At 51.8% G+C, this 125,484-nt stretch overlaps 5 protein-coding genes and 1 long non-coding RNA gene across 6 annotated transcripts; 4 read left to right on the top strand and 2 right to left on the bottom strand.

Moving 5' to 3' along the window:
• The first annotated feature begins 7,214 nt into the window (after positions 1-7,214).
• LOC119110322 (elongation factor 1-beta) lies at positions 7,215-10,235 on the top strand. The gene is made up of 3 exons (XM_037234098.1): positions 7,215-7,390; positions 9,212-9,615; positions 9,997-10,235. Exons 1-3 carry the CDS (start codon positions 7,311-7,313, stop codon positions 10,149-10,151), a joined length of 639 nt encoding a protein of 212 aa, XP_037089993.1. The 5' UTR covers positions 7,215-7,310; the 3' UTR covers positions 10,152-10,235.
• Positions 10,236-21,820: 11,585 nt separating this feature from the next.
• LOC119110362 (GPALPP motifs-containing protein 1) lies at positions 21,821-32,300 on the top strand. The gene is made up of 5 exons (XM_037234156.1): positions 21,821-21,889; positions 27,996-28,545; positions 29,712-29,891; positions 30,497-30,631; positions 31,545-32,300. The coding sequence occupies exons 2-5, from the start codon at positions 28,141-28,143 to the stop codon at positions 31,698-31,700; spliced, it is 876 nt and encodes a 291-aa protein (XP_037090051.1). The 5' UTR covers positions 21,821-21,889; positions 27,996-28,140; the 3' UTR covers positions 31,701-32,300.
• Positions 32,301-32,924: 624 nt separating this feature from the next.
• On the top strand, positions 32,925-35,744 carry LOC119110723 (uncharacterized). Its single transcript, XR_005095543.1, has 3 exons — positions 32,925-33,044; positions 35,167-35,345; positions 35,701-35,744. It is a non-coding gene; the product is annotated as an uncharacterized LOC119110723 (long non-coding RNA).
• A 7-nt stretch (positions 35,745-35,751) lies between these two features.
• LOC119110722 (gamma-tubulin complex component 3) lies at positions 35,752-46,147 on the top strand (the record flags this gene model as incomplete). Its single annotated transcript, XM_037234644.1, has 16 exons — positions 35,752-35,817; positions 36,258-36,366; positions 36,652-36,717; positions 37,155-37,273; positions 38,604-38,798; positions 39,508-39,717; positions 40,087-40,223; positions 40,578-40,729; positions 41,565-41,757; positions 42,243-42,447; positions 43,056-43,182; positions 43,379-43,476; positions 43,717-43,848; positions 44,254-44,373; positions 45,056-45,196; positions 45,584-46,147. Coding segments are annotated over 16 exons (2,241 nt in total), but the record flags the coding sequence as incomplete, so codon positions are not given.
• Positions 46,148-69,112: 22,965 nt separating this feature from the next.
• LOC119110072 (ras-related and estrogen-regulated growth inhibitor-like protein) lies at positions 69,113-82,832 on the bottom strand. Its single transcript, XM_037233814.1, has 7 exons — positions 82,666-82,832; positions 74,207-74,347; positions 73,372-73,428; positions 72,965-73,044; positions 70,500-70,787; positions 69,586-69,787; positions 69,113-69,342 (listed from the first exon to the last, which is right to left on the bottom strand). Exons 2-7 carry the CDS (start codon positions 74,322-74,324, stop codon positions 69,113-69,115), a joined length of 975 nt encoding a protein of 324 aa, XP_037089709.1. The 5' UTR covers positions 74,325-74,347; positions 82,666-82,832.
• A 27,590-nt stretch (positions 82,833-110,422) lies between these two features.
• LOC119109659 (tetraspanin-7) lies at positions 110,423-123,369 on the bottom strand. Its single transcript, XM_037233376.1, has 7 exons — positions 123,240-123,369; positions 119,487-119,675; positions 118,988-119,080; positions 116,428-116,505; positions 115,407-115,541; positions 113,329-113,412; positions 110,423-112,729 (listed from the first exon to the last, which is right to left on the bottom strand). Exons 1-7 carry the CDS (start codon positions 123,315-123,317, stop codon positions 112,661-112,663), a joined length of 726 nt encoding a protein of 241 aa, XP_037089271.1. The 5' UTR covers positions 123,318-123,369; the 3' UTR covers positions 110,423-112,660.
• Positions 123,370-125,484: the final 2,115 nt, after the last annotated feature.

The following is a 125,484-nucleotide window of genomic DNA, read 5'->3' as shown; positions in this document are numbered from 1 at the left end:
CGGTATGTTTTGGTTCTCCGGTAACACGTCGGGGCCGAAAATACACATCGAATACAGCATGTTGCGTTGTATAGAACTTGACATATTGGTGAATGGTTCCAAAATATTCAGGCGATAACACAGAACAAGGCATCCCAATTGAATCAACAAAATATACATGATGCAGCAAAGCAGCTGTTAAGTTTAAACAGCGCGATCAGCTCAACTCTGTTAAACAGCGCATCGCAGTCTGCACTTCCTTTGTCTCCTTGGTGACACAATTATTAGAAACCATTAAAATGTATTTGATATTTAACTTTTACTTTGAATGTGCTGCTTGTGTATACTTAACCTTCCAGAAAATTTGGGGGTAACCTCACGGTTGGGGAATTTAACTTGGTAAACGGGAAGGAGATAGCGGCCTACCCAAAAGAATGCAAATCGATACCCGCGGGGGCACTACTACTGAATAGCAAACTATACCCCTGCGACCTGAGGTCTTAAGTTTATCGCGTGCGTGCTCAGTGCACATGGACATGGCCGGTGACGTGAAAGGAAGATTACAAGTGATTAATAACCCTCGCCCTCATCCGCCGTTTTTCTTAACACGCACCCGGGTGGGGGTCAAATTGACCCTCCCAAAGGTTTTTCCAGAATGGTTTCGGCGCGGCGTAAGATATGGCGATAAATATAAGATATATATATATATATATATATATATATATATATATATATATATATATATATATATATTGGCGCAGCTACGCCGCGCCAAACTTTGCATAGCTGTAGACAATTGAATAGCAGATCGCTTTTTATTAAAAATTTAGATGTACCTTGCAAGGTCGCTGACCTATGGCAGGTCAAAGTCAGGCCATGGTTTCAGCGAAGGCAATTTCTAGGGAATCCTTCAATCTGACCCAGCAACAGAGCGTTAGGCAAAACCACATATCTCTGAGATGCTTTCTTAGGCAACATAGCAGTGGAATGAGCAAATTAAATTGACCTAAGGTTAGGTATGAAGGTCACGCCAAAATCAAAACCAACCTGTTTTGTTGCTCTAGTGCTTGCTGTATGGAATAGTTTCTGGTGCTCATTTCGCATGTATTGAAAGGAGGAACCACATTATAAATCCTTCATGGACTTTTTGGAGATCAGAATATGTCATTGACCCAAAATGACCCAGGTCAACATTTTGTTTTAGGAACGTACTGCCTAGCGTAATCTTTTTCGCTTAGTCAAACGCCAAACTCAGGGCAATCTTCTATGATTTTGGTCACCTTGACGTTCAAAAGGTCAAACAAGGTCACTGAACTCGAATGAGCATGTGACCTTTTGCTTAGAAACGGTTATCTAGGTTCTGGAGGCACTTTAAAGACCGACCTGAAACTTGACCCTGTTTGATCTTTTTGACCCGAAGGTCATGACCTAGGAACCTGAATCTTTGACGTAAATGAGTTCATGTACAGATCAACACACCCTGTGAGTTTGATGTCTCAAACTCTTATATTTTGGATCTCAGGGGAGGGGGGGGGCAAATTGACCCCCCACCCGAGCGAAGGGTATCTAGCCGGTCACCCGGGCAAGTGTTAAAGCGGACCATTAGGAGGGTCGATGCGACAACCCCCTCCCTCTGCCTTTCCCAAACAAAGAAGGATAGAGTCTAGCAGAAAACACGCGTGGATTGGCACCAATGACATCTCGCGATTGAAAGTAGCATTTGTGTTGTTAGATCGAGATTTAAGCCCCTTATGCCAAGTCAGAGGTCAAATTTCTTTGAGCATGACACTTTTTCAGCTTCACATGCTCATTAGGGTTGTCATAAGTAAGACAACCAAGTGAGACAAATAAATTATTTAGCACGGGAGCCCAAAAGTAAACGACATAGCGAAATTTATTCTCAATAATTCAACTTCGAGACGTGCGAGCCAATCAAAATGTCGCCCTAAACCGACGCCCGGCGTTGCAGTTACCACATGCCGGGCACCCTTGGTCGCTACAGGTAGCGCTAAACCGTGGGCGGCAAGCGATGCATAGTCGTCGTACGAAAATGTTCCGGGATAAGGTCTAATATGCGGGTCAGAAATTGCTCGATTGGTTACCATATGAGAAAAACTTTCTCTAAGACAACTCACGTGCTGCAAACGAAACCATGTATAGCATATGATTCAGAATGTATTGTCTGATGTACAACTTAATACATATGGCAAAGTCCGCGACATGCACCACGAGCGTGGGGGGAGGGGGGAGGGTAAACCCATGCACATCTTGCTCCTGGCCGAGCCTGCGTATTCGATGCACAGGCCCAAACAGCAGCTGCACACAGACCGGAAACCGAAACGCGTGTTGGTGGAGATCGCACGGCGGCAGACGTAGCGTCGTAGATGCGCTCTACATATTGCCGAAGCTCCAGCTCCAGCCCCAGACGTTCTCGGCAGTAGGGCGCCGGTCTCACTCTGCTATGCGGCGCGTGTCCGGGCACTGCTGCACTGGCCGCTGCCAGCCTGGCTGATACGCGGTGCTGCTGTCCCCACTCATGTAGGCTGCACGTGTCCAACTTTCCTGCCGCAGTGCTGCTAAACCAGAAGGCAGAGACGCAGTACGTGCTGCCTGTGTGAGCACTGAGTGCTGGTCAAGCTGCTCGCTCTCCGGTCTGCTCTCTTTCGAACGACTGTCCTGTACCCGGACGAAATGCGACGGAACGGTAGACGGTATGGACAACGGTAGACGGACGGCGGAATGGTGCGGTGGCGGCGGCGGTGGCGGTTGCCTTGCCGTAGCCTGCTGTTACGACTCCCCGTGGCAGATGCAGTTAAAGGGGATGCGATAGAATTGCAACAATCATGAAATTGCTGAAGAAAGAACATAACGCATCTCGTAACCATTGCGTGCATTTCTAATTTGCTTGTTAACCAATTGAAATATAGAAAAAGGTAGATTTGAGTAATTGTGTGATAGGTGGAAGTCGGAACTGGAGTCTGATATTTCTGATGATGTGATTAATTAACAACTACAAGGTCACCTTCACATCAGATCTGTTTTTGAGTTGACGCTGGGGAAAATCTGGCGTTGCCTGAGCTTAGCCGTGTTGAGGCCATACCGCGTCTCCTCTCCCATCTCCACCGAACACGCCTCGATGGCGGAGCACACGGCCCTCTCCACCGCCTGGATGTGAGCCGAATAGGGCGGGATGGCCGGCGGAGCCCGCACTTTGTCTCGCGGCTCGCCATCGCTGAAGCCTCGCAGTGGAGGCCGTGTAACTGGTCCGCGCCAGATCAGCTGGGAGTACCTCACGGCCTCGAAGTTTATCACGGGGATGACGAAGACTCTGGGCTGAAGATTACCCCTCTTTGCCGCTCACGCGCGACGCGATGATCCGGGCCGCATGTTCGAGGACCACACAGCTTCGTCCCCCACTATGCCCAGCAGCAGCTGTTCCGGACGGACCCAGTATCCGTTGCGCTGGAGGACTGGCTGCACCGTTGCCTGTGTGTGTGCTGCGGCAGCTCGCCGAGCAGCGCGACGCTCCGGAACGAGCTGTGTGAGCCCAACTCGCAGCGGCTGCTCAGCCGGATGGCGGACCATACCGGTACGTAGTGGCCAGTCTGGACGGGGTTCTTGTACACACACTGGACGAAGTCCCTGAAAGCGCTACTGGAGGTCTCCGTAGAGATGTGAGTTAGGAGCTGAGGAGCGGCCAGTGTCAACCATCGACAAACAAAAGCGAATAGATTAGAAAAATTTGTTACGAACTGAGCATGACACCCCAAATTGCGACTTATTGCAATGAACAACACAAAAATTGTTACGCCTCTTCAGCGCATGTTATTATGCCGATATTTATAGGCATTACATGTGACGGAATTTATATAAGCTAATAATATACTTATATTAGTACTAATACTAATAGTTAATATACTAGCAAGCATGAACCAACGAGCAAATGATACGACGTTCTATGACACAACGCATGGTCCTGAGTAATAATGTTCAACAGTGAGCAAGTGAAATACCAAGTGATACGTGAAAAAGCTTATATATTCATTGCTATAAATTTGAAGATAATGCGTTTTCATATATACCAGAATTGTTTCAATGATCCCATGCAACGCCGGGCTGTCGCGGTTCGGACGGAGCCATCTTGAACGCTGAAGGCCACCAGGTTCAGCAGCTGCTAGTCGGTGCTCAGCTGCTGGATCAGGGCGACCGGCAAGTTTGACACGTACCCTGGAATAGGCTCGAACGCCAATACGTCCCTCTCGCAAACCTCTCCATCGCAGGTCCTGCCACTGGGTCCAGAAAAAGATGTCGGTCCCGTGGTCGTGCCGCCCAGGCTCAGCAGCAGATGGCGTAGGCTCAGCTCGTTGCCTTGTAGCTGGCAGATGAACTATTGTACGGGTGACTCGTTGGCCAGCTCAAACAGCCGGAACACGCCGCCTGTCGGTCCGGTGCTGACAGCCGTGCCATTGCAGCCGAGCACATTGAGCACATCGCACTGCAGGCTCACGGAGCTCACTCGTTGAGCAAGTGCAGGGCGCGGCCGAACTTGGACGTGAAGTGAGTCACGTAGCGGCCGCCTGGATCAGCGATGACAACCACGTGTTTTTCGACGGCATTTGCGTGGCTGTGTGTGGCTCATGTGGGCTCTGTCTTCGCGGCCGTCGAAGTAGAGGACGGTTAAACCTGATTCGTAGATTGATTCAGCATTTTGATGAGCCGTCTTTTCTCTCGCTCTTTGCCCTGCCCGCCATGTCATATTAGGATCCACAATATTTGATTTCAAGCAGCCATTCCGTCTCTGCTGTCTTGTTGGAGGGCGTTGATGATAGCAGCAGCCATCGTAACTGTTCGAGCCATCGTAGCTGTAAACCGTCAGAGCGGTAGTAATCAGATCGTTAACATCATAATCTACAGTGGCAGTAGTCTCACCCGGAACGAACGATCGGCGCCGTCGCCACCTTCTACCATGTACAGAGCCGTGCCAGAATCCGTGCTCTCAGCTGACTCGCCAGCGATAAGATCACCCGGTCGCGGAGTGGGTGTCGCGCACGTCACTGTATTCGGCGACGAAAGAGAAAATGTGGCAGTAGTTGCCCTTCGTTCTCTTCAGTTAACAACCCGAGCCCCGTGCGGTGCGACACAAGTGTAATCACCCGCACCTCAGGACTCGGGCTGTCAACCGGCTGAATGCGGCCGAGTGGCCGGGCCAGCACTGTTGCGTTGGTCGTGCTGGTCCGGTTTGAAACTTCGCTGCCGGCGTCGAGGTGATGCCGCCCCGGACTGACAGACAGGGAAGCGCGTCCAGAGAGGGACGGATCACGAAGAGTAAATAACACTGCGCTGTCAGGTTGCACAAATAGTATATTAGCGATATGTTTGGTTTTTGGTTTTTGGATTACAACCCTTTCGACAGACATGATCATTTCAGGGCTATGGGATGAAGGAAAATGGTTAACGATGGGACAGACGTGCATACGCCTGAGGGGCCAACCGCCGAGCTTTAAACCGCGCATGCGCGGGGACCCGGCCGGTGTACCCATTCCCACGAGGCTCTCGGCCCACTCGTGGCTAACGCATGCAGCCTGTCCCGGACAAGCGCGGTGTCGTGAGGATGCAAGATGAAGCAAGATAGAGGATAAGAGGGACGGATTTAACGATATGGCTCGGTTCGACTGCCACACTCTATCACTACCTAACATTAACAGAGCAGCGAAGCTATGGGGACGCACACAGTTCTCACCCGACGCACAACGCCACACACACAACAACAGCACTCGTTGACACCACCTATTGGTGACCCATGCGACCAGGTTTTGACCCCGTGCCGCTACACGGGCTCGAGTTCAGCACTACCAGCCGGCGCTGGCTCGGCAGGCGGCGCGAGCTCAGCAGCCGACAGAGGAGGAGGCTCAGGTTCAGCAGCAAACACCTCCTCACTGGCGACCGGGCCACGACGCCCCTGGAACCGTCTGGTCATCCTCCGCGCCCCACGAGCCTCCCTAGTCACAGCCGTAGCCCGGTCATATGACCCCAAGGTAAGCTTCCGGTGCCTGCGCGAAGGCTTTTTCGTAGCCGGCAGGTGGTGGTGAAAGCCCGGTGGCCTATCACAAAGTGCTGTCGTGCGTGACCGTGTGGCCTTCTGAATGATTATTTAAATAACTGTTCAAAAGAAACGTTTCAGTACGCGCGAAACTAAGCTAACAAATTTTTATCGCCCACACAACAGACTTATTAAGTGCAAATCAACATCACAATGATGCGTAAACAATCTCAACTTCGAGCCTGCCCCGGCCTGGTGGAGCATTCTCATAATTGCACAGCTTCGGTCGCACCAAAAAGTAATGTTCTCCAATAAAAAGTCAGCTTAATAGCTGTTTGACAATATTTTGCTGGCGTTCTTCGTGATATCTATCTCGTACTCAATCCATCAAGTACCAGTGGTGTGGAAAGTGGCAGGATTAAGGCTTGTTGGAACACGGCCCCGATGCGTAAAATATATGACACTATTATCAAATACAATTTTCCCGGCCTATCGAAGAAAAACTGCTCTTGCGTCACAAAAATCAGTATTGGTGTGTGTGGCTAAGCTGAAAGTTTATTATGAATCCCTGTGCCAAGGAAAAACTTTGTCTCATTTGACTCCAAGATATTCACCCATCGATGACACACCCTGATGCTCATATTATCATATTATTTCATGTCATGTCTAATCTTGCCTGCTGTTCTAACCCCAGGATGCCGATAGTGTAGTGGCTTATAGATTTTCTGATACAGCGTACCCGTCCAACATTTGTGTTGATCATTATCAGGAGGTCAATTTCTACCAGCGCAGGAATTTTGGACACAATCTAAGGAATCCACCTTCTCACTGTGATCCTTCCTTTATCATGATTACCTCTTTAATGTGAGTCTGAATGTGAGTCTGATGCCAACTTGACGACAGTATTTCTAGCCTGCAAGAAAATTGGCTTGGAAGTGGGCTGTAGTGTATGACTCAAGCACGCACTTTAAACAAGCAGCCACCATTCAATATACAGATGGAAACAATGCTGGTAAGAAAACAGTGGACGATTTCAGTTTTCGTGCGCTCCAAACGCCCGCCCGTTTCGTGCGCCCAGTTCCCACCAAGTTTTTCGGCCCGAAAAACTTGGTGAGAACCGAGCTCCATAGCTTCCATATCTTATTGAACACTTTAGCATTGAAACACGAAAGCGAAATGCAATTCGGCCAACCTTGCTCTGCCCTTTACGAACGCCGGTTTCTGTCCGCGTGGGTGGCCCTGTCCGCTACGTGTCATTTGAGGATATTTTCACCAATCCTTATTGGTAACAATGCAGTTCGGCGACTTGAAAACTACCGCTGCTCTCGAGAAACTTAATGGCTACCTTGCCGACAAAAGCTACATCGTAGGGTGGGTATACGTTTCGCTGTCCTCTGCGCCGTTTTTGACTACCGGTCATGGCAGCTGCTCGCTTTTACGTCCTTTTTACTCACTGTTTATCAACCGCCCGCTTTTGGGTAAATGTTTGCTTCTAGCGGAAACAAATAATCTCTTATTCACCACATGCTTTCGGTTGAGAATGGAACTATTGCAGATGCTGGTGCAGTAATATGCTGGTTAAACTGTTACAGACATTAGAGGGTAAAAGTTGATCCAGGCCAATAATATAGGCAGTTATTGCCATTGTGTGTGAATCTCCAGTCTTACATGTTGCTAGATGTTTATATGTTGGCAGTGTACTGAGAGATGTGCCTTTGTGCATTTTGGTTCAGCCCAAGTTTTGCTAGATTCTTACATGTTTTCTCCAAGGGATATGCTGGGTGATGTTTCCCCCCAAAATCCTTCTTAATATCAGTAACCCTTGAAATATTGGTGCTATTTATGCTGAAGTTAATGCTAACCATGCACCAATTTTTAAGCATGTAGGTTTAGTGTGTGTCCTCTAAAATCAGTGCAGTGATTCCTCTACTGTGCCAGTCATGCTCAGTGCAATATGTATTTCTTTGCAGCTTATGTCCAACTGGTTACTATTTGTTTGGTATCAAATAATTTCCCCCATGATCTCAATAGCTAAAGTCACTATGATATAAATTGAAATGATGTATAGTGGTTAGTCTGTTATGGAAGCACTTTATTACTCTTATTGCATATAGCTTAATGTATTAATTAATATTAACAGATTTTTTATTTTTAGATGTCATATTTAAATAATGTGTGTCAACTAAGTAACTTCCTCCTTAACCTTTAGTCTGCTTCCAGATTGGGGGCTATGTTGCCTGCAGCAGCATACAGCATCCATGGTCATGAAGCACTGTGCTGATGCCCATTTATGTTGTGGTTTAAGCTGTGTATGTACTGTTGTGCCACTGGATCCCCTTAAGTATAGGTTACTGCCTATAGGCTATTAATTTGGATTGTGCTGGATGAGGCTCAGCTGGGTTGGATTCTATTAGTCTCCCACTTCAAAAGGTTTGGGCCAGGTTGGGCAGGCCATTACATTAAGTTCATTTTTATTTCTCAGGATTTTGATGTTGGAGCTACATGGGAGCTGTGCCATTTTATGTGAAAATGGTGAAAAGATGTCAGTGTATGTTCAAAATGGCTTAGTCACTGAAACTGGCAGGCAGATGACTGGACAATTATACTTTTCTTAGGCTTGATGGCTGCATGTCCAGTGGATTGATGGGATTTGAATGACATGCTGATGTTATTGCATCCTCATCATTGCCCTGGGTGACCTTGGAATAGCTAAATAGAAAAGTCTGAATGTCTGCAGGCATATAGCTCAGTAACTAGAGGGGTTTAGGTCTTTAGAAGGACAGGACTGTAAACTGCACTCAGTGATCTTCAAGATGACTATTTCAGTTCAAAACCCCATACAAATGTGGAGTACTCCCTTTTTGCATTGATGTGCTTTGCATGATCCTTCTTGCCCTAAATCTCTTTTCCTCAGCTTGGCTGCTGCCACTGACTGTGGGCTATCTCAGGGATGATTAAAAGTGAGCTTAAACCCAGAGGCAAAACACAACTGAAACTCACTCTTGTCAGCTGAGTTAATCAGGCATTTACTAAAGCTGTCACATGTTCTGAGCTACTGATCTATTGGGAGTCACACAGTAACCTGAGCCACATGACAAGCTGATGGTGATCATTCAGGCTGCAGGATGTCTCAGCCTGTGCTGACTGTATTCAGGTGCACACATCCACACCTGCTGTTGGTTGCTCCCCCAGGTACAGCCCATCGCAGGAGGACACCGCCGCGTTCGAGGCCATGAAGGGCGCGCCGCCGGCCGGCCTGCCGCATCTGCTGCGCTGGTACACCCAGATCAGCTCTTACGGCAGTGAGCGCTCCAAGTTCCCGGGCAGCGCTTCCGGTGCCGCGCCGGCCGCTGCGGCCGACGACGACGACGACGACGTGGACCTGTTCGGCTCGGATGATGAGGATGAGGCGGAGAAGGAGCGCATCAAGGCGGAGCGCGTGTCAGCCTACAACGCCAAGAAGGCCAAGAAGACGGCCATCATCGCCAAGTCCTCTGTGCTGCTAGATGTGAAGCCATGGGATGACGAAACCGACATGAAAGCCATGGAGGCGGAGGTCCGCAAGATCAGCATGGACGGCCTTGTCTGGGGAGCCGGTATGTGACCTGTAGAGAGATCCTCGCGGTCGTCTGCGCCGGGTGTGCGTATGTGTTTAGTGAAGTAGTGCACCCTCCCCGAGACGCCCTTTTTTCGACAAGCACTGGGTTAGGAACACTAGCAGAAATGGAACCGCATTTCGATTTACAGATGCGAGCTCACCCAACACAGGCCTGGTTATATATTAAGACATGCAGGGTACACATTTGAATGAGTATTATATGCTAAATCTCCAGCGAGGAGGGCATTACACCGGTTCCGTGGAAGCTTTCTCCTTTAGCCGTGCACGTTTTTTTGCGTTGGAGCAACTGAACTATTCGTGTGTAACATTCCTTGAAGATGCTCATATGGTAGACAGTGTCAAATTTCCTGTGTTACAGGCAAACTGGTTCCACTGGCCTTCGGCATCAAGAAGCTCACCATCATGTGCACCGTTGAGGACGACAAGGTGTCAATCGAGGAGCTCACCGAGAAGATCGAGGAGAACGAAGAGTTCGTCCAGTCCGTCGATATCGCTGCCTTCAACAAGATCTAACCAGTGACGGCTCGTCCCGATGGCCGCTTTCCAAAAGTCATCCGCTGTTTATTGTTTTGAAATATAAACGCATTTTACAGCGTGTGTTGTGTTTGACCCGTGCGCCGTTGCAATTTATATTTAGTCGTCTTCGAAAAGGATGGTGTTGCGACATTGGTGTGTAGAGCTGCAGGGCATGGCCGAATCGACTAGCGGAGGGGGATGACTCCTCACGAAGATGATGGCAATTTAGGTTTCGGGGCCTTGCCGGCGACCGCGGGAAACTAGGGTAGAACGTTTATCCTCACCACTTGCGTAGCAGCTCGCTTTCTCGTCGGCAGCCGGCTGACTAGATGCGGATACTGGGAAATTGAATCATCTGAAAGCGTCGTTGCATAACCGAATAGCAACTAATTTTCGCAAGCGAACTCTTCCGGTCAGGGGTTTGCGTTCGTTTTGGTCAGGGGTTTGCGCATCAGGGGTTTGCGCGTTTGGGTTTGTTCATTTTCGCGCTGCCATTCCTAGGACGAAAGTAAGCTACAACTTCGTGGCTCATTGATGTTAATTAACGGATGAGCGAACGCCCTTGGACGTGTGGTGGCATTCGCATTCAGTTCGGAGCGTCGTTCCGCCACCAAGCGAGGGGAGCACTGCCTCGCACGCAGCCAGACCTTATCCATGGTCACCTGATAATCAGCGATGGTTTGTCGCTTTAGAGTGACACTTGTCATTCGGGGGTCTCACGACGATCGACCCCAAAAGCTTGAACCTACATGGAGTCTGGGAATGGGTGCAACATAAAACGTAGCCCATCGCCATTCAGTTTGACCATCAACCAAAAGTCGCCGAATTCTCCACTGCCGCCTTTTTCACCGCATGATACCGGACAGTGGAGGGTTTTCTTTCGTGGTGATCTGACAGTGCGGACTTCCAAAGTGTGGAAGCGACCTCCGGCATGCCACGCGTTTTTCGGCCTTAATACGCGCTTAAGGGGGGGGGGGGGGGGTTCAAATTGACACCGCGGAAGGTTTTTCAAGGATGATTTCCGAACGGTCCGGTGTAGCCACGCCAAACTTTGCACGGCTGTAGAGTTGAAAGCGGATCGCTTGATGTACGTAATCAGATGTGGCGTGTAAGGTCGCTGACCTCTCGCCGCCAAGTCAGGCCATTGCTGTCAGCAAAGGAAATTTCTAGGTAGTCGTTCAACGTGATGCAAGAACGGGGTGTTAGACGAAGCCATACTTATCTAAGATCTTGGGGAATGCAGAAATTGGATTTAGAATGATAATCAATTTCATTGACAGGGTCAAATATGCAGGTCGGACTGAGGTCAAAACTAATCTGCTTTTTACTCAAGAACTTGGTTTTACGAGGTAGTTTATGGAGCTAATTTCGACTTCGTGGTGATTTGGTTTTTAAGGGCGCGTCGGCATCAGGGCCATTTTGCACCCACTCGATGACGGTTATCTACCTCTGCGACGACGCGATAAGTATGTCGTCAACCTAACAACAGGTAGTATCACTGGCGCACCTACACTGAGGGGTGAGTGAAAACAAGGTCAAAGTCAATGTGTGCTAAAAATGCGAGTATGTCTCCAAGTTCACCGCATGGGTCTCGACCGAGTAACCGATGAAGGGGCGCTGGAGGGAAAAATCGCCGCCTTTCCGTCTCGAGGCGCCGGCATGAGACGAGGACATGCTCTACGGACAACCGGTCCCCACATCTATCACACCGTGGCACATCCCTGCGCGTCAAATAAAACGAGTGTGTTACATATGTATGACCCAACCGAAGCCTACAAAGGGTGACTTCCTGGGAGCGGCTTCGGCGATGGGAGGATTCCCAATCACCCAGTTGGGGCTTGGTTTCCCTGGAAGCGTTAAGATGTTGGTCGAACATGTATTGCCGCGTATTGCGGACGTATTTGGAAATGACTGACCTCAGATCTCGAGCGGGTACATAAATTGGTATTGGGTTTCTTTCACACGCCGCAGCGAAAGCTGCGGCGTCGGCTTTTTCATTTCCCATTATTCCTATGTTGCTGGGGATCCACATAAATGTGATACGGCAGGAAGTGTTGTTCAGCCATTCCAGTTCCTCCCAGATTGAGCGCGTCAAAAATGAGTGGTCACGCGACATCGCCGTCGGGTCTAATGATGAAAGTGCACTACGCGAGTCGGTCAAAATGACTACATCTCTTTCAGGACAACAAGCAACGTACTGAAGCGTTGCTAAAATAGCAAACAGTTCTGAGGAAAAAACTGATAGGTGCTGCGGGATGCATAGACTTACGGTATGGTCACCGCAAAGAAATGCGCAACCCGTTCCTGTTGAGCCCTTGGACCCATCGGTAAATATTTGTAATGAGTTCGCGTATTGTGAGATCTGTTTCAGCGAATACGTGAGAAACTCTCGTGGTGAAGTGCCATTTTTAAAATGCTGACAAAGTTCCAAATCATACTTAAGACTCAGACGTCTCCACGGAGCTGGGTCCCGAAGAGTGTGCGGGGCAACGTCATCCAGCGTAATATCTGCCCCGTCCAACCAGTCCCGGACGCGCAGACACATCGGCCGCGCTGACGTGGGCCGCCCTCTCAAGAAAGAACGGATTAACGTCCGAGAGAAGATGAAATTAAAGGCAGGGTGATCCGGAAATTGTGAAACCTTTATAGCGTAATTCAAAGAAAGCCGTTGCCTCCTAGGAGGCAAAGACGGTTCATCCGCTTCCACCAGCAAGTTTCTTGTTCGGGTCGTACGAAACGCCCCAGTGGCTATACGAACAGATGCATGGTGGATTGTGCCCAAAACCTGCTTTGAAGATGTAGGAGCACTATCGTAGACAGGCTAGCATAATCGATGACTGGTCGAATTAAGGCCCTATACAAGTTCAACAGGGTGCTTCTATCGGCTCCAAAGGTCATACGACACATTACTTTCATGAGGTTCATGCGCTTGAGACGCTTGGTCTTAACCATCTTAAAGTGTTGCTTAAACGTGAGCCGACGGTCAAACGTGAGGCCCGGGAAACAAATGTCGTTACAAACTGGGATAGCGGCATTATACAGTCGCAACTCCGGGCCTCTACAGCCTCTAATCCGTGAGCAGAAGTGCATACACTTAGTCTTGGTGGTCAAAATTTTGAAGCCATTCTTTAGGCTCCACTCAGTTAGTCGAATCAGGCATAACTGAGGCTGCCTTTCAGCAGACGCTGTTGTGGATGCTGCACGCCAGATGGCAAAGTCGTCCACGAACAGTGACCGACTAATGGTAGGTGGCAGACAGTCGGCAATATCATCGATCATGAGCGCAAACAGGGTTACGCTAAGGACGCTCCCTTAAGGAACACCGTTCTCTTGTTCATAGCGATCAGATAGCATGCCACCCACTCGGACGCGAAAGAATCGACGACGCAAAAAGTTTTTAATGAAGAGTGCCATGTGACCTCGGAGTCCACACTTGTGTACTTTGCTTAGAATGCCATAGCGCCAGGTGGTATCATAAGCCCGCTCAATGTCAAAGAAGACTGCTATCGTCTGACGTCTTTGTTTAAAAGACTGTCGTATAGCTGTGTCTAAGATCGTTAAGTGGTCAACAGTGCATCGGTTCTTCCGAAACCCGCATTGCACTTTGGAAAGACAGCCGTGAGTTTCAAGGTACCACATGAGACGATCATTCATCACCCTCTCTAGCACTTTGCATAGGGATGAAGTCAGCAAAATTGGGCGGTAGTGCAGTGGGTCGGAACCATGCTTTCCGGGCTTCTGTATCGGGACTATAATGGCCTCCCGCCACGACTCCGGGAAGTCATCTTGCAACCATATGTAGTTGAAAAGTGAGAGTAAGGCATGGAGGGACTCCTTCTTTAGGTGATTCAGCATATCATTGTGGACTTTATCCAATCCAGGCGACACACTCTTAGCTCTCTTAAGAGCAGTGCAGAGCTCCATGACAGTGAGTGGTTGGTTGTACTCATAAATCTCCGAGTCAGGAATTCTAAAATTGATTGCCGTCTTCTCACTTTGTTCCTTGTAACGAATAAAGCGTGGGTCGTCTGTTCCATGTCGGTACCTTTCTGCAAATGCGAGACCTATTTTGTTGGAAACTTTCTGTGTTTAATATCGTGATTCCCGCCACTTTCGACACCGGAACTGCAGTGGAGACGCTCCTACCGGAAATGCGACTAACCCGCTTCCACACTGCACTCAGTGGGGTGTGACGATTTAAACCATTTACATATTCCCTCCATGATGTACGCTTTGCCTCGCGTATTGTGCGTTTCGCAAATGCTTTGGCCTTTTTAAAAGCGATGAGGTCGTTGGTCGTTGCAGAACGCTTAAAAACCCTGAACGCCCGCTACCGGTTAAGAATTGCCGCCTTGCAGTCCTCTGACCACCAGGGAACAGGGATCCTGCGCGGCTCAGGTGATGTCAAGGGAATGCAAGACCTTGCAGTGTCAACAATTGTGGATGTCACTTGTTGTGTAAGAGGCGTTGCATTGTCGTCCTCGGTCGGCTGCACTCTAATATGGCACTCTTCAGTAAACCTTTGCCAGTTAGCACGTCGAAAGTCCCAGCAGGAAGGCATCCTGCCTGGGTGTCCAGCATTTATCCCAAGCCATGTTGGGAAATGGTCGCTCCCACATGTAGTGCTCTCAACGAACCAAGACAACCGACAGAAAAGGGACGAGGAGCAGATAGAAAGATCTATCGCTGAAGTAGTGCTGGACGGCAGAGATATATGGGTATGCCGGCCGGTGTTAACAACACAAAGATTATTTGTATTCAGCAAACGCTCAAGATGTCGGCCTCGGCGGCTTGTGTGACTGCAGCCCCACGAAGGGCCATGGGAGTTGAAGTCACCCAGCAACAAGAACGACGATGGAAGCTGATCGAAGATGGACTGTAGTGTCGAATCCGGTACTTCCTCAGCAGGAGGGAGGTAGATAGAACAGTCAGTCTCAGCGACCCAAGGTCGACGACGACAGCAACAGCTTGAAGGTCAGTGTTAAGACTTACAGGAGAACACGATATACTGTGATGAACTAAAACCGCCACCCCACCATGGGCGATCGTGTCAGTTCTCACGTCTTTCCGAAAGATGCTGTAACATTTGATGTTAATGTGAGTGTCATCAGATACCTTTGTTTCTTGTAAGCATGCCACAACCGGGATACGTTGAGATAAGAGTGTGTGTAGGTCCGACATGTTGGCCCTCAAGCCACGCATGTTCCATTGTAAGAACGTCAGTGGCATGCTAGGTATACTTGTATGTGGGGTGTACGGTTGAGATCCATCGGTACAGCTTACATCTGCTTTAAGCGTTCACCTAGGATTTTGCACTAAACAAATCTCCCTGGCGACGCTCTACTTCAGTGGAGGTAAGCCGGCCCTTGGCCGAGTTTTGGGACTCCCACCCTCCTCAGAGTGTCGGCCAAGGAGGGGCACGCTTTGTTGCACGACCCGCCACCGGGGACTGCAGGGTAGGCCGACCCGAAACCCCTTCTCCAGGTGGAGGGATAGGAGGCGGATCCATTGACCCTCCCGGTGAGTGGGGCGGAGTCGACAGCGGGAGCCGGCCCCCCGTCCGCTGTGCAGACGCCGACCTGACGGCGCACCTTGCAGGGCCAAGGTCCAGAGAACCCGGACGAACAACAGTTTCAGAACGGCGGCTTCGGAAGGGAGCGACGACTGGGGGATGCCGAACCTTGTCCGATTCCCGTGAGCCGGGGGGACCGGCGCTTCCGGCAGGGCCACTAGCTGGGGAGCCAGAGGGGGTCAGCTCTCGTAGCGCCCCTGTGCCAGCGACGACAGATCCCGCCGTAGCTGGTATGGATGGAGGGGGAGATGGAGCACGGGAGGGCGCGTCTTCAGCACGGGCTGGGCCGGGTGCGATGATGGGGGGGGGGGGGGGGGGGCGAAGTCCACAGCCTCGCTGGACCGTGGTCCATCCCTCGTTCCCGGGTCGCAACCCAGCCCCGGGCTCTCTGGCAGCTCCACCAGGGGGTTCCAGCCCCATAGGCTGAGCTCCTCTAGCGGCGGCCAATGCCGCAGGTGCATTATTTTCCGGAGGATCCAACTTCCGGTACGACGTAGCAGCAGAGCCATTTGATACAAGTGTGCTTAGTATCAGCTGTACAAACTCACCTACAGTCATGCCTTTGAAATCATCGAGTCCACTCAGTTTCAATACCTCCTTGGCTGCGGGTGTTACTTGGGCTAAATTTCTTGCCGGATTGGTAAGGGCGTCTTTGTATGTCCTTGTGGTGGTCGCATCGTTGTATCGGCGTTGGGCCTCCCGAAACGAGACTCCTTCCTTCACTTTGATGTTCAGGACAGCTTTCGCCGACAAGGACTGACAGCTGCGATATGACGCCACGTGACCCTGACCACAGTTGACGCATTTCACGGTTTCTGATTTACACTCAGAGTGTTGGTGACCTATTTCCGCACACCTTCCGCATCTAACTTCTTTCCAGCACTTGTCCGTGAAGTGACCATACGTCTGGCATCGGTAGCATCGGACTGGATCGGGTACATAGACCCTAACAGGAACCGACTGATATCTCACGCGGACCCCATCTGGCACTCCCGCAGAGCAAAACGTCAGAATAACTGAATCAGTATCGGTCAGCTCTCCTCTCTCTCTCCTCTTGATAAGTCTCGCTGCCGTCACCCCTTCCTCACACAAACCCTCAGCAACATCCTCATCACTCACACCGCGAATGCCCCGGCAAGTAATGACACCCTTGGAGTAGTTCTTAGAGGGGTGAGGGTGCACCGATACGGGCACCCTAACCTCTCCCTGTCCTCGTACTTTGCAGGTAAGTGTGGTCATTTTAAGCATGCGCTGGATCTCACGTTCGTCTGTTAGATGCACTTCTATGCCTCCGTCCGCATACGAAAAGACATCCTTGGGCGTCCCGATCTTTGAAAATGCTTGTTGGCGCTGAAATGGGTTTAGTCGGAGCGGCACTGTCCTTCCTTGGTCATCTACTTTGGCGGATCTTACGACCAGAAACTGGGGTAGTGGTACAGGGCGACAGTCGGGGTTTGGGGGGTTGGTTGATGATAAAGCGTCCATAGGTGTGTGTTTATATTCGGCGCGCTGATTCCCCGCCCACCACGGAGCCCAACACGGGGACGGTCCACTTCTAACAGAGGAGCCGCCAGGGCTACCAGCACGCTATACGCAGACCAGTGTGCCAAAAGAGTTGCTGCGAGAGCCACCGGGCACGAGTCTGCGGGCGCCAGTGCCTCGGTTCGCAAGGGCTAACCAGGCACCCTGGTAACAAACCGAGATACGGTCCCTTAATGATGTCAGGAGGCAGACACTGCACCCGGCAGCTCCCCTCAACACCAGTCACATGACCTGCCTGCTTCCAAGCGTCACGAAAACACGACGCCCGACCAGCCGGTTTCCTCGTGTGGAGACTTCACGAGGCATCCGCGGGATCACAAATTCGGGCCAAAGCCGCGTGTTGGTAAGCTACCCCGACTGACCCGCAGCGCAACTCCCTCAGTGACCAGGATCCCTTCATCGCTACCTGCGGATCCAACAGGGTACGGCGAGACCCAGACAAGACTGAAAAGCTGAGGCCGAGGGGTTGCTAATCCCTACTCTGAACGAGTCACGTTTTGCGGGAGGCACGTTATGTCTGGCCCCTCCTCTTTGGCCGGAAGGGGCGCTTTACAAGCCTCCTCAATCGCCCGCAGGATCATTGGGGCACGCAATCCCCCCCCCCCCACCACGGAAAGGTAGTGCCTCACGGGGGGGGGGGGGGGGGGGCTCATTTCGAATTCATTAACGACAGAGAACGCAACGGACATAACCCATGGACTTCTTAACCGTCACAGTAGGTCATTGGCCCAAAATGATCCAGGTCAACATTTTTTTTTCAGGGGCATACTGCCAAGTGTAATCTGTGACGCTTACTTGTGTGGCAAGATAGGAGCAATCTCGCAAGTATTCGGTCATCTTTATCTGATGGACGTCAGTCAAGGTCAATGACCTCAGTGGCCCTTCGTATAGAATATGTAAATGGCTGCACGGCGGTTGCATGAGGCCTGGGGCACTGTGGAATTTGGCCTTATTTTACCCCAAGGTCATGACATAAGAAGCTCAAATTTTGTCATAACTGAGTTCACACACACGCCAACTCACCATGTGAATTTGGTGTACCTCACTATCTATGTTTTCCAGATCTCGGGGGGGGGGGGGGGGTTAACCTGACCCCCACCTGAGCGAAGGGCATTCAACCGGCCACCTGGGCGTGTGTTAATGGTGACTGTCCAGCAGACTGATCAGGCATCTTGTCCAATACACACGCACACACGCACGTACGCACGCACGCACGCACGCGCGCGCGCGCGCGCACACACACCCACACCCACCCCCACACCCACACACACACGTCCTTTTCCGCACACTTCCATCAGCATTTTCAGTGATCACAAAGTATAAGCAGAGCAAACAGCTTGTTGGTTATTTCAATATGGATGGCGGGTATGCCACCTTGTTAATATAATGTACATTTTTACTACACATGCATATATATATATATATATATATATATATATATATATATATATATATATATATATAATATACCCGTAAACATTGGATAAGGCCCAGCGACCACTGACCCGCGAATTCGGGACATGGCTGGCGGATTTCATATTCTCATTTTCCTTTGCTTGGGCATCTCATTTTATTTTTATTTTTACCTGCTGAAATATGGCCATTCGCCACCTAATCACACAATACGTTTCTCAAGAGCTCACAGAAAAATGCGGCCTGAAACGTCTGGCAGCGATTGCCAGAGCGTTTTTACCGTTTTCAAAGCGAGGACGTAGTGGTTCCATACCCACAACGTCCGAGAAGTCCACTAGACCTCACGCTAGGCCCATCCCGAGCCGGTTACCAGGTCACATTCTCTGTCCGTCTCGACAGCGAACTTGAAACCTTCCAGGTGTTTCTTGTAATGTCCGAGGCAACTTTATCTGCGACGATCCACGGAGCATATTAAACGGGACAACACATCAAACATATTTGGTGCTTCTTACAGGCTAAGACACTTTTGACGCGAAGGCTGGCGACCTTTTCACTGTTTCGTCAAGCTTGGCTTTGAAGAGTTCACTGTTGATGGGCGCTGCTGGTTGGCAGGCTGGGTTCCTGATGACGTACTCAACGTACACCTGAAACGACGCAAGTAACTTAAACTTCAAACAGCTTATCAGTTTCGCCACCCTCTCATGCGCAACTTAACCGCCCCACTGTCTGAACAACACTCGGGGAGTGATGGTGAGTCTGCTGAAGGGCTCGGGGGCCGTTCTGAAGGTTAAATCATCCCTACAGTGCTTCTCTGGCTTCTAGCTTATTGCCATTCCGCAGCATCCAGCCGTTGCAACACCATTCTCCGTTCACAATACAGACTCCCCATCCTTACAATGTGCAGCTATCATCAGTGGCGTTGCCTGGCGCGCGCTCCTATTATCGCTCTTGTTATGCTCCTGTTATGCTCACAAACAAAATATCCATTAATGCTACATTAAGTAAGCCAATGTTTGTCTCTGTCTGGTTTGAGTGAGCTTCCCGCAGACCGTTCCGTCCTTGCACCATCTGAGTCACACCAAATTGTCCTGCTTTTTAGCATCCCATGCTTCTGACAGACTACTACTTGACTCTAGTTGAACAGCAAACCTGACTCTGACCCACAATGCAGAGGGTTATTCCCATTCTGGTCTCACTTGACCTGCTAGTTGAAGCTGATTCCACACCTGTCCCCCACCACCAAAATATCAGTGAATCTGACTGACTTCAGCAAACTTGACAAAATTTCAGAGCTGACTCTAGGTCTGAGACAGCTGACTCATTCATTTTCTCTATTGTCTGAACACATTTTCCCCACACTGTGATGCATCAACAAAATCCCCACAAATATGGTCCTCCTGACCACAAAGCACTATGTGATAGCTACCACCAAGGCCAACATGGTCCTCTGGGTATGGATGGGTCCAGCCCAACATCTCCATGGCAAAAACATGTCAACTGCTCACTAATGAGGTGGAGCCATCTTCAATTTTACAGATCCCCTTTGATTTCATGAGGCTGGTTCCTCCCTCCCAGTAATACATGGGCCTGATGGTGACCCCCAACAGTGACATCACCAGCAGGCCATCTGAAGGCACTCCCCTCCCCCTGGCACCATTATTAAGTCCACTAAGATGATCATAGGTTCAAACCAACCAAGAGCAGATACATTCAGGGTCACACTCACACTGCCTGACTTTATTGCATGTGGAGATGCCAAACCCTGATCAACCTATTTTACTTCCCAATCACTGACTATTCAATTTCACGCCACTTGCCAAGTATGCCCTATTATATAAATAGCACTGTTTGGTGCCATCACTACACTGCCCTGAACATGGGCACATATGTTTCCAGGGTTAGTTCAAAATAAAGTGTGATATCTTATATCTGAGCATAATGCACTATTTCATATAACATTTCTGAAGATATAATGAGTCTAGGAGTAGCTTCTGGAAAAATACTCAACAGCCTTCTTACCTGACTGTAAAGCTTTTGCAGCAGTTCATGCACACCAGGAGCATTGCAATCAGTGTTGCAAACAAATTTCAGTGAGGTAGGTGTCTCATAGAGTGTCATCTTATACTTGTTGGTCATGAAAGATTGGACTCCATCTTGGACATCTAGTGGTGATATGCGGTTGGAGAATGATTTCAGGGAGAAGAGCATCCCATATAACAGGCGTGCCTCCTGAAAACAGTGATGAGCTGATCATTTCATGAACTGAATGATCTGCAATTAAAACAAAACACTATCAATGCACAATGCCATTGTATACCAGTCAGCTTGATTTTTTAGAGTGCATCATGCCTATCCACTCATTATCAAGTTGCAATCCTGGAAACCCTAGTAAGCCACATTTGGTTCCAAATCCCCTTCAATGCATGCATATACCTACAAGACTCACTTTGGGCGCTGCATGACCTTCAGCAGTCGATGCGCCCTCAAACCCCAAATCATCATCATCATACAAGACTCACTATCATGATCAGCAGCCAGAACAACAGTGCATGCTTTAAGTGAAGCCAGACCTAAAACTATATCAGGAATTCCATGGGGCGTAGTATGAAAAGTAATAAACTCACCTCATCGAGGGACATCGTCATAGGTTTTTTCCTTGACCACTCCTGATAATAAATAAGGACACCATCACGGTTGTAAATGTACAAATTAAACACGGTCATAACACTGAGGAAAAGCCGCCTTGAAAGTACGCTACTTTGTGTGCCAACAGACTCAGCCGCTACTGACTTACAGCACACCACCGGACCGCGGCCCCGAACCCGCGACAGATCCCGTGTTAGTCAAGAGCCGTAAACAAAATGTAGAACAGTGCTGAAGAAGTTTGACGAATAAACGAACCTTATTTGTGTCAGGCGCTATGGGAATATGCAGGGGAGACACCGTGTTTTAAGGATCTTCAATTTTTGATACCTTGAAATAATATTATTTTTGCCTTTTGCAAGGTACAGCGGAAATCGCTACTTAACATAGTTATGATAAAAATTAAAGTTACACCTAAAATCAAATGAATCGTATATTCGATACATTTGCTGCGCTCTCGTTTCTTTTGGAGCCGCTGTCTATCCAATAGCGTTCAGTGGTTCACATGAACGGGATGAATATTTCCCGGCAGCCACTGGCGGGTCGTGCGGAGTATAGCCTGATAGTAAGTTGAGTATTTATCATAAGAAAGAACACATCTCATCATAAGATGAGGTTTTCGTACCTTTTTCATATTCTCAAAGTGCTACAGCACTTAAGTATGATATGCAGACAAGCATTATTGATGATTCCTGCCAGACATTGACTGTATAATGTTACCCTTGGCCCTGACAACTTTGAAACCCTATTGCTGCACTGTTAATGTTGATACCATGCTGAAAAACGTGGTAATATCTCAGATACCAGCAGTACATTATTAGACAGAGACAGACTTTGCAAAAGAGAGGTGGGAGGTAGGCCATGGCATATAGCCTTAGTAGCTGAGTGCATTCTAAAATCCTTATGTTGACAGCAACAAGAGTATGGTAATAATGAACATCACATATCGGCTTTTTTTTACTTGGGTACCTGTATTGCCGACGGTGGGGAGAGAGCTACGCTGGCTGCAGGGTTCCTGTACTGCCATGATGAAGAAATGCTGTTAGGTATCAGCCGACGTAGTGACGTCACTGAAAATGGGTTTGCATCGATCTGGGTTCTTTTGGGCCGACTGAAGGCTACAAGGCATTTGCTAGCGATATGATGTCACTGGTATTCGACTGGATATGTGACGTCACTGGCTGTGAGGCTTTAGGGCTCTTTTGGGTGCAATGAATGCCGTAAAGCATCACCTGACGATATGTCGTCGCTGGTATTCAATGAAACATCAGGCGCAACGGGCCTTATTCCATCTTTACCTTTCGTACCTGTCTGCTGCAAGCATTTGCGTGCCGAATAAAAGCTTGACCGAATCACCTGAATGTGTGACGTCACCAATCACCACTTGATACGAGTGCACTTAGACCCCATGGCCGCGGTGTATCATGTTCCGTGAAATATCACTGGGTATCGTGACGTCACTGATATTCGTCTAAATATTGGTCGCAACAGGTCAAGGTTCATTTTTAGCTTCGTACCTGTCTACTGCAAGCACTGGCGTGATGAATAAAAGCTACCAAATCACGTGAGTGTGTGACGTCACTGGTCATGCATTTTTATGGATCTTTGGGGGCCAACTGAGGGCCGTAAAGCATAGCCTAATGATGTGACGTCACTGGCATTCGACTGTGTGTGATGTCACTTGTGATCAGATTTTACGGCCTCTTTTGGGCCGACGAAAGGTCATACTACATTAACTGAAGATGTGCCGTCACTGGTATCCGAATACAATTCAGGCGGCCATGGCCATGCTCCATCTTTACCTTTGGTACCTGTCCATTGCAAGTATTTAAATGCCGAAGGAAGGGTCTGCCGAATTACCTGAGTGTGTAACGTCACTAACCATTAATTTGCATAGACTGTTTTGAACCCACTGTAAGCCATACCACATCAGCTGACCATATGACGTCACCGGTTTTCGTCTAGGTGTCATGCGCAACAGGCCATGCTCTATCTTTGCCTTTCGTACCTGTTTACTGCAAGCATTCGCGTGCTATATCAAGGTGATGCTGAACCATCTGAGTGCGTGACGTCACTGGTCATGAGTTTATACAGGTTCACTTGGGCAGCCCAATGCAACAAAGCATCATATCCTGTAAAGCATCGCGGGATGATATGACGTCACTGGTATTCGACTCAACATCAGGCGCAACAGGCCATGTTCCATCTTTACCTTTCGTACCTGTCTACCGCAAGCATTCGCGTGTTATATCACATCATTGGTTAAGAGTTCTTACGGGCTCTTTTCAACCCCCTATATGGTATAATGCTTCAGTTGACGATATGATGTCACTGGTGTTCGACTTAGCATCAGGCACAACATGTCATGTTCCATCCTTGCCTTTCGCACCTGTTAAAGTATTGGCGAGCCTAATGATGGCTCTGCCGAATCACCTGAGTGCGTCATCATGAGTTTTTACAGGCTATTGTTGGCCGGGAAAGCCATTAGGCATCATCTAACGATATGTCGTCACTGGTAATCCACTAAGTGTGTGACGCCATTGGTCATGAGTTTTCCCGCGCCTTTTTGGGCCGACTTAAGGCCATTAGGCATCAGGTAACGATATGACGTCACTGGTATTCAATTAAGCATCAGATACAATATGTCATGTTTCATCTTTACCTTCCGCACCTATCTACTGCAAGTATTCGCGCGCCACATAAAGGCTCTGCCCAATCACCTGAGCGTGTGGTGTGACTGGTTATGAGTTTACGCGGGTTTACCCGGGCTGACTGAAGGACATCAAGCATCATCTGGCGATGTGACGTCACTGGTATTCAACTTAACACCAGGCGCGACAGGCCATGTTCGTCTTTACCTTTCGTACCTGTCTATTGTAAGCATTGACATGCTTAAGGAAAGCTCTGTGAAATCTCCTGAGTGTGTAATGTCACTGGTCATGAGTTCTTTACGGGCTGCTTTTTTGTACCTATAGGGTACAAGACATCAGTTGACGATATGACATCACTGGTATTTGACTTAATCTCAGGCGCAACAGGTCATGTTCCATCTTTGCCTTTCGCACCTCTATACTGCAAGTATTCGCGCGCTACATAAAGGCTCTGCCGAATCACCTGAGCATGTGGTGTAACTGGTCATGAGTTTACGCGGGCTTACTCGGGCTGACTGAAGGACATCAAGCATCACCTGACCATATGACGTCACTGATATTCGGGCTGTGGCCCAGACTTATGGCCGCTAGGCGGCGCCCTTGATTATTATTTAGCCATCAGGGCATTCCGGACCGTAGCTGCTCAGGGGCGCATCCTGTGATGTCGGGCGGAATAGCTTTGCATATACGTCGGTTTGTGGGCTGGGATCACCTTTGTTTTGTGTTTACGTTTGTTCAAAATTTTAGTCGTTGAAACAGCCCGTTGCGTTTGAAGTTGTTACTTAATGGTGCGCACAATAAAATTAGTGTGCTTAACTATGGTGCATCTCCCACCTCTGCTGCGGAACTCCGTAGCCGTAGGTGGCCAAGTGACCTCCTACCAACTGATGATCAGTGACGTCACATACTCAGGTGATTCGGCGGAGCCTTCATATAGCACGCGAATATTTGCAGCAGCCAGGTACGAAAGGCAAATATGGAGCATGACCTGTTGCGCCTGATGTTTAGTCGAGCACCAGTAACGTCATGTCGTCAGCTGATGCATTATAACCTAAAATGGGTTCAAAGGAGCCCGTAAAAAACTAGTGACCAGTGACGTCACACACTCAGGAGATTCGACGGAGCCTTCATTCAGCACGTCAATACCTTTAATAAACACGTACAAAAGGTAAAGAAAGTACGTGGCATGTTGGACCTGATGTTAAGTCGAATAACAGTGACGACATATCATCCTGTGATGCTTCACGGGAGGTGTTGCTTTGTGGCCTTGGGCGGCCCAAGTGAATCCGTATGAACTCATGACCAGCGACGTCACCCACTCAGATGATTCGTCTGGAGTTTAGTCGATTACCAGTGACGTCATATCGTCAGCTGATGCTTGATGTCCGTCAGTCAGCCCGAGTAAACCTGCACAAACTCATGGCCAGTTACACCACACGCTCAGGCGAATCGACAGAGCCTTTTTGTAGCGCACGAATACTTGCAGTAGGCAGGTGCGAAAGGTAAAGATGAAACATGGCTTATTGCAACTGATGTTAATTCGAATACAAGTGACGCCATAACGTTATCTGATGCCTAATGACCTGAACTCGGCCAAAAAAGGCCCGTAAAAGCTCATGACCAGTGACGTCACACACTCAGTGGATTACCAGTGACGTCATTTCGTTCGCTGATGCCTTATGGCTTTCGCTCAGCCAAAAATAGTTGGTAAAAATTCATGACCAGTGACGTCGCACACTCAGGTGACTCGGCAGAGCCATCATTTAACACACCAATACTTTACAGGTACGAAAGGCAAAGATGGAACATGACCTGTTACGCCTCATGTTAAGTCGAACACCATTGACATCATGTCGTCAACTGATGCATTTTTCCCTATAGAGGGTTCCAAGGAGCCAGAAAAAACTCATGACCAGTAACGTTACACACCCAAGAGACTCGACAGAGCCTTCATTCAGCACGTCAATACTTGTAATAGACGGGTACGAAAGGTAAAGATAGAACATGGCCTGTCGCGCCTGATGTTAAGTCGGACACCAGTGACGTCATATCATCACCTGATGCATTATACCGTTTGGGGGTACAAAAGGTCCCGTAAAAAGCTCTTGACCAGTGACGCTACTTACTCAGGAGACTCGACAGAGCCTTCATTCAGCACGCCCATACTTCCAAGAGACAGGTACGAAAGGTCAAAATGGAACATGGCCTGTCGCGCCTGAAGTTTAGTCGAATACCAGTGACGTCATATCGTCAGCTGATGCTTGATGTCCCTCAGTCAGCCAGAGTAAACCCGCGTTGACTCATAACTAGTTACACCACACGCTCAGGTAATTCGGCAGAGCCCCTGTGTCGCGCGAATACTTGCAGTAGATGGGTGCGAAAGGTACAGACGAAACATGGCTTAGATGGAGCATGGCCTGTTGCGCATGATGTCTAGTCGAAACCCAGTGACATCATATCGTCAGCTGATGCCTTGTGGCCTATAGTAGGCTCAACAGAGTGTGCAAATTAATGGTCAGTGACGTACGCACTCAGGTAATTTGGCAGAGCCTTCCACGGCAATGCTTGCAATGGACAGGTACCAAAGATAAAGGTGGAACATGGTCTGTCGCGCCCAAAGTTCATTCGAATACCAGTGACGTCACATCTTCAGTCATTGCCGTATGACCTTTCGTCGCCCCAAAAGAGGCCGTAAAACCTCATGACCAGCGACACGCACAGTCGAGTGCCAGCGACGTCACATCGTTAGCTGATGCTTTATGGTCTTCAGTTGGCCGCACAGAAAATCCGCCAATACTTGCAGCAGACATGTACGAAAGGTATAAATGGAGCATGACCTGTTGCCTGATGTTCAGCCAAATACCAGTGACGTCATATCGCCAGCTGATGCCTAACGGCATTTCGTCGGTCCTATAGGGCCCGTGGAAACCCACGGCCATTGACGTCTTACAGTCGTATAGCAGTGACGTCGTTAGCTGACACCTTGTGGTCTTCAGTTGGCCGAAAAGCACCGTTGGAACTCATGGCCAGTGATGTCACACACTCAGGTGGTTCGGCAGCTTTCATCCAGCACGCCAATGCTTGCAGTAGACAAGTACAAAGGTAAAAATGAAGCACGGCCTGTTGCGCCCAGTTTTTATTCGAATATCAGTGACGTCACGCTATCCGGTGATACTTTGCGGACCACGACACACCGTGGTCGTGAGGCCTAAGTGCACTCGTATGAAGTGATGATTAGGGACGTCACACATTGGGGCAATTCGGTCAAACCTTTATGCGGCACGCAAATGCTTGCAGCAGACAGGTACGAAAAGTAAAGATGGAACGAGGCCGGCCGCGCCTGATGTTCAATCGAATACCAGTGACGACACATGGCCAGCTGATGCATTACGGCATTCAGTGGACCCAAAAGAGCCTTACACACTCACGACCAGTGACGTCACATACCCAGCCGAATACCAGTGACACCATATCACAAGCAAAAGCTTTATGGCCTTCAGTCGGCCCGAAAGAACCCCGATCCCGATCGATGCAAAACCATTTTCAGTGACGTCACAATGTTAGCTGATGACTCACAGCTTTTGCCCCGCACGACAATACTCGAAACCCTGCAGCTAGCGTAGCTCTTCCCTGCGTCGGCCATACAGGTACCCAAGTAAAAAATTACCCACATATCTTTATTATAAATGAGTTATAAGTCAATTGCAGTGCTGCTGATTTCAGTATTAGTTAATTACACAAGCAGTTTGGAATAGGACAGGTTTGTTGCATTTGATGGCTCAATGTCAGACAGTGTGCTATGCCATGCTTTTGCTTTCAAGGCCACATGCACAATGAAACTCATCCAAATTATGGCATTCCTTAAGACTTTCTTAGGCTTGGGCCTCATTCCAAAGTTAAGTTACAATGCCCAGCCTAGAGATTTATGCACCATGAGCATCTTCTCTCCATTGTCAATGCTTGGGCACTAAGGACTGATTATCTGAGATATGCTGGCATCACCTCCTTTGTTTCCATCAGAGTCATGTCAGATGACAACTGCTATGGACCAACCCTGCCACCATCAATGCGGAAGGCCTGTGATGTGGCTGAGCCCCGGGTAGGGCGTGCCAGCTCCGAGGAAGCCTCTGATGATGATTGCTACGGTCCCATCCTGCCGCCATCAATGAGGGCTCGACGCCAGTCAGACCCTCCTCCTATCGGCCCCAGCCGGCCGGACCCGGGCGGGTCGGTCGCGGCAGACCGGCCTCCCATCGGCCCCAGCCGGCCGGACCCGGGCGGGTCGGCGGCTGCGGACCGGCCTACCCACTCTGACCCAGACAGCTCGAGCGACGAGGATGCCTACGGGCCGGCGCTGCCACCCGGATTCGTGCGGCGCGCGCCGGCGGGTCCTGCGGTCAAGGGTCCGGCGCTGCCACCCGGAGGACTGCCGCCGCCCGCCGAGGACGAAGAGGACGAGGATGACATCATCGGGCCGCTGCCTCCAGCGGCCAGCGCGGATCTCGGCCAGTACGCGGCCGACGAAGTGGAGCGACGCGCCAGCAGCATGAAGGACAAGCTGGACGCTCTGGTAAGCTGGCAATGTGGGCTCCAGGTTGGTGTTCAATTGGCAACATGCTGCAGTATGTATGCCACCTTCACAGGCAGACTCATGTTTAATGACATAGTTATGGTATCATGTTTGAGTATATCTTGGGGCGCACAGCCTTCCCAGGGTCCCGTGTTTGTAGCAGGGATATTTCGGATCTTAACGCAGTGTCAAGGTGTAGCCTAGATTCAATTCATGGTTCTTTGCTTTCATGTTTGAAGATATTAAAACAAGCATCAGAGATGTTGAAATAAGCTGACTTATAACTATTCGTACACTTTTAAGTAGGAAAGACTGTTCTAGCCACCATAATTTCTCTGTTGAGCAAATATGCTCCTCGATGCGTCATTGTTTGATTGCGTCATCTTGCCTTGCACAACATTGGTTGAGAACCAATTGAAGGCCATTATATCTGGAAACCATGCTCACGAATGCTGGATAAGAAAAAAAAATCGAGCATGATATTTTTCTCGGCCTTGGTCGTCACATGAAATATGAAATGGCAGTGTTTCAACGACGTTATGATGACGTGATGAATGCCAAGGTCACCTTGGAATACCCTTCCCAGAATACTCTCCTTATTTTCGCGGCCGTGTAGCTCAGAAAGTAGATGGGCTTAGGTTTTTGGAAGGGCAGGGCTGTGAAATGCATTGAAAGTTCTCCAGGAGAGCTGGTTCAGTTCAAACCCCTATATAAATGTGGAACACGCCCTTTAACTGGCAGGACATGATTGAAACTGTTGGAAGAAAGGCAAGGCTTATATAGCTGTTTTATTATGAATGTGGGTTGATCTTATCCATGCAGTTCTACATCTAAGAGCAAAACTGAATTCTTAAGATGCTCATGCTGCGAATCTGTTTAACTCTCGTACGAATACGGGTGTTACACAGGGGACACGTGGACTGTTCAGATGCCGCCTCGACGCCGCAGTGATGTCTGTGGATGTCTGGGGTGATCTCCCTCTGGGGGATATCAACCAGGCATCTGCCGTGTGAAAGCAGTCGTGTTCCAGGGCCGGCTGACGGAGCTGGTGCCGTGTTTGTGCGGGCCGTGTCTGCCTGTTGTTCGCTGTGTGACGACCGTGGCCTTCGGCCCGTGGACCATCCAACCGGTGTCCTCTGTGTAAAGCCTGTGACCTCTGGCCGCAGGGTCGGCCGGTGGAGCTGGTACGCGAGGAGTGGATGCTGGAGCTGCCGCCGGAGCGCGCCGGCGAGTTCGGCCTCGGCCCGCGCCAGTTTCGCCGCAGTGCCGCGCCGGAGCGGGGCGACACCAGCGCCTGGACTGAGGTGGCCTCCGACCAAAAACCGCGCCCTGCCGCCACTAGCAAGGTCTGGAGAACGGAAACCGGTGCACGGCCAGCGCAGCTGAGACTGCTGGACGTGCTGATGGGGTTTAACGTGTGCGATCCAGGCTTTAGCAGCGAACTGAAGGGGTCCCTGAAGGCGTCCCTGTTTGAATGGTATCTGAGCTGCTGTACGATTTGTTTTTGGCCTGCATTAGCATAGAATAAGCAGCAACTAACTTGTAATGCAACTGTAATGTGTAAGATGTTGTCATTTGGAACTCACACGCTAAACCGATCCTGATCGCGGGCTCCCGCGGTTGGCTGGCAACAACATGCACTTAAAACACATGTCTAAACCCGATTGCACGGGAACTTACACCGCGTTTCTGGCTTTTCCTTTTTTTGCTATCCCTAACCTGCTTGGCTTGTAATGCAACCTTCCTTACTTGTGATGGTTCACGTAATACTTCAAGGCTCTGAAGGGAGATGAGATTGTCTACTCTAACCATTTAGCGAACTTCTTCGCGCTGAGCCTGCTGAGCTGAGCTGAGTTGAATCTGCACTCGTGATCAGCAGAGTAGGACGGCGACGGCGGTGCAGGGATGACCCCGGTCTACCTCTCTGACCCTGCGCCCCACCCGCCAGCAGAAAAGGGCGGAGGCTGTGGTGGACCTGGCCACAAGACGGCGGGATGAGCGCATGGCCGAGGTGGCTGAGTCTCTGCAGGCCAGCAGGAAGGACTCGCTGCTCGACCTTCACCAGAAGAAGGTCAAGCAGGGAAAGGTGAGTTTCTTGTGCATTCACTTACGGGTAGGACCTGCATCTTAGTTGCATATGAATAATTATTCGTGAAATGTTATGTAGGTTTTCGCCAAAAAATACACCTTTATTTCGACACATTTCTCTGCATGCGGTACTTGTGCTGTGTGCTTGCATATTTCGTACTTTGTTACCAGTAGCAAAAACACTTTGGGTAACATCTTTGCCGTGGAAGCAAATAAAAGCGCATTTAACGTTCACTGTCGGCGCTTTAATGGATACTTGTCAAAACATTCACACGCCATTTGGCGTTTGGTCACTGACTCAATTCTTAGTCATTCGCATTTTCTTGTATGTCAACTTCTTACCTACTGCTGCTGGTTACTGCCATTCAGCCATTCCACTTAGTCGTGACTTAGTCGTAATAATATATTATTTGTCACAACCCAGTATTTCCTATGCTCAGTTCCTTGAAAGGCTCCCCATCTTCATCACACCACGCTGCCCCAGCAGCGCGAGCCCCGAATTCTGTGCCGAATTATCTACCGAATTATTTTGTCGAATTATTTGCCGAATTATTTACCTGCGCCTCGGCTGCGGTTTGCAGCCTGATCCAAACTGGTGACGGTCCCCTCCAACGCCTGGGACTCGGTTTGGCTCCCCCGCGTGGGGCCTGGACACGTGGGTTTCGCCCTCCGCTCCCACATGGGGGCCTCGGGCTTCAGACCCGGTTGCGTTGTGACCTCACAGCGCTAATGTGGCTTCTGCAGGCGCTGGCGCCCTCAAAGGGGCACGTAACGCCCTTTGTCACGTCCCCTTTTTAAGAACGAGACCTCCCCGCCTGCTGCTCAGCACGCTCCTTCTCCCTCCCCTCCCCCCCCCCCCCCCCCAGCTTGTCGTGCGGTCTGACCCTCCCCACCCCGCCTGCGCCACGCAGAAGGAGGCGGGAGACACTTCGAAGCGGCGCCAAGAGTTCGACCGGGACCGCGACCTCGGCACCAACCGTTTCGACGAGTCGCAGCGCGCCGCCGCCATCAAGCGCTCGCGCGGCGCCGCCGATATGTTCGGCGCTGGCGCGCAGAAGTTCCTGTAGCGCCGGCGGCGGACCTGATTTGGGCGGCGCGTCTTCGACACGGGGATTGGTTGGCGCCAGCTGCGCCGCGCGCCGAACCGAGCCCGGCCTGCCGAGTTTGCTGTGGTGGCTCTGTTTGCATAATGCCGTGCTGGGCGATGTGTACCGTGCCAAGCGCCCTCTTCCATGCAAGATGCCCTGACACATCAAAGGGGTGTTGTAAGGACCGGCGCGGTATAAGTCGTGCCATGTATTGGATTGTTAAATGCATTCAGTGCCTCAACACATGCTGTGCTGGTGTGGTACAGCGGTCCTGAAGTATGCTGTGTTTCATCTAAGGCTGGTTTTGCCTTGGCGTTTGTGCGGAATGTTTGCAAGGTTTTTGCACATCTGCCATCTGGCTCGGGCTGCGTTTCGACTAAATATTTTTCTCATTTTCACTATTCAAACATGGACTGCCTGACATTAAAGTGTTTGCTGCCATGTGTATCATTTCAGTGGATAATGGACGCTACGGCGCTAGCCCGCGTTATGCGTCATACGATGATGTTGGTAGGTTGCTACGAGTGAAGCATATCAAATGTATGTGATCATGTTTTGTCTCGACAATATTACAATACACGTAGAATGCGACTGTGCGTCCGGTCTCTCTATGTTTGAATCCGTGGTGGAGTGGTCTCCGCTGGCTTACTTTTGCTCGATACGCCGGCTTACGTTGTTACGGTTCTGCGCCAAACAGTCAATTTGCTTTCGTCCGCCTTACTTGTTTCGATGCATGGTTATTCTGGTTCGCGCTGACTCACGCCTCGCATTAGACCTAACCCACTTTCTAATGCAGGGGTCTCACTGAAGGTCAGCAAGGACCTGGCGGTCTCTCAGAGGGATCTAGACGCCTTAAGAAACTGTTTTTAATGCTTATTCCATACCATAACATCTCAATTTCTGAACAGAGGAATCCACAAAACACCAGGTTTTCGACTTCACCGGCCGAATTACGGCGTTCATGAAATTATCGCTTTTCGCACGACAGGTCCCAAGTGTTATGAGGGCTGGTTGCATATAAATTATGGTCTCATTCAGCACTTCGAGTTATTTTGCCTTGAAATTGAATAATTTCTGTTCGACTGATGTGTAAACAAGTGACATCGATCCAGTCGTCGTTGAAATTATTTGGCAGCAGACAAGGGCAGTGAATTAGAATGGCTCAGCTGCATCCTCGGCGCGGAAACCACTTTTGTTTTTGATGTGGGCGTTTGTTGGGGTCGGGTCGCGCGCCGGAGAAAATGCAGAATTTTCCAGTTGATGATGGTAGTGCTACTAACCTTCTGCATAAACTTTGCACCAGGATAACTAGGAAAAAGGGAGGTAAGTTCTCATGACTTTTGTACCTCGGACAAGATTAAATGGGCCCTTCTTCCCAGAGGTGAAACAACTTGCATTTTAGTGCACCTGGGAATTTAGATGTTTATTTTAGGATTCCCTTCTATTTAAATGTAGTGCCAGGCGCTTGTTTGAAATTACATTGAAAAGAGTGCAAGGTACTTGGAGAAAGTTTCCTGAGTGGGTTTAAAATTGGACTGCTTGTGTCGTCAAACTTCACGTTATACCCATGAAACTATGTCCCGGGCTGCAGAAAATATGTGCCTTGTGCATGCCAGGTATAGCAGGGACGTTCTGGAAACAAGTAAAATATGTGTATGTAATCACATTTGAGTGATCTGGTTTTGGTGCATTGTTACCACCAGCTCCAGCATACAGAGCCAATGTCTCAAGCCATGATGAAGTTGCCTAGCTAAATCCAAAAAAGGTACTCTCAGATAATTGATGATTTATCTATTGAGTTGAATGATTTCCAAGTCAGCCCAGTTCAGCCTGTCCTAAAGTAAGCACACAGCCTTACACACCAGGCTCAGCTCACTGATGTTCTGCAGGTGTGTAATGTAGGATTGTGGTAGGGTGGATGCATCTTTTGCAGGTGGGATCAGATCAACTGCCTGATATGTCTGTTTTGACTGAGGCCCACTGAATCCAACCCAGTACCTATCCAATATTGTTTCTAGTGAATAGTTTTGTTGAAACTGCAAGATAAACTGCAACAGATGTGTTACAGCAACAGTGAAACTGCAATATTGTGCTATCCACCTGGCACGCTGCTGTGCACACAGATAAACACCCTGATCTGCAAACCATGGCAAAGACATGAATGATTTGGAGCAGCTTGAATCCTTTCTCATTTGCAACAGCTTTTTACAGTGTAGACTCTACTTTATCACCAGATTTAACATGGCTGGGTGGGGGGTCAAATTGACCCCCCAAAGATTTTTCCGGAATGGCTTCGGAATAGCGTGGCTTAGCAGAACCCAATTTTGCATAGCTGTAGGCAATTGATTAGAAGGTTGTTTGACTTAAAAAATTAGATGTACCTTGTAAGGTCGCTGACCTATGGCAAGTCAAAGCCAAGCCATGGTCTCAGCGAATGCAATTTCTAGGGGATTGTTCAATCTGATGCAATGACAGAGTGTTTGATGAAGCCGTACATCTCTGAAATGCTTTCTTAGGCAATACAAATATTGAATAAGCAAATTACACTGACCTAAGGTCAGGTATGAAGGTCAAACCAAGGTCAAAACCAACCTGTTTTGTCACTTTAGGGCTCGCTGTATGGGACAGTTTCTGGTGCTCATTTGGAATTTATTGATAGCAGGAACCACATTATACATCTTCCATGGACTTGTTAGGTGTCAGAATACATTATTCACCCAAGACAACCCAGGTCAACATTTTGTTTTTAGGAGCATACTGCCTAGCGTAATCTTTGTCGCTTATTCAAATACAAAACTCAGCAGTCTTGTATGATTTTGGTCACCATGACCTTCAAAAGGTTAAGCAAGGTCACTAACCTTAAATGTGCTTGGGACCTATTACTTGGAAACAGTTGTCTAGGTTCTGGGGGCAATTTGGAGACCAACCTGGAACTTGTCCTTGTTGATATTAATTGACCTGAAGGTCATGACCTAGGAATCTCAAACTTTGACCTAAGTGAGTTCACATGCAGGTCAACACACCCTGTGAATTTGATGTCTCTAGCTCTCTTTCCCGAGATCCCAGTGGGAATCAAATTGTCCCGCCCCCCCCCACCCGAGCAAAGGGTGTCTAGCTGGCCACCCAGGCACGTGTTAAGATGCCCCAAGATAACAAGCTACTCCACAACAAAACATTTTAATTAAAATTTCTAAAAGCTGCTCTGAATGCAACAGTTATCAAGAACCTGTCCTGTCCTATTGTCAACCCACAATGGGGTGTTGAGTGACAGGTTAGTCCAGTGTTCATCTCTATAATCTTGAGTATATTGATGGTCTCAAAACAGATGACACACAGTGAAAATGTTCTAGTCACTCACAGTGCTATCTTCAAAGTGATCCATGCACATTTCCACAGACTGAAGCATGAAGCAGCATTCATTGGTATGCTCAAATTGGTTTTTCAGATGAAGTGCTTCCATTCTTCTACCGGACAATCCAGCAATTGTCTGGTGCTGATGGCATGGCAAAGAAGGAATACAACATGTTCATCATTGGGGAGCAGATCAAGAAGTTGCTGGCCAAGAATGGCAGAGAGCGTGATGCTGTACACTTTGGAGATCTGCTGAGAAGACTCCAACACAGCGTAGGTTTCGTGTGCACAGCAGCAGTTGTTGCCTTACAAGTGTTATGGTTGTAGTTGGTTATTGGGTCTTTACATGCAAAAAGGTCGCTTGTGTATGGCAGATCCCATACCTGGCTGTAAGTTTAACCTGTCAGTATGCTGGTTTGATATCCATGTGATGAAGTGCATTTTTCATGCATCACTTCATGTTTACATGTTAAGTCGTGAGTTAAGCCCACACCATTGATCCCATATATTTTCACACTGCCATCGCTCATACGCAGCTCCAAGCCACCTCACAAGTGTGCCATTGTGTCCACGTCGCGACGCCGGCCGCTCGGCCCGTGAGCACCGCTGACCCCGCCCCCTCCCCCAGCCTGTGCTGCGCAGTCAGGCGTCCGTGCTCTGCTTCCTGCTGCATCTGAGCCGTCTGGGCGGCGCTGATGCGGCTCCGTTCCAGCGTCTCGCTCCGGTCGCTGCCCTGCCCAGCCTCGTGAGTCTGTCGAGCTCGGCCTCTGGGGAGCAAGTGTCAACACGCTGTGATGCGTGAAGTCTGTCAGCTGCGGGCGGCCCAGTTCGCGGTGCGCCTGCGCTGTCTGCGCCGCCGTCATCTACGGGGTCTGCCCGACTGACCGTGTCCCCCTCCCACAGCGGCCGGCGGCCCCCCGCAGCCGAAGCACGCGATGCCAGCGGAGGCTCAAATGAAGGCTCTCTGGCATGGTTATTTGTCCTGATCAGTATGGGATGATGTACAATGCAGTATAGTGTAAAGGACTGTACTAAGAAACATTGGATGGTGCTTTGTGATTATGAGGCTGGTTTGTCAGTGTTATAACTGTATTTTTGTTTTTACTATTTTGATCTTATATGCTCTCATTCAGTTTTGCGCCGTGCAATCCAGTTCTAACAGCCTGCACTGTGGACCGTTTCCAGGCAAAGAACACTCTGATTGAATCCCAGCAGGCGTCCAACGTCACCAGTGGCTTTGTTTCGGCCTCCGACCTGATTTTGGCGCCGCCACTCTTGGCAAATGTCCCCCAAGGTATGCTGTATGTTAGAGGCAGGGTAAGCTCTCAGCAGTACTGGCACTGCTGTGCTCGTATCTAATTCCGATATTTTAGGCGCGAACGTGCCCCTGAACCTGCAGCCCCACCAATAAACATATATATATTTCACACATGCTGCTATGAGCCAGGGAGCCAGTGTAAACACGCTGTGACGCGTGAAGTCTGTCAACTACCGGCGGCCCAGTTCGCGGTGCGCCTGCGCTGTCTGCGCCGCCGTCGTCCGTGGGGTCCGCCCGACTGACCGTGTCCCCCTCCCGCAGCGGCCGGCGGCGCTCCACAGCCGGTCAGCAACGGCACGCGACAGCCACCCCGCCAGCCCTTCACCAGTGAGTGGCGGCTGGGGCGGGTGCAGTCGGTCTGCCGCCCCCTGCTGACGATCAGCGCTGCGGTGTGATGCTGGGACTGGGCGCAGTCGGAGCTGCCGCTGCCGATCTGACCGCTGGGAGTCGTGCTTACGTTGGTCGACCAGGTAGCGACCGCCGGTTTTGCGTTGCGTGGCGCTGGCCACGCTGCTTAACCGGACAGTGTGTCAGCGTCTAAAGGCTGTCTTGCTGTCCGCCCGGCGCTGGCGGGGACCTGACAGGCCAACCCGCTTAATCGGACAGCGTCTGAGAGCTGTCTGGCCATCTGCCCGGCGCTGGCGGCGACCTAAGGTCGGCGCTGGCGGCGACCGCTTAACCGGACAGTGTGTCAGCGTGTGAGAGCTGTCTCGCCGTCCACCCGACACCGGCTGACCGAGGTGCATGTGCTGGACGACCCACAGGTCAGACAGAGCTGTCGGAGCAGACGCTGCTCAGGGAGGTGCTGTACGCCTTCCAGGGCATCGAGGGCAAGTACCTCAAGTCCAACGCCAAGCGCGACCACGTCACCATCGACCCCAAGGTCAGCGGACAAACGGCGCACTGTCGGCCCGCCCACAGGCAGCCGGCACACGTCACGGCGTGCGCGCTGGGAATGGCCGGAGTGGTGGCTTACGCCCTCAGTCTCGGCTGCAAGTCTTGTATTATACACCAGCAAAGGACGCAACCTAATGTATCATGCAGACCAGTGCGGGATTCGATGGACGTTTTCGTACCGTCATCGGTACCGTCATCGGTCGTCAGTTGACACGAGTGGTGCCGTGACAGCAGAGGTTGGCTTCGCTCGGCCACCCAGCGGACGGGACGGGCTTCGTCAGTGTGCGCCGGTCTTCTCCACTGTGGCTTGGATGTAGTCTCACCCAGCACAAAACCAGCTGTGTGATGACCACCTTTTTTGTCGTGAGGCGTGAATCCATTGCGATGTGGTCGGCTGATTTGTGCTATTCAGCGCTTGTGGGCTTCGTGGTTTCGAAATCGGGGGCTGCTTCTTTACTTGTTCTGCGATTTGGTGGGTCGGCGGTGCTATTTCCAGAGGGCACTTGGCAGGGGGGGGGGGAGGGGGGTCGAATGGGGGTAAAAGCGCGACTCATTCTACTATCCTTCATGAATGGTGGCGTCGGTGAGCGACAGTGCAGCTTGTCGCCGTCACCAGGTGTCGTCGTCATCAGTCTGATCCGTCACCGTTTGTTAGTGTCACCAGTGTTGTCGGTCACCAGTTGTTGGTGTCCTCGATGTGATCTTTCGCTAGCTGTCATTATCATCAGCGTGGTCCATCACCAGTGGCTAGTGTCACTGGTGTGGCTATCACCAGGTGTCAGTGTCTTCAGCGTGGCCCATCACCAGGAGTCAGTGTCACTGACTCCTGGTGATGGGCCAAGGAGTATGGACCAAACCATAACCAGGAGTCAGTGCCACTAGTGTGGTTCATCACCAGCTGTCAGTTTCACCAGCGTGGATGGTCACCAGTTATCAGTGTCACTAGCGTGTTCATCACCAGGTGTCAGTGTCACCAGCATGGCCCATCACCAGGAGCTGGTGTCACTAGCATGGCTTGTCACCAGGTGTCAGTGTGACCAGCGTGGCCCGTCAGTAGGTGTCATTGTCACCAGATATTGGTGTCACGAGGTGTCATTGTCGCCAGGTGTCGTTGTCACCAGGTGTCAGTGTGACCAGTGCATCCCATTATTGGGTGTCACTATCACCAGGTATGTGTCACCAGCATGGCCACTCACCAGGTGTCAGTGTGACCGGCGTGGCCCGTCAGTAGGTGTCAGTGTCGCCAGGTATTGGCGTCACGAGGTGTCGGTGTCACCAGGTGTCAGTGTGACCAGCGTGAGCCGCACCGCCGCCAGGTCTCTGTGAGCGGCAGCGTACGCGGCACGGTGCTGCGGCTGGTGGAGCTGGGCTGGCTGTACGGCCGTGTTCGGCTGTTCTGCCGCTCCGTGGCCGCCCGGCCCGACGCCGGCCTGCTGGCCCAGAGTCTGGCCTCCGCCCTCCGCGAGCAGCTGCAGCAGTTCTACCGGCTCATAGCGCTGATGGAGGCCCAGGTGGGGGTTGCTACCAGGTGGTGGCACTGATTAGGGTACAATTGAGGAGTATCGCTGGCTCATATGGTGATGGCAGATTTCCAAAATGGATGAGGTGGGGTGTGAAAGGTGTAATTATAAATTCATGCTTCCAGACTTCTGGCTCCCGGTGCTCTCCGCACGCTTCACATCTCGTCGGCGACTTATCCGTTGTCCTTTGACCCCAAGCCGTGACATCCTGAGATACCCGATGGATTTGCCAAGCCCGAGGCGCCCGTATGCTAGGCTGACCGCCGCCCGGCTCGATGCTGGTCGGTGGACTCTGAGGCAGAGGATAAGCAACAGACAGTGAAGTCGAAGCCAGGAGTGCACTGACATTCCGCCGAACAGTGGTCGAGTATTGCCCCAGTCGCGCGTAGTTATATTTTTAGGTGTCATATTGGAATTAGACTTTGATGCGAATTCTTGTGACGACAGTTATTTATTGCAGCGTCGAATACCAACAAGATCTGAACGATAATGGCCTTTTGTTTCTGAGGGGTGGGGGTGATGTTCAAATCTGGTGCGATGCACTATTTTCCCTGGACTGGCCGCCCGATAGCTAGCCTGCTCGTGTGCGCCCTGCGAGCGCCGCGTCTGTCCCCCAGCTGTCGGGCGGCGAGTCGGGCGGCGAGCGGCTGATAGCTAGCCTGCTTGTGTGCGCCCTGTGAGCGCCGCGTCTGTCCCCCAGCTGTCGGGCGGCGAGTCGGGCGGCGAGCGGCTGACGCTGCGCCGCCTGCACGTCTGGACGCTGGACCCGTTCTTCCAACTGCGCTTCCTGGCGGCGCTGACGGACGCGTGCGGCGGCGAGACGGGCGGCGCGCTCGCCTCCGTGCTGCACCGCCACCTCAGCCACGGCGACCCGGCGCTGGTGCGCACCGTCCGACACCTGCTTAGCAAGGTCAGCTGGCGGCGCGGGCGGCCGGGCGCACGCGTCGGCGTCGGGCGAGAGACTCAGCTAGGTCGCTGGGGTGGGGGAGGGGCGAGGTGTGCGGTTGGCGCTGCTCTTGCTGAGCCGGCGAAAGCCTGGTGTCGTGTTACGGTAAACTCTGTTCAGGAGGGCTCTAGCCAGATCTTAGTTATTCCTAGCTAGTTGATGTTAGTCATGCGGTACCGATTTATTCTTCACGGATGTTCAGATTCGCCCAGCATGAGAAGGTGAATGCTGGACGCCTTGTTACATCTCCATTGGTGGACTGGTGAACGAATGTTCGATACGCTAAGCAAGTGGATGAATGACGTCATGCTTTGACGTCTCCTCCGCTGACAGACCTGTGAGCCCATGTTCATCATGCTGAGCCAGTGGATGTTTGACGGCGAGCTGGAGGACCGCCACAAGGAGCTGTTCATCGCCGCCGACCCGTCCGTGGCCGACGACCGGCTCTGGCACGACAAGTATCAGCTGAGGTCAGCCATTGTGATACAATTTCGGACGGTGCTGTTCGCCGCTGCTCCGTCGGTATCGCGCCCGGTTAAACAGCTCTTGGCAACTCCTGAATCGCTGGGAACCAGTGGCTTGTCAGCCAGGTGACACCTTACAATGTATCACTGGATTGCTTGTGATGCTGGTGTGTTTTCATACTTGCCCTGGGCCGGGGATTTTGCCCTGGCTCTGTTGCGGGTTAATGCCAGTGAAACAGGTGCTGCTTCGAGCTCATGAGCGGTTGACAGGAGCAGCACCGCATTAGCTGGCCGTCGGAGCCACCATTACCGACCGACCTGCTTCAGCTCGCCATGTGACCCTCAATGTCGGCGCCGCAGGGAGTCGCAGATCCCCAGCTTCCTGACGAACACGCAGGCCCGGCGCATCCTGGCCACTGGCAAGAGCATCAACTTTCTGCGCCAGGTGTGCCGCGACGACAGTGGCATTCGCGGCATCGAGTCGCTGCGCGCCAAGTTCGACGCCATCAACGGTGAGTGTCCGCCGCGTCCAGCTGGCCGGCCAGGGGCAGCCGCGATACCAAGGGAGGGGGAGCGCGTGTGGTCTTGGTCCCGGTCCTGGTCCTGGCCTGGTCCTGATCCTGATCCTGATCCTGATCCTGATCCTGATCCTGATCCTGATCCTGATCCTAATCGTGGCCCTGGCCCTGGCTCTGGTCCTGGCCTTGCGCCTGGTCCTGGCCCCGGTCTTGGCCCTGGCCCTGGTCCTGGCCTTGCGCCTGGTCCTGGCCCTGGCCCTGGTCTTGGCCCTGGTCCTGGCCCTGGCCCTGGCCCTGGTCCTGGTCATGCCCCTGGTCGTGCCCCTGCCCCTGCCCCTGCCCCTGCCCCTGCCCCTGCCCCTGGCCCTGGTCCTGCGCCTGGGCCTAGTCCTGGTCGTGATGTTCAGCTCAGTGTGTGTGTGGCGTCCGGGGAGAGAGCGGGCCTGATCTGTCGTCCTGTGGTCGCGGCTTGCGTTTGCGTAAAGGTGTTTTCGGACCCTCCGAACTGTTTGGTCTTTTGTGATGGCTCCCGGAATCCTCCATGGTATGCTGCACATTTAGTAAGCTGGACACTGCATTTTTCTTCCGAGAACTTGCCTCCACCACTTCCTTCCAAGATACAAAAAGTCCTTCAAGGCGTTTAACGTATCAGTCATCTCCACATTTGCCGACGGGCTGACCGCTGACCAGCCTCCTAGCTGTTGAATTAACGCCTCCCTTAACCAAAGCCGGAGTCCGACCCGTGCCACCCGTCCTTCTCCGTCTCCCAATCCCCGCACGCCTTGGAGTCCGCCTGACGCCTGCACTGGGCGCGTGCCGCGCCCGCCAGTGGAGGCGCTGTACCTGGAGGACGGCACGGGGGAGCTGAGCGCCACGATCGCGGCCGTCTACCGCGAGACGGCCCGCCACGTCCTCGACACCATGTGCCAGCGCTACCAGTTCCTGGAGAACCTGCAGGCGATCCGGCGCTACCTGCTGCTGGGCCAGGGAGACTTCATTCGGCACCTGTTGGAGCTGATCGAGTCAGTACCCGGAGACGCAGTCGCAGTGTACCCGTGAGGCAGTGCCAAGACACGTCCACACACACCCTTGAATCAGTGCCGAATCAATGCCCACACTCGCCCTTAAGTCAGCATCGGGACTCCGCGAACACGTACGCCTGAATCAGCGTCACTAGACACAGCAGCTCACGCTGACGCCTGGGTTAGAAACAAGCCACCGCTCACACGCACCCCCCGAGTCGCGGGCACACTGTTTACTGCCGTGGGAATAGACTTGCGCAACGTCTATGTGTATGGATAATGAAACAGTCTTATAGACGTGGTCTTGGCCATTGGTCTCGTCCAAAGTTACCCTCCTTGCCATCGAATTCAATCATACAAGTCCGTCCCCTCCCGTTGACAGCAAAACACAGTCCTTGAACATGTGCTCCCCAAATATGCGTAACCATCCCTTCGACCCGACCTGTTTATGCTCACCTTGTTGACGTGTGTTGCCGCGCGCACAGACCGGAGCTGTGCAAGCCGGCCACCACGCTGTACCCGCACAACCTGAACGGCATTCTGGAGTCAGCGATCCGCGCCACCAACGCGCAGTGGGAGGCGGCGGACGTACTGAAGCGGCTGGACGTGCGGCTGCTGAGCGTCTCGCCCGGCGACACCGGCTGGGACGTATTCAGCCTCGACTACCACACGGACGGCCCCATCAGGACGGTGAGCGCGGCCACCGGGCGGCGCGGCAAGGGCTCAAGGTCAGGACCGGGAGGGGCTAGTGATCGAGACAGCGGTGGAGTCGCGGATCAGACGGGTGAGATGCTGTCGCACCGAGCATCGGCTGATCAGGACAGTGGAAGTGGCCACCGGGTGAGGGCTCGAGGCCAGGACCGGGAGGGACTAGTGATCGAGACAGCGGTGGAGTCGCGGACCAGACGGGCGAGGCTGTCGCACGGAGCATCGGCTCATCAGGACAGCGAGAGCGGCCACGGGGTGAGGGCTCGAGGTCAGGACCGGGAGGGGCTGGTGATCCAGACAGCGGTGGAGTCGCGGACCAGACGGGTGATGCTGTCGCACCGAGCATCGGCTGATCAGGACAGCGAGAGCGGCCACCGGGTGAGGGCTCGAGGGTCAGCACGGTGTTAGAGCCGCATATCAGACAAGTAAGGGTGTCCAACGGACGTGTCCATGGGGACGGTGAGATGGTTACCCGTGTATTGTCTTCGGCATCATTGCTCCGAATTTGCAAATTTTCCGATTCGATGTGCCACATCACGTGGCCCTGCCTGCACAGCCAGCGTGTAACGTCGCTCCGGCGCCTGTTTCAGATCTTCACCCCGCAGTGCATGACGTGCTACCTGATGCTGTTCAACGCGCTGTGGCGCGCCAAGCGCATGGAGTTCGTGCTCTCCGGGGTGTGGAAGCGGCAGGCCCTGCTGGCAAAGATGACGAAGAGTGAGTCAGACCGCGTGGGGCGATCGCCGCGATTTATCGACAGGGTCTAGCCGTGTCAGCTTATTGATGGGTGTGGAATGGGCTGCGGCATGCTGTCCTCAGGGTCTTGGCTACTGAACCATTGGTGCGTAACCGTTCCACTGCGATGTCACCGGAACCGTTCGTCGACACTGCCCCCTCCCCCTCCCCCCGGCAGGCCTGACGGAGACCAGCGTGGTCCTGCACCTGGCGGACGTGCTGACCTCGCAGATGGTGCACTTCATCCACCAGCTGGCCTATTACATCACATTTGAGGTCAGTCAGTCCGTGGAACCGCCGTGACGCTGACCGAGCTACAATTACTGATTGCACTCACCGCCAGTGCTATCTTTAACAGCTCACGTAAATTTGTGCAGTTTGCGCCGTGCTATATGCGCAAACTGCTATACTGCGCCCCTATATGATAAATGTGCCTTTGGCAACGACACATTGATCTCGGTATCGGCATGTCGTCTTGTCTGACTTCTGACGAACTTTGTCACTGTCGTCGGCCAGGTGATGGAGTGCTCCTGGGCCGACCTGACCTCGAAGGTCAAGCGGGCCGACAGTCTGGACGAGGTGATCAGCGCGCACACAGAGTTCCTGAACACCATCATGTCTCGTGCCCTGCTAGACGACACGTCCCAGGTCAGAGCCGGGTCGGAGGTCACGCCCCAGGCTGTAGCCGGGTCAGAGGTTACGTTTCAGGTCAGTGCCGGGTCGGAGGTCACGCCCCAGGTTATAGCCGGGTCAGAGGTTACGTCTCAGGTTAGAGCCGGCCCGTCTCGACGGACGGCGGGCTGCGCTGGTCCGCTCAGCTGTAGGAGCCGGCCACACGCGCAAGTCTGGACATCGATTCCTGTCCTGGCGTCTGTTGCTTTGGTGCTCTCCGTCTTGTGGCACTCTCGTCGTTGGGCCCACCGTCCTGCGGCGCTCCTCGATTTTCGCGCGTCGGAGCGGACCGCCGACGCTGCTGAGCACGCCAGACTTGCAGGACTGGCCCGCGGCGTGTGACCTGCCACGCCCTGACTCGGTCGTACTCTCTGTCGGCAGGACATGCTGCACCAGCTGCGCGTCATCTACGACCTGATCCTGCAGTTCCAGATCCTGCAGGAGCGGCTCTATGACCGCGTGGAGGCCGAGCTGGCGCGCCGCGCTGAATACCAGGCCGCGGTCAGTTTCGGGGCGGGTGGTCAGCGTTGGTGCCGGGCTGCGGTCAGCGTCGGGGCCGGTGGCCAGGGTCGGTGCCAAGCCTTGGCCAGTGTCGGGGCTGGTGGTCAGGGTCAGTGCCGGACCGCGGTCAGTGTCGGGGCTGGTGGTCAGGGTCGGTACCAAGCCGTGGTCAGTGTCGGTGCTGGTGGCCAGGGTCGGTGCCAAGCCGTGGTCAGGGTCGGGGCTGGTGGTCGGGATCTGTGCCGGACCGCGGTCAGTGTGGGGGCTGGTGGCCGGGTCGGTACCAAGCCGTGGCCAGTGTCGGGGCTGGTGGTCAGGGTCGGTACCAAGCCGCGGTCAGTGTCGGGGCTGGTGATCAGGGTCGGTACCAAGCCGTGGTCAGTGTGTGTCGCCGCGGCGTGCGTCGCAGTGCTGTCTCTTCCGGGTACCAGATCCGGGACCCAGCACAATGCAATGATCAGCTCACACTGGACCACCCGCTGTAAAAACCAGCGATTGTAGCGTCCTTCTGTACGGCGTAACTGCCGTTTTCACAGCTACCGCTGCGGTCATTGGCGCCGTGAGCGCCACGTAAGAGCCTCTTGTGAGGAGCACGCTGTTCCCTGCCACAGCGAGCGTTCGTGTCTCGTGTTCCCCGGTGACGGCCGGCTGATGACGGGGTGCGGTGGGCTGTGCGGATCAGATCGCGGCGCGCACGCGGGCCGGCCAGTACGGCACCAGCAGCGCCGACGAGGCGGCCGAGGCGGAGCGGCGGCGCGACTTCGTCAAGATCTTCCTGCCGGCCACTAAGGCGCAGCTGCAGAACCTCACGCAGGGATACCAGGTCAGCCGCGTGGCGGGCAGCGCGCTATTGCAGACGGCTGACACTGGTGGTGCTTATGTGGACGCTCAAGTGCTAAGCTAGGGCTGGGAAGTAGTGTTTATTAGCGGCGTGTGTGGGCGGATTTTTTTTGCTTCTTTGTTGCATGACATCTGTTCGTTTTCTTTTGTGGGATGAGAGCCCAATGTGTGGGAAAGAAGCTTGAAATGTCTGGAACCTCATGTCCGCCTGCGCGCTGTTATGGTTCCTAGTTGCGGAATGTTCGCGTTCTTTTATTATGCCTTTGGTCGTTCTCTGGTTCTTAGAAATTTCAGCTTAACTTCAATATTGGACGTTGAGCTGGCTGGACGGTACTGCAGAGAAAGTGACGCGTCTCGGCCTCCCCGACAGAACATGGTGCTGGGTCTGCTGATGATGCTGTCATCCCAGGAGGATCTCAGCCTGCAGTACCTCAGCTTCCGACTCGACTTCAACGAGCACTACCGCAGCAAGGACTCGCGCCTCTCACTACCGCTGACGTATCACCACCGGCGCATGAGCGGCGTCGGGGTGCGGCTGTGACCCGGTGGGGTCAACCGAGGTCACGGCACCGGCGGCGGGGTCAGGTTTCTGGAGGGCTCAGCTAGGGTCAGAGTACAAGCGGCGGGGTCAGCCTTCCGGGCGGGTCAGCCGAGATCACGGCCCAAGCCTCGGGGGCAGGCCTGTGGCGAGGTCACTCGGGGTCACGGCACAAGTAGCGGAGCCGGACCTCCGGAGCGTTCTCCAAGCTGAGGTCACGGAATGAGCGGTGGGGCAGACCTTTCAGGAGGCTGCCCAGAATCACTGCATCTGCTGGCACTGGCTCAGCCTCCCCCACCCGAGGTCGCCTGAAGCCATATGTTTGGCGTTGGGGTGCCTGAGGGAAGCAGTAAGCTTGACCAGGCCAGACAAAGATGTCTCCTGAAGAGAGGCAGAGTCTAGTGCTGCCTGGGACTGGTTCGAAAGACTCATTCACGGACCTCTGAGAGCGCTGTCAGCTGCTGACGCTGCTGAACTCTGATTGGCGTCCGCTAGAGCGGAGCTCTGGCGATAGCCGACGCTGTCCGCCGCTGTCCCCGACCTAGGCTCCACTCCATGTCCTCCGGAAGTCAGTAGGCTCGTGTCCGCCGCTTTCCCCGACCTGGGCTCCGTTCCGTGCCCTCCGGGAGTCAGAAGGCTCGTGTCGGCCGCTGTCCCCGACCTGGACTCTCCGGGAGTGAGACGGCTCGTGTCCGCCGTCCGCCCTGCGCCGTGCCGTGGCGCGCCGGTGCGCCCTCCGGAAGCGTGGCGGCCCCTCCCGGCGTCGGCTCACTGGCCGGTGTCTCGGCCGGCAGCACCTGAGGCCACGGCTCCAGCCCGCCAGCCTGCGACACGTGACGCTGGACCCAGGGCAGCGCCAGACTGGCGCCAGCGGGCGCGTACCCGGCCTTGGTCAGAGATTTGCCCGCATGTGCGCCGGTTGGATGGAGCCATACCGTATAGCCATTCCTCACTGATGATCTGTGATGCAGCCCAGCTAACCGGCTTCGCTTTCAGTCGCGTGTTGTCCTGCTGCGCGCCCGCAGGGGTGCCACGTGTTGGCGAATCCCGTCTCGCGACTCTCAGCTCAGCTTACCTCGCTGACCCGAGCCGTGCCATGCGGGGCCTGTCCGGGGTCAGCTCGGCAGCCTGAGGCCACTAGCTTACGCCGCGCGCGCATAACCTGCTGACATTAATGCCCATAACCAACCGCTCACGCTGATTGTGTACATATGTCATCCGATTCGATGCCAAATATAGTCATCGTGTACTGAAGGGTACTTTTTGTTGCTGATCTTTTAATAACTAAAGCATGAACCATATTGGTCCATGTTGCTGGACTCGACGCAGTGTGCCATTAGATGTCAGTCGTCTGTGATATATTTCTGCTTTTGAAAAAAGCATCTTGTGATCGCAGAAGATTGCAAAATCTGTGGCAATCGTGATGACTAGTCTAGGGTCAAAGTGATGAATGGATTTTAACGAGACATTGCTGGCGTTAAGGGGGATACAACTGCTGCAACTGGAGGACTATGATAACTGAAAGATAACTGCAAGAGCAATGTACGGATTCAACGAACTCGGCCAACACCTTTGATGCACGGAGCCTAGACAAGACGCTTCATCCATCGGCTACGCAGAGCGGCCAAAGCCTGCTTTGCCGACTGTTCTCTGCTGAGTGGGTTCGCGTCGCCTCAAGCATAGCACATATGTGCAGGACGAATCGGACCGCCGTGAGACGCAGCCAGGCTCGGAGCGTGCCTGTAATCCCCTGCCTGTTACATCGGTTGTGCCGCACGCTCTGCCCGCAGGCACATCACCTGCGATCCCGCGCATACCGCTCATTCCATTTGCGTCGGGAGTCATTCATCTTGCGCAGCCTACACGGCTTTAGCACGTGTGGCTGTTTACTCTGCTCGAGATCGCATTCCCGCGCGTCGTCGCGTCGGGCAGCGGCGCCTGGGCGCTCGCCGGCTGGCCTGGAGCTGTCCGCTCCAGGGCAGCGCCGCCAGCGTGTCAGCTCCTCCCGTGTCTTCCTCGCTCCCCTCCCCCCCACGGACGGGCCGGCCGCGGCTCGACGCGCACCTGCTGCACATTAAACCCGGCGGGATTTGTGCGGGGGGCGGAGTGTCGCGACGAAATCAGCCGACCGGGCCGGCGCCAAGCGTCACCCGCGGGCGTTACAGGCCGACGCCAGCACATCTGACAGCGCTGCGCGTTGTGGCGCCATTGGAGCGCTTACGTTGTGCATGTGGAGTTGAAGTCAAGCGACACACCCACGTGCGCACGGAATGAGAGCCGGGAAGTAAACGGGCGCAGTCTCGTAACCGCCGTGAGACGCTCTGAAATGCCCGCTGGCGGTTAGGTTCGGACCCGACCACCGCTGCCCCGAGTTCATTTTTAGCCTGTGACCTCCCTGCTGCTAGCTCCAAATTGCACACTTACTAGCCGTGACGGCCTGGGAATGTGGCAGCGGGCCAGGAAGCGCGGCACCGTTGACGACGTGACGAGCCGGACTCGGCCTGGGACTCCTGGAACGCGGCACACCGGGACCCCGGCGTATCGCGTTCCAGATAGGGTCTCAGAGAAGCTAGTGGACACGGCGCCTTCCGACAGAGCCTCCTTGCAAGGATTCATAGAGGGGCACATCGCCGTACCAAAGGTACAAGACCCAACGGAGATGACCAGGCACCGGAAGACCATGCAACATATCGACTGGGAGTCGATCTGTTGCATGGTCTTCTTCATGATCGACAACAACCCACCCATTCACGCAGCTCGACACTCACAGTAAAAACAGCCGACTATAGCGGCGATGTATGGTATGTGACATGAAGAACAGTCGTGTTGGTACAATTACAGCAACGATCAGGCCCCTGACCCTGTCCTGGAACCTTAGACGGCAACTCAGCACACGGCTGCTGCGGGGAACAGTCCTAATCCCGGTGCATGCCCTCTGTAGCCGACAGGTCAGAGGGGTGCAGTGATAGATGGGCGGCCCATTCGTTCGATGGTGTGTTAGTGAGGCTTGGCCGGCATCGAAGAAAGCTGAAGAGGCTGCTGTACAGTCGGTTTTGGTCGCGTATGAGACGAGGGGGTGCTGGGCATCAACAACATTTGGCGTTAATTCAGGAATATATACGAGATAAAGGAATTATTTGCAGCATTTTATTTATTATATCTTCAGGATTTGGCCATACACTTCTGATTGTATAAATCTTTTGGACGAGCGCCCATGCATTTTTTCGCTACATTGCCATTCAGTCGAAGAACTTCGTGTCAGGTGCGGTAGAATTTTACAGCAAAAACTGCGAGCCGTTATCTTTGCAATGCCCGTCCTATGGGTAGGAGGGTCCGTGCTACCCCTCTCTGACGTCACCTGATCTTTAAAGGAGAATTTCACATCTGGAGATATAAAAGCAAGCATCAAATATTACGAAACAAGCTCACTTGTAGCTATTTGTGTTTTTCAAACGGAAAAGACTGCTCTAGACAACTAAATTCTCAGTTTAGTAAATATCCTCCTCAATGCGCCATGGTTTGATTACATCACCGTACCTTATACAACATTGACTGAGAACCAAGTGACGGCAGTTATACCTGGAAATCGCGCTCACGAACGCCAGATATGAATGGCTCGACAATTATATTTTTCTGGGCCTTGAACGCCGCACGGCTTATGGCATCACAGGATTTGAATGAGGTTATAACGCCAGGGATGTCTGCATGAGATTACAGAAATAATTTCCCCGAATTAGTCTCGTCATCGAAACAGTCATCGGACTAGTCACCGCGATGTTTTTTTGCGGGCGTGTAACTCAGAAACTAGGGGGGCTTAGGTCTTAAGAAGCGCATAATTGTGAACAGCGCCGAAAGGTCTTCAAGGTGGGCATTTCAGTTCAAACTCCCATATAAATATGGAATGCTCCCTTCAGGGGCAGTGTTCCACACCGTGCGCTTCCAGCCGCAGTTCATGCCGACCATGACCCAATAGTGGCCGCGAGAGGCGTCTCGAACCCTCCCCCGCCAGTTCGTCATTAGGGTTGCAGGTGCTCTCACCAACTGAGCTATTGAGACGGATTAAGTGATGGAAGGAAAATATCAATTTCTTGGTTGTGAGCAAGCTTGGGAATAAGTATTGGCACCTCCAGAATAATGGAACAACATATTTATAATGAAGAACAGGGAAGCGTAGCAACGTCAGCCTGTCCGTTTCTATTTTCAGAACTGTATCTGACTAGTATGCGGGAAGGGTAATTATCACACGCCAATAAGATCCCTCAATACATTATTTGTCTTCATGAAATCCGCAGTAGCATTCAAACCATACACTGGCACAGCCAGTCGCGTATTTTTTGTTGTTTTTTAAACATACATTTACAAACATCAACAATCACTAGACAATACACACGCAGTTATCAGACATGATATGGGCTGGGCAGCCATCTGCAAAGGTCGACAACGGCCCCTGTGTCGGGGTCGATGCGACGCGCACTGGGGCGACAACAGGCCACACCCAACCTGCCATGGCTAGTGTGCTCTTAGGAATAAGCGTGAGCGTGCTTTGAAAGGGAGAAATGGAAATAGCTTATGAGCCTGGCCAGTCGTGTGTTTTAGTTGGCTGAAGCCAAAACTTCATATCATATCATATCTTAGACTCCTGAGCACGTCAGTGATGTTTTTCCTGTATTTTAAAAGGAATTTTCCACATTTGAAGATAATAAAACAAACATCAGATACAATAAAATAATCTCATTTATAACTATTGGCATGCTTTTCGGTGAAAAAACTGCTCTGGACAGCTCAATTTCTGTTTGGTAAATATGCCCCAGAATACGTCATTGTTTGATTACGTCATCGTACCATGCACAACATGAATTGATAGCCTATTGACGGCCCCTTTATCTGGGAATTGTTCTCACAAAAGCCAGATATGAGCGCCTGGACAGTTATGTTTCCTTTGGACTTGTTGTGATTCCTTCTGAACATGTGGATTTGTTAGTACGGATGTGCCGAGGTTTTTCAAATGCAAATGCTTGTCCGCAAAACTAACAGCTGACATTCCTCTTGCCTTCCCCTCTGCAGTCCGTCTCAATAGCTCGGTTAGAGCGTCTGTCTTCCGATTTGGGTTTTGGTGTTGGCGGGGGTTCGACTCGATTTATGCATTCATTATTTGGCCCTGGCTGGCATGGACTGCGACCGGCGGCAGCAGGTGCGGGAAAGTCATGTGACGTCAGAGGGTCCTACACTCAGGGTAACATTTGCAATGTCGCGCGTTGCGGGGCGTTAACTTCTGCGTGACATTTTACTGTTAGCACCAACTTTCACGGTCGGATGGTCGTGTCGAGGTCACGCAACAAGCACCACTTGATGCGGGCGATGTCCCAGCAATGTCCCCAATCAAATGGTTGAGACTTATCCTTTCAAAAGAATGAAATGCTGCAATCGATTCCTCCGCTTGTGTCACATGATCTTGCCGACTTTAGGCCGGAAGCCGATGTGTTCCCACCACCCACTAGCCTGATGCGCGAACAAAGCTGACCGCACATCAGCCTCCTCATCTCACTTTAATGCCAGTCAAGCCTCACTGCCACGCCGTCGAAGAAATGGGCCGGTCATCAGTGACTCTTCCGTCCGACCTGCCTGCTGCTGGTGGCGTGCGCCGGGACCAGGACAGTTTGGCACAGCAGCTTTGTGCCGCGGTAAAGTCCAAGGTTCCAGAACCAGCGCCAGGGGACAGCATTGTTGCTATAATCGGACCTTGCGAAAGTAGACGAGCATGACCGGGAATCCGCCTACGGTCATAAATGCTCTCCATCATGTTGCGTGGGAGCTGGGTTTTTCGAGGGGTGTGTGGTACACCAAAAGTGCACCAGGACTATGGTACTGTACTTAATGTAGAGGGTGTGTGGTACACAAAAAGTGCACCAGGACCATGGCACTGTTCCTAAGGTAGAGGGTGTGTGGTACACCAAAAGTGCACCAGGACTTTCTTTACTATGGTTAACGACGCAGCATATACGAATGCGTTGCCCGGGTTTGCCAAATGCAAACCCGCGGTTGGTAGAAGCGAGGCCCTATAAGCCAAGGCCCTGGACTATAAACGTTAATTCAATTGCCTGTGGCGGATCCGTTGTCGATTGTTCTCGTTCAGGTCGCCGTGTTCTGCAATGGACATACGGCGGTTCTTCACGAAAAATGTAGCTATTTGATGCTCTTTCATCCCCAGTTCGATGTGCACTGTGCAGTTGCTTCTTTTGGGTCCACGAGGTCGCAAGGCGGGTAAGAAAGCAGGAAAGGCCTGCCGCATTCTGCAGGTCTGAATGGCGTGGCTTACTATAACTAGGGAATTTCATGGGACGCCAGAAATAGGAGATAGAAGCAACGTGAAATTTTGTATGCAATTTGCAAAATACCGAAATGATTAGAGATCCAGGTGTGTATAGGTGTGTGAAGGTGTCTAAGGAAGAGGGAGGAGTGTGTGAGCCTTGGCGGGAAGGGAAGAGATGGAGAGGCGAACTGGTTGGTTGCGAACTGTAAGCAAAGACACGTGCGGCACTCATTACTTAGCCCGAATTTCATTTGGTGTGACCGATAAAAATGTACCATTTCCTGGAAATCGACATTCAGCCAGCTGTGGAAAGCTTGTGCCAATATATTTGATTCCACTCATTACCTCGTCAAGGCTCATTGATCCTGTTCTCTTGTTGAACCTCTTCAGTCTTTACTGCTAGAAAGGCCCCTGACCCCAGGGGAATGCTCATCGCTCAGCACGGCCACCGCAAGGCAAGAGGGTGGGAATGGATCAATGGCCCCAAAACAACTCTCCATTCTCATTCCCCTCCCCCGCCCCCCCCCTCCCCCCCGGTAGTGGGCATGATAGGACCAGTCGCAAGGTATCCTGGAAGATACAAGTCTGACCAAAATCTCAGTGGGTGCTGACATTCCAGAAAAAGGCTTTCTTCCATGGCAGAAGTTACACGCGACTCAGGATTCTTTCAACGCAACACCGGGGGTAGCAGCCTAAATAATGTACGATGGACCGGCATTGAACTTGTTTAGACTTACCATGCCGGCACTTTGCCGTTACCAGAAAAGGTACGATTTGAATGGGATGAGGTAGGGGGGGGGGGGGGGGGGGGGAGGGTCCTCCTCTTCCCTGCTTTTTTCGTGGTGGAGCATTGCGGAGTACTTGTGCACGGAAAGACTGAATGTTAAAGGAGGTACCGCCCCCTCCCTCCCCCACAGCACGCGAGCTCATTTGATCGCACGTACATCTCGGCCAATGTATGGTGGTTTGCACCGGGTGTTTTCAGATCAGGTGCTGGTAAGTACCAGTTCAAGTAAAACATGTCAAGTCCGGTTAACATTATTCGCGGATTTTAGAATGGCGCCGGCGTCGGGCCGGTAGCACTTTTCGAACGTTTACAATAGCTCTCAGTACGGTTTGCGTGAGCTCCTGCATTTATGTTTCCAGCCTCCACCCGAGCCCACTCCCGTTCCCGATTCCCACACGACTGCTGCTGATGATCGCGAAGGGGACATTGAAGAAGGACAACCTGCTGCAAAAAGGATGGCTATGCTCGGTTAGTTAGGACAACATTTTGTTTCTATCGTTTTACGCTTCTATCCACCAAAGTATTTTGGACCAAAACGGCTGGTCATTTGTTGCAAACCATCTTTTCCTGATATGTGATCGCCACCCATTATTTGTTTCTGTGTAAATGTTACGTTCCCGATGAAATCATCAGGTGAACCGGCAGCAAAGCGCCACTGAGATTTGGTTCCGGTGCTCATTGACACGTCCCCGCCGGGCCTCAGGTGGCCCTTCGTCCGGCCGGAGAAAGGGCTGATTTCCGCACCCTCCCCCCATGATCTCATCCCCCATCGATGGCACGGGAAAAAGGCACTGGCGGAAAGGTATCGACGATATAACGCGAAAGCATGTGCAATTTTTTACCCAGGTCAATTCTGAAGTCGCCACAGGTCACAAATAGATCAAGATGCGTGAGTGAGATGAAATGAACATATGTCATATTCTGACCGGCAGAAACTGAGACACAATTTCTAACTCTTCACGTGGGTCAGGTTAAGTATGTCATTATTCCAAAAGGACCCACATGGAGAAGGATGACATATTTTCTTTATATTTGCTCGTGCCCAAGCTTTGATGGCTGAATTATATTCATTACTATGTGAGGTAACAAAGAACCGAGGTGAGGAGGTACCAAAGCACAGAGTGCCATTTTGGGTGACGCAAGGGTCAAACTTAGGGTCAACTGAGATCAAATTTTTAAATGCTCAGAATCGAAGGATTCAGTGTTTTAACAGGGGAATTGCAAGAGAATGTTTTTCAGATAAGAGCACGTCCAGTGATAATTGTGAGAGGTCAATAGATTGATTTCACTTGTCTTTCACTTCGACGACTCCGGTCTCCAATGCCACTTTTGCTTCCCACGGCATGCATAAGGAAAGTTCTTATGTTCATCTAGCATCTAATTTAGTATGTTAGTTGCTCTTTAACATTGCTTTTACGTATCACAACTGTCCTTTTACGACCATAAGATATTTCGCACACCTGAGGTCAAAACAGGTCGTCGACCTTGGAAGGCCTCCGGTGACCTTTATCTGGTCTTCAATGCCATTAAAGGCTATTCTGACCGTGAATTCGAATCCGGCGTTCATTCTTACCTTGCAGTCTAACCAACTGCCGATTATGGACGAACAGGCTGTGTTTTACAACATGTACCCATATCGCTGGGTCGGGGCCTTACCTAAGGTCACGGTGCTCCGACGACATGATGTTGGTAAATTTTGGGGCCATACTGTTGATAATATATCAGCATCAGCAGGCCGCATGAATTTAACAGTGACCTGTTGAAGCTTGAGCTGCCGTATTCTCAGTTGCGCTTCGTGTCGTTTTACTGTAACCTGACATACATTTTGAATCAATACAGTGAAAAACACATCCCATTGATCTGAGACTGAAGATAGCATACGAAACGCGTAATCAAGTTTAGTGACTCGTGTGGTGATGACCCTGGTGTACCTAATCCGCGGGGGATATTTATGCGCTGAAAGCCCAACGCCTATGTGGAATGTATACGAACGTTATGCTATTTCATCAGGATGTTTGTCTAAATATGGCGCGACACACGATTGGACCTCAAACTCCCTACAAAGGAGGAAACCGCTTGCTCAGTATTTGCATTATTGCCAGTGGCATGATATCTCCGAAAATAATATCCCAGTCTTCATCAACAGGCACCAAAAGTTGGTAACTTGATACACGCAGTCAGAAAATGTCTGTCTTACTATCCTTGTGCCCTTTGGTGAGAATTCTCTCATGTTCGTTGGTCAGTTCTAATCCTTGCAACCTCCCTGCTCCTAGATTCCACCCGGTATACTCAACCCGCCTCTTCTGGAACGCTTCTCGCCGCTTCGACGATCTACCCTTCTGCTTCGGAGACACACCCTGCCATTCCAGCGGAACCGAGCCAGAGCTGTGCGGCAACTGACGAGTGATATAAGGGAGCCAAATTGAACGTTCAGTGGTTGTCGAACGCCTTCGAATGCCTTCTCCAAGAATGCCGGCAGATAAGCGGCAAGGAGCGAGATGTGCTGGTGTGCACCATCTGCGCATAGCACGAGGTGGAGGCAGCAGCCAACAGAGCCATCTCCTGCAGCTCTTCACTACATAAATCCGGATATATACCGGGAGATGCTCAGCGTCGTCGCCAAGTTAATGCGGGCCAAGATCGGCGCCAAGATTGCCATTGGAGCTGTGGACAGCCTACAGGTCGATGGAAGTATAGACCGTCAGCAGCAAGACAGCAAATTCATCACTGCCAGAGTGGTCGATGCTGACGCTGAGCTGCAGACCTGCATTCTAAGCGTGGTGCAACCGGAAGAATATTGCGCAAAAGGTCTACTAGAGGTGGTGAAAACTGCTGTCGAAGGGCTTGATCTGCCCCTCGACAAGCTGGTTGGCTCGACCACGGACGGAGAGAGCGTCAACACGGGTCGCAGCAGGGGTCTCTGGAAAAGGCTCAAGGACCTGCTGGGACGTGACCTGATCACCATATGGTGCGTGTGTCACAGAATCGACCTAGCCCTTGAGAGCGTGGAGAAGACGGTATCGGAGATCTTGCACTGGCAGACGGACCTGTGTGCTCTAATAACGCACTTCCGAACACCGAAGTCCAGGAACAAAAAGCTCCGCGAGAGCAGCGAGAAGGTGGTCACTTTTCCCCAGCACTTCGAGGTCCGTTTCGCCGAGCACCTGCTGTCGTCAATCAACGCTGTCCTGACGAACCTAGCGGTCTGTAGAGAAGTACGGCAGGGGACAGCAGTAAAAGGCAGCAAGAAAGAGAAGGCTGAAGCCGAGGGCTTTATCAAGAAATGGGTCGCGGGCGGGCGCGCGTTCCGTGTGACGAGCGTCATGGCCGCCATCTGCGGAATTGTCTGCCACCCGCAGAAAAATTCCAGTGCGGGGACCTGGTACTACCAGATGTGCTGGAGGACCGCAATGCTGCGCAGCTGCAGTTGGAGTTAATGAAATAGGAGCCTCTGCCTGGTGGACAGGAGGACAAGTTCATTCTAGCTGCAGACGAACCAGTCGTCAGAGCGCACAACAGCTTCGTTTTGACGAAGAGGGCATTTGAAGCTGTGCATAATGAGATCGTTCAGGCCGCGAAGAACTTCCTGGGCGACAAGCTTGATGTCGAGCAGAAACAAGTTGTGCAGGACATGGTCGCTAGGACTGAGCCCAGGTCAGCGAAACAGTTCATCGCTGCCGGTCGCAGCTTGGCATCCGAGCTGTTCGGCAGAGAGAGCGTGGCCCAGTTCACAAGAGACGCCTGTGACCAGTGGGGCAAGATGAGCGACGCCAGAGACCGGCATCCTGGCACGAAAGACAAACTGATGGCGATGACGAAAGACGCTAAAGGCGCCTGCCAGCAACTCTTGTCGTCGCTCCTCTGCGTCACTCCGCACAGCATGGGCACCGAACGTGCCGTGTCGCACCAAAACACTGTGCGCAGGAGCCATCGCCTGGGCATGCGTCTGCCAACGGTGAACGACCGACTTGTCATCAGTGTCAACTGCTTGGGCACCGCGAGGTTTGACCCGCGTCCGGCGTTGGCGGCCTTCCTGGCAAACAAAGACAGGCGCGAACGTCAGCCGGACCCGGAGAGGTACAAGCAGCGTGAATTTGCCAAGAAGTTCTTCCGCTCCGAGGGATCGCTGTTAAGTGTACTGGGTCACGTTGGGAGCACGCGTGTCAGCGAACTGTGGCGTTATAGAAGCTGTTTGGTTCCAGTCTGACCATAGCCTGCAATACATGTGAATGACCTACTTTTGACTTTTCCTTTGAATGTGTCCAGCTTTGATGCCACTCTGGCGTGATTTGCTTCATTGTCATCCAATTGCCAACAGTTCATATGCATTGATGCACTGTCATGTGCATGACACAGGATGTACATAAAGCAAAGCCGTCCTGGGTAAAACTGCCCGTTGTTTAACCATTAAGTTACCGAGCTCAAACAGGTCATAAGTCAATTGCGGTGAGGTTGTAAAACAGCTTGGAAATATTGAAACCCGATACACGATATCTATCTCAATCATAGCAGCTTGGGAGCCTCAGCAAGATGGCATAGGCGTCCGATGTCCTCAGTCTGCATCCATCCATTACCATGCATTTAGGTCAAGGCGTGAAGCCGGATTGCTGAAAATGAGTTCAGTGAGATGCATCGCGCGGACTATCATTGTATTCAGATCAATTACGACGTGACAAAAGCTTATCAGCGGTTCTCCAGTGTTTGCAGAAGAAGTAGAACAAATGTACACCGTGGAGATAATTGAAACTCAGCAAACATGCCTCTTTTGTGTTCAGCTGACAGTTCCGGGTAAAATAACCTGAAATATAGATAGCTTCGAAATCATTTCAGTTCATGACTGATTTGGACGATCTTTCTAGGGGCGGAATCTCCCGTACTGCTTTTGGCGGGCCTGGGCCCCACCAACATTTTTGGTGGGGCCCATTTGATTTTCCTGTCGGTGCTGTCTTAAAAATTCAGCGAAATCGGCTGAGAGGTTTGCTTAATGAGGGATGGGGCTATGATCATTTTTTGGATTGCCCCCCCCCCCACCCAGTGATATTTCCTTGTCCCAGGCCCTGGGCTGTGGATATCTGACAACAATAATGTGAACATCTTAGCTATCTGTTGGCCAAAGCCTTATGACAGTACCACAGCGTTACGAAGATACAAGTCCGTCAATATTGTGGCTGCCCCCACCGCGTTAGATAATTGACGATGCAGAATTTCCGGCCGGCTCTTTAATACTATTTCGCAGTTCGGACGTATGGTCTTGCTCGCAACCATAAAGTTAAAAACCTCGTTTGGAAGACCCAGATCAGTTCTGCGTATGACCCTATTTCTGTCAAGCTACGGGAGACCCTTCGCAATCATCCTTCCTAACACGTTTCAGAGCTTCAAAGTCCTTAAATGTCGGCTGTTCCGGCTGTGAGGTCTTGCTTTAAGCTGCGCTAGGTATCGCTGATGACTTTCCGAGCTATAAGACAGTGAGGCACGGCTCCCTTAACACAGCTCATGCAAGCGGAGGGACTACAGACTTCACAACGGCACTAACCTAAGCCAATGTCCTACAAGAAATATGCACCGTTGGCTCACAGTACACCGCCGGCCAGTACATCAAAACACATCGCAAGGCGTCTTCAATTTTAAGGTATCAATGCAATGCTCTCGTGGTCCCACCGATGTGCATGCCCCCATTGCACCGGCGGTGGCGGCGGCGGCCGACTCGCCTCCGGTGTTGAGCGACCGGCCGCGAGCCACGCAGCGGGGTCGACCCTGGCCGCCGCCCGCGACAGCCGGCGGCTGGCGTCGCCCCCGCCGCCGCCTGACCCCGTTTCTCGGCCGGCGGCGGCTCGGGTCTCCGGCGGGGTCGGGCGCTGGCCCTGACCCCGGCCCTGGCTTGCCGGCTGCGACAGGAGACACCCGGCCGCCGCCGCCGCCGCGCTGATTAGGACCTGGCCCAGTTACACGCGGAATTTATTGGATTCTTACTAGCCCGTCGTCGCGGCATGTTGGACCAATTTGTCCGACAAAACGGTCTGCTGGCGGCCGGGAGCGGACGTGTGGAATGACAGGCACACGTGTGACCAGCAGAACGTCCAGGAAAGAGACGTCTGTAGCTCCGAAAATTTTTGGAGGACATGGATCTGTATCTTTTTATGAATACGATTGATCTGGCTAGGTGATTCGATGTGTATGGGCACAGTATTGTTCGTAAGTGATATAGTCTACCTAGTACCTGGAGGAGCTGAGACAATGGAGAATTGAAAAAAAAATGTAAATAGGCAAACGATCCAGCTGCGCTTGATGGAATGCTGAATGACGCGTTCTCATGCTGAATGACGGGTTCTCATGCCGAATGACGGGTTCTCATGCTGAATGGCGCCTTCTCGCCGCCCGAGCAATGTACTTCAAAGGCTGCTTTTGGCGAGGACTCACCGTCTCGTCCTGGAACCACGTGCATTGCAACGCCGCGTATTGTCTCCAAAACGTATATATTATGGCATATTGACACAAGTGACATTAAGCAATAATTATGTAGTAATTATGCAAGAGGATAGCCTTTTAGATTACACAAACTGGATAACACTTGATGAGATAATGTAAAATATGTCACAAATATATTGTGGTATATTTGAGCGAGCGGGCGACCAGAACAGTATATTTGAATGTTTCTTGACACTTATTTTTATGAGGGATATTATACTCTTTCATCACAAAACCGTTACAGCTAGAGCGATTAAACTTGACCTTGCCCTTCTATCAATGTGACATATTTTGACAAAATCAAGATATTCTAAATGCATCACCCATGTTCCAGGCTCCAGGCTGCAACGCATTTTTTATTATAATCGGAAGTATGACATAACCATATATACCATTATCGATGCCATTACCTCCTCTAGACTAGATTGCCCATGTGGCTGTGGAGGATATGCCAGAAGGGTGAGGGCGGGATGAATCGACTTTTGATTTGGTACTGTAACCAGAGCGTGGTAACCAGGTAACCAGAGCGTGCTTTCTCTTGTGATTACAACCCGCTTCCGACCATTCTTATCGCACACGCATTGTCGAGGCGCATAGAGGAAGTGATGGGAAAGGTAGGCGTCTTGTGTTAACAAAGCGTCCACGGCACCCCAAGCAGAGATGATATGCTCCTTTTCATGCCCCAGCAACAAGCCCCAGCATGCCCAAGCATGCCCAGACAACATGCCCAAGTTGATATGCTCCTGAGCTGTTGTCACGGGCAGTGCCGGGTATCGAAATATGAGGAAAGAGTGACAGCTATGGCTTATACAAAGCTGAATGATATCCAAGAGTGTTTTGTCCGCGGCAACTTCGTAAAGGTATGCATCCGACTGATACTGATCTCATCAATTTGTAAATCAGCCACGGATTGGGCATCACGCATTATCTTATGTTTGTGTTTGTTACAGCGTGACGTCCGGTAGGGTTTCTGCATTCGAATATCGAGCTAGACGTATCTTAATATTGTACTCCAACATCGGATTTTTGGGGCATGAATTGTCTGGTGTAAATTGGAGTGAATGTGTGGTGTATGAGAGATGTTTCTTCATGCCAAGTTCCGCACTGCATGCGATACGCAATAATACTTAAGACATGAATATATATATATATATATATATATATATATATATATATATATATATATTACACTCTCTCCTCTAAGCATCGGCGGCGGGTAATATGTCGTTATCACCAAATACATCCGGTCATAGTCAACCCGTGCCATTCAGGTCATGATCATAAAACATCCAGCAGGGCCAGGAAGACATGCATCAGCTCGCAGCCGATGCTCCAGCAGGGAGGTATCGCCTCAGGTGGCGATGAGACATACAGGCACAACAAGCAGCAGCAGCCCGAGAGACAGTGAGCCATGTCAGTGCCCGACACCGACACCCGACGCGTCTCTGCCCCGTCCTGTACCCGTCTCTCGGTGCGGCGCGGCGGCACACGTACGGAATCGGCCTGACAGATGGTCCGGTCATGCCAGTGCCTGACACCGACACCCGACGCGTCTCTGCCCCGCCCTGTACCCGTCTCTCGGTGCGGCACGGCGGCACACGCACGGAATCGGCCTCCCAGCCAGCTCCTCAGGTTCGTCGTGAGAGGGCATCCGACCCTCTAATCCTCAATCTTGCTTTACCCTTCTTCCTCGCGGCACCCCACCTATGCTGGGGCAGGCTGCATGCGTCAGCTACGAGTGGGGCAGGAACCCCGTGGGGAAAGGGACCACGACCGGGTACGGTTGCCCCCCCCCCCCCCCCCCGGGCGCATGCAAGTCTGCCCGACCATTAGCCATTTTTCCTTCACCCCATGGCCCTGAAATGGTCATTTCTGGTCGAAGGTGCTCGAATCCAAGCAACCAAATTGTCGTGGTGTCGAAGTGCCTTGTGGACGGGACAGAGTGTGTGGTACTCGGTGAGGTTCTTCGCGCCGAGCTGCCTCAGCCTCCTTAACAGATCGGGTGCAAGTATATAATATCCGAGACCTATCTAATATAGGTGTATAGTATCTGCGACCATCATATTCGTGGCCGGAGATATATAAGGCTTTCATTTGCGGTGCGAGCTGGGCCGGCTTGTCCAAGCCATCCAATTGACTATGACGGCCTGAAGGGGTTGCTCATAAGAGCGTCAGTTCACGCGGTGATACTGGTTGAATCGTTAAATTTCCAAACGCACAGTACATTTAAACCATCATGCGTGCGTTTTGAAAGGGAAATGCATGCGATTGGTGCTGACAAATGGGTAGACATATTCGAGCTAGTGGAACTCAATCCATGGAATATTGTTATTGGCGGAACGCTCCAACTAGTGCAGCAGCATATTTAGATTAATTACCTTATCTGATAACGCCAGTGATGTCCGGAGGCTTGCCTGCAGCCAACCTCAGCACAGAACAATGATGTATGCTGCGCTTAACTCAAGCCGCTTGCCACAGTGCCAAAAATAGCACTGCGAAACCCTATTTTTTGATCCGCCGATCTGCGCGCGAAGGCATAACGAAGGTTTTCAAACAATATCTCCGGGTTAACGACGGCAGTTTAGAATGACGGACGCAGCATAAAGCAGCTGATGGTGTGTTTATAATCAGACGCTTTGAGCACTGTTTATGTGATTTGGATTCGTATGACGTAAGGCCTGGCGTCAGGTCGCTGTTACCGGTGATGCCCCCCACCGGAAATACGTCAGTAGCCTGGGATGGAGCCCTCGTGTAGGTGGATGTGCGACATTTGAAGTACTCCGCGTTGGTCGTCATCTAGACGGCATGGCTGATTGCGTGAAAGGTGTTCGAGAACTGCCTTTATTTCTAGTAACGGGCCCAATCAAGCTCGGTGGTTATCATGAGGAAGGTAGCATACCTACCCCAGGGTGCCCATGTACCACCTGATCGCAGCGTATACCCTGGACGGCCACCTGGACAGCCACCTGGCCGGATGGCGGGACTACCCACTATGACACGTGATCGGGTAGGGGAAGGCGGGACCGCCCCGCGCGACAGGTGGCCGAGTATCGGGCTCCGTTCCACGCGATACCGGGTGCTGGGCCCGCCGCGTGTGACAAGTGACTGGATGCTGGGCCCACCCCATGTGACACGTGACCGGGTGCTGTTGCCGTCGGCGGCGGCTATTTGCAGCGCGGGTCCGTCCCGGGCGAGGACATTTGTCAGCACCGACCCTGGCGGCCCGGCCTGTTGACTCTACGACGCGATGACGGGAGAATTAGGGTCAGCCACCTCCGCCCCCGGCCGGCGCCGGCGACCAATCCGGGGACGCTGCGCCGGTCACGTGACCTCTACCGACGTCATTCATGCCGCCCGGTCACGCCAATCAAGCCTGCGGCTACAAAGTGGGACATAGGTGGCGGACTGCGGCGCCGGCAGCGAGCAGCGTTTGTCAACTGGCCGCCGCCTTTTTAGTGGCCGGGGCAGAAGGACGGATGGGGCAGGGCGTGCCGAGCGAGACGGATAGAGACGCCGCTGGTACTGACGCGACTCCATTCATTCAGCTATTTGTTTGCACTGCCGTGTGAGCGACAGACGCTCGTAAACGCTACATGCTTCCTGAAATCCGCGGACAGCGGCTAAAAATCTCAGCAATCCGGCATGTTTACTGAAAACAATCGCATAATTTGCAGTCCTGCTGAAGGTAGGAAAACCGATCAGGCATCAAATATTGTTTTCGAAATTCGAAATTGAATATTTCAAACTACCGAAACCAGTGGCAGGATTTCTGGCCAGCCAAGCAGATCACGCAAAGGTTAGGCATGTGTGGGGATTCTCAAAGGCATAAGGTTTCATGCGTTTGAATGCAACAGAGACTACCGTGGCCGTGTTACCTCGCCAATATACAAACACAGATGCTGGTCTACAGAGGTCATGTTTATACTTATCCAGAAGTTTTTAGTGAAAATATAGGAATATGGTTAAAACCTAAAGCTAACTTCGCGAACCGAAAAAGTCATAGAAATCGGTAGCCGAGTAACGTGAAGGCCTCAACGAGGCTGGATATTCCGATACATTTCTAGGTAAATTTTCCTTGGATAAGACATACCACAGGAGACTGCACACTTTTACTGCACAGACTGCGTCATTATGGAATTGGTCTCCCTCGGTTTGAAAGTTATCTTGCCTGCAGGACCCAGGCGTCAGGCTGCTCACACGCACCCTGCGCTCTGTCTGGTGTGCGGCAAGTCAGTGTATTCGGCCCTGTCCTATTTTTATCTGCGCGTCCATGATTTGTCCGCACCTGTCGACGACCTTTGCTATACGCTGAGGAATCACAGGGTATGATATCCGGACCACTGCCAAAGCATTAACATTATCACTAACTAACATTTATGTGCTGTAAATGTGCTTAAGTGCATTTATGTGCTAAAGGCACTAACATTATCACCTCCTTTTTGGACTGCGCTTGTCGAGCCTTAAGCATAGTTCACTCGCGACCATGCAACCCGTGCGACGTTTCAAACGTAAGCGGTCATGTTTGGTTGTTAAGAAAATATATGGCACTCTAACCTCAAGGAGATCGCGAGATTCGAATCCACCTTTCTCATATGTCTATGTTATTTGGTACGAGTCGCGATAGATCGCTGTCTCAGCTGGAGCAAACACATCTACAAACACATCAAGCGCGGGCAAATGTGCGGCGAGATGATTCTCCTCAGTCTCTACGGCCATGACATGTCGGTAAAGATCGCTGTGCTCTTTATGAGTTACTTGTTCCCTCTCTGGCTTAGTTTTCATCTTAATGCATACGGTAACTGAGGCGCTGAACAGAGAAAACAATCCATCAAGTAAATAAAATTGGTTGCCAAATCGCGGATCCACGGGCAGTGAACCTGGTCTTGCATGACAAACAGACCTCTCAGCACAAGGTCGTTTCGAACGAAACCACCCACCAATGTCACCTTTTCCCCTGAGGGTGTGTCATCACAATATCCGGGTCATTTAAAACACGACAGACGGAAATGCGAAGTCGACAGCGGGATAAGACGGTCCTCATCCTGCCTAAATAGAGTATAAAATGTCTAAGGTTTTTATGGCTCTGAACTTTGGAAAGGTCAGTGCTCTCGGCTTAAAAAATATTGTAAGATGATGCAAAAAATATTCAGAAGGTTGCCAGCTCTTTTTAAACAAATGTGAATGAGCACGATTTCTACTGAGCTTAATGCGCTCTCGGTATTGAATTATTGGCTCTTCAGATGTGCTATCTACATTTGCTGCACACATGTATGCAGCCTGCCGTAAAACCCTTAGCCCTGCCGTTGGCAGGGGCGTAAAAATGTACATGTAAATACAGAATATGACGTCACCACGCGAGAAGGCTGCGCCAGCTTCAGAGGCCGGTCTGCAGCCAGGGGAATGCATCGCCCGCCCATCCGCCGGCGGCAAAAAGTGTGGCGGTGGGGTGGTGGTGTTCACGGTCAATGCCAGACATGTACCACATGCGTGATATACATCCCCAAGACTGGCCAGAAGTGCACGCTTCGGTGCGTCACGAGCTTCTTGGAGAGCTGCGGGTGAATAACACACTGGCCCACGAGGCCGCTGCCGCTACTAGGTACTGGAAACAGGCGACAGTCGACCGGTCCAGTGTTCGGTCGAACGTGCTGCACCGTTTGTGGCTTTCCGACCCGAAAAGGTGTCAGTTTTGTGCGGGGTAACCCTGATGGTGGTTCCTCAGCCCTGATACTTATATAGGACACCCCAAACTCTAAGTCAGGCCAAACAACCAGGTCATGAGTGCTGAAAAAACTAACCGAAAGAGGTTTAAATCCCGTTGCTCTCTGCTGGATGTGGCTCAGTTTAAGTGTATATACTGGTATGGTATGTATATACTGGTGTGGTGTATACACTGGTATGGTATGTATATACTTGTGTGGTGTATATACTGGTATGGTATGTATATACCTGTGTGGTGTATATACTGGTATGGTATGTATATACTTGTGTGGTGTATATACTGGTATGGTATGTATATACTTGTGTGGTGTATATACTGGTATGGTATGTATATACTTGTGTGGTGTATATACTGGTATGGTATGTATATACTTGTGTGGTGTATATACTGGTATGGTATGTATATACTTGTGTGGTGTATATACTGGTATGGTATGTATATACTTGTGTGGTGTATATACTGGTATGGTATGTATATACTTGTGTGGTGTATATACTGGTATAGATATCATGACAATAACTCTTCAGAGTTCTAAGCTATGGCAAAGTGATAGCACTGGACAGTTTTGAGGCCTGCAACGCCTCGCTTAGCAGGCGATGCACTTTTTCTGATCGAGGGACGATTAACGTATGCTGCGCTGGAAGTTTCAGTACGTGGTGTGTATTGAAATACTCCACATGAGTTCTGATATCAGTTGGCTTAGTGCAGTCGAATAGTACCATTGGCCTAATGTGATCGCAAAATATCCGTTCCCAGAGAAAGGGCTTAGAACGCGTATTTGATCCTAAATGTCTGGCATGTGCCATTATCTCAAGGCCGTAGCACGTGACGTCACACGGTCCGGCGGAGACCGTGCCACAAGCAGAGCGGCACCGCGCGGCAGCATGGCCGTGAAGAAAAGACAGCTTCTTCGGTTGCGCCGCTGGATCACCAAACCACGCATCGCGGAGAGGCTCCTCATGCACATTAATTCATGTCGTCTGGCAAGTGCGTGATCTATGGCTATTCTTAGCCTTAAGACGAGCATATATAACACGACAGGCTCAACTAGTGACATTGCTAGTGCCGTGGCTATTGCTCACTGGCGCCAAAAGCACACAGTTGCGTGGTAAAAGCATGAGCATGTTAAAATCAACAAAACTTCCGCTTATTTAGCCGATGCATCAGCAATCTCTCATAACACCCTCCCGGATCTCGGTCAACTCCCAGGCGCTGGCAGCCAAAGACAGATCGTGGAAAGCAGTCGCGACGGGCGCCTGGTTTTCCGCGGATGGTGATTGCGGAATCACGAGCCGCTCACCCCTTCCCACCGCGTCGCATGTTAAGTGGTGGCGCCGTGCCGTCGGGCGCCATCTATTTCGGTCGATCCGTGTTTGCGCCAGTCAGCCGCGGGATTCCCGGCGGCTGGGGCAGATCGCCGGCTGCCTTCCTCGCCGGCCTCAGCTGCTGCTGCGGCCGCACCCAGCTCAGGCTCACCGTTGACGCTCACGGGCTGCTGGCGATGCAGGCGACTCCACTGAACTCCCCCCGGGGCCGCCACCGTGGTCCAGCGGCTGGGGCGGCGTTTGTATTCTTTGGGACTGTATGTGACCTATGGCGCTGGGCCGGCATCAGCCGTGGCTGGTTGGTGGATAGCATACCGTCTTTACGCGACAATGACCAGTGCACTCGTCAAGGGAGGCAAAACGAGCAGCGCGATGCATTCGGGATAACATGTGTACGCATTCCTGGTGAGTGAAGGGTAAACTGGCTCGCTTCCATCCCGAGCTCCGAAATCTTCGACCTGACATTGGCGCCAGACTGGTTTTAGGGAGCTGTGCTGATCTGGGGAAGTTCTGATCATTGCATAATTGATGAGGGTGGGAAAGCCACGAGCCATCTTCGGCGAATTGTTCCGGCTCCAGAGGCGTTTTCGCGGAAGATCAGTATTCCTGGCCGTTGCCGAAACGTGCTCGCCTCAAATATCCATGGACAGGTGAGGTCGCTTGCCAGCTCTTGCGGCATAACTCGTGACAGGGCTCTCGCCATGTTACAGAATATCTCGTAGATCGTTGTGTAGCGCTTTTGGATCTGGGTATTGGGTAATGGCGACTCAAGCACGCAACATGTTAACGAGAGGCAAAGAGGTCCTCCGGTGCTTGCTGGCTATGTTCTTCTGCTCTCGATTTTTACTCCTTCTTTACTGACCGTTGCGCCTTATTCAGTTTCCGGTCCTAGCCTGTTTTCGCCTGCGACTCAGGCGTGTTTCGTGGGCGTTTCGTAGGCTTTTTCCGGTGCGAAGTACGGATTTCCATCCTGCAATGATGATAATGGCTTCGGCAGCGCGGACTTCCGTCGTACAATGGTGATGATGGCCTCAACGGCCCAAATTCCATCGTACTATAGTGATGATGGCCTCAACGGCCCAATTTCCTTCGTACGATGGTGATGATGGCCTCAACGGCCCCAATTCCATCGTACAATGATGATGATGGTCTCAACGGCCCAAAGTCCATGGTACAGTAGTGATGATGGCATCAACGGCCCAAATTCCATCGTACAATGGCGACCAGGACTTCATGAAAACTGATAGACCTTCGCTGAATATGCTGTTCCCCACCGTAATCGACCGTAATCCTGTCACAAACCACTAGGAAAAGGTTGTGAATTATGAAATGTCATCTTAAGAAACGTCAGGACAGGTGGTCGCTCGTCGAACACCGTTTCCGAAGCTATGCGACCAGTTTTAACGGGCTGGACACTTCCATTGCCATTACACGGTTTGTAGACTTGTCAGGCATTTTGCTTTGCTTGTGACTCTTTGGTCGGACGAAATATGTCTGCTTATTGTTAAAAATGGCTATGACGAGGTCTTTTAATGGCCTTTTCAGTTTTCGTCCGATTGACCGATAAGATCCTGAGATGACAGTGGGTCGAAAGCAGACCCGTGGTTGGCCAAGTGCACAAGACGTCGTTGGGCTAGTGCAAACCGTCAGTGCTATGCAATCATCGAGTTTTCAACAACCAGTTCGGTGTGCATCAGCAACAAGGGGACAACAACATACCCGGGCTACCATCATTCATCCAGAAGTCATCAATGCCCACTGAGAAGGAGAGCGTCAGCCGTCAAATCTTGTCAGAGCCACATAACGCATGTCAGAGCGCAAGGTATAGTCGACATTCCGTGAGAAATTGTACACTTTCTGCACGCACTGGTGTTGGCCAATACGCCGCAATCACAATGCCTACTATTGCAAGCTTGCAAGTTTTTAAGCAGCGTTTCGATTGCGCATTTTGTGGGTACGTTATATTCAATTCAATGCTGCTTTTGTCGAGCTGGATAGACCTCCAGGAGCAATAAATGAAGCCACATCACCGTAATCAGACTTGCCCCCTATGGATCCACTATCGATGGCTTATAATTATTTTGAGCCGTTGGAATTCGTTAAACGTTTGGGAAAGACACAAACTGTATTGACGCAGACTCTATGTCATTAATCGATGATGAAGACGTAAATGATGCCTGGACGTTGGCAGTTCTGCACGATAAATGATCCGCATAACCAACTTGTTTATTCCTCTCAAAGAAGCTCCAACTGAGTATGAAAATCCTTGGAGTTAGCTGTCGTCGAAAATGCTATTTTAGGATTTCGCCGACCATTCCATAGCTTTTTAAGTACAGTTGAAATGACACTGTGGACTCCGAACACCATGGGAAACGTAGATCAAGACATTGTTTGTTTAATTACTTCCGAATAAACTTTGCCTGCAAAATATGTAAACATATGCCACACTTTGCCATTTATTGTAGCACCAGTACAAAATACTCAGAAATAATCTTATAATTACATGAGAATGAACGGTTCAGGTAGAAATGCAAGGTGGCAAATCGAATGCGCGAAAGTACACTATGTACGCTGACGTCCACACTCGTAACACCAATGTCCCGTGAACAAACACCGACGCGACCGTTCGGCTTCACATCACTACTCAAAGTCGTTGGGTGATGCTGGCTGGGCCGGCCGCGGGCGCGTGCGGGGTGAAAGCCCGCGACCGGCGACAATGTCTGGATCACAACGCGCCCGCGCGCGCGACGTCTCACACGGACACCTTCTTCACCGTTTTCTTCAGCGTGTCCAGCTTCTCGGAGAGCGAGGCCTTGCTGAGGTCGGGCACGGACGTCTTCAGCGGGGAGGTGGTGAACTTGTTGGGCGCGGGCGTGGGCGGCCGCGAGCCGCCCGAGATGAAGTTGCCCAGCTTGCGGCCCACGTCGAAGACTGAGAACTTGCGCGCGGGCGCGCCCGGCTGCGGTGTGTGGAGGCCGGAGCCTGCCGAGCCGGCCGACGAGGCCGACGAGGTGGCGCCGGAGCAGACGCTCTCGCCGTCGCTGGTGCGAGCCTCGCTGTCCCGCGCCGCCGCAGCCGTCACCGCCGTCGCCGGGCGCAGCTCCACCGGCGACACGATGTCCACCAGCTGGGTCTCGCCGTGGGTGGGCAGCTGGAGGCGGCCGCGCGGCCGGCGCCGGCGCAGGCTGCCGACGCCCGCCTCGGCGCCCGCCGCCGGCGCCTGCGCCTGGCCGCGGCCGGCGCGTGGCAGGCTGGAGAAGGCGCTTCGCAGCGCATCCATGCCCGAGCGGCGCCGCTTCAGCGCCAGACACTGCCGGATCACGGTGTGGAAGAGCGCGCTGATCTCCTCGGACGAATCAGAGGCGCTCACCTCCTCGCGCTGGCAGCCCAGCCGGAGCGCCGTCTCCAGGGCTAGCGTCGAGTCCACCTGCGGCAGAAGCGTCCACCGTCAGGCCGTGGCACGGCCGGCTACGCCAGACGCCTGCGTAAACAGGGCTGTGATGGGGAAGCTTCAGGCTGAGGTGTAGTGCCTAGCACTATTTACCAGCCTTGTTTAGTTTACGAAGCCTACGTGCAAAGTTTGAATCTGAAGAAATATGATGTTGGGATACTCCGGGCAATATTTGCCTATCATACGCTGAGATGAATGAAAGCTGATGCGATGCCTAAATCACGGTTTTCCTCGGATCTCGTTGAAGTTATTATCAACGTTGTAATCAGTCAGATCTTGAGAAAGTCAGTGTCGAAACAGTTTCGCTCACGTCAAGCGAAACTGTTTCGTGAAGCGGCACCAAGGTCAGCAAGCTATCGGGGCTGCAACAAATAACGACCAGACTTAAAACCATGAATTAAAAAAAAATATGCATACGCAAGTAATGCGAGAACAGCGGATTCGAGCACAAGTCTGTATTGACCGCTGCATTAGTTTCTCGTTGATGAGCGGGCATTCCAGTGATGGAAAACCCGGGACTCCAGAGTCCAGCGACCCGCCAAGCAGCCATGCAATGCGGCACAGCATCTTCCCCAGTCCGCGGGCGTCATTCCTCCCCGACGCCGCTGTCCCACGGCTGCCACCGCTGCGGCGGGATGACGTCACAGCCCCGACACGAGCCGCTGCCGTGTCGACCCCGCGCGCTGACCTTGGTCAGGTGGATGAGGTCGGTTTTGTTGCCGACTAGGATGGTGGGCGCGGTCGGCTCGCCGGTGTCCCCGCTGGCAGGCCGCTGCGGCGTGGCCGCCCTCTTGCGGCGGCCGGCCGGGCTCTTGGAGCCGTCGCGGACCGGGGCCGTGCGTAGGCCGGCGCCCGTCCGGCGAAGCTCCTCCAGCAGGTGGCGCGCGTGCTCGAACGAGTCGGGCTCGGTCACCGCGTACACGAGCAGGAAGCCCTCGGCCCAGCTGCGGATGTTGTTGTGCACCAGTGCGCCGCTCTGCAATGGCAGAAAGCTGGGTGACGTCACAGCGCAAAGGTCACCGGGTCGTGTCGCACCGAATCCCACGGTCTCCTGTAATGCACTGCTGTAGATGGGGAAAACCTGTCTCACGCGTGATGTCACGGTACGCACACTGCATAAATCAGATCATAGCGGTAAAGTGTTTCGTGCGGCTGGCACTTTCACCGCTTTGACGCGGAAACGAAAACAAAATGCTGTGCCAGCGAGCAGCGCCAAAAGTGCTAGGATGTGAACCCTAGCCACGGGTCCCAGCATATGCGTCACTAATTTAGTGGCACTTAAGCATCAAGGGTCGTGACGAGAGGCGATCCGGACCTTCGGAGAGCCCACGGTGCCGGAATCTGGCACAGTTCTGTGAAGCGGCTCCGCGCCCGGCGCCAGCGCGACCGCTCGCTGCCTCGAGTCCGCGGTCTGTGGGGCGTGCCGTTGCCCGGGCCGCGTGGCGCCGCCACGGGGCATCGGCCAAACGGGGCCGGGCGGAGTCGTCGCCCCGTCTGGCGCGCTCGTCAGTGTCGTCCCGGTGACCCGGCGGGCCCCGGCGCCGGTGACGGGGCGGGAGCTGGGGCCGACGCCGACGCCGGCCGGAGCTGGCAGCCGCCCGGACAGCGGCCGTCAGCGCGGCGCGCTGGAAAACAGCTCGGCCCGGCGCCACCAGCCGCCGACGGCGCCGCCAACACGGTCCGCTGCACCGACTCGGCGCCCCGTGTTTGGGTGCCTGTTCCGATGGAAACGAACCAAGGACTCCCCGGGGCCGACTCAGAGGCGTTTCCCGCGCGCAGTTTCTGACTTCAGTGTCATATCCCTCATGGTCTTGTGGCTGGCATAACTAGCGAGAGCTACCCGGAAGGCGTCATATCCTAGGGTAGCAGATGCTGGTGCAGCGTTAGGCAACAATCATGCCAGTGCGCTTATAGCCTACTAACATAACACCACTGTTGCAGTAAATTGTCTCTATGTGACTCAGGCGTCCACCCGGTGCCCCACATTGTCGAGCGCATGTGTTCTGGCAGGGCGCACCAGCTGCCCGCCGCTCGAGCGGAACAGTCTGACCTCTCACCGCGCTGGCCCCCTGCCGCGACTGCCAGGTGGCTGCTATCAGATCTGGCCGTGTCATTTGGACCCGTTTGTGCCGTGGCAACTCACGCGTTATGCTGGATAATATTTGTGAGACTTCTCACCTCCCAGACGGCGCGCCCCAGTTCTGTGTTTTCCCTGGGTGGGTGTCGAAAAAGCCAGAGCAGGCAGATCTACTGAAAAGCGTTTACTCCCGCCGCCAAAATTAGTCCTTATCGCTCACCGCCGGGCCTATACCTGTCGTGTTAGTCCAGTTTCTTGAGTTTACAACAAACACCGCATCCATCAGCAGAACGTAGTGCCGCCATAAATACATAGCCGTCTAGCGCTCAAATAACGCGATAATGAAAATACTGGCAGATGACAAGATAGGATTATTGATGAGTCCGCGAAGAGACGACGGTTGCTCATGAATCGTGACCACAAGCCCATGGCGCAAGATACGGCGTCCCATGCTGCCACCTTTCTGGAAGACCAATGTGGTGGGGCGAAGCCGACTGCCAGTCCACGAAGCGTCAACAGGATGCATTAAATAATCTCTGGGATGGATGCTGGGGCTGGCCGGCCCTCTTCCTAGAACGGTGTCAGGAGCCGACAATCAGCCCGCGTCAGTACCAGTCAGGAGGGAGATGGACCATGACTCACAGGGGCTGCAGCTGCTCACAGACTCAGCGAGGTAGGAGTGGGCGAGGCAAAGGCCGCCGTCGGCAGCTAGGCTGTTGTTCAGCGCAGCAGCACACGGCCCGGGTCATGCATTTGTAATCAGGCTTGATTTTTCCGTGGAAGTTGCAAGCATGGAATCGTCTAAGGGAAATCGTCAGGATCACCGGTTGGCGTGTCGTTTATACTCAGAGCACGGGCTTTTTTACCTAGGATGTTGCGTTCCACGACGTCGCCACCAGGCAACATCACATGGACCGGACGTCTGGGCGACAATACCTGAACACTGGTGTCTCTGCCGGGGCTGCTCCTAAAATGGTGTCCTGACGATTACTGCGTCTGGACTAATGGGTCTGGGAGTGTGTCTAGCCTACGCTGAATGTATTCACCAGGACGCGTGTTCTGGGCTCCCACATTACCTGGACTGAAGTTGAGACATCGATGATGTCCACTTTTATCGTTGATCCATCCAGCTTGATCACCTGATGGTACATCATATCTGCAACGCAGGGAGGCCGCCGTCACATTTGATAATAATTGCATATCCCTTCCCAGAACGAAAGCTATCATCGCTTTTCCTTTGGTAGCTCATGTTAATACTTTGGCTCACAAGTTACGGGAGCAGTTGCCGTTGGCTTGAAACACCTCCATTATCCAAGGCAACCAATGTTCACACAACGCACTACCAGTTTAACGACTAATGCAACAGGGGTGCCATTGCAAGTAGTAAGCAGTTGGCAGCGGGCACAGTGCTATCGAGCCATGCCGCGTTGATTGACATGTGATCGAAGGCCGAGGCGCCCCTGGATCGGCGTCACTGTCTCACCTGTGTTTGACTTGTACTCGCCGATAAACCGATGCGTCAGATAGCGAACCGTGATGGCTGCAAGTTGAAACAACACCGTTACCAAGGCACACCAGCTCCGAGACCGGCACAAGCCAATGCCGCAATACGCTACATGGGTCAAGAGCTCAGAACCCGGTATGAAATATCTATAAATGGTGTCGTATATCCTGACATGGCGAACGCAGGTACAAGTGCCCTTAAAGCCGCCCATTGTAATCTACGACGCCGCTGGGCTCTGTTGTAGGACAAATGCACCTGAATGCAGTGTTACCACATTTGATGTTATGTAAGTGTACCGTTACCGCCATGTACACACCGGTGAAAGACCACACGCGACCAACGACTGTGCTCCCTTAGCCATTCACAAAACAAATTCCGGACCGCTTCCCCTCCCTCCCTCGATTCGGTCCTCACGCGCTCCAGTGAGGCGTGCGCAGGTGCGCCGGCACACCGGTGCACCGGTACGCCAGTACGCCAGTACGCCGGTACGCCGGTACGCCGGTACGCCGGTACGCCGGTACGCCGGTACGCCGGTACGCCGGTACGCCGGTGCACCGGCACGCCAGTGCGCCAGTACGCCGGTACGCCGGTACGCCGGTGCACCGGTACGCCAGTACGCCGGTACGCCGGTACGCCGGTGCACCGGTACGCCGGTACGCCGGTACGCCGGTGCACCGGTACGCCGGTACCCCGGTACGCCGGTGCGTCGGTACGCCGGTACGCCGGTACGCCGGTGCACCGGTACACCGGTACGCCGGTACGCCGGTACGCCGGTACACCGGTACGCCGGTCCGCCGGTCCGCCGACCCCTCACCTGACTTGCCGACGCCCTGCATGCCGAGCACGGCTATGCGCACCGTCTCGTCGGCGGCGCCGAGCTCGGCCAGCGTGTCCAGGTCGGGGCACATGTCCACCGTGGGCGGCGGCCGCATCACGCCGCGCACAGGACTGCCGCCTGAAACACAGCAGGCCGGCCTTCTGAGGGCAGGGTCCGACCGGAGCGGGCTATTTCAGACGGAGGCGGGCTGGGTACGACAGGAGTGGGCCTTCTAAGACGGAGGCGGGCCGGCTCGACGCGAGCGAGCTGTCAGACGGGGGCGGGCAGGGTCCGACAGGAGCGGGATAAGTCAGAAGGAGGCGGGCTGGGTCCGACGGGGGCGGGCCTTCTAAGACGGAGGCGGACTGGCTCGGACGGAGGTGGACCGCAAGAGCGAAGTAAAGAAAGTCTCTCAAAACGAACAATACCACGGTGGACAGAAAAGCATAGATGAATACTCATTAGTAGCAGGACACACAAACCATTTGGTCTTGTTATTGTAACGAGATGCATCAAAATGCATGAGTTTTGAGCTGCAAAGGAACTATATCTGTTTTTCCCGTGTGCATTTAAGTAAACCAAGTACAGTATGGCAGTTTATCATGTTTTTTAAAACGCAACACACGTCACCACGCATGCTTTTATGGAGCGCGCCAAGAACGCAGTAGAACCACCTGGCGCAAGACGGCTATGAAGATTGTTTAAAATTATCCACAACACGTCCAGAAAGGTAGTCCGTATTCATGAGAAATGAATGACAACAACGAAGTAAATCAAATAAATCAAACATGATGAAAACCGATAACAAATGTCATAGTTCACGGCCACGCAAGTAACTGCTAAGTAGATCACTCAGATGCTGTTCATGATTTGTGGGCCGTTCCCGGCGCCACACAGCGTGTACAACTGCCAACAGAGTGGCCGCCATTCCGCCAGTCACGCAGCACCGGCTCCGGGGCCGGGCAAGGTCAGTCCTCGGCAGGCTTTTCCAGCTGGAGCGGCGCGCAGTGCAGTCCTGAGGCGCCCGAGGCGTAGTTGGGCGCGGGGTCACTCAGAATCCACCGGATGCAGCGCGACCGACCGGCGCCTCTGAAGGAGCGGCGCCGGCGCTGAGCTGGCTCCAAGCCATAACCCTTGCCCTTCCCTTCCCTGCCCTGCCCTCCCACGCCACCAGCCGGCACGTCGATCGGACACTCGGATTTTTGGAGCAGGGCGGGCAGCAGGCATTAGTGGCTGGGGCAGAGCCGGCCGGCCGGCACCGGCCTGTAGCGGCTGCCGGGTTATGAAGGGACGCTCGCGCGGGCTCGCGGTCGCGTAACCGGGAAGCACGCAGGAAGCGGCAGCTGCACGATACCTCATAAAACCTCCCACCTGCTCCCTGTCATCTGAACAAGGCCTTCAAAGTAGCTATATATGAAGAAAGCAGCTCCTTGAGTTGTGCTTCTTGGAAATGGTCATCAGAAGGTGGTGGCATTGTCCTGCGTTTTGCTACCATCAAGTTAGATCTATTGAGGGAATTGATGAGCCATTTACTGTGGGGCGTTCGAAGCCCCTTTCAATTTTGGACTAGAACGCCGGATCAAGTGAAGCCAGTAAACTAAAATTTTTGGCAAAATTCAACACATGCTCAACATATCCTGCATACAAAATTAATTCTGAGTCATCCTAGGTACAATCGAAGTACCGTACTAAAATTTATCGAAAGTGGATGATCTGTAGTCTTCAAGTCTGGTGTTAACGCTTACTGCTTTCAGCCGGCAACAGCCTTATCATTTATGGCACGAGTCATGAAACCACAGTTGTGTGTTTAACTGTCATATCATTTAAGCATACCTGCAATGACGTCATAACTTGAGCCTTTTAACAAAATAGGTTTCTGATATTGTTCCATACTTTTGTATGCCGTCTTTAAATCTCATATTGCTCATGAGTGACTTTTCGTGTGAACAGTCAGCAACTTAACGCGTATCATCCTAAAACCCATCTCAAGTTAGATCGCCTCTGAAAAGCATCAGGCAACCAATTACTGAAAGTGTGACTTACTTTTGAATTTTTTAATTTCAATGTAAGAGCCATCTGAGGTCACGCTACGTTATACTCAATGCAGTAACCGTACAGTGCAGACATTACATGGAGGCAGTTTACGAGCCTAAAATAAATTGGTCCCGAGACACATATAATGTTTCGCACTGAGGCCAAAGCTATACTGAACTCTTCGGTCAGCATAATTTTGGGGGTCAGTGCACGCATTTTGAAGGATAACCAGCATATTTGATGGTCAATGGATGACTCTATATCAACCATGCTAAACATTTAAAGGCGAGCCTGGTTAGGTACAACGGCGTTCAAACTTTTAGATGACTTGACCTGAAATTGTAAGCACGTAAGTAATTGACACATAGCGTACACAACTGTTCGTCTTTATAGAAAAGGAATCCTGACTAGATGCCATTCTGAGTGAATGGTCCACCTAATCTCGATCTCTCCGTGCATCGAAATTGATCCGCAATTTTTGGACAACTTTCAATGCAATTATAGTCACGTGGCCTGTGACGTCACCAGTGGCCTGCAGCTTAATAAAATCATGTGTTATTACGTGTTTGAGTAGGAGTTACTTGTTACTAACAATACTTAGTATGTGTTGTCACCCCTATCAGTGGATTGATTCGCGATGTGACTTAAATGAGGCATTAAGAACTGCCTCTGTGCCCCCTCCCCCTCTAAAGAGAAGGGCGGCGAATACCGAAAAGCAGCCCGTTTCTCTTCTCTTGGGTGCAGAAGCATGATGCGCGGATAACGACACGGGGTATCTTAACAAGTACTGGGGAGTGTTATCATAAGTGTCACGGGAACTAGTTTGACATTATAACGAACGATATCATTGCTAAAATGCACAATGTCCGCTCAACCATGGCGGGAATACCTAAGCGGTTTACCATAGGACAGAGTCCTGGCGGCTGCCGCCGGTAGGCTCATCTTCCGGTACAGTGTCCCGCGGCGCCGTGCCCGGACGCCGGCGGGCTGCTGTGCCGATCACGCGTCTCCCGAACGCGGGAGTCGGCCCCGTCAGTCGGGCGTTTTGCGCAGCTCGTCCGCTGTCGGCTCGCTGCTGGCGACCTTCCGCAGCCGGCGCCGCCATCAGTTTGGCAGCTGTCGACACGTACGACGGACAGCGCCCGCCGTCGAGCTGGCAGAGGCGCAGCCGCCGGGGGCCGCTCCACGGCCACGACGCGGCGGCCCGCTGCGCCCGGCCCCAGGAAAGTTCGGGTAGGCCCGTTGCGCCCGGCCCCAGGGAAGTTCGGGTAGGCCCGTTGCGCCCGGCCCCAGGGAAGTTCGGGTAGGCCCGTTGCGCCCGGCCTCAGGGAAGCTCGGCATAGGCCCGCCGCGCCCGGCCCCAGGGAAGCTCAAACCGACCCTGTGTCGGTCTGTGCTCCGGGTCCGTACACGTACGCAGGAAACTCGTAGTCGAGCGACAGGCCGACTCTGGCCTCTGTTTGTGGTATGGTGAAGCGCCGAACATGACTTTCGCTTACGGTTTTATGGGCATGGCGTTGAATAGCTCCTCACGTCTGGTGCTTGCACCCTGAAAGCGTCCAATGAATGCTGGTGTATATTCAATTTGTAAATTTTCCTGACTAGCCGCCACTTCAGTTATAACAGCCACGAATGATTGCACAGCTGCTTTCCAAAATTATGGAAAGTACTTACAATACTTCTGATTCTGGCCACACTCAATAGCAATACTCTAATTGAATTGATGACATCCTCATGTGTCAGCTGCATATTAAAGATGCGTTTCTATATCTGCCTATAGGCTGCACTAGCTAGGCAGGAGAATACAGACCTAGAGCGAGGGAGTGGCGCGAAGAGCGAGCCAAAGCAATGGTTCTCTTCTTGTTTGTGCACATGGCGATAAAACAACCTTCGGTTTACCAGGCACCACTTCTAATCACCTGTTTGTTTTTCTCCCAAGCTACGTACACATACACACACACAGAAGCCAACAGAACCGGGCTTATCCGGCCTCCGTGGCCAGGTGTCTATTAGCACAGAACGTGAGGTCTCAGTGTCAGTGAGCCCACTGAATGGGATGTTGTGTAAATTGTAAACACCCTGAAAAGTATGCCACCCCAGTTTACCGCAGACCTTCTGCATGTTTGTTTGACCTTGCGGGGCTGGAATTTGCGCTCCTTAAAAACGCTGTCTAGCTCTCCATGAAAAAACCGCCCCATCGGCCAACCCGCGAGCAGACTCGGCCTGCGGTGGTATGCTGTGCCGCAGTGCCGCCAAGCCGTGCGGCACATCCGTGCGTGTCCCGATGAGCCCCATCCCGTCCGGCCTCGCTGCCGCGGCGGCTCGGGGCGGGCCGCGTCGGGCGGCGGTCGGGACCGGGAGACGGCACCGGTCCGTCTGCTCCGTCCGTTCCGCTCTGAATCTGCGCGTGTCGCGCGGTGTCGCGCGGCCAGAAATAGCCCGCCGCGCCGGAGGCCGCCGCCGATCGCGGGCATTCTCGAGGCGGACGCCGATGGGCGCCTCGCCGCCGAGGGATGCGGTGGCAGCCGAGAGGAGCAGGCGCAGGCGCTACGGCTGGGTTACAGTGCTCGCCAACATCACAACGCCTTCGAGGCGGCCTGCAGGTTGACCTTCGAGGTCCTGGGGGCCGCCGGAAGCGAACGAGTTCGTCGGCTGCAGTGGTGCCATGCCGTCGCTCCACGTGCCAAGTCCGCCAGGCTGTCGGTCTGGGTGGCGCTGGCGCTAGAGCGTCCTCCGGATGACACAGGCCGCTGACTGAGACGCCGTCAGCGCGCAGCACAGTGACACGCTCTTTTGACTCACTTGTTAGCTGCCTTCTGGCGGGCTGGATAAACACAGCTGCCAGAGGGGGCACCTGCTGGGAGCCCGCGGACGGACGAGACGGGCACACGCGGGCGTCGCGAACAAAGTGCCATTTTCTTCGTGTGGATGCGAGTATAGGGGCAGGTTTGGCCACTGGACATACATCCGTCGCGGTAAGAACAAAGGAGGCCGTGGGTGGCAGCCACGACCGCAGCATTGGAGTATGGCTAGGGGAAAAGCCGAGTGCATGAGGACGGGTCCTTACAGCTGGCACTCGGTGGAAGGTCAGTGTCGGGGTGGTCCTCGTTACCAGGCTGGCAATTAAAGCAGGCTGTTCCGGGTTAGCCGAGCAAGGTCGTCTGGCTGGCGGAGAGGCGGCTGCTGCTTAGCGTCGCTTTGAGCTAGTGTTTGTTCACATAAATCCCCGCAGACCTTGGGGCTCTGCAGCCAAGGTTCCCTCTTATATAATCTCAAAATCCACACTGATAGCACTATGGAAAGTGTGAACATATCGGAACTTTGAGTTAGAGCTGCGGTACGAGGAGTCACAAACCTATAGTTAAAATACAAGAAAGACAATGAAACCCTCATGACATTTGAAATAGCAGTGCGTTGAACGCTTGAGTGCAGTTTTGTAGTCTTCCAGGTTAGGTTAGGCATCGCGCCAGTTGACCCGCAAATTCAGCCTATTTCGTTTAGGCCAGTCCCATACAAAAAGGAGCGAAACGCAAGGCAGCCGTTCTTAGCTCGACCGCCCTTCAGCATCCAATGGGTTTCCATTGTCCTTGCGCTCTGACATCAGCGTCTTGACCTCGTTTACTGACTCACGTACATCATGTCTGCCTGTGCGTGAACTGTAGTGTCTTTCATCTGTTCGTGAGAATGCCTAACAAGGTTCACGAATGGATCACAGCCTGGAGGAACACCAGCGGACCTGCCAATGGGTAGTGAGCGAAGAATTAATCGGCGTTTTCCAGGCCGATATTGCTAGCGCAACCACCCCCTGCCAGGGCACCTCTGGCCCGGTTACCTCTGGTCCGGTCGCCCCAGCCCGGACACCCCTGGCCCGAACACCTCTGGTCCGAACACCTCCGGTCCGGACACCTCCGGGCCGGACACCTCCGGTCCGGACACCTCCGGGCCGGACACCTCCGGTCCGGACACCTCCGGTCCAGACACCTCCGGTCCAGACACCTCTGGGCCGGACACCTCCGGTCCGGACACCTCCGGGCCGGTTACCGCTGGTGCGGTCAGCACGCCGCTGGCCGCCGACATTCCTACGTAGTCAGCAGAGCGGCCGTGTCGGCGGCGCCGTCCGGCACGTCCGGCTGTCAGCGGCGCCGCCTCCGCGCGCCACGACCCCGATCAGGCGCGACCGATGGCGGCGCCGCCGGCGCCGAGATGGCCGGCGCCAGCGGCCCGGCAGCCGGCCAGCGGCCGCCCGGAAACGGTGACGTCACCACCCGCCGAGCTCGGCTGACACGGATACCGTTCAGGTTCGCTGTGCCCGGACCCGCTCCAAGACACCACACCCGGTCGTGCGACTGGTGCGAAATGATTTGTCCCGGTAATTTGATTCTGGCTCTTAGCCACACCACGCGGCATGCGGTGGCAGGCAGTGTGATGTCATGCATCGGCTGTGCCAAGCTGTACGGTCGTGCACCTGACCGATGCACCCTGCCGCGAACCACCCCAGCGCTCTGGAAGGAAGGCGTGCCCTCTGCGTAGCACCTCGCAGAATCTGGAGAACAAGATCATTTCGGCGAAGTGATGCTTGGACTAGCCGCATTAACATCACATTTCCACAAAGTGTTGCGCCTGCCTGCTTTGAATACGTTACAAACTGCCAGGCGCTACCCTGCCAAGCCAGGTGATGGTCAAACGTAACGTGGCCAATTATAAAGAAAAGCTGGAATAGGTCATCTTCATTGTTGGCAACGTTGTGCTCAGGAAACAGGCAACTGGCGGAAACTTTCGTCAGGGTGCGAGGATAAGTGCCAATATTCACCGAATCCTCCGACTTTGGACAGAACCAATACAGAACAACTCAGCATCTAGTCTGAACTTGTTTTAGATCCACGAGGAGGATATTGCTCACTTGCTTCCTTCGCCATGATTACGCCCCTGTCTGGAATCCAGAAAAAGGTGCATGCATGCATAATAAAATGGTTTTAGTTGAGGGGCAGAGTTACGTAGCGCTTGGAAGCAAAACGCTCTTGGGTTCCACTTCTTACCGAAAGACCAATGCTAAATGTCCCTTAAATGTTGGTGGGCCAAATGCAAGGTTTTACGAACCTTGGGGTCGGGTGATGCACCCTGCTCTCCCCGAGTTTCCATGTCGTCAGAGCCGGGCATTTATGTTCTCGAGGGACTTCGTAAAATCAGATGTGTTGAATATACCGAGGTGCAGGTTTCCGAATCAAAAGCTGATGACGAAGCCTATCGTATGGAAATGCTGCTTTAAAATTGTCAACCATATTCCGCAACGGTGGAAGCGGCCGATCGGAACTGGGGAGAAAAGGCAGAGTTGTTCCCATCTCTGGAAATGTCGAACATTAACTTTGTGTTTAATATCAGCGTAGTGAAGTCAAATATTAATAACGAGTCGAGAATAGAGGTGTTTCGAGGGGAATGGAAGGGAGCGAAGACCAGATGACCCTTAAACGTGACATCAATGTTTGTCTTTGTGTTTTGGTGTCCGCTCTGGTAATTCGGGTCTCACATTGAATGGAACGAAGTAAACATGGAGAGCGAGCAAGATGCATACCTCAATAGGGGTAAAAATTTCCAGCAGCGTTCATCTCCCTATTGCCGTGTGTTGCCATGTATGGTAAATATGCTGCGTACCCACACATCCTTAAAACCTTGCCCTTTCATCACATTCCGCTCATTGAAAAGGAATGTGCCGTTTCTAGGATTTCGGGAGAGCATTCACACACAAGGAGTGGTGGTCTACTGAACATCGACACAGCAACCACCCCATAGCCAATAACTCTTACTACAAGAACAGGCAGCCTCGCTTTACACCCAATTCGGGTAACAAATTTGGGAATGTTAACTAAGACTGCTTATTCCCGTTATGCGGTTGGATGGCAAGGTTGCATGTTTCCTGATGAACAAAAGTTTTATCCATTCCCATGGTATGCACCAGAAGAACAGCTAGAACGATACAAATAATCCAAAATGCAGTATGATTCATGTCTACAAGCTTTTGATATTTTGCAACGCAGATTCCAATCAATGGACGTCGAAAAAACCCGTCTCGTTCCAAATTTTCTAAGCATTGAGCGATCCCCCTCCGAAAATATCTAATTTTGATCTGTTGTCAAAAGTCGTTGAAGCATCATCGACATCAGTGATCCTTAAATGTGTGATACCAAATTGTGCTTTTTCGCGCGTGTGATAAAGGGCTTGGTTGACTTCGGCTGACGACTAATTCCAAAGTTGTTCGAGATACCACAGCTCCACCAAACTGCGTGACTCCGCACACATGCGCGGGTGTGGTCGTGGTACCGCAGCCTCTGTGACATCTCGGAGTGATCCTCGCCGGCTGGTGCCCGGTCACCGGAGCCACGGCCGCGGCCGTCCCCACCGAACACCGTCCGGCTGTCTGCGCTCACCTTTCCTGAGGATGCTGTCCTTGCGGAGGACCAGCTCGGCCGGGGCGCCGTGCGCAGCGAGCGGCCCCGCCACCGTCTCCAGCTTCGTCGCCTGACCCAGCTCGGGGCTCCCACTGCTCGCGCACCTGCACGCGAGCTGTGCGCGCCGCGTGGAAGGCGGTCCGCCACAGGTCCGACCACCAACTGGCGGCCAGCGCCGCCGTCCGCCGCTGGCCCCCGAGCTGTGACGTCACCCTGGCAGGGCGGCGGCGGGGGGGGGGGGGGGCGTGAGGGAGGAGCGTTCTGTCCACCGCCGGCGCCGGCGTCGGTCGCCGCGGCTCGGTTAGCTGGGAGGAGATGGCAGTGGGGGCGCGGAGACACCTGCCGCGTGAACTCTGGCGTCATTAACCCCATTCTGAGTGTCGAGTTAGGTTAAGATGCGTGGCACATGGGAGTTATGAATCTTCCAACGTGCTAATGCTCTGTGCCCAGGGAGTCTCGTGCTGCCCCCACGCTTTAAAGCTTTAAGACGGGCGTCCCCATTCCCGCAATGCCACGCTTATGACTGTTCCGGCGCGTCAGGCAAACGTCAAGTCTCCCAATTTGTTTAAAAGAATATTAGGGCAATGTATTGTAGCGCCTTTTTGTATGAGTACCGACATGCTAGCGGCGACGAGAGATTGGTTGCTCGCTATTCATGTTTGAACGCAGGTCATGTAGTGTATCGATGTCCACCACCGCACGCGGCGTCAGCTGAGTAGTGACCCCACATTCTGGCTACTCATGGCGCCACGATAGCTAGGTATTTTGAGAAATCACGTCAACTCAGTTTGTCAGTCTCTGTGCGCATTTGGGTTGCCGCTAACTCATGAGCTGCCACCGTCTTTGTGGACAATGCTGCAATGTCATCAACAAAAATACCCGCATTCTCAAAGAACCCCATCATTGAGCAAATGCATCACCTGGACAAAATACTACTCAAATACCACTCTGGTATTTGAGTAGTATTTTGTATGTATGTATTTTTATTTTATGTATGAATTTTATTTTATGAATTTCGTATATATGTATTTTTATCCGGTATTTGAGTAGTATTGAGTAGTATGGAGTCCATCTGGCCCAGACAAGCAAAACAAAACAAAACAAAAGAAAACAAAACGCTCACTGCAGTCTTTTCAGGGCCCACATTTTCACCAGGGGCGCGGACAGGATTTTCTTAAGCGGGGGGGGGGGGGACGGAACTAACAGAGAAAATTGTTAATGTTTTCTCGGCAACAATCCATGGTGAACAAAAATGAAGAGGGGAAGGGGAACGGGAGAAGGGCAGGTTCCTTGGCCACACCGCTGGTTATGACGTTTTGTTTACATCCTTTCTTCGGCCCTGCTCACGCTCAACACCGTCGACAGCCATAACATGCTGGTACCGCAGCTGTGCCGAGGAATTCGCACTCAAAGAAAGAGGCGGAGAGAGCTGCTTTCCACTACTACATAAAGGTGGGCTGAGAGGAATGTAAACATCCAGAGCCGTGTTCCAAGTACCATCCCTTTGCCCAGATTCCGACCCTCTGACTCAGCATGAGGCTGAAGTAGATGATCACGTAGGTTTGGGACAGTAACAGGGGAGGGAAGGGGAGACGACAAGCTATTTTCATCGTGTTCCGAAACATAACTTGATAAAGGCAAATGCAAGATGCAAAACTCGAAGTGCAATGCAACGTAACGCTATACAAAACGAAATCCGTCATATAATGCATTATGTGGCTGCATCAGTCCCATCATAAGCTGCATGATATGATACAGTGAGACCGGCGATAATTCTTGGCACCTGGTGGTTGGTTTGCCTGTCGCTGTTATCCAACGCATTGTAATCATGAGTTCCCCGATCCTTTTTACGAGCTTGGCATCCTTCCCGTGCATCTCCCTGCCACCTTGCTGTTGGAAGTGGCCACATCCTCTACAGACGCTAGCTAACTGGCTGGTGGTGCCTGCTTTGTAGCAGTGCCATGTTCTCAGAAGACGCGACATTTGATAATGCCAGCGCGGTTGTAGCGACCTGAGTCGTAGAACTTGGCCACCCCGACCTTGGCTAGTGCTAGGCGTATCTTGTTAGGACCCTGGTGACTGGTTGGATGCATTTTTTTACGCCACGTACATGAAAATATAACTTAAACACATTAAACCCCCGTTCTCGGCGTGTACAGGCATGAACATACATGCCTCGCGCAGAGCGTATACAATTTGTGTGGTGTGTGGCCTGTGTTCTAGCACGTCTGACAGAAGGGTGGCGGCTGAGCCGGAGCCGACCGCAGCGGCTGCCGATCAGCGACCGCGGCGGCGAGCGGCTACCACGAGAGCCACACGCGCTCGTCTACGGTCAGGTCACGCCGGACCACCGCAGCGGGTGCCAGCGGTGTCCTGTACCCTCCGGCCATCCGTCTACGGTCAGGTCACGCCGGACCAGCGCAGCGAGTGCCAGCGGTGCCCTGTACCCTCCGGCCATCCGTCTACGGTCAGGTCACGCCGGAGCACCGCAGCGTGTGCCAGCGGTGCCCTGTACCCTCCGGCCATCCGTCTGCGGTCAGGTCACGCCGGAGCACCGCAGCGTGTGCCAGCGGTGCCCTGTACCCTCCGGCCATCCGTCTACGGTCAGGTCACGCCGGACCAGCGCAGCGAGCGCCAGCGGTGCCCTGTACCCTCCGGCCATCCGTCTACGGTCAGGTCAAGCCGGACCAGCGCAGCGGGTGCAGCGGTGCCCTGTACCCTCCGGCCATCCGTCTACGGTCAGGTCACGCCGGAGCACTGCAGCGTGTGCCAGCTGTGCTCCGCGTCCTCCAGTCATCCGGCTGACTTCAGGTCACGCCAGACCACCGCAGCGTGTGCCAGTGGTGCCCCGTGCCCTCCAGCCATCCGTCTGCAGTTGGGTTACACCGGACCACCGCAGCGGGTGCCCGCTGTGCCCAGCGCCCTCCAGCCACCCGGCTGGTCACCCAGCGGCTCGCTGTCGTTCGTACACGACCAGCGTCGGACGACGCAGTGCGGGACCGACACCATCAGCAGCGACGAGATGGCTCACCAGGCACTGCCAACAGACGCCGCTGGGATCAGAAGGACCAAAGCCGGGCGATCATGCCAACTGACTGCTGTCACGGCCCCTGCGGCGATCATCTAGGCACCTCCTGGGACGGCAGCTCTCCACCGAGGCGCTCCCAGGCGAGCAGGCACGCACTGGCCAGTGAGCAGCAGCCGTGGCACCCGCTGTGGCCCTGCCCTTGGCGACTGCAGCTGCAGGCCTGCGTCGGCCCGCCGGGACGACGCCGTGACGCCGCCTCATTCATGGCTGCTCGGCCGGTCACTCGCCGCTCGCCAAGTTTAAATGCGTAACACTGTTATTCTGGACGGATGAAAATAAACACCGCCGACGGGGTTTTGGCCGTGAAACCACAAATGACTTATAGAGGACATCTTCGTGGCTACCTGTAGCGTCACATTTCACAGAGCGCTGTGCTGCGCAAGAGCTGCTCGGGCAAGCAGATGCGACTCGGTTGTCTCATGAGAGGAACTGGGCTTGCTGAAAAATCGTTTTTGCATTCCATTTGTATAAGCATGCCGCAGAAAGAGGGCTGTATTATTGTATATCATGTATATCATGTATTATTCTCGCTTTTGTCAATGAATTTTATTTTCCCACTGCAGCAATTTGTTGCATAGTTTCGGCGTTACCATCAAAAGACTACGGCGGGTAACTACGGTAATGATCATGAGGTAGCAGTGTTCCAATACGACAGTGTTTTAGACCGGCGTTACGTCCCGAGCAAAGCGCAAAGGTCACGGTATTTGAGCTCTGGATTTGTTGAGATTAAAAGGCAGCGTCATGGAACTGAATCTTCTGCCTGTGCATGACGAAATGAATAAAAAAAGCTTTGGACGAGTCCAAGCCCTTTAGGCGTTTTAGGCGACTGGGGAGGCGAGCGGACTTCCAGACAGGAGTGTTACAGATTATCATACGAAAGGCAGCTGATCTCAGTGTGAGGTCGGGGCGGGCTTACCGTCGGCGTCACATCCTCTAGTGCACTTTTGTACAAGCATAACTGTTGAGTTCTTGCTCAGTCGCATTTAATTTCACAAACTCACCACTGCTTTCCAAGCGGCAGTTTATGAAGAAATCCCACCATTTTGAACGTTATGCAGCGGATTTGTCGGTAGACTGTAACGCTGTAGGACGAATGGCACATGACGTAGCCCAGAGTCACAGTGATGCATAGTTTGACTTTACGCGCTTTTCCAACCTGTCCGCACGCTGGCAGACACTGTTCCTGAACCTGGTCCCGTGAGAACTTCGGAGCTGAAACTCTTTGGTCGCTTGGCCGTTCACCTGTCTTTTAAATGACGCATGCCATCAGAAGTAGTCCTAAGGGATGCAAGAAAACAACTGTGTTGAAGCTAGCTGCGAAATGTTCGCACAAAGAACGGCCCATAAGCAGCTGCTGACCAGCAGAGTTCGCCTCAGCATAAAATGGGCGCCTACGATCCGTAGAAATATTCATGCCACACTTCAGGACAATGGTTATCTCACCATTCTATCATTAATGGAAGGGCTGAGGCAGGGTTTCATAATTTTCCCTGCAATGACTTGCAATGTCCCAGTCATTTGTAATGGAATCCCTGCACCAAATAGACTCTATGTGCCAAGTTGTCGAACACAAGATGAATGCCGGAACAGGGGTGGATCCAGGATTTTGTTAAGAGGGTCGCGACGCAACGTTATGGGCCTCTAAAAAAAACTCGTGTTCCTGCCATTTAACTTGAAGATAAATGTATAACACACACACACACACACACACACACACACATATATATATATATATATATATATATATATATATATATATATATATATATACACACACACACATATATATATATATATATATATATATACACACACACACATATATATATATATATATATATATATATATATATATATATAAGTAGTAAACATGGAGCCCACATTACTCTGCGTAGCCATAGCAAGAAAGCTATGCGCGTTAGTATGCATATCCATGGAGCTTCCGCACTTTCTCCAGATCATGATGAATCGTGTAATCACAGGGTAAGTTTTTCGTAAAACGGGCAAAATAAATCAAAGTAACATGCTAAATACCATCAAAATAAACACCAACTTGGTTCCTAGCCTTTTATGGCTAGTCAGCTGGTCGATGTAATCAGCTGGTGATCGATGACTAATACAAAGTTTTTCCTTTTTGTAAAGAAATACAAGACATCCTGGGGCTCAAAATTTATCAACAACACAACGTGCAAGTATAGTTAGTATCACACATTAAAAAGCTAAGGGAAATTGCACATACGACGTCGGCGACACGTAACATTACCTCATACAATTACATGCAAAAATTCATCAGCCCATATCCGACTGCTGCTCTAAGACAGACAGAGCCCAAGCGATGATGGGTGGCGCGGGATACAAACTAAGAGGCTTTCGTCAACAAGTATAGAGTATTCAGAGCAAGCGAGAAGAACCCAAGACCAGCGTGGTGGGCTCCTGAACGATCAGTAGTGCCCCGGCAGGCTGAAATATAGGACCCTGGCCAGAGCACAGGGTCCTCTGAGCAAAAGGAAATTACCGAATACCAATGTAATGAATTAATGTCACTGTGCAATCAAGCGCGCCCGGACAGGTAAAAAGAAAGGACCCCAATAGAAGTGAAAGGGCCTCCGCAAATGAGATCAAGAGGAAAAAGCCCTAGTTCAAAGTAGAGGGCCCCTGAACATCGCGTGGTTCGGTACCTTACCATATTTGAACTTCAAACTTCAGCAACAGTACAAGGCCCTCCAAGCAAATGGAAAGAACCCGACACCAATTTGAAAGGCCCCGGAGCAACTGAGTGTATCCTGGCATACGCGGCCCGCAAGGTGCGTACACGGCCTGTCGGAAAGAATCGCGGAGGAAAACAAGACCGATCATGAGTGCCCAGATATGTAAGCACATAGTGTCCCAACAGCAGCATAAGCCCCAGCGAGAAAAGGCAAGTATATCAAGGACAACGTGGAGGGCTCCTTAGCGATCCGATTGGCCCAGGAAGTGGACATATAGGGCCCGGGCAAAAGCCTATAACGAAGGCTGCAAGGCCTCTGGACAACGTAATGAGCCCCCCAAATCTTACCCCCAATCAACACGTTCGCAATCAGCGAAGAATTAACTTTGTCTCCGCATGGGCTCTTCAGTTTCGCTTGCAACTGATCCTGGTTGTCTGTAGCCCAAAGATGTCCAATTTTGTTCCGTTTTGTTTGAGAAAACTGGGTCTGTTCGGCCGGTTATGGCCTCTTCGAAGGTTATGGGCCTCTCGGGGCACAAGGGACGAATGGTCCCGTGCCTTCCCTTCTGTATCCGCCACCGGCCTGAGCAGTTTAATAGACGGCGCCCTGCCAAGAACATAGGGCCATCCATTCAAATAAGAAGTACCCACGACACAACATCGAGGATCCCGAACTATCAAGTGTGCCCGAGCAGGTGAACAGACGGGCCCTCGACAAGAGCACAGATAATTTTCGTTCATCCATTCAAGTCAAAAACACCAACGACGCAATGAAGAAGGCCCCTGAACAATCGAGTGCACCAGAGCAGGTTAACAGATAGGACTCCCGACAAGAGTTTAGGGCCCTCCAGTCAAATGGGAAGTACCAAAGACGCCATTTAGAGGGCCCCGGGCGATCGGGTGGGCCTGAGCAACTTATCAGATAGGCCCCTGACAAGGGCGCTTCGCAATGGGAAATACCCAGACCAGTGTTTAAGGCCCATGAGCCCATGAACCATGGGCCCATGACAAGTAGTGGATGTTTAAGCCACTGGAAGTGCCCTAGTCCAATGTTAAGGACCCATGAGCATGTCGCGAGTGTGTCGGTAGCTTAGCCGAGGCCATTGTGAAGGCCCCTGAACAACCGAATATACCGGCAGGTTAACATCTGACCCCCACCAATAGGGCACAGAGCCTTTCGGGGGAATGGAAAGAAACTGTGGAAGGCCCCTGATTGACAAGAGCGCCCCGGCACTGTAGCAGGAAAGGCCCCAACAACAGCCCATGGCCCTCCGGGAAGACGCAACGAAAACAAGTGCAGCGTGGAAAGCTCCTTAAGGATCGGATTCACCCTGCGAGTGGGCATATAGGCCCTCCCTGAAACAACATAGGGCCTCTGAACAGCGTAATGAGCCTTATGGTATTCCAATCACAACCCTCTCAATCGATGAAGAATAATTTTTGCCTACTCGTAGGCCTTTCAATTTCACTTGCGACTATTCTTCGACGCCTGGAAGCCCAAAGACGTTCCATTTTGTTGCGTTTTATGTTTTAAAAATGCATCTGCCCGGCCAGCTTTGGCCGCTTCGTAGCCCACGGGCCCTCCAGGGCATAAGGGGAGGGCATGACTCCGTGCCCCCCCCCCCCCCCCCCCCTCTGGATCCGCCCCTATGCTGGAAAGGAATCTCTGGCCATGTCTAAACCCACCTGGGCGCCGCAACCGTGTGAGAGACTGCTTTACATTTGCATGAGGTTTTGAACTGATCTAGCTATTTACGTAAGTTGTTCAGTGCATTAGCGAGGAACATTATTCACATAGATAAGACAATAGTAATAGCCTTATTCTTCGAAGAAAAAAACGCAGTAAAATGGAAGTATACATGGGTTGATACCTCGGCAATACGACCTTATCAAAACAATGACAGAAGTGAACTAGAAATAGACAGGGCACTTCTGCTACTGTTTCGATAAAGGCATGTTGCCCAAATATCAACCCAACTCTATCTCTATTCTCTTCGTCTTTCTCCGAGGAAAACGAAAAGGTTATTTAAGCCGTCTGATCCAGCTATTTTCAAGATAATTCCCTGCAGTTCACAGTTACGCTCCTTTTGACACTTCAGATTCTCTCGTCCTTTCCTTTTGGCTGGTTGGTCCGTGTATTGGGGGATAGCAGACCCCTGGACGACCATGGTGCGGCTCTTGGACAAAATCAAAGAGTATTGTTGTGTGGCGCCCGGAGATTCAAAGTGCAGAAATGATTTTAACAATTGCGTGAGGCTACCGCGCACACATCATGCCTCATGGTTTTCTATATGGAGGAATGATTTCATCTTCCGTCTCATTTACAAAATAAACATTTTAAAAATGGTTGCTCAACCGTGGCTAATATTTACCAACACCTCGATGCGGTTCTAGGGTAATCAGATGTTTCACTCTCATTCGCGTTTCGCTATTGCTCTCGTTCAGTATAGCAAGGGCCGCACAGTCGGCAGGTGGTCTTCAATTGATGAATCATCCGTTATGTCTTGACTACGTCCCCGCGCTATCGTGGGGAGCTGACTAAACCGGTTCAAAGCCGCACCGGTCTGCCAGTGGGACGTGTCTTGCGTTTTCTGTCTTTACGTCCTATGAACCAATTCGCCGTTTGTTCACCAATTTTGACCAGACACTAAGCAAAAGGAGCTGGGTGAATAAGAGTAATTATTTTATATTCAGTGCAATCGGACAACAGACTCGACGTAACTGTGTATGTGATGACGACAGTGGGCTTGGGTTCAGGTTCGGCGGGCTGCGGGCTGTTCAGGTTCGGCGGGCTGACCGGTGTTGGTGCGGTGGACAGTGTTTGGTGCCCTCAGGGCTCATCTCCGGTGGCCTAATGACAACCGGAGACAAATCATGGCAACGATGTCATCAGAGGGTCAGCTGGCCGCTTCTCCCTTCCTCCGCCGTTCAGAATGTCGGCCGTTCACGGCCGGTTGGCGGCGCCGTGCCGTGCTGGCACACGTGCACGGCCCGGGGTCAGGGAGCGGAGGGGAGGGAGGGAAAGGGGGATGGGCGGTCCGGCCGGCGCCACTGCTCGCGCCGTGGCGCCAGCCCAGCCTGCCATGGGATAGCCTCGAAAAACACGGCGGTACTGGCAGCGGGCCAGCTTCACGGCCCGGTATGCGCCCGGTCCGCTGCGTCTTCCCCCGCTGCCGCCCGCTGTCGGTCGGACCCCGCTCCGTTGGCGGCCGGCCGCAGCCCCACGACTCCGGGAGGTCAGAGCCGCGCACACACCAGCTCGACCTGGCGCGACCCGGGGCGCTGCAGCGTATCAAACGCGGCCCACGCCGCCCGCGCCGCGCGTGGCCTTCAACCTGCCAATGCGAATCAATCCGGCTAAACTTAGCTATCAGCTGGAGCGTGGTATGCGGGCGGCGGCTCGTTTGCCGCGGGCCACTGCTGCACTCGGCGGGGGACGGAGCGGCCGTGCAGCCTTCGCCTCCGCTCGGCGCGGTCGGTGTCGCCGCGTTTCAGCGCCGTTCCGGCCGCTCGCACGGCTGGCACGCGGGCGCCCGGCCTCGAGGCCTCGCGGGACCGGTCGCGGTCGCTGAGACACATCCCGACAGTGGCGTGCTGCCTGTGTCAGACCGGCCGGGCCGCCGCGTTTGGAGGACGGCGCGGCTGCCGCATTTCCCGCGAGCCGGCCGCCGATCGCTTGTGACTAATTAATGAAAACACCTTGAGTCAGGGCTGTGTCATCGAAGCTCGCTCAGGGCCAAGAATGCGTGACCTTGGCGGTCATCTCGCCGCACTACGGTAAACTGGCCCGTGACGCACAAGGACAAACCGGTCCCATGAATCGCCCTACGAGAACAGTGGAGTTGTATCTCGTAACGCGGCGCGCTTGGCTTCAGAGCATAGTACGGCGCACTGTGCTATGACTCCTCATGCTGCACACGTAAGTCAAAGACGTAACCTTGGCGCAAATGACATCTAAAATCTTGGCATAAAGCTTCTCTCAACAAACGAGGAAAGTCGTCCAAATTATTACAGGACAGTGATACAATAGTAACAAAACATGAACCTGCGATGTGATGATCACGTATTACGCCGCACTAGAAGTACGTTCAACGCTAGTCTAAAATAAGCATTTAGGATTCAGTGCTAGCCACACACAAGTAATCAACTTAAGCATGGACAGATAGTTAGCACTAGTCTAAGCCCAACTGAAATAGCTAATAACATACACTTCTACACGAATAAGCGCCTTATGTAGCGCAGTACGGGCCAGCTGCTGGTGGAGATGAATGCTACTATGTTGTAGATGATACCAAAATATGCGAGAGGAGACCAATAAATTTGGAGCCCACGTACATAGGTCAAATAAATACACCGGCATGCCTCTCTTTCTGAACTCTAGCAGGCAGAGGCGCGCTTAAGTTTGAAAATTGCGCTCAGTTTTATTAATGGCATTGCCTGACCATGAATCATGAATCCTGGAATTCTGTGGAGGGATATGAGATTGATTTATGTGGAGCGGTTTGCATTTTTTGTCGGCTGTGACTAGAATCATTGTGAAAATAATGACATCCGCGGAAGATATCAGGTATTTTCATGTTGGCGTACGTAGTTGGCGTACGGTGCGGTCATACGATAATATATTGGCGTACGATAAAAATCGAATCTCACCATACCAGAAGGTACTGGATAAAGGACGTCATCGGCAAACGTTGGTTCTGTTGTCAAAACTCGACGTTCCAAACAATGTCTATGCTTATGTGTGAAGGAACTGGGCAAAAATGACATTAAAGAGTAAGACAAATGAATAAAAAAAATTTGCTAAATGCATGCAAACGCAGTCCTTAAACAAATATCCGCATCATCATGACTGGTGCATATAGCCCATACGCATTGCCTAGCACGACTAAAGCGCTTTTAAGCAGCCCGTTTTCACCACCCTCATTTAGTTAGGCCCTTTATGCCGATCGGGAACCCCTGAGTCGATATGGTCCTATATGTCGGTCATGTACCACCGTACCACATAGTCGGCCCCGTGTCAGTATGGGCCTGAGGACTTACTTCCCAATCAGTTATCAAGTCGGGGGCAGTGATTTACACTGGTCAGGGACCGAGGATTAGGGACCCACAGCGTCTAACAGACGGCCCTGTGTTCGCAAGGAACCCGAGTCGACCAAGGGAAATGTTTGATGAGGCCAGAAGAGGGGCCCGGTCGGCCTATCGGAACCGACTACCAAAGGCCCGGTTAGATGACATAAGGACCCGAAGGACTGGCTGTGGGTCACATGAAGAATCGCGGCCCGCAGGGATGTGACCTGAAATATCAGTCAGAGATCCTCTTGCACCGCTTTAGGAACCATTGGGACAATGCGGGTGTCTAAGTCGGTCAGAGACCATGAACACCGAGCAGTCGACTCCATGTCCGCCCTTGAGACTCATTTCCCAAGAAGAAACGGGACCAGGGTCCGCGGTTTGCAATGTGCGATTTCCCTGACACGGTGAGGGGCTCCTGTGGCGGTTAGGGGCCGCAGAGCCGAACAGGAATCCTGTGGCGGTAAGTGACCCCGAGTCGGAGCGGTGCTTGAGGGGGCCCGAAGAGCGGCCCGTAGGGTCCCTCGAGACCGAAGATCAAGGGTCCGATGGAATGACTAACGGATCTGAAGGGCTGGCTGTAGGTTACATTAAGGACCCCCACCCATAGGACCGTGATCTGAAATGTCAGTAAGATGGTCTCTTGCACAGATAGGAACCCCCAAGACAGAGCGTTCCTCTATTTTGGCCAGAGATCACGAACAACGAACAGTTAGCTCCGTGGTGGTCGGAGCTCTGGGGCTCGCACGGGGACGGGGCCGGGCCCGCGATTTACGTCGGTCGGGCTGCCGTTTCGTTCAGGGACCCGCAGTGCCTAGCAGGATATGCTGTGTCAACAAGGAGCCTCGAATTGGCCAGGGGAAGATTTGTTCAACAGTGGTGGGGACGGGAGCGCGAATGGCAGGCGGTCTCTTGCGTTGGTCGAAACCCTCTGACAATTAAAGGAAGCGAGAAATAATGATGGTGGCCCGCATTTAGGCAATAGAAGGGTCCTTGGTACTCAGGGCCCCAGTACCAAACGATGGGCCCTCCAACCATTTTCCAGGATGAACATTTAAGCCCAACTGCAGTCAAAGTGCCAATTATTTGAACACCTGCGGTGAGTAGGGATGTTGTTGCGTTAATGATGTTTCATGCGCCGATCCGGGCTCAACTGCACGGGCCAGAAGGCCTCCCGCGTCAGGGGGCGGACCAATGTGATACGATGTATTCCTCCAAAGGCCTCCGGATCGGCCAGGGAATGCCGCCCCGTGTCGCCAGAACGACGGCCGGAAAACACACTGCGGTGGGACAGAATGGCCGTTCAGCTCCCGACCGGGACCAATAATGTGCCCCGTAGTGTTGCATTCGAAGGGACCCCTTTACCGGAAAGAAATAAGAAATCTCACAAGTACTGAATGGAGTGCATCGAAATGAGTTCAGCACACACCAGGCCATCCAATGTTTCCCTGAGAACGTTCATCATTTTGCAGAATTGACTAGTGAAACAAACGCCATCAAAATGTTTAAGCCTGCGCGCCGGGTGCCGATGGTGTAGTGGTTCACGCACCTGCGTTAACCGCTGCGCGTCTAGGACACCACAGGCATGGGGTTCGAATCTCCTCGGCACCCGCCCTACCCGCCAGGGTGAGAGGCTGGCGGCGCCATATAGCTCCAGCAGCTGAGTGCGTCTTAAAGTCCGAATAACACGGCCGTAATCTCGAGGAGCAATGATAGGCGATGACCTGGGTCACAGTTTTCGTAAAACCGAACGGCGTTGGCCATTGCAGGTAACACCAGGGCGCGAGTGCTAAGCGCGCAGTAATGACCACTGTAACACGGTGTTTCTGAATGTCATTCAAAATCCATTCGTACGGTTCAAAGACTCCATTAGGTGAATCTGTTTTACAACTTTGAGGATGTCCTCTGGACAGATTAGCAGCGACAACAATGCGACAAATATAAATTTTACCTTTACTCTTCCCATTCGACAACCAAATTCCAGCACCACTTCGCGGTGTTCTTAAGATCATCACCCTATTTTCATCTATCTATAAACCACACAGGTGATATATACTCCCGACATATCTCTGATCTATGTTCTTGTCTATAACTCTATATTCGCCAAAGGGTTTCTGTTTCTGTAAAACCCAGGAAAAATTGTGACAAAGTTTTCGAGTTTTATCGGTTTAAAAAGAGTCCACTGGGCCATTGTAAAATGAAAAGCAGAGACGATTCATTTCATGTAGTCATTTGACGTGTAACTTTGCCACTTTATTTGCCATAAACTTAAGGCAGAATAGATCTCGTGGTGGCATCTAGTCTACATTTCAGTTATGGGAGGTCAAAACGTGTAAGATCTATCTATCTATCTATATATAGATATAGATATAGATGTAGATATATATATATATATATATATATATATATATATATAGAGAGAGAGAGAGAGAGAGAGAGAGAGATGTATGGATATATATATATATATATATATATATATATATATATATATATATATATATATATATATGCATGTAAGAAACATGCACCTAATAACAAACGGGTCATACCCGGCGATTTTGGGGAACCCTTTACTATCAGGGAGCGTTTTGTCAACCCAGCGCTCCCCTTACCAAGGCTCTGGCTGCGCCCCTGCCTCCATCGCATGAACACAAATTGTGAGGGTACTGGTGCACGTTGCACTGTTGTATCTGTTACATGTTGTATCCTAGAAATACAACTTTTAAGGCTACTTATGCATTTGCTCTTTTTTACACAGACTTTTGCTGAGCGCTTCTGGCTATATGTCCTCGGAGTATATCACTGATGAATGGGATACCCCACCTCTCTGTCGGGGATTGGCTGGAAACGCATTTCAGCAATATCTTTGCAGCTCTGGCGCAAACCAACACCATTTGCAAGCTGGAAATGCTTCATTAAAAGTGCTAGATAACAATCCAGTTGCCAATGCTTAAGCTTAAGCCAGCCCCCAAAGTGCAGCGTTTTCACGCCGCCATAGCACTGGTGCCGTATAATTTAGCCCCATAATGACGTCACAGCATCATCTACCCAGAATGCAGTAATTTAGGGCTTGGTCCAGGTAAGGAAATTAGATTAGGTGACAGGATTTTGTTTGAGATTCAAGCAGTGAAAATCGGTCATTAAAAACCGAGGTTTCAGCTCCCGGAGAGAGGGGAGAAGAGGTGGGGACTTAGTGGAGCAAGTGATGTAATCAAATCAGACAACTCGTTACAATACAATTATTTTCTTTCATATCTCCTAACGTGCAACTGCCGACTTTTTGGTTAAGGCTGTGACAGTGATGAGAAAGCCTCCAACGAGTCTTGATACTCAGATGAGATATCCAGTGTGCTGGATAGCATCCGAAATCAATTCATGAGCTCTTTTTTATTCGAAACATACGTAGCGGTTTCTCCATGGCTGGCATGCCACATTGCAAGTAGGGGCCATCCAATATAACGCAATATGCTGTCTTTAGAGCTCCTTACGAACTTGCTCGTTTTGATTTGTACTTTCATTCGGAAATGACATTCTCCGTGTTTATGTCCCCAGTGGCATGATTAATCAATTTACGTGATGTCCGAGATGGCTCTTTCGCGATATCGGTAGTGAATGTATAAGTGTTGCAGACTCGTCTCGATGCGTTGACGCGCTACAATGCAGCTGCAATAAATCGGCTGCCGTTTATTTATTTATTCATCTGCCAGAACTGGGCTCTTCATGTTTCTCACATAGCCAGATGGGAAAGCTGTTCTCATGGGAGTGATGCGTTGGATACATTTCCGCGGTGATATTGGCAGATTGACAGTCAGCAGTACGTCTGAAGAAAGTCGGAGTTCACGGCCAGCTGGCAGGCTTCCTCAGGCGTTGATGGATGACGACATTGACAGGCAAATATTCCTATAGGTATGAGCCCTTTAACGTTAGCATTATTAGACAGATATATAATTTGGTAACAAATCTGAATTGCACTGAACTAGTATAATAAGGAGCGCGTAATTTTGTCATCTGAATTCGTACACTCATGCCGTTGAAATGATTTCACTACAAGCAGTCTGCAAGCCCTAGGCATTCAACAACACAAATAATTGAAAAGAATTGGCACAACATTGCTCTTTTGCAAAGCATGTGTACTCCTTTCCTGAGAACGGACTTAAACGGGATATACATGGTGTGGCGCTTATCAGGATTTCTATGCTGAATGGCAACTGCTTGGCCTGATGTTCGGAGCACACCACGGTGACCTGACGCGGGCACGATGCTGTTCCGACAGAGGGGGCAGTTCTTATCCTTTACGATGTCAAAGGGTGACCGTTCGCTCGCAGCTGCAGCGGGCCCGGCAATCGTGGAGGAGAACGGCGGCCATGGTCAGCCGACGGCATGGTCCGGTCCGGTCCGGCGTCATGGTCCGGCGCTCGGCTTCGAATCTGCTGGGTCTTGATACTCAGTGCAGGGCGCACCACACTGGGATGCGGTGCACGTGTTCGTTTTCCTGTGTGAAAGGGGCTGGTGGTGGCACCGGTACTCCAGTCCGCACTAGCGGTGGCCGATAATTTGAGTAAGCACCGGACACCTGAGACACGTGCACCATCTCTCACTCTGATTCGGCTTGGACCGACTGCTCAGGCTTCAGCTCTACCTCTTGGGCATGCTGGAAAGATCGGCACCCCTCTACCACTGCTCTTTACTCGTATTCGAAAGGAGGTTATGTTGCTGCGAAAGCATGAGCTTCGTGTCGACGTCGGCTCATCATGGTCCTTTCAGGTTATCAAGCGTAACAGTTATCATCTGGCATGGATATTCACATAAACGCCATGCTGCATATCCCCCTAAACCTCGTTTTCTGCAAAAACAGAAGCGATAATTTACGGAAAACGAGCAAAATGTTATTTTTGCTTGGATAGTCTACATCTCTGTTTATATGTTAAGTTAACCGTTACCGGACGGAAGCAATGGGTGTCCATGCCTAGTAAAAGATCCGCAGCACCGAGGTTACATAGACGAGAGAAGCGGGAAGTCCTGCATAGCTGGCGACTTAGCTCGACATATCCCGTCATAACATAATCTCATATATGCTGCGATGAAATAGGTCCCATGCCATGCCAAGCCGGTGAGTCAAGTGACATGTTGGCCGTGTTAGCGTGCCAGATGTTATTCTTTAGCGATAAATGACAGTCTTACCGATGATAGCAGTGTGGAGTGATGTTTTTCAAGCAATTGGGTCGATCTGAATACTTCAATGACCATTTAACATTAAGTGACCTCACTCACCTTGGATGTCTGCGAAATCAGCCCTAAATCACTTTTTGCAAGGGATTGAAACAGGCGTACGTGCCACTTGGGTACAAAAACGTCGGACCGCTTTCCAGAAAGTCATAACCGTTGTCTTTTGTCTTCGAGCATGAAGACTGCTTACACTTCGGAGGTGAGTGGTCGGCATAAAGGAGTCAGACCGGATATTGGCGGATTCCTTGGACACCGGGCCATCCAGTGGTCTCTGATCCTGGCCCTGGTTCAATTAGAGACCAAAGGAGCGGTGCTTTCTGCGCCCACAGTCCAGCGCGCACGTGAAAATAGCTCCCGCCCGGCGAAGGCTGCGTTGATGTCAACTCGCAAACTCGAGAAACCACCTCAAGTGAGAGCTGGTAACGAAGGAATAAAAGCTATTGGCACTGAACGCATCAGCTAACCAGAAATCTCCCTTCAAAGACAATGTGCGTTTGATCTTCCCTGCCCCATCCGCAGAGCCGGAAGCATATAAATGACACCACAGGGCTTCCTACGCCGCTGGCGCCAACCCGCTCAGGTGGCCACTCGGGGATGACAGCGAACGGGCCGGACGTCAGCGGCGTCCATCGAGGCCCGCGCGCTGCGGCGGCTGTCACTGCGCCGCTGGAGGGCTTGGATGGCACCCTCTCGTGCATCCGCTAGAACAAAGGTGGCACTGAGTCAGTCGGCGCGGCGCGGCTCTGGTGGGCTGCCAGCGGCGGCCGGGACGTCAGCTCGACAGTGACGCCCCCGTAGCGAGCCCCCCGGGCCGGCGCGCCCTGCCAAGACCCGGGGCAGCACGGCCGGGCAGGAGCGGCGCTGCCGGCGTACTGGTGCGTAGGTGCGGCGCGAGCCGTGCTGTCAGCCTGGTCAGGGGGGGCGGGGGCTTCTCAAGGCCCCGTTTGCATCGTAAGAGAGGCTCCAGCCTTGACCTGGAGTTTGGCGGCCAGCACCTGGACATGGCTGCATGATCCCGTTGTACTACTTAATAGCGATGTCAGCTCCTCTCTCCCTTTTGTAGATGAAACCACATTTGAAAAGATGCCTTAAGTCTTTATGCCTTCCAAAAACTCACGGGTGCGCTATCTTCAGTGAATGCTGCCAATGCGTGCTTGCCCTGATGGCCCCGTGCTGCGTGCGTTACCGTACCCCTCCCCCTCCCCCTCTGCGTTTCTGTGGTCTGCGGCAACGATGTGCAAAAAGTCGGTCCCAGATTGAACCGGCACAGCGTGTGTCGCAAGGACAAAGCACGGCTGGCACACGGAGACCGCGTCCAGTCTTCACGGCAGAGTAATGTAGAGCTGCTCCAGACGTGATCACAGTCGTCACTTCTTTGTGTCTTTGTGCTCCGAACTGCGCCGGTGAAATACTAAACGGTCATAACTTTTGTGACATATTTCAACGTGACTTTTATTTCAGAGGATTGGTTCCTGAATGAAAAACTAGTATTCATTATGCGTGCATAGTTAAGGAAATGTATGAATTTGCTTTTGAAGACGGAACAGCGTCTACCTGTCCTTTGTGGGCTATGAGATTTATGTGAGGTGGCGGAGGGTGCTTGTAATGCTCCCTCTTCCGTCCTGAGATCTTCAAAACCGCTTGTTCAATTCGTATGGGATTCTTCCAAACAATATCTTTATTTGTTGACTCCAAAAGTACAAACAGGTGATCAAAGGAGTGAAAAGGGCCAAAAAGCCCCTAAGTTAAAATGTTTTTGAAAGAGGCTTTTATTTTTATATTTGAATATTATATTTTTGAAGGAAATGAAAGTTTTTGTGGTCGCGGCCCTTTTATTGAGCGCCAGCTACTGTGGTTTATTGCTGCTGTGGTTTTACTACTGCTACATTTAGTGGTTAAGGGCGATGGGCCACATGGGGAACTCGGCCATCATGCTTCCTTGAAACAAAATGTAAACATGCCAATATTTGTTTATACAAATTTATACGGATGCTTTATTTTTCATTCACTCCGTGAGCCAGGCGAAACGCACTGCCGCGTCAAAACGACACTTCCTCTGGTTTCACTGTGCGGGGTGCGTTTTGGAATTACTGCAGTGTTTCAAAACACAGAAACATTGCAGCATTGCTGGCCAGTGGCCGCTGCGACAGTAGAAAGATCTGGCTCTGAAATTGGCAGTGGTGACAAGGATGGTGGCCTTGAATCGTTTGGAGTGCCTCATAGCACCCCACGGGCTGTGGACGTTTGGAGACCAAGGCCTGACAGCCAAACAATCACCGATCCCGTCTTGGTAAGGAGATCACAGACTAAATAAAACAGATCGCCCCAAATCACCATGCCTCTGGGAGCCGGCAATGGGGCTTATTTTAGGCATTGACGTATCACGCACGGCGAAGCGCCACCAGCCGACCAGCCGGTATCGGGTGGTTCGGCGCGATCGGCTCACTCTGGTGACCGGGCGCGATCGGCTCACTCTGGTGACCGGGCGCGATCGGCTCACTCCGGTGACCGGGCGCGATCGGCTCACTCCGGTGACTGGGCGCGATCGGCTCACTCTGGTAACCGGGCGCGATCGGCTCACTCTGGTGACCGGGTGCGATCGGCTCACTCCGGCGACCGGGCGCGATCGGTTCACTCCGGCGACCGGGTGCGATCGGCTCACTCTGGTGACCGGGTGCGATCGGCTCACTCCGGCGACCGGGCGCGATCGGCTCACTCTGGTGACCGGACGCGATCGGCTCACTCCGGTGACCGGGCACGATCGGCTCACTCCGGTGACCGGGCGCGATCGGCTCACTCTGGTGACCGGGCGCGATTGGCTCACTCTGGTGACCGGGTGCGATCGGCTCACTCCGGCGACCGGGCGCGATCGGCTCACTCCGGTGACCGGGCGCGATCGGCTCACATCGTCGGGGTCCGTAACCACGACCCTGAAACTAGCCAGGTGTCCGGCACAGTGCACAAATGAAGAAAGCATTTTCATCGACCCTAAAACCTGTCGTCAGTCCAGGAAAACGTAGAAAGAGAGCTGAATTATGTTTATTAAACGAGATGGTGCGCAGCCGTATTCACCAGCTCCAAAGCCATCACTTACAGGAAGTTATGTCGCTGTTGATTTCTTCATGCCCGTTGATGTCAATACGGAACTAAAATAATCAAGGTAAAATCCTTGGTTGCTTGTTCCGCACTGGGGATTTTGTACAACGAAGCCGTTGCAAGTAATTTTCGCGTTGCATTCATCTCCAACAAGATTTCTTTGCGTGTTCGTGCAGTTATGCTCATTTATGCGTTCGTTGCTCTTCGCAATCATGCTTACCGAGGCCTTCAAGGTTAGGGTATCTTTAAAACTTGCATTTTAAGCGTTGATGCATTTTGCGCATCTCATTACCTGTCACATGGATGCAAAGTATGTCTGCGAGTGAAAACGAAGCAGTAATATTAAACTAGGTGAACTGCAAAACAAACTGCATGTTTATCCTTAGAAAGACAGTGTGCGCGCATATACATGCTGGACAAACCATGATTGGGACGCACAAATTTGCACCTCTCCGTGCTTTGTCCAGTAAAGTATTTAATCATTTATGCCATAGTCTATCAATGTGTTCGGTACGGCATTGAAACATATCCTGTGACGTCAGGATTTGATCCTTTTCCGGACATGACAGATGTCCACATCCTGTCAGACGTTTAACGGCGACCCCCTTTTCGGTACAAGAGCCTTTCCTATGAAAGGTCGCAAGGAATTACAATACACACTTGAGTTCCAAAGCCATAGTATGCTGACGCATGGCAACTAAGTTACGTTTGTTCTATATCGGGTCAGCCAGTATAAGGTAAAGCAATGCACTTGTACATACTTAGGTTGAAATATTTCAGAACGGATGACACTTTTTCCTGCCGAGTGCTTACTTTGGCCGTTAAATGGGTTTCATTATCTCTGATGATGCCGGCAATTCTCACCTTATCTTTTAATGCTGATGGTTCTTATTTTTAACAAGCTAACAAGTTATCAAATCTTGTTCGTGATGAAGACAAACTGCTCAGCACTCGCGGTGGTGTCATTACGGCATATAAATAATTATTCTGCTCAATTCCACTAATTTAAACCAATTTTTGAAATTAAGCATTCTCTGGAGGCATTTGCTGAAAGCAGACAACTGCGGGCCACCATTTCCCCAACCTCCCGTAAATGAGACTCTACACAGACTGACTACACACGGACACAGCTCTACCCACTCTCGGCCACGGCCTGTTTTACTCAGGGCTGGTGTTGAGTAAGATGTCTACTGCGTCGAATTCCATGTGTGCGGTTCCAGGCTTGCTGCGCCTGCGCGCACGGCGATTTCGCTCCGGCTCAAAGCCTCCTCCTTATGTTGGGCTCCAGCTCAACTTCATATAGGGATCATTGATGTGCTGTGAGGACTCGGAGCGCGCGACGTTGACAACAACACGAATCGTGAGGGACGGCAGATGCGTGGCGTTAGTCAACTAACACGCACTCGTCATTCAGGGATGGTTCTAGAATTCCGGAAGATGCCTAAGCGCTTGCTTTTAAGATTGAAATAAATGCATTTAGGGTGACGGTAACAGTGCCCGACGGAATGAGCCGACCGCGCCCGGTCACCCGATACCGGCCGGTCGGCTCATTTTGTGCGGCCGTGCGTAAGCCACCAACGTTCAGATTCGATTTGAAGCCCATTCAGAAGAGATCCTGTAGGTCTTTGATCAGTCTGAACGGCTGTAAATGGTCTTTAATCGCAGATTGATTCAAAGAAGTCGAATGTATAATTTTACTTCTTTAGAAAATGAGGTCAAAGGTTGAATTAGGTCACTGTAGGTACCAACTTGACATTGAATCTTATGTTGATCCACGTTTCAGAAAAATATAGGCATTTAGCTTTCTGGTGCACTTTTACCACACATCGTCCTCTGCAAACTGTCTTTGTTGGAGCAAGTTTCAACATAGGATTCGTGACGTTATCCAATATTTCCATCTGCACCCACTTCCCTGGCGGTATACCGCACTTACGGCTGTTACAGGTCGCACGGGTGCGATTTCTCGGACAGCCACGAGCCAGCCAAGGGACATGGCGATGTGGCCCTATAAACAGAAACACTCCCGGTCAGAGAATACGTGGGGAAGTCCTGAGGCTTGATTTGTGCTAATTTCGGCGCTTGCCGACTAAAGCATCGACGCAAGTGACCGTTGATCTTAAGGACCTGAAATGTCAGCTCCAGCGCCGGGGTGGCCCGGTGTCATTACGGTACCCCGCATGGCCACACCCGTGCCGTGCTTCGCTGCACCGGCAGGGTCCAGCAGACCGGCCCACCGCACAGCACGCATGCGAAGCACACATCCGGGGGCCTTTAACCAGCGGCTGTTCAGCTCCGATTGGAGATCCGTTCTCCTGTCTCAGCAGCCAGGCAACGAACGTGAAGCATCCCTCAAGGTCAACCTGCCACAGCTCGACACCGTCGCCCCCGTCACCCGAGTGCAGACGCGTCCCTCCCCCCCCCCCCCCCCCGGAACACCGCCCACCTCTCCTGGCGCGACAGCTGTACAGAAACCGGCGGCGGACGCTCCAGACTGGCGGCCAGCGGGACCACAGCAGGGAACTGAGCCGGCAGTGTCGCGCGGCTATGCGGAAAGACCAGGTGGCTCATCCTCCACGCGCACTCGACACCGCGCGAACGCGACACCACGTGAACTCGACACCAGGTGAAATCGACACCAGGCGGACACGACACCAGGTGAGCTTGACAACAGGTGAACTCGACACCAGGCAGACTCGACAACAGGCGAACTCGACACCTGGCAAACTCGACGCCAGGTGAGCTTGACAGCGTGTAAACTCGATACCAGGCAGACTCGACAGCAGGCGAACTCGACAACAGGCGAACTTAGCACCAGGCGAACTCGACAAAGCGGGACAAAGCGGGGCAAACCGGTGTCTGACGAATATTGCGGCCTCTCATCGGGAACAGGGAAGGTGTGTCAGTACCCAGTGATGCGCCAGATGCACTGAATGGCTACTACCTCAGCATTGGTCACATTAATACCGCCAGTGTGCCAAGACCCACGATACCGGTACCAGAATGGGAGTGTTCTACATTTATATGGGATTTTGAACTGAAATAACCATCTTGAATACCTTTGGCACTGTTTACATTCCTGCCCTTCTGAAGACTTAAGCCCTTCTAGTTTCTGAGCTACTCTCCGGCGAAAATGGGAATGCTCCATTCTACTGGGAAAAGGACCGTCCAACCCAGCCAACACACATCCAGTTTCCTGTCTATGGGGAGCCATGATAATCAAGAAATGGCGTGTCGGCTGGTTTATCATCCGGAAGCAAACCGCCTTCTGTCGAGTTCCCAACACGGAAACCGAGAATGGCGCAGCACGGAAACCACACTCAGTGTCGTCGCCGGTCACGTGTCGACTTCTGTGGACTGCGGAGAAATATCCTTGTTAATGGTGCTGGATTTGTCCAAGTGCTTCGGTGTAGTGTCGCACCTGAAACTGCTGGCCAAGCTGGCGCTGTACGGAGTGGAGCCAGCCTGTTCCGCTGACTGTCTGGGAGGCCACACCCGGCAAGTGCAGATGCTCAGCATTCCAGGTAGGATCTGGGACGAAACCAAACACAATTTGGATGTCTCAGGGTAAATCCCCCACTTGTACACTGTATGCCGTGTTCCCCAACGATCCAAGCCTAATGTGTATGTGTATGTGTATACTATGTGTATGGACGAAACCAAACACAATTTGGATGTCTCAGGGTAAATCCCCCAGTTGTACACTGTATGCCGTGTTCCCCAACGATCTAAGCCTATGTGTGTGTGTGTGTGTGTATACTATGTGTATGGACGAAACCAAACACAATCTGGATGTCTCGGGGTGAATCCCCCAGTTGTACACTGTATGTCGTGTTCCCGAACAATCTAAGCCTACGTGTATGTGTATGTGTTTACTATGTGTATGGACGAAACCAAACACAATCTGGATGTCTCGGGGTGAATCCCCCAGTTGTAAACTGTATGCCGTGTTCCCGAACAATCTAAGCCTACGTGTATGTGTATGTGTATACTATGTGTATGGACGAAACCAAACACAATCTGGATGTCTCGGGGTGAATCCCCCAGTTGTAAACTGTATGTCGTGTTCCCGAACAATCTAAGCCTACGTGTATGTGTATGTGTATACTATGTGTATGGACGAAACCAAACACAATCTGGATGTCTCGGGGTGGATCCCCCAGCTGAAAACTGTATGTCGTGTTCCCGAACAATCTAAGCCTACGTGTATGTGTATGTGTATACTATGTGTATGGACGAAACCAAACACAATCTGGATGTCTCGGGGTGGATCCCCCAGTTGTAAACTGTATGCCGTGTTCCCGAACAATCTAAGCCTACGTGTATGTGTATGTGTATACTATGTGTATGGACGAAACCAAACACAATCTGGATGTCTCGGGGTGAATCCCCCAGTTGTACACTGTATGTCGTGTTCCCGGACAATCTAGGCCTATGTGTATGTGTATGTGTTTACTATGTGTATGGACGAAACCAAACACAATCTGGATGTCTCGAGGTGAATCCCCCAGTTGTAAACTGTATGCCGCGTTCCCGAACAATCTAAGCCTACGTGTATGTGTATGTGTATACTATGTGTATGGACGAAACCAAACACAATCTGGATGCCTCGGGGTGAATCCCCCAGTTGTAAACTGTATGCCGTGTTCCCCAACAATCTAAGCCTACGTGTATCCGAAAACGCCCGTGCCGTACGTGGTTTGCTGATAACACATAACTCCTCGTTAGCGGCCAGTCGCGAAACATTGCATGTCTTACCAGAAGATGGTCTCGCAAACATTGTTCAGGCTTTGTTCATTTTTATCGTCTGATATCGTGTCTCGTTATTTGACGAGTGTTACGTTACGTAGCTTTACAAAGAACAAAGGCTGCTAAATTTCGGTGCTTGAGTGACCAGGGAAGGCCACTTAACTAGTTTGACGCACCAGACCGTATCAAGTATCTTGGCACTGGCACGGCCCACACGGCCATGCCGACAGGCGGACCGGAAGGATCGCTTACACCATCGGCGGCACAGCGGCACAGGACCAGTGGAAGATACGAGGCGCCGTTCAACACGCGCTACGAAGAAAACGTGCATAGATAAGCCGCCGTCTTGGCTACGCTGGAGTGCAGGAGGACTATCGGCTCCTGTGCATTGATTGACGATCGGTTGACATGTATTTGGGTGATCCAGGATAAATTCCGGGCTTTTACTACCAACCATCAGCAGAAAAATGAAGGCTGCGAAACCATGGGGACAGACAGTCAGCCATAAACAAACACACTGAAACACACGCATACGCCCACCAGTCGCGACTCTGCCGCACAGACTGGTCATTGCATTCTCAGACGTCCCGCAAGATGTCACTTCAACCGCCTTGGAAAAAACAGTCGGAAGCAGTTGAAGGTAGTAGTTAGAAGTAGTAGAAGGCAGTAGCTGAAGGTAGGTTATACATCTCGGGTGCGTGGATAGAAAAAACGCCGTTTTCCCATCTCAGTGGGCGAACGAGGTATTAACAGTCCACTGTTCTATCTCGTGGATCGACCGTGCGCTGCACCCTCAGTGCAGAACATATGAGCAGGTGAGTCAGGTTCACCCGAATGGAGGACTTGCGGGAGGGTGGAACGGTGTGATTCCTGCTCGGATCTGCAGCGGAGAGCGAGCCAAACCTCTGATGTTACGCTCAACACATGATCATGCTTTGTGCAGCAGCTGAGAAAAAGATTCGCAGCTTTAACGTATTTGGAATCCTGGAGCAGGCGTGAGGCGCTGCCACACACTGATGTGCAATAATGGACATGGGACAGAACCGAGCCGTTCATTACGGTGGTCAGGACAATGGCAGGCGGACTATGCTTCTGATGTGACAGACCAGTTCAGAAACCGGAACAGCGTTTACTGACGGGCGAAACGTGTAAATTCCAACTGAGGTTGCGATCAAAGACAAGCCCGACATTTTGTGCTTCCAAACAGGGGCAAGAACATGATCGCAAAAATTCAGTGAGGTAAGGAACGGAACGGAGGGATTTGTTGAATGTCGGCTTCCAAGTAGCACCGGCTGCATTTTACCGGCATTCACTTGAAAGCCTTTGAATCTGAATCAACGATCACGTAAGGCCAAACGAGCAAGACAAGCTCCAAACTAACGACAGTGTTATCTGACCTGTTGCTCTAGTGTTATCTATACAGTGTAATGGTATGGTGTTATCGATATTGAAATTGTTATGTAGCTATCACCCGCATACCGGACCACCACAGTGTTCTCTGCGAAATGATTCAGATCGTTTACAAATATACTGAAGAGGAGGGGGCCTGGAATGGATCTCTGGAATACGATGATACCGTCGGGAAGTTAAGAGGAGACTTTTAAGGTACCCGTACGGTCATTAAGACTGGCACTTAAGGTGTGATAACAACGGCAGACCGAAAACCAAAAGGCATTAATACCGTGGGCGTGCAGCTTGTGGAATAATTTTGAGTGGTCTATGACGTTGAAGCACTTGCTGAGCTCTTGGAGGTAGACTAATAACATTTCTCGGCGCTCATTTAAGGAAAGGATGTGGTCTGAAGTGGTGGTCAACGCGGTCTCGTGCAAAGCGGAGTCGGAAACCGAGTTGAGAAGAGGAGAGAAGGTGGTTGGAGGAGACTCAATCTTAGGGCTGCTGGCGGGCAGCGCGCTCTACTATTATGGCCATTAATAGAACGATAGATATTGGACGATAATGTGGAGATTAACTGTGACTCCCAGACTTGAAGATGGGTAGGAATAAGACATGTTTCAACATGTCGGAATTTAGGAGGGGGAAATGCTGGGGTTGAACAGGTGGAGAAATATTGATGACGTCAAAACTGAGGCTAACCATACGCAGGCAGATGCCAACCTCGCCACTGGCAGAGGAGTTGTTCGGGCCCACAATTATGGCTCTCAACTCGGACAGTGAGATGGGCAACAAGGTCAGGGCGCAGACACCGACATGAGACAGGTGACGCGGAAGGTCTCGTGGTACTCCCCGACTGGCCACCTTGCCAGCCACACGGGGTCCACCCTGACAAAGTAGGCGTTCAGCGCATCGCGAGAGCTGAGAGTCCACTGCCACACGACGCGGTCTGTGGCAACCACCAACGGTGCTGACGGATCACCACACAGATGATGCACAATCCTCTGCTATACGACGATGGGTGTAGCCTCGGGTGACGCGGCACAGTGCTGAACGCACAGCGCGATTGAGCTCACCCTCAGAGCGGTGGCGGTGCCGCGCCAGCGCTTGGCGGCGACGCTGCACGAGGCCGCGAGTAGCGCCCGTGGGAGGATTGCGCAGGAGGGGTGCGGAGGCGACCCCGCTGCGCACGGGGGCAGGAGGGCTGCGGAGGTGAGGTGGGCGGAACGGCGCACGCGCGTCGCCAACCGGTGTAAAAGTGTGTACTATCTACTATCTATGTACTTTGTCTACTATCACTTCTCAAACACCGTTGCAGATAAGAATACCATGGGCCAGTCAGCTCTCAATAGGTCGTAATGAAAAGAGGTTAAGTCGATGCGATAAAAACACTAAAATGGAGAGTGATAGGCGGTCGACGAACCTCAGTACATACACAAAAGCACGTAATAGAAGTCGCAATTTAGGTGCTTAACTGGGCACGAAAGTATTTCAGCCAAAGAATCAGAGAAAGTTATTATCACGTGTTAACTTGCAAAATTTTAAATGCTATTGGAAACGGCACATATCACGGGTGCAGCACGGTGATGCGTGGTTTACGTGGATATATCACTGAATATTTACGTGGATACATCACTGAATATTTGCGTGGATACATCACTAAATATTGGCGTGAATACATCACTGAATATTTGCATAAATACATCACTGAGCATTCGCGTGGATACATCACTGAATATTTGCGTGGACACATAACTGAATTTTTGCGTGGATATATCAATGAATATTTGCATGGACACATCATTGAATATTTGCGTGGATACATCACTGAATATTTGCGTGGACACATCACTGAATATTTGCGTGGATACATCACTGAGTATTTGCGTGGATACATCACTGAGTATTTGCGTGGACACATCACTGAGCTGAAGCGCTCTTTGCGATCTGCCCTATCGTATTCTTATCTTACGACGTACGACAATGAAAAAACCACGCAGCTATGGGCTTCCTGTTGAAAGCGATTTGATTCCGAATCTGAATCGCCTAATCTGCCATGCAAACAGGAATCTTTCATTTCCGCTCCCGATGACGAAAGGTTACTTGCTGTATACGCTAATGAAGTCGGATTGGTTTGTTTTATGGCCCAATCCTTGAAATCTTGAAATCGAGCCTGCCGTTAAGCCCTTCCAAGACCTACGTAGTCGGCTGCACGTGAATGATGATAGTGGGTAACCAGCTGACTGCATCATGAAGTCATAACGGAAATTATGTACTAGGCAAAAATAAATCGTTCATCACCATGCATCATACAGCTGCCGGTCTAACACACAGTCTCAATAGCGCGTTCTTCCCTGGAGATCTGTCAAGATGTTCAACATCTGTCCAAGTCCTGGACAATGAGAATGCTATAAATGTCCCAAACATGTATTTACGTAGTGAATAAAATGGTAATGCAAAAGGTAAAGACGGCGGTACCATTGAGATCGGAGCTCTCACGAACATGCAAAACCTATCCTGAGATGCACTTTAGAAATTGTACAAAACGCTCAACACGTTCAGAAGGACCAGGCTGATAAGCCGCAGCAGGGAGAGATCGAGTTGATCTTGCGCGAATGCCCTCAATAAGTCCAACGACAAATCTACGATGCACACAGTGTAGGTCTAGGATTCCCCGAGGCCATGATCGTGTCGAAACGGTAACATCTAAACAGTGCTCTCGAGAGTTCCGGTAAGATGTTCACCAACACATCAAACACGAGCCTTCCCTGGCCAGAGAGTGGAGCTCGTGGGTGCTTCACAAACTGCTCTCAGCACACTTCGGCACCGCCGGACGTCACGCATTGATGAACATTGTTTTTCTTGGTGAGCGGGTGCACCAGCGTTTACTTGCAGGGATGCCAGCCAAATCATTCCTGGCTGTTCTTTAGTGCTACAAAGGAGCGAGTTCACGTGAACTATACGTTTGATACCTTTACATAACCTGTCAGCGAACCCTCGTAGTTGTGTGCTCACAGACCATATCCGTACACACAACGCCTTAACCACCACCGATATCCCGTAACTAGCAAAATACAGATATTTACAAGTAGAGTTTTACGAACCACCCTATTAGACGAGCCCTGGACTTATGTCGCGATGGAACGTTGGCTAGCAGCGTCCAGGAAAAGTGAAACACAGCGGAATACATCGCCTGCATAACATCGGTTAAATGTACACTAGATTGTCAGTGCTTGCATCACAAGAGGTGAGCTTGCTCCAATCTAAGATACGAATGTTTTCTGAAGCGGTAACAGGCATCCCGCTTGCTCAACACCAAACATTTCACAGACCGGCATTCGCACGACTCATGCAAACTAGAGGCTGGTCGCGACTTACATCGAAAGCTATATTCACATTCATAATTGCATATTCAATGAAGAGAACATAAAATTGGTTTTCACACCTGTTTTCGTAAGTTTCATGATACACCGTGAAATCAACGACATTGCGAAGGTGCCGCCTGCTACGCGCGTGGTTTGGCAAAACGTTTCGTCACAGACAAAGCACAGTATTATCACACGGAGCATATCTGATAGATCCGCTGTCACGTCCCCGGGTGGAGCCGCTCTCGCGTCTCCCCGCCTCAGCCCGATGTCGAACCCCACCGCCACCTCCGACCCACCCCGACACAGCTCAGTCCACATCACCCGTCTGTCCTCTGCCAATGATATCCGTTCCGTCCTCCCTGCAGGGCGCGGGATATCTACCACCGCGCGAGAACGGAACAAACCGTGTCGACTGCCCCGTGCTACTCACGGGGTATACGTGCGTCGCTGTAATGGGACTGCCCTGTGCTGTGTACAAGTACATTGGTCGGCCACTGGTTTGTGCCATATGCAAATACATTGCCAGGATTTTGTTCCGAGCAACTGCCATTGTTCGCCAGCCGTCAGTTGCCAATTGCCAGTATAATCCTGCGTTGCAGACATGGATGTAACGTGTATAATTTTTTCACTTTATATGCATCACGGTGTCAGCTGCTTTGCCCATTATTAATAGAGCGGACTGACTGTTAATTTGTGTTCATTGTTAATCCGCTAATGATTTTGGAGTTTCCGTTAGACACATTGAGAGCAAGTGGTTGCAAGATAAACGCCGCATGACCAGTGTTCTATTCGGCACGTGAAGCCCCTGTGAGAAACGCACTATTTCGCAGGAGTGATAATGTTTGCTGAGGCTTGAATTATCTACGAATGGTTATGTAAGCATCACTCGGAATGGTCTTGCATGCAGCTAGCATTGGAGATCAAGTACAGCCGCCACCAAAATAGGATCCGGCTAAACCTCGGTCGTCATTGATTTGATGCAATTTGGATGACGCTGTTCTCTTAGAGGTACAGAAAATGTCCGTTTGCCACAAAGCGCACCTCGGTAAATTCGTTGCATGCATTTTCCAGCTTTACCATTCCAAATGCAGCTCTGATTTGGGGGTATTGATGCAGCACACTCCTCTGTTGGGCTGGCTTGGTTCTGATGTGCGGTTTCTGCGTCGGTTTCTCCGCCTACAATTGTTGGCCGTGACGTGTCAGGTCGGTCAGAGATGGCGCTAGTTGTCAGTTGGGGCCATTGGCTGGGGCGAGCTCGTGCGAGCCGGGGTGGGCAGACCCTCATACTTGCTGGTAGTGGGCCCGCTTGGCGTTCTTGGCTAGCAGACATGCCAGCGTGATTCCAATCACCTGAGGACGGAATCGTCATGTCATGCGCACAAACTGGGTGTCTCTGCGCGGCCGTGCAAACTCGAGCACAAAACCTAACCCCAGTAAGGACCGATCACCCGCCACGTTTTCCTCCGCTACAGCTGCGTCTTGCCCCCTCGCAGTATCCCGCCGCGCAGGAGCTGCGCTGCGGTCACAGCACGAGCCCGTGTCCCGACAACCCTGGCGGGAGCCCCGGGCGCCCGCACACACCTCAAGAGAAGAGTCCCTGCACAGGTAAGGCTCAGCGGTGGGGGTCCCATACAATGGGTGCAGTGTTGGTCCACTGCTTCTTTTTCTCCTCCATTACGCAGCACTGACATGACCTTCACCGCCGACAAGGCTCTGTTTCAAGCGGAACCAACTAAACAGGATCCATCACGACCATTGCTGCTGGGACTGGCCATGGACTAAGAATCATATGGTGATCAAGTCACTTTTTGCACACGTGTCAACGCCACACATTCAAGATCGCGATCCCGAGATTTGGCTTTCACACACCTCATGGGGCCGTGCTCAAAGGCAAAGATCAGCCCGGTTTGCCGGAGCTCCTGAGAGGTACGCTGGCCGCGGAGACTGACCTGGAAGAAGGCGAGTCCAATCGCAGCGCCGGCGATGATGCCAATGTTGGTGTAGAAGAAATCCATCACCACCTTGTAGCAGCCCTGAGGCAGCAGATGCATGGCCTCAGCGGCGGTTGGGAAGCCCGAGGAAAGATTTATGAAAGAGGAGCATTAACAGACGCGGGAATGAATCTGTTCATGACCGTGTCGAGTGCTCATGAGCAAGGGAGTGAGACAGCGAGCAATGGTGGCCCACAGGAGCCAGACCGGCTATGACGAGCGCTAAGAATGTCAGGGCCGTCAACATTAAAACTGGGAGTATCAATGGTACGGACCTGCATAAGCAAAACAGCATGCAGTCGCCGGCCCGCTTTTGCCAGCCCACTGGTATCACGAGGAGCATGGCTGGAATGTGGAGGGCCGTGGAGTCCAAATCATTATGGTATGTGCTGGAGTCGCTAGTTCCAATGAAAACATTGATTTGGTGTCAAGACGACATGTGCTAAAGGGGACAGAATGATAGTCATTCAGTGTGAGGATTTATAAATTCTAAGCATATTGGGATGAAACGCAAAATGAACGTAAAGTTGTTCTTCGTATGGGAAAACGGAAAACATGGAAAGATGGCACAATAACTTGGTGCAAAGTCGACCTGAGTGGTAATGATTCGGACACAGGTGGAGAATTTCCAGATGATAAGAAACGTGAAACACACGAAACGTAAGTAGAAGTAGTGAAAACATCCAAATACCACATCTGAGTGCAAAAAACAAAGCGCAAGTTGAGAGCTGGAGCCCTCGGGATGAATCCATCATCAGATGGTGGGAGGGCCAAGGTCCTTTTGAGAGCAGACTCCAATACGTGCGCAAATGACACCAAAATTAAGCAAAAATGGTGCACATGTAGGCGTTTGCCACGGTATTGTCAAAAGCCACCGACCCGTTACCACCATTGGATTCAGCCCTGGTCGTGGAGCACTCGTCCTGATGTTTGCCTAAGGGTATTTCAGTATTTCATCCACCCGATGTTTGCCTACGGGTATTTCAGTATTTCATCCAGAGGCTGGCAAGTTCAGAAAATAAAAGGAGCAAATGAGTGGGTGAAGGAACCATTTATACACCAATCTTTACTGATCGAGTAGGACGCGTGACCAGCAATCAAAGCCCAACTTAATTTCACTGTTTAATGAACGTTCGAAGCACGGTGCTCCTCTTGGGCTGCTCTGTCTGGTCAAAGCCAAGAGCATGAAGCGCACCGGACAGCTCTGTTTTGTTTGGAAGCGTTGGTCAGGTATCTGTGCTGTTGCTACGCACGTAGCCCAGCTGGAGGACTATTGAGAACTCAACTGCGGCTGCCAAGCCACAGAGTCAACATCCGCCGGGCCCAGTGATCCTGCTTCACTAAACGGGCTCTGGCTCTAGCTCCCGTGTCAATATAGTTCTCATGCATCGGATTGTCGACTCTGGCGCGAGTTGAGTGAGTCAATGCACCGGCAGAGATCGATCGGGCGTTTTTATTTCCTCACATGCCGGTGTCGCAACCGCCTGAGGCGTAGCAACGGTTGACCACGCAGCGGTCATGGCGGGAAAGCTCGGCACTGGAGAAATTGCCCGTCAATCCCCACACCACATAAGGGTCCAGCTGTACCCACCAAGGTGCAGGACAGCCGCGGTCTGTTCAGCGCTATATCCAGCATGGGCTCACTCAGGACGCGCGCGGAGCCCGGCCGTGCCAGTCACGCTGTCATGGACGGTGGTGCAGCGGGTGTACCCGCTCAGGACATGCGCGCGGGGCCCGGCCTTGCCTCTCACACTGTCACGGACGGTGGTGCAGCGGGTGTGCCCGATCAGGGCGCGCGCGGGGCCCGGCCTTGCCTCTCACACTGTCATGGACGGTGGGGCAGCGGGTGTACCCGCTCAGGACGCGCGCGCGGGGCCCGGCCTTGCCTCTCACACTGTCATGGACGGTGGTGCAGCGGGTGTAACCGCTCAGGACGCGCGCGCGGGGCCCGGCCTTGCTTCTCACACTGTTGTGGACGGTGGTGCAGCGGGTGTGCCCGATCAGGCGCGCGCGCGGGGTCCGGCCTTGCCACTCACGCTGTCGTGGACGGTGGTACAGCGGGTGTCGTCCCACTTGGCGCAGCAGGAGGCCGGGTAGGCGGGCGTGCCGTGCGAGCGCGCGTACGGCGTGTTGTTCCAGTCGGACGTGCCGTTGATGCCGCAGCACTTGAGCTGCGCACAGAGGCGGGCGTTACACCGCAGTCAACGCATCCCACATCGGGTAGCGCTTCGAGTGAGGGGCGGGGCACAACGCAGCAGTAATGCTACGGACATCACCCAGCCGTTGACGACGAGGCTCTCCCCACACTGCAGAGAGAGAATGAGGACCACCAACACCATGAGCGTCGAACACCAACAATGTGCCGCGGATTTGCCGGGCCAGTGCAGTTGTGTTGCGTGGTTTGGTCCAGGGCGTAACGAGTCACGATATGCCCAGAAGTGACCCTAGTACACGGTAGGTGCAGCACGCGACAATTAGACAGTTATGTAGTTATGTCTACGTGGCAAGGCCTTCGGAAAAGGGTTTAAAACCAGAATCTGATCAGAATAGCCCACTCCCCTGCTGCCAGATAAGACGTAACTATGCATTGCATTGACACGACCAGGGGAGTGAATTTTTAAGGCCGGGTGGAGAGAGGACTGAGCTTATATGACCACCCTGCCCCCACTTCCTGATTTCCTCCCTGATTTCGGCCACTTTGTCTCGCGGCCTTTTAAAAATACAAATTACAAAAATTGGTCGGTCCCAAAATGGTTGCATATCGAGGAATGACTTCCCATTTGAAGTCGATGTGGACGTGGTGATGATGATGCATGCTGACTACGTAGATAGTGTTACGTTCAGGACCTATTGCACTAGCAGTTCAGACACTTGCTGCACTTCGTTGGCTCAGTATTCCCTTGTTTGCACGGTTGTATAAGGGGGAGGGAGGGGGGGGGGGACTCAGGAGAGCGCTGCGGTGTTCAAGTCATCACTGGGCTGCCGAGGCCCTGCGACAGCTTCGCTGCGTATTAAGTCAGGATAATGTCGCAAGCGAGAAGACCTTAATATTCTTACCGTGGACTGGATAGCGTCGATGGCGGCCATTTTGTCCGTGTTAACACCGTACTCCTGAAGACCGTCCCTAAGACCGTCCTGCGATCAGCACAGATCAGAACAAGTCAGCGGGCCTCGCTCTCCACTGCACAGCCTTACTGCACTGTCATACAAGCGTCCACTTCGGTGCATCCTGTATGGAGACGTCAATTTTTACTTTAGCTTCATTCTGACGCGTTGGAAAATTGCATGTATCAGGAAGCTTGTTGCTTTCTCATATACAACGCTAGGCATAGGCCTAGGGGTAGGCGGGGGAGGGGAGGATGAGTGGGAAAGGGGCTGTCAGAATGGGATATGCTCCCAACCTACTCAAGCCGATTAGCATATCTTTCAAGAGACATTCAGCGTTTGCGCTCTCAAGAATAAGTGTTTTACTATGGATGTGAATGACGTCATAAATGAGAAATGCGAATGGTCTACGTCCTCAACGCACAGATACTTTTCGGAACGTACCTACCTATGGTACAGTTCTTGCTTGCTCTTAGTTCGCATTCACGGACAGGATTCCCAGAAATACTTCGAAGTGTTAGCAACATTTTTTATAAGGTAGCACGCATATCTTTGCGCTTCATCGTCTACGCTTCTGCTTATGTGGCAACATATGTATTACTATGAAGATTGGCCGGCAAAAATGTAGACAACGAGGTAAATAAGGCATATAACTGTTTCTATAGGGACGTCATGAATGCTACCCGTTTGCTGTTTGAGGGCCAATTTTATAAGAATTGCTAAACTTACACGGTAGCGAGATGATAATCAGACAGCCTTTCAGCTTCTACACAGCCTGCCAGGACCTGGGAGAATTGCCCGAGGCGTGCGGGGGAGAAGCTAAGGGAATCGGCTTTCGCTTGGTATCTGGGGATGAACTGAGATTGCTTTGATTAAATTTAACATGACTGAAACGTTTTCTATCCCACACTCAAGCAAAACGCCGATTTTGAAACCTTGCATCGCTAATTTGCGATCAGAAGGTCACATAGCCGGCTAACCGGACAGCTGTTGGCTCTGTTTCGGCCAGCCGTCGACCCGAAACTGGGTAGCCGCAATCAGCCTTGGTGTAAAAGACTGCAAAGCTTATTTCATTGCATGTCCTTCGGGTGCTTCGAAAATAAAGGGGTTTAGTCATGTCCCTGGACTTCTTGGCAAGTTGTTCTTTTTTTTAAAGGCAAGCTCACAAGGTGTGAGTCATTCCACTGCCTGGCTTAATATATTTTCCTTGCCTGGACATCAACTTCGGGTTGGAAGTTCCTAATGATTTTGAGTGTTTCCCAGACCACCAAATTTGAGAAAGAAGTGCACCAAATGGAAGAGTAGTTCCATTGCTGCCTGTTTTGGGGCAAATCTAGTTTTGTTTTCATGCTAATACTACTTAACTTATTTTGGAAAACCACGCTCATGTATGCTTCTACCTGCTATGTACGTAGGGATCAAAAAGTACACATATGATAAATGCATCGTATGCTAAAATAACCGAAAGATGAGGCCGGTAATTTGTTCTAGACATGTAGCTCATCCTTGTGGACAAGTTTGACAACCGTCTTCAATTTAATGGTTATTGCTCGCATTTGATCGACTGCACCTGACTTCTGATGCTCTGTTTGTTATAACCCACCTTCACTTCAAGACGCTTGAAAACACATGTGACCTCGCGTTCAGTGATAGGTAAGGGTGTTACCAATGGTTTCAGTTAAATTTCAGAGCACAAAATGTAGTTTGTGTACAAAAGGCATTTTCAGCTCTAAAACAATGAACCTGTTTATCTCATTTAATGTCGTCTGGCTGAATGCTAAGTTTGTTGATTTGCTGCTCGCCTGTCGAATACAGAAGCGAAATATGGGTATGTTACCCTCCAGCAAGTTAAAACTCTTCTTGACCTGAAAAATTATCTGACGACCAAAATTTGTAATTGAGCCCCGCCGTCAAATTTTCAGGTCTAAATAAACGTATGGTGTCTACCAACATTTGAGAGATTTGTTTATAGATAAAGCACTTAGTAACATGCAGCATACGATGTCGTTATGCGCTATGCTGGTGCTCTGCGCGCAAATGAGGCTCTCAATCAAAAATAAAATTTTTTAAGTACACCCTTGTCATTGGGAAATTCCGCATGCTCCCCTAATGGCGCTCCTGGACCGGATCAAAGCCTACAAATGGTAATGATAGCTAATCCACATCTAATCCATGCGTTCGAACTTAAGCCCATAACGAAAGCTTGAAAATCCCTCCTACACCCCTGAGTCACGAAGTAATCACGTTCAGTTACAATTATGAACGGATTCGCACCTACAGCTGTCGGTCAGCGTCATGTACCACACACGGCGAAGTAAAAAAAAACAAAAAACAAACACCCACAAATCTAAGCATGATCCGCATGCTACGCAGCATTTAAATAAGGGGCAAGAATGATGCCGGAATGATACCGAAACTCGATACCGAGTCTTGCGTTATCGTCACATTGCGAAACGACATGAGTTTAGATTAACGTCACCAGCGTGTCGCTGCAACACGGGTGGCCACGCACCTGGAATCCGTGGGAGAGCTTGCGTCGGTAGGCGTAGGCCGAGATGCCGGCGGCCAGCACCACGAAGAACACCAACAGCAGGAAGAACGAATACTGAAACGGCCAGTGCATACTGCGATTGGTGTTCGAAGACTCACTTAAGCGGTCACTTTGTCCATTAAACGCAGAACGAGAGGATCACATTGCTTGCTGTTGTACTAGTCGACAATTCTGTCATATTTAGAAAGGGCATTGCCCCTCAAATGGAGGAAAATGACTGCTGCGTCAACAACATATCAGCCATACATCGTTTCTCATGAAACCATGATGGCGCACACTATCTGGCACCGACTGGATCAATATTATCGCCCGGTGAAGCCAAGCGGCTACAAATGCTACGTATAACTGCATGACAGCTCTTAGTGTCGAAATTACTGAACAAGATGTTAGTGTTTTGAACCCCAAAAGCCATAGCGACCTGGGGGCCCTATTGACCCCTTCCCCCCGGAGGTGCACTGACGATGTAGAGCAGGACGGGCTGGCTCTTGACGGTGCAGCAGCAGGCGAAGGTGCCCAGCAGGATGATGAGTCCACCGCTGGCGATGAACACGTACGGCACGGAGGCGGAGAACTCGGGCGACACCTCCACGTACTTGTAGAGGCTGATCTGCATCCAGATGCCGATGCCGAGGATCACCAGGCCGCTGACCTGCGGCCAGAGCCGGACCCACTCTTGGTCAGCGGCGCACACCGACACGGCCAGATGCCGATGCCGAGGATCACCAGGCCGCTGACCTGCGGCCAGAGCCGGACCCCCTCTTGGTCAGCGGCGCACACCAGTGCAGAACAGCGGTCAGCCGTTTACTGGCGGACAGTAGATGACTATCATTAAAGCAGAACTCAAAATAATCCTACGTTGATAGAATTTGCGATTTGTGCGCAGGAAAAATACCGAAACTCTTGTCAAACATGAGCCTAACCGGTTATCACACAACAACCACAGCATATGGACGGGGTAAATTCAAGCTTTAAACGTGTTAGTCTAAAAAAGCCCGTAAATCTCGTCGCTCGGTAAACACATTGTATTGGCGTCATTGTAATTGCGTGGAACTTTAGCACAAGGCCGATAAACGATGTTTTGTATTCCAGCGGCTTGCAGCAAAATAGCGCCTCATTTGAGCCACGGAGTTCCTCTTGCTGAGCGTTCGTTGGGTTCACATGCTTATTTGCGCGGATCGCAATATATTCGTGCATGAGGCGTACAATGTGTGATCTCGATTTCCCAAGTTGATAAAATGAAACCATGCCCGGCGGTATAATGCACATCATATAGCCTGATCCCAGACGATTCTTGACATGACTGGATGTGAGCAGTATTTTTATGCCAACGGCCAATCTGGCACCCACTACAACTCGCCCTACCTTATGGTCAAGCTGTTTCAGCAAAGGCGGTGAAACTTGGCGATGTTTGCAAACTATCAAAATGACGTCGGGTGGAAAAGTTTGCTGGCATCACACTTTGTCCGCTGGTCAGGTTACCTTATGAGGTACACATGGGACAATCACATGTAATACGCCATAACCATTGATAATATTCCTTAAAGGGAGTGGCTTGTCTTAGGTGCTATACAGTCCATGCAGGTGTATACTGCTGCACTGAGACAATGCTGATTTCGATATCAATATTCATAAATATATGCGATAGCCTCCCCTGCCGGCAGTACATTACATCACAATACACAACTATGGATTGAGCATATCAAGAGACACCTCGGGTACAGCCAGGAAGCGGTCTTTGGGGTGAGCTGGCTCGGATTTCATTTCCGGTTTGTGCACCGGCAACAAAGTGGCCATCATATGCCAGAAAGCTGGAATGATACAGAGACGCGGGTGCATCATGTCACATGGGTGGTACCTGCTACCGAAATTTAGGAGAGGGGTGGCAGTTGCGACTCGCGCTCACCTCAGCTCTGAGCCAACCATCCCCAACCTCCCGTGTATCCTACATCCAACACGGATCTGGGGTATTGCCATAGAGAAACATAAGCACAGCAATATTGAGAAGAGGACCAAACCTCACAATCCACATCACAGCGCTTCGCAACATATTATTTTGTTTTGCTGTCTATCGTTGGCATCATACGCCTGTCATTAACTCCAAACCGCTTGCATTCACGTGTTTGGGCTCACCGCTCATCATACTAGCGGTGTCAAAACTTAAGGCAGAAGACATTTTAATGTTTTGTGAGTATAATCACTCACCGACGAAGATTTAAATGCTCTGAATTATATAATCCTAAACAAGCTGTGCAGATTTATTCTATTTTTAACTTTTGCGCGCACTTCCATCATTTTTGGGTGTTTTTGCCCGATCACGACGTTACGACAGACTACATGTTTTGCTTAAGATCCAACCCGTCAAAACCAGTCCAGTAAATTGTCATATCTTAGTATGACTGAATACATCAGGAACAGAGTCCCCGTGAAATTTGCCGCGTGCAAAAATGCGGTCAGTTTTGCACGTTGATAGCCATGCTCTATGAATTGCAGATTTAATATGGAATACCGGGAACTGCCGTCTTCATCCTGCTTGTCATTTATAGCAGCTGTAAGCTGTTCTTTATTGTGATCTAATTCCGCACCTGTTGGACAGATGCCAGCCAATCGTTGTCTGCGAGATTTCCTTCGTATGTTATCGGCCTTTTCGTAGAGAATGACAGAGCCGATTCTCGCTATCGTGATCTCGTTCTCGCCGATACAGGTGACGCACACCAAACACAAAGCTGTATGCGTTTATACGTGAGTGACCTCAATCGCCTTCTACACATGAAGGAAACGTGCGGCCATGCTTCAATATTACTAGGTCTGGTCATTATCACCTAGGTTATCTGCGCTGCAATCAAACGGACCCCATCCCCGAATACCTGTAGGCCGACATCTGCCTAAAGGTAGGTATGACCCCCGACCGAGCTTGGCATTATGCTGTAAGCTTTATTTCGGGTGATGGCGGATTTGGCTATACAAACCATCGATACCAAAAATCAGCAGCATTAGACGTCCATGACGTTAACGACCAAATGTCCCCTGAGTTGAGGTAGATACGAATCCTTTCAGGTTTTGTATGAATCGGAGTCGCAGTTCCGCAGAACCATGCTGATTAGAGTTTTCTCTGTGTGGGCTCAAATGTAAATGAAAGTGACAATATATCTTTTCAATCTGATAGCTCTTATAGTGCAACAAAATAAACATCAAATAGTTGACGCATCACAGTCTTGTAAAGAGATGTTTGCCTTGTGCAGGCTTCTGCTTAGCCCATATAAGGATTTATCTCCCATACTTTCGCTATCAGGATGAGCTTCATCGTGATCGTTTTGGGAATCGAGCCGCGCTCCTCTGCGAAATCGAAGTGATGTCAATATTGTGCTGATCTCTTCCTGGATGGAGTCAAAATCAAGCCTGTGTGCTGTAAATCAGCGTCGAAATTCATTAGGGCTCAGAAGGATCAAGCACAGGTCCGCTTGGCAAGTATGTTAAGTGACCAATAGTATATTTTGAGGGCCTCACATGCCTGGTAGCGTGGGTTTATAGAAAAACTCACAGATGTTAAAGAACCTCAAAGCTTGTTTTACAACGGACTACAATAATATGACGTAATGATCAGACTACACGCGGCGATTCGTGCATTTTTATCTGATTCTCAAACGATTCTCTGCTGTTTGAGCCATTGCATTGATCAAATAGCAGCGTTTGGACTTCATAGTTAGCGTAACGAAACGGAAAGTGCGCCTCATCATCGAAGAAAGTCAAAACGTATCATGTGGCTGGCAGTTATTTACTATGCTCGCACTCGATTATATTTATGTACGTGGGTTACAGTGCATTGATGGTACAATCTTGTGATGGTTATCACAAGATGGTTTATGGAACATGAACGCTATTATGATCAATAAGTAAGTTTTGTAGCTATGTCCACCATTTTTCCATGATAGCCCTTGCTTTTGCCCTACGTCATAGTTATCTTTCAGTTACATTCCCATCTATTGATCCACCTCTCCCATGACGCAGGTGGCATGCTTCACTCATCTCGTGGAGCCATTACTCGCATTATACCGCTTTTAAGGTACGACATGGTCGGAAGCATTAAAATGCACGAATGAAATATACCGCGAGTGTTTTTTTCGTAACATGCGTCACTGAGCAAATAATTAAACACAATACTTATTGCTTCCCATGGCAAATGGGAAGGGACAGCTCGCGGGAGCATGGCTCTTACCCAGAAGCAGACGTTGAAGAGCATCAGCAGCATCTTCATACACGACATGGCCGCCACGGTAGCTAACTGCTCCGACATGACTCGTCTAATGGGCAGAGCAGCTGTCACGCGATGGCCCACGGTGCGTCCAGGACCCTACCGCGGCGCTCTCCAGGCTCGATCGATCGGCCGCGATGGCAGAGACATCTATAGACCGCGGTTAGGTACTCGCAGTATTGATTTCTGTCCGCCGTCCAGTGGCCGTTCTGTTTCGGAGCATCTCAAGTGTCTTTTGAAATACAACTCCGGCGCAGGTGACTTTCCATGAACGCGAGAAAGTCCACTGCTGCAAGAAGGATTCCTTTGTCTAAATGATTTTGATGGCAGCGGGGTGAGCAGCTACAACTGGTAACAATTCAGGCTTAACGCTTGTGTCTAACTCGTTATACTTCGTCCCCCCCCCCCAGCCAGGTACAGCGTCACTGATTTCGAGTTTGGGAACGAGCGGGGGACAGGATTTTCTAGGGACCTCCTGGGCAGAGTGGGGACTCTCCACTGGGGGCTTTTGGTCAGTTTATATTGAAGGGGGATGGGCATCGACGGCATGTGCTCCCTTATCAAATTGTTACATGCGTAATACGTAAGTACATGAGGACAATGCCAGTCTTAATAGATGTCGAAAACAAAAAATCCAGAATGGGGCCATTCTGATTTTCAGCCAAGGGTCACGCTGTCATAAAATAAGGCCTCATGTTCCAAAAAAGGGCCTCCTGGTGCAGAGAAAGACGTCCTGATTCAGAACAGGATGCTTCCCATTAACAAAGGGAGCTTCCAAATATAGCCACGGGGCCTTGTTATCACAATACAGGGCATCCTGATTCCCAATCGTGACCATCTGATATGTGAGAATGGCTTCTTGTTTCAGAGATGGAGCCTCCTGAATAAAGAGGATACCTCCTAACCCAGGAGAGGACATCCAATTTCGCAACGGGGGCCTCCCGAGCCAGCAAAGAACCTCCGTAACACAGCACTGATCCTACTGATGTAGAGCGCGGGATGACATATTCATAAAGCTGGCTTTATGCTCCAAAAAGGGCTCTATTCATGAAGGAACGTGCCTTCTTAACCCGATTTATTGCCGTCTGCCTCAGTTTACCGGACATCCTTTATCTAAATTCTGGTAATTTGCGAGTGACTACAACGTCTTAAGTTTGGGAAAGGGGCCTGCCCACTTTTTGGGTGGAAAAGCATGCTCTCGCCCGCTCTGCCGCCTGCCGTGCCACCCCTGCACCCAGCACCACTATGCCGTTTGGCGGCGTCATTTCGTCACCGCCTCTATTGAGAGCATACCCGATAGAACCACTTCGACATTATTAGATTTTTCACAGGTACCCACACACATGTCTGTCCTTTCCCGGCGGTTATTCGCATGCTATCCACGTAAGTACACCGCCATTTTCGTTCGCCACGCAAACCAACAACTGCCGCGCTCTTTATTGGCTCAGACTTGGCCTGCGGTCTGCGGGCACACTGCCGGTTCTCTGCGGGCGCGCCGTCCGCTGATGCAACCTGAGTGTCGAGACGCCGGGTGGTGGCGGCCCGCTGGCGCTCCGGTAATGCCCGCCCGTGGCAGCGTCCGCGCGTCGGAGAACGGTGCCACCGGCGGCGAGGAATTTCGCTCGAGGTTAACGCCAGTCTGACGCATGAACTGACACGATGCGCTGGATCTTTTTGAAGTTGGCAGGAATCCGGTGGCAGCGCTGGTGTGAGTTATACGTGCTGAATTATCGGTCGCTTCATATTACTATAAAATTGAGGTAGTCATCAGCCCATGACTCGATGCTTCTCGTTATGACGACATTCACGAATATCTGAAGCAGCGTGTAGGGTAGGTACACACTTCCTAAAAGAAACACAGCACTGGGGCCGTCCAGATGTTCCCAGCGGGAGTCACGTGTCCTTCTGCTCGATTGCCTGCCGTGCCTCCGTCTTCTCCGATAGGCAATTCCAAGAGGTAGCAACAACATCCGTGGCTGGGCGCGTGGGGGTAGAAACAGGGGGGGGGGGGCAGGGGGCCATGGCCCCCCACTTTTCAAGGTGCGGGAGTAGAAGTGCTAACTGCCCCCCCCCCCCACTTTTCAGATTAAAGTTGCATTTGGCTTACTTTTGCACTATAGTAAACATGCCTGCTGATTTACCTAGTTCACCAGCCATCTCCCTCAAAATGCGTCATCTTTTTCATTTGCTCATTGACCATCGCTTAACG

This window comes from Pollicipes pollicipes, unplaced genomic scaffold, assembly GCF_011947565.3.
Source record: "Pollicipes pollicipes isolate AB1234 unplaced genomic scaffold, Ppol_2.1 Scaffold_7231;HRSCAF=8579_pilon_pilon_pilon, whole genome shotgun sequence".
Classification (NCBI taxonomy): domain Eukaryota; kingdom Metazoa; phylum Arthropoda; class Thecostraca; order Pollicipedomorpha; family Pollicipedidae; genus Pollicipes; species Pollicipes pollicipes.
This window is presented reverse-complemented; position numbering and strand designations above follow the sequence as displayed.

Bases quoted from the DNA above. Each gene is read 5' to 3' on its own strand.
- LOC119109659 (XM_037233376.1), bottom strand. From the start codon at position 123,317: ATGTCGGAGCAGTTAGCTACCGTGGCGGCCATGTCGTGTATGAAGATG. The intron at 119,676-123,239 runs GTAAGAGCCATG...CTCTGGCCGCAG, and splicing joins TCTTCAACGTCTGCTTCTGG to GTCAGCGGCCTGGTGATCCT. The intron at 112,730-113,328 runs GTCAGTCTCCGC...TTCCGTCCTCAG, and splicing joins TTGGACTCGCCTTCTTCCAG to GTGATTGGAATCACGCTGGC.
- LOC119110362 (XM_037234156.1), top strand. From the start codon at position 28,141: ATGAGGGCTCGACGCCAGTCAGACCCTCCTCCTATCGGCCCCAGCCGG. The intron at 28,546-29,711 runs GTAAGCTGGCAA...CTCTGGCCGCAG, and splicing joins AGGACAAGCTGGACGCTCTG to GGTCGGCCGGTGGAGCTGGT. The intron at 30,632-31,544 runs GTGAGTTTCTTG...TGCGCCACGCAG, and splicing joins AGAAGGTCAAGCAGGGAAAG to AAGGAGGCGGGAGACACTTC.
- LOC119110322 (XM_037234098.1), top strand. From the start codon at position 7,311: ATGCAGTTCGGCGACTTGAAAACTACCGCTGCTCTCGAGAAACTTAAT. The intron at 7,391-9,211 runs GTGGGTATACGT...TTGCTCCCCCAG, and splicing joins GACAAAAGCTACATCGTAGG to GTACAGCCCATCGCAGGAGG. The intron at 9,616-9,996 runs GTATGTGACCTG...CCTGTGTTACAG, and splicing joins CGGCCTTGTCTGGGGAGCCG to GCAAACTGGTTCCACTGGCC.
- LOC119110072 (XM_037233814.1), bottom strand. From the start codon at position 74,324: ATGCGGCCGCCGCCCACGGTGGACATGTGCCCCGACCTGGACACGCTG. The intron at 73,429-74,206 runs GTGAGGGGTCGG...TTCAACTTGCAG, and splicing joins GCAGGGCGTCGGCAAGTCAG to CCATCACGGTTCGCTATCTG. The intron at 69,343-69,585 runs CGCAGGCGCCGG...CCGGCTCGGCAG, and splicing joins ACGCGCCGGCCGCGGCCAGG to GCTCCGGCCTCCACACACCG.